This window comes from Metopolophium dirhodum, chromosome 1 (assembly GCF_019925205.1).
Source record: "Metopolophium dirhodum isolate CAU chromosome 1, ASM1992520v1, whole genome shotgun sequence".
NCBI classification, from domain to species: domain Eukaryota; kingdom Metazoa; phylum Arthropoda; class Insecta; order Hemiptera; family Aphididae; genus Metopolophium; species Metopolophium dirhodum.
In genome coordinates, this window is record NC_083560.1 from 11,120,471 (window position 1) to 11,264,649 (window position 144,179).

The following is a 144,179-nucleotide window of genomic DNA, read 5'->3' on the forward strand; positions in this document are numbered from 1 at the left end:
TTCTCAAAATGTGTGCAATTGAAAGTGTTTAAAAAATGTTACATCAAATATCTTTTCAATTAATGAAGAAAAAACTGTAAAAAAAGTTACTAGTTAATACAGGCCATTAAGTACACACTTTTTAATTTCGTATTCCACGCTTAGCATTAATTCTTACTACACATTGTGTGTTGTATCTACCTATACTATTTACGATAATATAGTTTCTTGAAATCGCGTTATAATTTAAGTATAAATATATTAGGTATACTAGGTACCATCTCTTAAGCTATTATTGACGGTGCGCCGACAAAGAAATATGTAATACTTCGATTTATATATTATATAAAGTGCGTAAAAATGATTGGCTGCAACTTGTTAAAATAATAATATTAATTTAATATCGTCGATAAAGCGTACGGAAATATTATTAAATTCCTTACAAACAGTACGTCTCGAGAACATATCGTGTGCGTAGGTACGTAGAATTTGTGACTCTAACCTATGTATAGTATTAAAATTATCAATTATTAACATGTATGGTAACGGCTCAACTATTCCCAAACGAGTGATAGATTTGTGCGCAAACCAGTACCGCCCAAATGATTAATTATCTTATAATTTATAATTAATATATAAAATATTGACACATTTGTTTAACCTATCTCATTCTCCAAAAACTCGTTATAGTTTTTAAATGATAGAAAATGTACTTATACAAAAAAAAAAATTTTATGTTTCAGATTTACATCTAAAAATCAAAAGTTTAAATTCATACTGTATAGTAAATAATACGATACTATCAAAAATCAGTAAATAAGTATTGTAGAAAAACACCATAAACGAAAATATGGCAATTTTGATAAAAGTTTATGTGAACTATATCTCGAATATACAATAATGAAATATTAAATATTGTCATTTGTAATGTATAGTGTATGTGTATAATAATAATTATATTAATGATAATAATAATATAGAAAAAAAGGGGGTAATTGGATGTCGCTCTGCTGTACAGTAGGTTACAAGTGGCTTAATGTATAATGGATTGTATTAAACTTAAATTCAATGCAATTATAATATCATTGTATAACAAAAACGATTCTGAGCGGAGACGGTTTGTCAGCATAGATTTCTATAATGTTATTATTTAATTAATAAATTATTTTTTGTTCGTTGCTGGTTGCTATGGGGATAAACAAAGCGTTAGAAATGAAAATCGCATTTATAGCGGGTTTTTCGTAATTAGTCGGTAGTTTTTCCTGTGGCAATAAATAATTATTGAGAAAATCAAAAAATGACCTCTCTAAAGTACCATCTTGATCTAATTTGCTAAAAGATAAGTTGAAACTATATGTACTATGTGTTGAAATCGAAGCATTCCTTCTGACAGGAATTTTGTATACAGGATAAAAAAAACATAATACATATATTATTAATAATTTGATAATTTATTGCGCACAAACCATAATTTTTGAAATTGGTTATACACATTGAAGTTGTGAAAACTGCTGTAAACATTGGTTTCTGGTGGCATAGCTATGTTTTGAACAATTGAACGACTCTGTATGTCACGAATGGTCTGAATGTACAATTCATTTCTTGATTATGAATAATACGTAAAATATTCTCTTACGATAAAATATGTAATCCAATGAAAAACGTTCATGTAAAAAAAAAAAAAACAAAAGGTAAGCGTCAAATAACATATTGAGGTACACCTTTTACCTATCTACCAAAACGCATTCATGCCACCCACAACCCCTGCAGGGGCCTCAGTTCGTAAACACAGGTGGTTTACGCGCGTTGTGCGTGGGTTTCGGCGTGTCTGTTATTTTTTCGTACAATATCTGAATACACAAATTCAGTGAAACATTATAATTTACGTTTAAATATTACAACAATATTCTTTATAGGTAATCAATGATTACTAATCATGGAAAAATCGATGTTTTTTTTTTGGCCGTCTGTTTGTCGGTTCAGTTGGCGCACGATTACTGCTGTAGTGACTGCTGCAAGTACGTGATCGCAGAGTTGGTGCATCATTGGGACTGTGGTACGGTTACCGATTTTTGATCAAACCATTGGACATACAAAGGGTAAACAAATATAGAATGATAATATTACACTGCGTACAGACATTTTCTATAGCATAATATAATACAAGTAGTGGGTATATATAAGTATATAACTGCAACCAGCATAGGCGGAACACTGGGCCACTTTTCCCGATCAATTCAGACATGTAGTCTTATAAATGGTACGGATGAAAATTCAAGTAATAATTATATAAGTATATCGTAATATAATATATAATATTCTATGTTGACAATAAATTATGATTATTTAATGGAATACAGTCAAGCGTAAGAATAACATATTTTATTATTAATAAACTATAATTTATACAATCCTGAGACAATAGTGAAACTGAAATAATACTACAATGTTTATAGTTTTATGTTTTATTTCAATATTTAAAATACTTAACCACAACCGTGTGTTGTAACAGCATAGTATACCTTATAATTTTTTATAAGGCCGGATATTTTTTCCATTTTAGACAGGTTTCCATTTAATACAGGTTGTAAAAAAAAAATTTTCCCCATAGATCTTTATCAAATGTAATTTATTATTTATTATTAATTTATTTATTTCATTATTTATTTATTTATTTCAAACGATTTTCTGGAGTTGAGTTTCTCTAATATGTTTTTAACCTTCGCAGTGTTGAATAAGGTTACCCGTTTACTGACTAGAAATATGAAAGTATCCATATCACACAGATATAATATAGATAAGAAACAGATTATTATCTATATCTGACATCTGTGTCATATTGTGCATAATATATTCTTTATTCAGGTAACGACAGGTTTTTAATTATTAGTATCTAGGTATGATTCCCAGTATTATCTCCCGTGGTAAAGTTTTGGCCATGAGCGAAAGGATAAGCTTACAAAATAAAAATATGAATTTAAAATTTAAGACTAGCAGCAACTTTGATAGACCATGAAAATATTTTTTAGATTTTCTTAAAATCAGCCCATTCAGCCTCCTCAGCCTCCCCTAAATACGACCCTGTATAGACGTATAGTAGTACCAGTAGTCCAGTAGGGAGGTACCTACTGACTACTCTATATATTATTATGGGGCGTGATTAGACTGGGCCGTAGTTCCACCTATGGCAACCTGCAATGTCGTAACCTCAACATTTGAGCCCGCGAGTGATATTTTTAACGTCCCACCTCCATCTGGACAAGTATCCGAGATATCTCAAGTGGGTTCCTCCGCTTGCTGAAATTATTTCATACATTGTTTAAATATTATTACATACACTGTTTATTACTTGTTTTTCTTGAAAACCAAACGAGGTGATAGAAATATAGGTATCATAGCTATGTAATACGTATTATTTTGTGCAAAACCGTCAAAAAAGTAATGGAATTTAACTAATTCAAGTGTCCCAACCTTTTTAATGCCATATAAAAAACATGCAAAAATACTTAGGGTTTTTCGTTACAATTTTGTATAATATATTTATGTAGTGTGTCAGTGTCTAATCATAAATTTCATACACTCGTCGACCGCCGCCGTACCTACTTACACCGCGCATGAACATTGCGTTAGTAAAACTCATACGTGCTACAACACAATTATAATTGTAGACACAATATGTTAAGAACATATTTTAAGAAAATGAAAATGTATGATTTAAATCTTAAAAAAAAAAATGTAATATAAAATATATAATTAAAAGAAAAAAAAGTGTCGTAGGTTTTTAAAAGTAATCCGACCGCGGTTCTTCCAAAATTTTCTTCGTTTTCATCAAGATTTAAAACATTCAAATTATTCCCGTCAAATACTTCTCAAAATAAATATACATTGTCCGGATGTAGCTTAAAATATTCAGGAGTGGATGATGTCGTGGAATGCTTTTGTTGTGGACTTATACTTCATAATTGGGAAAAGCTGGACGATCCATGGATTGAACATTGCAGATTCAGTCCAAGATGTTTATATGTATTATTAATGAAGGGTAATTAGTATGTTCAAAACATATTGAGTAAATATTGTAAAACCAAAGAAAATTCTGGATGAACCGCGGTCGGATTACTTCGTATACGATAAACTAATAATTGAAAATTATTTGAGATTTTTGAAAATTCATTTTTGAAAAAAATAATAACTTATAAAACAATTTAATGAAACTTTGAGAAAATAAAGTAAATTAAGACACAACTTTGACTAAACGATGGATCATTACTAACTGAATATAAAAAAATGATTAACTTATAACTTAAAAGTATATAAATTAAAAAAAAATACGGACATTCATTAATTAGATAAATTACAGTGAATCCAACATAAATGAAAAAAAAATGTGAACGTAGTAATTATTATTTCAGTTTTTATAATAAGGTTTCTTGGACAAAAAATGTGAAATCTCCCTGTACAATGCTATACGGTAAATATTTTTTGTGTGAGGGGCAAACAGGTGGACAGCGAGTGTGATATCTCCCCGTGATTTTTGTTACGGTAAAATCATTGTGTTCAGGGAGGACATCCGCACTTGAACGTTGTGAAATTACCGCGGTGAAAAAAAAAGACTGTGAACATACAATTAATGTATACTACTTGTCTATTCTGTAAATTCAGCGAGTGTGACGTAAATGACGAGTCAGTAATCTGTGAATCGTTACAACTTACAATGTGTACACAGGATTGTCGTCGATGGCGGCGTCGGTGAGGAGTTGGGAGTGTTGCGAAGCCAACGGGTTCGTGTTCATGTGGTACCACGCAGAGAACGATGTGCCATCGTGGCGGCCGGCCAGAGACGTCGAGGCGGCAGGCCGTGGGTGGACGTACCGCGGCCGCAGCGAGCACTACGTGAACGCGCACATCCAAGACATCCCGGAAAATGGAGCGGACGTGGCCCATCTGCCGGCGCTGCACGGCCACATGGCGCTCGGTGGCCAGTACGCTGCGCAGGCCGACCGGTCGCTGTGGAGGTGGATAGGCGTCCACGAGTGGACGGCCGCGTGGCGGGCGGATGGCTCCCGCGGCCGGCACGTGGCCACGCTCGATCTGCAGCACGGGCTAGTGGTGTTCGGCAAGTTTATCGTTTTCAAAATGGATGTGGAAGCGCAACAGGTAAGTACACGCCTAGTACCCAAGGCTGGGCATTAACGATTTAAAAAGTTAAAGTTAAGTTTAAAAGTTTATTTTATTTTAACTTTTTAACTTAACTAATTACTTTTGGCTTTTCATTAACTTAACTGTTGACTTACTAAATTTCTTTTTTAATTAAAGTGAAAATGACGAATTAAATTTTCATTTTAAGAAGTAATAATTAAGTTCATTTATTTTGTTTTTAATTTTATTATATTTCACTAATTCATTTCAAATAATATTTACCGTGAATTGTTTAAAGTAAAAAAATTATATGTATGTATGAATATAACTTATATGGAAATACTCTATAATGTATACAGTATAGCTGGTGGTCTAATTTAGTTTTGGATTGGAAACAATTTAAGTACGCTAGCGTTGTATAAACAAATTAACTTTTTTTTAACTTAATAAAAAGTTAACAAAAAGTGTGTATTAACTTTTAACTTAACTGAGTTAACTGATATAGTTAATTTAACTTTTAACTTTTTGTTATTGGTGCATATTAACTTACCTAAACTGAGTTAAAAAAAATATTTGACTTGCCGAGCCTTGCTAGTACCTTTATAGCTGGTATTGAGGCAGGTTTTAGAAAATCATATTTTAGAATGCTGAGTTTTAGAATTCCAAGTTTTAGAATCACTGTGTTTTAGAAAATAAAACTTTTATAATTTCAAATTTTTAGAAATATTTTTTTTTTTTTTTTACTGTTTACTCGTATATAAAATGTTTTTTTAATAATTCTTTAATAAAAATTAATTCTAATACCTAATTCTATAGTAAAAAACTAATATAATAATTGTTAATATTTAAGATTGTTAGCGCAATAGCTCTCATAAATTCATCTAAATAATAATTACTAATTAGAATAATCAACTATGCGTTTACATATTTGCAATAAGTTATTATTCCGTTGTAACAATTGTAAATATAAATATGTTACATGACACCTATGTATATAATACGAACTCTACTGTATATACGATTAACTGCCGACCGATATATTATTAATATTAAAACACATACATAATTGTAAGGCCTATGGCCAACGCACACAATGTATTAGTAAGTTAGTTCGCTGTGCACCTTAGACCTCAATACACACTACGATTACCGCACTCCGTATGACTACGATACAGTTACATAGTATAATAGGACATAGTTGATATAGTTGTGAGTATTAATATTTGTAAGTGTTTAGTAGACAATAAAACATAATTATAACTAAAAAGGAATCCTAGTAATTTAAATATATTTAAGATCCTGATAACTACATATCTGCCCCTGGCTACGGTATTTATATCTATAGGATCCTACGATTCTCCCTGGATATCTTATATTTAACTGGTCGTTCCCCCGACCACGTTACACCGTGTCGTTAATTCGTATATAGATTGTAATAGTCGCAACTAAACCTCTAAAGTTTCCATAATTTAAAATGCCTCACAGAGCAGTGGGAGTTAGCCCACTACAATCCCTATTACCAAAATTACATAATTTTACAAGTTATAAATCTATAATAGTCAATAGGTATTTGAAGACTTTTTTAAACATATTTTAACATACTTCATATTAAGTATAAAAATTAAATTTATATGTATACCTAAAATACTCTTTTTATAAATATAATATTATGATTTTACCGATAAAACTTATGGAGATTGGAGAGTTACCTACCAGTTATACATAACCTACCATCTATTTAGAGCTTTTTAATGTGACTGTAACTAGTGTAAATTATTGGTTAAATATTAATCGTAAGCAATCCATTTTTTCATAATATGTATCGTTATGCGAATCATCCATTAATTATAAGAATACGTAATCATTTATAACAAATTAACAATGTTATGTCATGATGACCAAAATAGTTTTAATTTTTTTTTCGTTAAATATTTCGTATTTTAAAAACATAAAATTGATGGTATTTCACTATAATAATGTTAGACCTAAAAAAACAAGGGTTGCTAAATTAGAACTCTGGAGTACTAAAGACTCTTTTGCACCTCCCTAGTTGTGCCAATGCAGATAACAATAAATAGTTTTTCATACCTATACAACCATTATTTACGTACGTACTACGTAGGTACGTGGTAAACGAACAGTATAGACATTATTTATAATATTATATTTTATAGGCAAATTGTATAAGATTTACGGAGACATGATCGATTCCGCCAGTACTTAAAATTAGTTAAACATTTTAAAAACAACTATTGATTCCGCCCATTCGAAATTTTAAGTCTAGTAATTTAAATATATTTAAGTTCCTGATATCTACATATCTGCCCCTGGCTACGGTATTTATATCTATAGGATCCTACGATTCTCCCTGGATATCTTATATTTAACTGGTCGTTCCCCCGACCACGTTACACCGTGTTTCATTGTACTTTTTTCTCTTGAAATACTTGAATACTTTATATTTCAGCCAACAATTTATAATAATTGTATGTAACACTACGTAGGTATTTGGTACGATGTACGGCACTGGTCAACTACTTTTTGATATTTCTCGTATTCGATCAGATATAAAATAATCACATATTATATCAATAAAGAACTCTATCTTAATTCTAATTCGATAATAGTTGGCAATATCAATCAAATAGAAACTTGATAACGATTATTGAGTAACAAAACATTATATATATAAATATTATGTACCTATTCTGATATTTCCCGTTTCCCAATCAAACATAAACTATTATTTAAAGTGGCTTTAAAGATATTCCACGTTTTTGGTAAGAATACGGGTTTAGTTTTTCTTTAATTTATATTCATATCGGCACCAACTCTCTTATACGAACCATTTACATTATATGTGATATCGAAGTAATTTAATAATTCATTCGCTACAGGGATAATAGTTTGTTTTAAAAACTAAATTTTCTGGTAAACCCGTTCAAGGGGAAGGAATGCCAGACCATCAGTCATAGAACAAAAATGACTAATTTTGTTATCATTCATAATATACGTTGTTTGTAAACCTAACTCCTGGACCTTACGAAATGTACTCTGGCAAAGATGGTAAAAGCACCCTCTAATAACTAATTCTTAAAACATTATTAGCCGCTGTAATTACTGCCTTTTCAAAATCTTGACTTAACTTAATAATTATTAAATTTGAAACTTTTATTCCGTCGGACTTTTTTTTCGCCGGATTTTTGTTCGGGGATTCGTATATATTAATCGTGTAACTACATTATAAATACGACGTATTCGTAAAATTTACGTATATTACCATTCTAAGTATTTTGATAATTTAAAAAATAAAAGTTTGTGATAATAACTAATACCAATGATTGGAAGGTCTAGACCAACCTTAAAAACAAGTAATACTTTTTCAAAGCCAAAGTCTCGTTTATGAATCTCATTTTCTCATTTGAGTTATAAGTATAGCTTAAGCAATATTTATTTTTAAGCATCGAAAATTAATAAAATAAGAACCTATGAAATATTTTTAATTTGAGTGAGTAATGCTGTGGTTAGTTTTCAATATTCATGAATACTTTCAATATAATATGTAATAGCACAGTTTAAATAATTTATTTAAGTGGTAAACAGGTGCCAATAACGCTATAATTTAAAAATGAAATACCTTTGTTATAATTAATCGAACATGGGTGTTTCTATGCATGTTCTAGTTTTTGATATAAATAGGTACCTATCCATATTTGTAATCGCTAAAAGATTTGATAATTAAGTTATTTTCTGATGATAAAATTTAATAGTACCAATAACTGTACACTTGACCCCATATACATTCCTTATTTATACACAATTCGATAACAGAAACAAATTAAATAACATTCATAAAGAAAAATGCTAAGAGAACCGCCTTTACCTTAAAAGCCTTAACATCTTGCCCTGACTTAATTACTGAAAACTCGTAAGTTGTTACCTATTAACACTAATAATAGTCTAAACCCATTGGCTATTAATATAATATGCATAGATATTAGATAGGCACATAATATATTAGTACCTATATTTTTATACCTAGGTACTGGTTATGTGGATAATGAATATACATATTTAATACTAAAAATATTCTTGTAAAATAATGTAAAAATGTAAGTGTAGTAAAAAATTGTACAATCAAGTAGGTATATAACATGCGTGTGATGTGTTATAAATTATCATTAACTGTGCGTGTGTATGGACATAATCAAATCATCAATGCATAATAGACAATAGTTTTTTTTTTTTTTAAATATTTATTAGAATATAAACAATCTAAACATGTAAGTACAATAAGCTTATGTGCTAAGAGAAAACATGGCATGAAAAATTGAGTAAGAAGCCGCCCTCTGCCGACACTTAGCATGAATTATTTATATATATGTTTTGTTTTATTTTTATTTTTATTTTTATTTTTTTTGCAATATGTTGAGATTAAAATGAATATATACATGTAATGAACATAGTATATTTAAGATTTATAATTGTATTAGGTCACGACACCATTTCCTTTTTAGCCTGCGCCTTGGATTCCCTGGGAGGGTTAGAGAGGAGAGGTTTTTAATAAGAGGATTTTGGTGGGATAGAAGTCGTGTGCGGGAAGCGCAAGTAAAATGATTGAGCTTCTTCATTGATGGTTTTTAAGGGAAAATCATTATGCAATTTTAGGTTAGAAACGTATGGTGGTGCATTGGACAGACGACGAAGAGATTAGACAATAGTAAAGATAATGTTATTAAAAACTACATGTTTCGTATTTTCTCGTTTAAGTTAGCGGTAAAACCAACAATGCCTACCGATATATGTATATAATATTATATAATTTAGTTTTTAGTTTTAGTTTTTCTGATTTGAAAAAGGTACATTTATTGATTTTTTTATTAGTTTACCAAAGTAAGCATTGATTCATAAAAATCCTTAAATATGCAAAAAAAAAATTAATGTATATCTATGATTCCATGCCATACAAAATTAATTTTACATTAATATGGGTAGGTATGTTTGATCATTATAATAATATATTGGTGTAGGAAATGAAAGAGCTGATGCACTTGCCAAAGAGGCTACTGTGTCACAAAATGAAACCCCATGCCAAGTTTATTCAATAACCGACATCAAACAAATAATTAAAAAAATAATTCTCAATATCTGGCAAAACCAATGGAAAACTTCTAACGCCAAATTGAATGAAATTAAAAACCACATTCTCCCTTGGCCAAACAACACACTCACCAGAAAAGAAGAAGTAGTTATCAATAGGCTCAGAATAGGCCACACTGGATTAACCCACGCCTTCCTAATGAAGAAAGAAGACCCACCCATGTGCCCGACTTGCAACGATCCCATGACAGTTAAACACATCCTCACCGACTGCAGAAAGTACGAATTACAACGTCAAAAATTCAATCTAACTTACCATCTCGCTGAAAACCTCAACATCGATACCCTAACCAACGTTCTCAAATTCGTAAGGGATACTGAACTTCATAAAGAAATTTAATATATATTATAAGTATAATGTACCTACCATATTTAATGTAACTTATCTATTATTAATATAAATACTAAGTAATTTTTTTGTAGCCAATGGGCCATTGGCCCATAGTTGCCGAGGCATTTGTCACAATAAAAAAAAAATAAAAATAATATTGGTGTTGTCGTCGCCGCGACAATGTGAGTACCCACCGACCGACCGCCTCGCACACGCACACACAGTCGTTATTGTTATAATTTGTATTAAATGTTTTTTGTGAATTATTGTTATGTAATATGCAGATTATAAAGCTCGTTATCGCATGCCGCCGGGTCGGCTGTTTAGTTATGAATAGAGCGCGGATTTTTATGCACTAAAAAGTATCAAAATATGCCATATAATATGCAGTAAAAATCATGAAAATATGCAAAAAATATGCAGTAAAAATCATGAAAATATGCAAAAATATGCAGTAAAAATCATGAAATTCATTTTTTTTATTTATTTAAAATTTTACAAATTAAACTTCTTATAACAATTAATTACTTAAATACTAAAATATTAAATACTTATATAAATTTCTCTTTAAATTTTTTTAATTTTATTTACTATTAAAATGAATGATCATATGCATTTCAAGTTTTTCTTCAGTGAAGCTATGACGTTTATCAGTTAACATATTTTTAAATACTGAAAACGAACGTTCGACGTCAACCGAAGTTGTTGGGGCATATTTGAAGCAACTTATTATTTTCGGGTCTTGATAAACATCTTCGAGCTGAACGTTTTCGCCTGATAGTACTGCATTTATTTTTCGTAGAATTTCTAGACCTTTATTTTTATTGGAAAGCTCATTTAATTTTGTAGTATGTGTTGCACCTTTTGGCCCAGGAATAGAATTAATTTTTTCTTTGATTTCGTCAATTATTGAAAAATATAAAAAATATAGAAAATAAATAAACAAAATTTATTTCTATTTGTATAAGTACTAAACTGTTTTTAAGTGTTGATCTACCTGAGACTTCCTCTCACGAAAAATAGATTTTCCACAAGGATTACAAAATACTACTTTTCCGTCTGTAGTGAAAACTTCGGTGTCTTGGTTTGCTGAAGAAATCCATCCTCGAATTTTGTTGCAAATTGAACTACTTATTTTCGGCATGTTAACAATTTACGGACAACGACAAACGATGAAACTGAATTTACTGAGTCGGTGGTATGTCGATAGTTGACTGATACAGCAAGAGGTATTAAGATTATAGGTAGACACAAAAGTACATAGTACAAAGTACATAGATTATTTTCTAATCGTCGATGTAACAGAGTGGTATGTCGATAACGACGATAACCGACTTTCATAACTTATGAATCATAATATTTTATTTTTATACAGTATACGTATATTTTTCCAAACAATTAATAACCAATTTATATATTAACCATTATGTAGGTAAGTATCTAATTATTAGGTAGGTAATCAATAAAAATTATGAATCCTTATATTTTTAAAAATTCATCATAAAGATGGTTAGGGAAAAGTATTTTGGATCCAGTGAGCAGCTTATCTACGGGCGTGCCTGACCAGTTATGGTATTATATTAATATGTTTATTACATTTGTACATCTATAATACACAACATGTTTATTGTTTATTTATTTCAATAATACACATATTTGTTTTGCGCTTGAAAAAAAATGTACAATGTCAATACTAAAATATTGAAGTATAAATTTTTATTGCCTTATAGATTGGTCCTGGATTAGTGATTTTAAATTTTAAAACCAGTTTTGGGCCCATAAAATTGGTACAAGTTGTCACATTAGTCGAGCCATTGATTCAAACAATTGTACATTGTATCTACTGTCCAGTGTATTTGTCATTGTATGCTTCAATAGTTTTATTTATGGAAGCTGCGATGGTTGGTTTAGTGTTAATTACTATTGTTTTATAATTTTCACTAATGAATACTAAATTATTATGTATTTTATGTTATTACAGTTCGAGAGAGATGTAGTCATTTGGAACCACGAGAGTTACATTGAAAAGCCTTTAGTTTCAGAACAAGAACCAACATTCTTGGCACATAGAAAATGGTACAAACAATTTTATAGTGCCAATAGTATACAATTTAGTAACAGAAAGGAAACAATGGATTGGTAAATGAATATATTAATTTTTATTTAACATAACTGAAAAATATTACTAAATACATATTATATAATATAGTATTATAAGTATGTAAAATTACAATATTAAATTTCACTTTAAAAATGTTGTCAAATGAAAAAAGAAATTATTATATAATGGAAATATTTAAATATACATAATATAATATTTATCACTTGAAAGGTTGTGTTACCTTTTTTAGCCATGTTAATACTCTCATTGTCATCAAAATTTTCTAATAATGGTGTCAGAACTTCCAAACACTTAAGATGGTATTCATTTAAAAGAATCAATCTAATCAGTTTTAAAACAATTAGCTACAATATTACTAGCGCATTACTCCCAAAGTCCTGAAGTCCCAAACACTGGTCGTACTACACACAATTTTAGCCCTGCTGTAGAGTATATAATTTTACTAAACCAATTTGACTAGTATAAAATCAATTATTACAAATTACAATACCAATAAAATTATATTATATTTTATTTTCCTGTCAATTGCTTTTGAACTTGATATTCATTCCATAGCATATTTTAACTAATTTTATTTTACTTATATGAAAATAAAAACTAAAAAGTGGGTAAGCGGATGTCGCTCTGCTGTGCAGTAGGTTAAAAGTGGGTCAATGTATAATGGATTGTATTTAACTGGAATTCAATGATAAAATATCATTGTATAAGAAAAACGATTCTGAGCGGTGACGGTTTGTCAGTCTGGATATTTCATATTGTTATTATTTATTATAGCCTGTTAGTTAATTAATATTTATTTTTATTTATATTATATTTGTTTCTACGGTGATAAACAAAACGCAAGAAATTAAAATTCCATTTTTAGCGGTCTTTCGTAATTTGTTGATGGTTTTTCTCGTGGCATAATTAATATCACTCAGCGTTCGCGAAGATTAACATAGGCAAACATTGTGGTTACAACAATATGACATAATATTTAGGGGCAAGTGCCAACCCTGTAGGAAAAATATAATATTAAATTAAAAGGTGGGCAAGTGGCTGTCGCTCTGCTGTACAGTAGATTAAAAGTCAGTCAATATAGCGAATGGTGTTAAATTTGAATTCAATGATATAATATCATTGTATAAGAAAAACAATTCTGAGCGGAGAAAAGTTGGAAACTGAGTATATCTGTAAATAGTTTGAAACAAGTCAACAATAAACATATTCAAAATTAAAATTCCACAACTGAAACAATTGCATAAAAGCAATACAAAATTGATTTACAATACAAACAAATGAGTTAGTTGTCGAAATATGCAGCCCAAAAGTTCACAGTTCCAATCGTTATGGTCATGAAACAAATTCTGTGCTCACTCAGCATATCATACTATCACCCAGAACAAATATGCAAACATATAAAAATCCGCGCTCTAATCATAATAAAATCTAAATAAAAACATTAAAACATAAGTTAAAAAGTTTAAAGCAACATATTGATCATAAGATTACTTTTAAAGTTTTTTGATATCCATAGATATAAAAACAAAATGTTCTCATTGTTTTATATGCCTACAGTCATATCTTGTATTATATTCAAATTTATTTCTTCTTACTCACTTAAAATTTCTTAATTAGTATGTACAAAAAACTACTACAAGTATAACAATAAATTATAGCACATTAGTCATATATCTCTAAATTTTAAATTGCAATTACGCTATAAATACGACAAGTATGAAAACTATGATAGTAAACCTAATAAAGATTTTAAATACATTTTTCTCTAACGAGAAAATTTAAAAATAAAGTTTTCTTATAATTATAAATAAGTCTGAGACATATAGTTTTATTCAAAAAGATGATTCAGAGTGCAATTGAAGGTAATTGGTGTTTGCTTAGCTTTCTTTCAAAGAAGTTTGTCTTTTCTTGTTGAGAAGTAAATTCCATGAATAGAAACGGGTTTGACGACCAGTAAACCTATAATTTACATATTCAATAAAATTTGATAGTTAATATTACTATGATCAATTAAATGTACATACTTTGTATGTATGCGTATGTAGGACACCCCAAATTTATTAACAGCCTATCAGCTACATCTTCAATATAATGTATCTTTTCACAGCTCATGCCAACCATTCTGAAAGGTGACGCCAGGTTTGTCAAAAAATCTTGTACAATAGTTACAATATCACAAATTGAAAATTGGATACTCGAGTGATAAACTTACATAAGTGTGTGTGAATTAGACATTATTAAGTATCTAAGGCTTTTCTGGGTGAATTAAAATCATCAACTGTAAGGTCTCCATATCCTTTATTCGTCTGTTCATTTTCTTCTAACTCATCGTCGGAAAAACACAATATTCTGAAAATGTTAAGTTATAAAAAATATATAAACATAACAGAAATGCATGAATAATGTTAAATCAATTTTACTTCTTAGATAAGATTTACTAGTCGTGCTCAGAGCAGTACTACCAGTGTTGCTGTAGAAATGATTACCGCCATTATTTCCTTCTATTTTCGTTTTTTGGAAATCTATATTTGTGAACAAATTAGCATATTAGACTGATCCTATATTATTAAGAAATATAAACAGTACAACTAAAAATGAAAATGAAAATGAAGGTAATGTGGCAAAGCGATATATTGGATGTTTTACTAAAAAGAATACACTTATGAATGATGATATTATTCTAAAACATATGATTACAACTCTATACGAATGTAGTCTGTTTTTCTGTTCAAATTTTAAATATCTAATCGAATGATTCAAAAGTCGGTGAATAATAAAATAATATTATGTTGTTATGGTTAAGTTAGGTTATCACCACAATACAGGGAGTATATATCTACGGTCCCCTTCCTGCGGTTGGCGATAGCAAATTCTTTATTTGTCCGTTCATTTTCTTCTAACTCATCGTTGGAGAAACACAATTTTCTGAAAATGTCAAGTTGTATTAAATATATAAATACAACAGAAATTCATGAATTATGTTAAATTCATTTTACCTCTTGGATATAATTTATTAGTCGTGCTCAGAGTAGTACCAATGTGTCTGTGAATTACTAAAATGTATTTTACTTCTCTAGAAATTAGCCATCTATGCTGCATCTGAAGTAAAATCTGGGGAACGCCTATGCACAACAATCAGATCACCAGTGAGGAATTCTAAAATAATTTAAATTACAATTAAACTATAAATATGAAAAGTATGAAAATTATGATAGTATAATTAATAAAGATTTTAAATACTTTTTTCTCTTATTATAAAATTTAAAAATAAAGTTTTTTTATAATTATAAATAAGTCGTTGGCAAATAATTTTATTCACAAACATGATTTAGAGTGCAATTGAAGGTAATTGGTATTCACTTAGTCTTGCAAAATATGCAAAATATGTGTGTAAACTCTAAAAACATTATGATGATAAAATATGAAAGACAATGTTAATAGTAGGTATTTGGAAAGTAAATATTTAAATTTTTGAGCAGAGTATTTTTTAATTAAGATTTACTTTTACTATTAACGTTGAAATCTAGTAATCACCATTGCATGAAAACAATTGTTAAGTGTAAGACATCTGCTAAACAACTACACATAAACTATGGACCTGAAAGATATAAGTTATAAATAAATGTGATATTATATGTAAAATAAACAATTCATATTAACCTGTACCAATAATTAGGTTGTACAACTTATTAGTTTGTATCTATATGAAAGTTTAGATGTTCATAATGTTAACATGATTTTACACTTCAATAGAACTTTATTTTGTAGCAAGTTACCACATACTCGCAATGTCCCAAACTACAGTTTAATTGTCATAACAATCAGATCAATAGTGATGAGTTCTAAAAAAATTTTTTGTTTCTAAAAATAAATGCAGTTGATAACTGTATATTATCAACATTATTATCAATAAGGTATGGGATTTGTTAAAATGACAGTAAACAAAGAAGACTTATATTTTTAATGTGATTCCATTAAAATGTCTTATCCCCTATAGTTAGCTCAAAAGAATAAAATTGATTTAAAAATTGTATGGTGTATACAAAATGCTAAAAGAACTGATTTATACCCAATGTATTTGAAAACACCTATGAATTTTCAATTTTTACCTGTCATCCAACTATATATATACTTTTATTTCAGAAAAGATACTGAAGTCCAAACTAGTTACGTGTTTCTTTGCAATTTAGATATGTTGAGGCCCTCATCTGTGTTATTGAAATTGGGTTCTTGCTCAGAAAAATTGTATTGCCTAAAAAATTAAAACTTTGTTAAAAAATATGTCAGTGCATCATTTGTTTTCTCTCATTGAATAACGATCAACATGCAAATGTGAGTACAGTAGATCAAATTTTGTATTGTTAGTTTTAATATTAGAGTGATATGACATAATATTATAATCAAACTTAAAGACAAAAATATTTTTTAAGCAACCTCATACAGAAGCACTAAGCAATTATTTGTATTTTATTTCTGAAACAAGTTATGAATATATTAAGGCATTAATAAATAATTATTTATTTATCAATTTATTTTGTCTAAACAGGCTGAGGCCTTTCTATATCCAAATATATGTCCACTCACACAATTATTGATATTATACAATAAGTCTCGTGAACTGGTAGGTGTGAGAGATTAAAGCACAGTAAAATAGCTTTAAAATAAAAACCTATTAACAATATTCTCACCCTTAAGTTTCATAATTTGCTCCAATATTGTATGGCTTCATCTAAGTCGGTAGAATTATCTTCATAAAAGTCAATGTCTGAAAAATTGTCAGGATATTTGATCGACTTCCTAGTTCCTTGTATGTGGTACATCATATATTTCAGTTTTGAAAATATAAGTATAATCCACTGATTTTCCATTTTTTGTTAATCTATATTTTGAAAAAATTAGCAAATTAGTCTGATTAGACTGCTCCCATATTATTAAGAAATATAATCAGTACAACTGAAAATGAAAATGAAGGCAATTGGGCAATGCGATAGTTTGGATGTCATACTAAAATGAATACACTTATTTATGGTAATTTTTTAATAAAATGTATGAATATAACTCTGTACGACTGTAGTCTGTATTTATGTTCAAATTTCAAATAATCATAATTCACTAGTGATTTAAATGTCGGTAAACAAAAAAAATAATAATATTATAGTGGTGAGCCATCACCCTGTATACTCTCTCTCGTAACAACTCTCCTGACGGACACACTTACATGGCCGTCATGCACGTCTCGAGAATTTGTGCAATTATTTGTCTGCTAACGACCGACAACGAGTAGCAACGTCACGCTCTAACCTCGCCGACATTGTTCCGTTCTGGAGACAACATCGTCGTCTACCACCGCAGCAGCACAGCGCAGCACGTCTGACACCTTCATTTGAAACACAATTTTCTGAAAATGTCAAGTTGTAAAATATATATAAATACCTATTTCATGAATTATGTTAAATGATTTTACATAGATGCGATTTATTAGTCGTGCTCAGAGTAGTACCAATGTCGCTGTAAATTACTAAAATTTATTTTACTTTTCTATCTGAGACAAATGGTTTGGATTATGTTTTGAGAGCATTGTTTACAATCAGTCATTGAGAAATAATTCACTAGTGATTCAAATGTAGGTAAACAAAAAAATAATAATATTATAGTGGTGAGACATTACCCTGAATACTCTCTCCCGTGACGACTCTCCTGACTGACTGATCTATAGTTGTGAACAAATTAGCAAATTAGACTGACACGATATTATTAAGATATATAATCAGTACAACTAGAAAATAATACTTACAAATTAAAACTAACATAGTTAGGCTAGGCGATACTTCGGATGTTTTACTAAAAACAATACACTTATGCATGGCGATTATGTAAAAATATGTATGAATAGAACTATTCGAACTCTGCACGACTGTGGTCTGTATTTTTTTGTTCAAATTTCAAATAATTGGAATTCGCGAGTGCTTCAAACGTCGGCAAACGAAAAAATAATAATGTTATGTTGTTATTTATTTGATAACAATTATTATTATCATAGTTCGTGATACATAGTGATAAGTCACAATGATTATCAATCGGAGGTACTTCTCGCCGGTCGGTGGCGGGCATTACATTTTACCGAAGACCGAAACTTCGTGAACGCAGGTTACTGCCTGCTCCACGACCCGCGATTTAAGAGGTAACACGGGCGTTTTATCGTCTTGTCTTATATAGCAAATTTACGCTCCGTGTGATACTTTTTTATTTTTTGTGTCTTTGTGCACGATACGTAGTCGAGATAACGCTTCGCTTTTCATCTTTTCCGGAATTATTACGTGAAATCGGTTTCGGTTTTTCGTGTAAGTGGCAGTCAGAGCCGTACTGAGCCATTTTTTTATCCTGAAGCAGAACTTAAGCAATGCGCCCCCTGGGTTTTGGGATTGACACACTCACAGCTTTTAATATTATTAATACGATTCGGAATAATCTGAAAAGTTGCAATTAGGTTTCGAGGAACAAGAAATAACATTTTTAGCCACAAGTATATAATTTTTAATTATTTAATTACCATCTTCTTATACTATGGTAAACAAATAAATTTGATATTTGCAAATTATTAGAATTATTCAAAATAATAGTTAATATGCTAGCGATTTATGTTTCTATAGATAGTATGGCCATGCTTGACAATCTCTCCTGAACCATTGTAGATATTAAGTATGTTTTTATCAATTATTTAAGTTTACTGAAACTCCTTTCACATGTTACGTCCCAACCGACGTCGATATATTCCTCGACGCAGAAATCTAATGTCCCTAACCGTCTGAAGAGCTCTTGTCCTGGGCTTCTATATATATGATTGTGTCCTTTGGAGTTGGTGGTCGTAGTAGTGGCTAAGTTCGGTCATGAGACAGAGTTCGGATCTCGTATTTGGTATGCTGGTCGACTCATATCCTTCGTATGGGTGTTGGCTTTCCAGGAAAGATACGTGTGACGATACCTTCTATAGTTCAATTGTTTTCACTACGCTTTTGAAACGACCTCCGCATGTTATACTATACTAATAATTGCCTTATTAGTTATAGTGTCAAATATTATTAGAAACGTGCGGCGCGCAGTACACAGTTAATATATGACTACTTAATACGTGGGTGCGTAACACCTCCTTTCTAAAAAAAAGACTTTATGTTTAAAGGCTTAAACATAAATCTTTAACATTTCCATAGTATGTAGTTATTACAATAGTTTTACAATAGTGATACATTGGTTATAATACATTGATACATAAAATAGTGATAAATTGGTTATAAAATAGTGATAAATTTGGTTAGTAAAATAATAGTTGTTAGTTATTAGTACATTTTTTTTTTTATATAAGTATATAGTCTCTTTTGTTTTACATTTTCTTCTTAGTCTAGTGTTAGTAAATGGTGGTCATATATGTGTAGTTAATATACGTATTCTGTTATTTCGGGCGAAATGGAAAATAAAGTCATAACTCATAAAGATAACATAATAAATACTACCAATAACAAATTAGAAAATTATAATAATAATAATAATTCAATAATTGTAAAGTAATAAACGAGAAACGAGTAATCAATGAAGAAATATATTTTATATTAAATATATAATATAACGTTTACGTATCAGTATTATACAATAATTAATAATTTTTCTTAAGTTAATCATTTAATATTTTTGCGCCCCCCAGCATCAGGCGCTCAAGGCAAATGCCTCGCTCGCCTCTGGTGGCAGTACTCTAAAATAAATTGCTGTACCTAGATACGTGCAATTTTCGTTGATTGTTTATAAAATAATTTAAAACCATAACATTTTCAAAATATTTTAATTCATGTTGAGCTGTTTATATAGGCATATTTTTCTTAATTGTCGATAAAATTTTTTTCGCTAATAACTTGGGAATGTAATACTAAAAAAAAGTCTAGTATAAATCCACAATAGTTTTTTATGAGTGTCTGAAGTTGGAATTTTGACAAATTCTGTAAAAATCACGAAAATTTGAAAATTATTTTGAGTTAGAAATTCATACAAATGTATACCTATTTTTATTCGAAAATCGAATATATATATATATACATACGATTCCAGAAGTTCTACCCTTGACCAAAACAAAATATTTCAGAGCTGTAACCACTGTCATGCATTACTAGGAATCGTGTTTTTAATTTATTATTAATTTAATTTAATTTTAGATTCCGAGTGGAACGATTTTACAATGATGTGTGTCTATTTTTTAACTTTTAATTTTTAAATTAATTTTCTTATTTTCTGCCTGTCATCACAATTTGGGCAGTAACACTGCTTCGTTTTTCTTCAACAGTATCTTGTTCGATGGGAAAGTAAATCTAGTTGGTTAGGGAGATAAAATTTTAAAATTCTCAATAGTTTTAAAAACGCCGCTAAAAAAAACATAAAAATTAAGGAAAAACGGGAATTTTTACGCAAATTCGGTTTTTGACAAAATCGATTTTGGTTTTTGGTGTAATTTTAAAACAAATGAACAATATACATATAATTTTCACTGGTCGTTTATTTATACTATAATAATATTTTGTTTTGTTTTGAACTGTTTAGGAACATTTTCTGTTTCAAATTGTATTAGTCTTTTTTTCTATGAATGTCAATAAAACTTTATTAAGTATATTTGATATGATATAAAGATGAACAAAGTAGTTTATATATAACCAATTTACGTAGAATCTTGTTTTAAATTTTCAATCCTTAGCTATAAAAGTAATTATTAAATTTGATAAATGTTGTTCACATTTGAACTTTAAATGCTTATAAAAAAAATTGTGCCTATGTATTTTTAATATTGTTCAACCGCTATACAATATATCAGGAGCATTGCATTAAATGATTACGCTTTATTAACCAACAAATACAATTTTATTGATAACTATTGAAAACCAACAATGTCCATAAACAGCTCAAAAAGAGTAAAATTATTATCAACATTTTATGGTGTATAGAAAATAAAAATATAAAAATTCAGTGAAATTATTTAATTAATTAATTAATTTTTTAATTACAATCAAATAAGAAAATTGTTACATGAAATCTAGTGAAAATCAAATGTTGTAATAATATGAATTTCAAACGTACATAAAAATTTAATTTGACTTTCTTGTATACATATTAGTGTGATAAAGATCAAAACTTATGAGGAACCTTGTATTACATTTTCAAATCTTAGATTTAAAAAGGAAATTTTTTATGAATTTATAACTGAAAATACGTCTTTTTTACGAAAAAACTATTACAATGGATTTTTAATTTTTTCATCTGCCTTTGAAACAATAACCTAGGAGCCTTCTATTAAATTTTCAAGCTTTTTTACTCAACAGATAAAATGTTATTGATATTTATAGAAAAAAAACTAAAAAAAATGGAAACTGAAAATGTCTGTTAACAGCTCAAAATAAGTCCCCCCCTCCCCCCCCCCTAAGTACCTACTAAATTCACTTTCCTATCAGAAAAGATACTTTTGAAAAAATCAAAAGTAATTTACTGTCCTAAAAGGTGATTACAGACACAAAAAAAAAGACACATCATTGTAAAATTAATACATTCATCGCTCCGCTCAGAATCTGAGTCTTCTTTAAAAGTCCTTGATGTCAATATAGCTAAATGACTAAACATTTTAAAATTAACAACGAAATAGCTTACGTATGACGACACCTTTTATAGTTTAATGGTTTTCCCTACGATTTTGCAACGACCTCCGCTTGTTATACTATACTAATTTCCTTATTAGTTATATTGTCAAATATTATTAGAAACGTGCGGTGTGCTATTATACATAGTTAATATATTATGATTACTTAATACGTAGGTACGTAACACAATGCTTCGCTTCTCAACTTTTCCGGTGGGAAAGTGAATCTAGTTGGTGCATTGGGGAGGTCCAAATTCCCAGTATCTATAGTCTCCAAAAGCGCCGGGAAAAACAAAAAGAAATTAAGGAAAAACTGGAAATTTTACATAAAATCCGATTTTCGACATAATCAATTTTGGTTCTTGGCGTAACTTTAAATCTAAAATAAATTACTTACGTACCGTAGATACATGAAATTTTAAAACTATTTTGATTCGTGTTGAGGTATTTATAGGCCTATGAAATTGTTGACTATTTTAGGTTTTTCTTAATTTATGTCGATATATAATTTTTCGATCCGTCAAATAACTCGAAAATGTAAATACCTACCTACTTACAATACGTTCCTAGTGAGTTTTTGTTAGTGGAAATTAAAAAAAAAAGTTGAGCTTAAATCCACAATAGTTTTTTATGAGCGTCTGAATTTTGAATTTTGACAAAATTCGTAAAAACCACGAAAATGTGCAAATTATTTTGAGTCAGAAATTCATAAAAATGTATATTTTTATTCGAAAATTGAATATTCACGATCCCAATTACCAGTTGTTCTACCCTTGTACCAAATAAAACATTTCAGAGCTGTAAATACTGTCATACTAATGTACATTACTAGGAATCATGTTTTTTAATTTCTTAATAATTAAATTAAATTTTTTTTATAATTATTTGACAATAAATATATTCAAAATTAAAATGCCACAACTGAAAAGTTTTTAAGTGGGTTACTGTATAATGGGTGTTTAGTAAGTTTCCACACGAAACATAGCAGGTAAGCCGATACACAATATGTAAGTTCCCTCACGGAAAAAAATTAACCTATACGTAAATTCCCACACGAAAAAAAATTATACCGAACACTAACTTCCTTTTAAATGAATTTAGTCCATAATTTAATATTTATGGTCCATAAATTATTATTTATTTGTATAGGTAAAATTAATAATAATAATAATATTAATAATAACAAAAAATTCAAATTTTATTTGATCAAACACTTCACAATATTATAGCTAATAGTCATACTCAACATTATTGTTATGTTTACTTAAGAAACAAAATCGATATCTGTAAAAATAATTATTAACTGACAATCAATAATTTATTTGAAGTTAGACGAACAACAATATACCAATATGTATTTTCCCACATGGCGATAAATTTTAATACATTACATTCTATCTAGTTATCTTTATTACCTATTGGCTATAATAGTGTGGACAGTCCATTTTATTGATTTCAGTACTCGTTCATTACTTACAGAGTTAACATAGAGTAATCTATTACAAATTATAAAAATGGACGTAATTATTTATTATATGTTAAATGAAAAGGGAAATATTCTTTTAGTCCATAATAATAATAAATTTTATAAGAAACACACTGCGACAACAAATATATGGATGTGTGTTAACACTAAGTGCTGTTCTAAATAATACACCAATAATGTATAATTAGTTGAAAATAAAAATACGTGTTTTGTACCCACGACGAAGAAACTACCTACTCTAAACCAGGAAAAAATAAGTAATTTTTGTAAAAGAAAAGCAGTAGACAGGGTTGTTGAAAAACCATCAAAAATTATCAGACGAGAACCTACACAACATAAAAATGCAGGTAACTTTTTAATGTCTGATATAAAGCTAATTTCCAGAAATGTACAAAATGCTATAGCCAGTTGTTATTCCTAAAATACCAAAGTCAAGAAAAGAAGTTCATAATACTTTGAGTTATATTTATGTAAAAGCAAATAGAGGTGAACATTTTATTTTTGAAAATTACGATTTAAATGAGATTATTATATTTTCATGTGATAATAATATTGAATTTTTGAAAAAGAACTGGAAATAGTTTACATGTATGGCACTTTTAATTATTGTGATAAAAATTTAACTCAACTTTATACAATTCATGGATTTGCTATTTACCAGATAAAACATTGAAAACATAAATTGAATTATTAAAAAAAAATTTAATGTAGTTGGAATAAACCCAAATAAATTTGTCTTAGACTTAGAGATATCAATGCACCAATCAATAAGTATTATATTTCCGACAGCACAAATATGGCGATGCCGTTTCCATTTGGGCCAAGCTTGGTACCGTAAAATTCAAAGTTTAGGGTTTGCACAAGAATTTAATTTTGCAAATGATGAATTAGGAAAGTGGCTGGTACATATATTTGGTTAAGCATTTCTTCATCCAATATAAGCTGGAGTTTGTTTTATAGATAGCTTCATAGCTGAAAAACCAGAAAATAATAAAATTAATTTATTTTGCGATCATTTAGTGACTAATTACATCAAAGATACGAGTAAGCATACTAGTATTTGGGCCAGTGGTTGTTCTGATACAAGCCTTACTACAAACGCTTGAGGAAGTTTTCATTCTGTATTCAGCTCAAATTTTTATCACCATCAGCCTAAGTTATTCAAAATAATAGAAGTCTTAAAATTTTTCAATGTTTAGCTATAAAACAGTGACAATAGATTTTTAATATTTTTCAAATGCCACTGTAACAATATATTAATAGCCTTGTATTAAATTTCCTAGACATTTTACCCCACAAATAAAATTTAATTGATATTCATAGAAAAAAACTAAAAAAACTTTTAAAAAAATGAGTATATCCGTAAACAGTTCAAAACAAGTCAACAATAAACATTCAAAATTAAAATTCCACAACTGAACAATTGCATGAAAGCAATACAAAATTGATTTACAATACAAAAAAATGAGTTAGTTGTCAAAATATGCATCCCAAAAGTTTCACAGTTCAAAATTGTTATGGTCATGAAACAAATTCTGTGCTCAATTAGCATATTATACTATCACCCAGAACAAATATGCAAACACATACAAATTTGTGCTCTAATCATAATAAAATGTAAATAAAAAACATAAAACTTAAGTTAAATAGTTGAAACTAACATATTAGTTATAAGACTTAGTTTAAAGTTTTCTTATATCCATAGACATAAAAAACAAATTTTTTTAATTGTTTTATATGTATAGAGTTACATTTAATATTATATTGTAATTTATTTCTTCTTATTTAGTAAGACTTTCTTATTTAGTATGTACAAAAAACTGCTGTAAATATAACAATTAATTACAGCACGTTAGTCATATATTTCTAAATTTTAAATTACAATTAAACTATAAATACAACAAATATGAAAACTACGATAGTATAATTAATAAAGATTTTAAATACTTTTTTCTCTAATTATAAAATTTAAAAATAATGTATTCTTATAATTATAAATAAGTCTATGACGAATAATTTTAATCACAAACATGATTCAGAGTGCAACTGAAGGTAATTGGTGTTCGCTTAGTCTTCTTTCAAAGAACTTCGTCTTTCCTCCTATAAATTACATATTTAATTAAATTTGATAATTAATATGACTATGATCAATAAATGAACATACTTTGTAGGAAACCTCAAAGTTTTTAACAGCCAATCAGCAACATCTTCAATATGATATATCTTTTCACAGCTCACCATACAGCTACACCATACGGCAACATTCAGACACGTGAAGCCAGGTCTGTCCAAAAATTTGGTACAGTAGTTACGATATCCCAAATGATGGGTGTGATAATAGCTGGATGTGGCTTTTGATCCAATTGTTTAGAACAAGACACATTTAAAATATGTGTGTCAACTCTAAAAAACATTATAATAATTAAATATGTGATACAATGATATTAGTAGGTAATTGGAACATAAATATTTAAATTTTTGAGCAGAATATTAATAATTAAGATTTAATTTTACTATTAACATTGAAATCTAGCAATAACCATTGCTTAAAAACAACCGTTAAGTGTAAGTCATCTACTAAACAACAACACGTAGACAATGGACCTGAATGATATAAGTTATAGATAAATGTGATATTATATATAAAATAAACAATTCATATTAACCTGTACCAATAATTAAGGTGTACAACTTATTAGTTTGTATCTTTATAAAAGTTTAGATGTTCATAATGTTCACATGATTGTACACTTCAATAGAACTTTATTTTGTAGCAAGTTGCCACTTAATCCCAATGTCCCAAAAATTTAAGTATAATCCAATGAATGAATTAAAAACGATAAACTATTAAGTAACTTTTGGTTTTGGCAAACAGTAATATGTAATATACTTACATAAGTGTATGTGAATTAGGCATTATTAAGTTTTTAAGGATTTTCTGGGTGAATTAAATTAATCAACTGCAACGTCTCCAAATCCTTTATTTGTCTGTTCATTTTCTTCAAACTCATAGTTGGAGAAATATGATTTTCTGAAAATGTCAAGTTGTAAAAAATGGCTAAATACCTAATTCATAAATTATATTAAAAAACCTTACCTCTTAGATGCGATTTACTAGTCGTGCAATTTAAATATGTTGAGGCCCTCTGTGTTATTGAAATTAGATTCTTGCTCAGCAAAATTGTATCGCCTAAAAAATGAAAACTTTGTTAAAAATGTGTCAGTGCACCATTTGTTTTCTCCCTTTAAATAACGAGCAACATGCAAATATGAGTACAGACAGTACAGTAGATCCTATTTTGTTCATGTTTGCTTTTATATTAGAGTGATAAGACATAATATTATTATTATTTTTTAAGGAACCTTATAGGGGTAACACCAAAACAAGTTATGTATATTTTAGGATTGTTGAGAGTTTATAGCACAGTAAAATAGCTTTAAAATAAAAACCTTTCAACAATATTCTCACCTTTAAGCTTCATAATTCGCTTCAATATTGTATGTCTTCATCTAAGTCGGCAGAATTATCTTCGAAAGTCAACGTTTGAAAAATTGTCAATACTTCAATAACAACTACTTAAATAATAATATTATAGTGGTGAGCTATTACCCTGTATACTCTCTCCCGTGACGACTCTCCTGACGGACACACTTACATAGCCGTCATGCACATCTCGAGCATTTGTGCAATATTTTGTCTGCTAATGACCAGCAACGAGTAGCAACGTCACGCTAAAATTAGCAAATTAGACTGACACGATATTATTAAGAAATATAATCAGTACAACTAGAAAATAATACCTACTTACAAATTAAAACTAACATAATATGGCTAGGCGATACTTCAGTTGTTTTACTAAAAACAATACACTTATTCATGGTGATTATGTAATAATATGTATGAATAGAACTACTAAAACTCTGTACGACTGTGGTCTGTATTTTTGTTCAAATTTCAAATAATTGCAATTCGCGAGTGCTTCAAACGTCGGCAAACGAAAAAATAATAATATGATGTCGTTATTTATTTGATAACAATTATTACTATCATTATTCCTGGTAATAGTGATAAGTCAGAATGTTTATCAATCGGTGGTACTTCTCGCCGGTCGGTGGCGGGCATTACATTTTACCGAAGTCCGATACTTCGTGAACGCAGGTTACTGCCTGCTCCACGACCTGCGATTTAAGAGGTAACATGTGCGTATTATCGTCTCAGTCTTATATATCAAAATTACGCTCTGAGTAATACGTTTTTATTTTTTGTGTCTTTGTGCACGATAAGTAGTCGAAATAACCCTTCGCTTTTCATCTTTTCCGGAATTATTACGTAAATTCGGTTTTTCGTGTAAGTGGCAGTCAGGGCCGTACTCAGCCATTTTTTTTTATCCTGAAGCAGAAATGAAGCAATGTGCCCTTCTGGGTTTTGGGATTGACACACTCATAGCTTTTAATATATTTATTACGATTCGGAAAAATCTGAAAAGTTGCAATTAGGTTTCGAGGTACAAGAAACAACATTTTTAGCCACAAGTATGTAATTTTTAATTATTTAATTACTATCTTCTTATACTATAGGAAACAAATAAATTTGATATTTGCAAATTATTAGAATTATTTAAAATAATAGTTAATATGCTAGCGATTGATGTTTCTATAGAAAGTATGGCCATGCTTGACAATCTCTCCTGAATCATTGTGGATCTTAAGTATGTTTTTATCAATTTAAGTTCACTGATGTCTGATACTCCTTTCACATGTTACGTCCCAACCGACGTTGATATATACCTCAACGCAGAAATGAAATAATTTATAATTTATTAATTATTTTGTAGTTAAAAATGTATAAAATGTTTAACTTTTGTGGCTAAGGATTTAAAATTTAAAACAAGGCTCCGCGTAAATAGGTTATTTATAAATTACTTTATTCACAATAATATCATCAAATATACTTGGTAATATCATAGGCTGACTGACCGTTTTCGCTCAGAATCGTTTTTTTTATACAATGATATTATATCATTGAATTCAAATTTAACACCATCCATTACAGTGACCCACTTGTAACCTACTGTACAGCAGAGCGACATCCACTTATCCACCTTTTTATAGTCTAGTTCTATCTACGGAAAATGTATATTGAGATGCATCAATTACACATGTAATACACCACCTTCACAATGCCTAAAACATGTGTAAATAATTTTTTCTTTAATACTTAGGTATTCAATATTTACTAAGTAGCTAATTAATTGATTTGAATTTTGAACTAATAACCATAACCTTTTGTATAATTTATCCCTGTCACTGTATTCAGGGAAAGGAGGTTTTATCTATCTGTTAACTATCCATTTTTTTAGTAGACCTATAGAAAATAACTTATTCAAAATGTTCTTGTATGTACTTTGGTTTTATAACTATGTTTTGGTTTCACACAAAGATAAAATATTGATTTTTTATTTCATGCTTATTATTATAAATTAAACAGTGATGTTATTTAATTATCTAGTTACATTGATCTTCGTGCATTATAACATTTTGTTTAAAATATGTTTTATGTCTCCCAATCTAAAGGAATGAAATGATGTCTTCTCTTTTCTGAAATTGTTTAAATTAAAAAACGAATTAACATTTTATCATGGATAATATGTTTTAATTTCGATTCCTTTGATTTTCTAGAATGCCCCGGTTGTTTCAAGCGGGGTTATACCGCCGCCCAGTGCATTTTTGGTAAGAGAGCCGCGGATGCCGCCGCCAGAGACCCGGTTGCTGAGGCTGCCAATAGAGCAGCCAGGGTAGCTTCTGCTGCCAAAGCAGCCATCGCATTGGCTATCAAATTAAAAGAAGAAGCTGGTCTGATTGCTCTGCAGCGGCAGATAAAACAGCCACCACCACCACAACAACAGCAGCAAGAACAACAGCTACCACCAACACAACAACAGCAGCAGCACATGTAATAATATGATGTACTATCATCTAAAATATAAAAACAAAAATATATTCAGTGTGTTTTCATTTCCTTGTCATCATTATAGTGTATTATTTGGAGTTACTAATTTGTAGGTGTCTTGCAGTCTTGAAAAGAATACTTTTATTTTGTATTCGGAATACATATTCAAATAAATGTATTCAGAATGCGTATTCGAATACTTAAAAAGTATTTGAATACTATTAGAATACTTTCACAACTAGTTTTTGTTAGTTTTTGAATGGTTGATAATTAACATTTATTAATTAATAATTAAAAATACATAGTAATATGATACGGTCGATATGGGCCATATAGGATACAACACATTGGTGTTTATAAAATTAATCATATCATGGGCCAATATTATATTTCGTTCAAAGACTAAAATTAATGTTCATGATTTATAATATGTCTTGTCACAAATTTAAAACTATTTTTCTGGATCAGTAAAAAGTATTTTTTTTATGAATAAAAAATACAAATAAAAGTATTCAAATATTAAATAATATTTAATGATAACGATGTTTAAAATTGAAAATAGTACATACGTTCATCGATATTAGATGGTAGCTTTAATATTTTTAATCTAATATTTGACATTATTAGATAAATAATCAAACGATCAAATAATAATAATTAGCTATGTAAAATAAAATTAAATACATCAATACTTTATAAGATAAAAATTAATTAGAATTAACATTTTTTTATTCACGAAACTTGGCATTAGTCATAAAATTTCATATATCTTGATCAATAGAATTTTTATGATTTCTTACAGTTACTGAAACAAATGTATAATGTAAATACTTATTAATAATGTATTATATTAAATTAATACAGCAAAGGTACTCCCCTACTGAGTTTGGGAACAATTGTAACATTTTCGATAATATTATTTATTTCTAATAAAATACACAAGGCAACAGGCTCAATGCACTATCACATCAACATCAGATCACTTCTACAACGCCGCCTCCAACGAGGACGCCCGCATGACCTAATTTATCAAGAAACATAAGCCTCTAACCATTTTTATCACATAACTTAAAATTGTAATAATTTAATTATTGCGTTAAACATGCCAAAATGTATTATTACCTTTCCTACATCTCTAGGTATAGATGGCAAAAGCTAGGAGTACCTTATTGTAAATAAAAAAAAAAAGATATTGCACTCATTTTAAATAACTTATAATCTTTATAAATATGTATATATTAAACATTGACTTTCACAGTAATTCCATAAAATTTCATAAAAAAAAAAAAATGTTACAAACGTACCCCATATTTATTTTGTCAATATTTGAACTTCAAATGTTAATACTAAGAAAAAATTGTACCTATATATTTCTTATATAATAAGATTTCTTAAAGGGAATTTGTAAATACTTTTATTAACAAGATAAAAGCTATTTTTTGTAAATTAATTGTTTTGGTTTTTTTTGCAGGGCGCTTAACCAAGGCACCTTGGAAGAGATTAATATCTCAATTATGAATATGCTGGGAGACTAGGAGGCTAGGAGACTCTAGGACAGGGATGGCAAACCTTTTGAACACTGCGTGCCCAAAATTACCTTTTTTTTTTTTTTTGAGCGTGCCATGAAAAAAATTATATTTTGTTATATTATAATTTGATTGTATAATTAATGTATAAAAAGGTTAGTTTAGGTACATAATAATTTATAATTATAATAATATTGCTTTGTTAATTATTTATTTTTATGTGATTTTTGTTGTTGAACACTTGATGCCAATTTATTGATATTTGGCTTAGGTATAATTAGTAACTTTTAATAAAGTACATGCGGCACTGCATTCATCAGTTAGTCGGTTTCTTAAATCAGATTTCCAGATTTCCAGGAAACCAGTTTCCAGCATCAAATCTTTAATATATTCTCCATCGCAAAAGGGCTTTCCGCGTTTTGCACTAACATTTGATACAGCAAAACTTGCGGCAACAATATTTGAATTGCTACCCACAAACTTCATTAATGTATTTGTCTGCAAATTGTTGTTCTTAATTGCTTGTATAATATACTCTTTTTGTTCTTCTTTTGTTTTTTTCAAAAGAAAATTATGATTAGTTTCATAATGTCGTTTAACAGATGATGTTCTACATACTATTATTGTCGTTGAACATAAAATACACACTGCTTTATCGCCTTTTTTTAACCATACCATAATCTTCAGTTCATGAATTTTGAAATTCTCTGCTACTACAACTACTAACATTTAATTCACTAATTTTTCTTTTTTTTTGTGCAGACATATTATTGAATAATGTTAAATAAAATATAATAATCGCACACGAAACACGAAACACGCACGACGCACTCACAAATTGACAGACGTCGTATTCGTACTGATTAGTGTTTACTCGTTTACTGAGGTAGGTTTATTACTCTCAATAAACGTACGTAAATATAAAATAACAAACGCAATATCGTATAGATAATATATAGATATTATTATTTTATCTACAGATAAGAATAATAATAATCGTTAATGACCGATAAAAGCCGTATGCTCAAAATATTTTTACCTATTACCTATAAACTATAATACTATATATTATTATATATTATATTATAATAGTAAAAATTTTCGCGTGCCCTCAAAATCTTTTCGCGTCCCTTTTCGGGCACGCGCGTGCCATGGATTTGCCATCCCTGCTCTAGGACACTGTGTGGCCAAAGATGTGCGTATGAGTGCTGGTATCGCCATATATTTCAAGTTAGTGAATAACATAGTTTTATTGATAAAATACCTATCGTTAATGTTTTTAATTTATGTATTCAAATATAATTTAGGAGCATTTATAAGAGAGTTGGGGAAGTGGCGAACTGATGGACCAAACACAAGGTGTTGGCAGCGTAGCATATTTGCAAGAAAATGATCAATTTATTTACTATTTAATTACCAAGGAGCTTAGCAACCAAAAACCAACGTACAATAGTATAACTACGGCTATTGCGAAATTACGTGATCTTATTGTAGGACATGGTGTTAAAAAACTAGCCATCCCACGTATTGGTTGTGGTCTAGACAAATTAGAGTGATCCGTAGTAAGAGGCATTATTGAAAATTTATTTCAAAATGTAGGATGCACAATCAAAATTTGTCATTTTACACATGTAATTTTACTTAATTCAGCCTTCATAACAAGCAATTATATGAAATGAGTTTACTTATGTTTTTATTTTTTACAGAATTTGTCAAAAGAGTCAGAATTACTTTGAGTTCAACATCCAAGTACTATGAAAGTTTTTAGAAGTATCAAGGATATAAAAAGGCGAGCATTTGAAAAACTGAATATTATATTATTTTCTCAGAAAACTACTTTACCAGTGTATTGGGATAAACATTTTCAACCAGTCAATGAAAAATACTGCTTTAAGTCACAATACTATAAAGATTATCAAGCAGATCTTGAAGTCGGTCAGTGTTTATATTACAGCACAATAGAAGCTCATATAATTGTTATCATCACAAACAAAAATACAACAGATTATTTTTCATATCAAAACTTGGAAAAAGGACTTGTACAAATAAAAATGTTGATCAAGAATGATCAGTGGCAGCCAACATTTATTATACATAGAATGAATAATCATATATTTGAAGATCTCATAAATGAAAAAATTGTATCCCTAATATGTTCAGCTTTTTTAGAATTGACTCCATGTTTAATTTTTCAATTAGTAAGCAGTAATTCTTAAACAAACTGAAGTTAACAAAATATACTTTTGTTGAGTTCTAAATTCACGGAATATCATACATGGCATAAATGAACGATTTATGTTGTTTGTATTAATTATTACATTTATTTGTCGTTTTATAATTTGAATTTGAAAATTTTAGTAAAATATAGAATTCAAAGACATTAAACAGTTTCTTTTCTTTTCTTTACGCTTAGTTTAGCTAGATGTAGCTCGCAAAACTGCACCTGGACTAGGGTATGGTCGCATTTGAAATAGTGGTCCTGAAGCTGGTTGTGTCCACCCCTGACTTAGCTTCAACTGTTAAGCCGTCGCTCAAAGAACCCCTAAAAGTATAATACATGGTTCATAAAACTTATGTTAACTATAATTATTTAGTTAATACAATGTATGTATTAATCATATAAATGTAGTAACAAAAATATAATGAGAATACTGTAGTGATCCCACGTACAGTTGAATAGATGTCAGGTATTAACACTTGAGTTACCACCCGGATGTGATTAATATAACAAAATTCTAATCGTTGAATTTTGCTAGTACTAACTATTTATTGTAATGCTGCTAAGCCTTTCTGCCGATAATCATAGTATTGGGTTTTAAATATATATTATTATAATGCTTGCCTCCAGTACCATGACAATACACACTGATTAATCCAACGAATATTTCAATATGGTTTGTTGGTCTGGGGGAAGGTATAAATGAGTACGCTGTCAGATCACTGAAAATACTACAATGAAAAATCATTAGAATTTGTGTATGTAATATGTAGAAATGCTTAAGTAAGTTTACTATTTTATTCAGTATTAAAACAAACTTTAAAAATTTGAATTTTGAAATGTATTGATTTATCTGTTTTGTAGATAGTAAGATTGTATTATCTTAAATCATGATTTTGATAATGAAATCTATAAACATAACATCAATAAATTGTATGTTCAATATTTAAACTGGTAACCGTCCCTAACCCTAACCGCAATTATATTTAATAATTTGTTATCAACGTTTAATAAACCATGATTATTGATAAAGCAAGTTTTTTTATGTTATTTTTTTTTAATTTGTATAATTTTTTGAAAGTAATTGGAGTCCTGGATAACTACTTGAATATTCATAAAACTGAATATTTTAATGAAATCTACGTACAATTCCCAATAACACACCAGACATTTCAGCTCTTCCATTAACTTGTTTACCTAGTAAGTCATGATTTTGAATATTTTTCTTAGAGATCCATTTATAATAATTATTTAATATAATATTTTTAAATTTTGTATAGGAATACATGATAGTATTGACTACACTTTTTCTCCTAGAACATCAACATAACTTCCTAGTGAAAAATCTAGATATTTAGATTCTCCTTTGGGTTTCATAAGTCCTTGTAAGATTTAATCAAACAATTTTATTATATGATTACTAAAATTATATAAATATGATTTAGATTCTTCAGTTTGGTACGAAGAAATACCCAGAAACGTACGCCAACAATTGAAGAATGAGAAAGAAATTCAATTTTATCTCGCTGTGTGAAAAACATTTACTGTCACCCAGTAGTACAATCTCAAACAATGTGCAACGCGAGAAACCCTTATGGTTTGGTACACAAATTATATGAAACAATTAGTGTTAACAATCTACTTCTCAGACCTACATCTCATAAATCAAGGATAAAATGTGAGTCTATTTTGCAGTCAAAACTTATGATTACAATGTATTTTTAATTATTAATTAACAAATGTTACCAACCATTCAAAAACTGACAAAAACTAGTAGTGAAAAAAAGTATTCGAATATGTATTCTGAATATATTTTTAAAGAACTATTCGAATATGTATTCTGAATCCCTTAATTCTCATTTATTCGAATATGTATTCAGAATACAAAATTAAAGTATTGTAAAGGAATAGCTTTACGTACTCAATTCACGTATTAGTATATAAGTATTATTCTACTCGGAGAGGCAGTTCTCCTTGTGTTGTTATGGTCTATTAGGCGTAACCTCATAGTTAGAAACCACATTCTATTTTGGCAAGCTAATCAAGGGGAGCGGCCAACAACAAGTTACGAAGCGGCAGTTGCGAGAATAACAACTTATTGAACCAGCTACATCCACCTCAAGGACGCCCTGTCCATGCGCAGGATCCATCAAAGGAACCGACATCATATATAGGAGGGCTGGGAACACAGTAAAGACAGATGTACCTGGACCAGCAACGCAGAAGCGACTTCACGCCACTAGCCATATACAGGACGACTACTACTACTACTATTACCACGACGATACTATACATTTCATTTTGTTATAATAAAACATCACATTTATGTATCTAAATTTACTACTATTATTTTCAAATCATCAACATAGTGAATCCCTGAAGGGGCACCACGTAACACTGGCGCTGTCGGTAGGATATTCATTCAAAGGAGGCAACCGTCAAAGGCTACAGTCAACAAGGAGGAATTGATCACTCTTCCAAGGCGACAACTCTGAAGAAGAACCTACACAAAACAAATAAGTCATGTTGCAGCACCATCAAATTCATCAGCATCAAGGAACACCGCTTTATTTGAATCCCTGAAGGGGCAGCACGTAACAGTATTCTTTACAAGACTGACTTTAGGTATTAATAGACAGATACCTAAGGTAACTAAATTTATCTTTTTAATTACTGATTAGGATTATCTATTTAACAAATTTCCACAAATTGTTCTAATCACATTTTTATTTCAGAATTGTAACTTCATCAAAAATGTATTTTGGAGATGTGAACAATTATGATTACCATATTGATTGTACCTTTTATATTGGATTGATTGTTGTTGAAACGTCTAGTGAGTATATTTTTAAACATTCAATATAAATCAAACAAATCAAAACACTTATTGCCGTCCCACTTGAAATATCAGACTGCGGACTGTCAGTTATGCATGAATAAATTAAATAAAAGCATGACTGGTGTGGTTACAAATTGTGTTTTAAAATTATGTCTAGTGATTTGCATACCTATGTAAATGAGTGTTGGAATTAACTTATTTTACAAGTTACTGTAACAAGACTAGTTTGAAACAGCTAATAAAATTCATTAAACCTGGTATCTTTTTGTGGTAATTTCTTAATTTACTCTGTATATATATATTTTTTCATTAATTCCTAGAAGCAATCTCAATAGCATTTTGACAAAACCGTGTAAATTTTTTTTTGCATATTAGAATACTACATTTGGTACCTATGTGTTGTGTAGAACATTTTCTTAGAATGCAAGAAATATCTTATAAAGTTATCTAAAATCTGTGATAATAATCTTATTAGATAGGTGCATTACCTGTTGTTTTAAATATATTATTACATACAAATAACTTTTTTTTATAGATATTGTTTGAATATTTCATAATTTCTTAAGTGTTTTTATTTTACATTCACACACATCAGACATTTGTTATAATGGATTACTAAGTAAAACACTAAATGCCGTCCCACTTTGAACCAGACTGCGGACTGTCAGTTATGCATGAATAAATTGAATTAAAAGTCACATAATATATTAAATGCATTACTGGTGTGGTTACAAATTGTGTTTTTAAACTATGTAAGATGATTGTGATGAAATTACTGTTACCACTAGGTTTAACTTATCTTTTGTTACCTAACCTTTCTGTGTAAAGTAATTTACACAAACCTTATTATATAACGTATTGAGACATACTGTATCAGACATTTGTCACTATCTATTATTTATCTTATTGTAACTTGGGTAATGTTTTTAACTTCTCAATAATTATGATGTAATGAAAATGTTCATAAAAAAGTAACTCAAATAATTTAATTATAATTTTGATATGCAATTTGTAGCGTGCTTTACTCTATAGTCTAATAATTTCTATATATTTTCATTTCTTCATTTCTGACAAAAAAAAACAGTAGAAATCATTGATTTCATAATTATCAATTCTGTCTTTTTTAGGGATGCAATTTATCGCTATCCAGCGGCAACACACAGAACATGACACCCATTCTACACAGTCATCTTCGGGGAGACTTTGGTGCTTATTTGAATGTCGGCTACAGTATAAGCATACGTTTTCAGAATTTTTTAAGAGATAATTTTTTTAATATTCTCTGTACGTTTGAGGATTAAAGTCTAAACTGAACTCAGAACTGTCCATGGTTTTAAATGCGTAGTATATTAAATAAATTCCACAATTAAATGAATCTTTTTGTTGTGGAACGTTTTTTAAAGGGCATAGAATATGTGATAACAGTGGACATTGTTGTCTGTCGTAACCGTACATTACCTCTGATTTCAACATTTTACATACCCGTTTGAAACGAGCTATTGCTAATCGACTCTCTGTGTCATATGGATTAAATGGATCTATGATGTAACACTCTTTGGTTTTGAAATTTATAATAACTACTATAAGTGACGAGTATTAAGTAACCATGGTAGAATAACCGTACTGTCCTGAGTAAAAGTAATTTTGTTATGCACTTCACCAATTTCTCTTTTTTCCAACAGCGATCTTGCATGGTTGACTGATAAAATGTGTGTGTTTTTTAAATCCAGCTTTTTAGCATATGACATCAAACAGATGTTTACAACAAAGTTACACAACCATTCTTCCCCAGACAATGTATCAAAATCTTAGAAGTAAAGGTCGGTCAAGATGTCACAATTTTGTTCTTTATCAATTACTAACTATAAGTAACTATAAGTTCCAACTATATAATTATTATTCTCTGCCATTCGTTTGTAGCATGTCAAATCTTTAGGTAGCATATTTTTGTGTAAATCTATAGATTGCACTGATCGTTGAAACGGAGATTTATGACTGCCAGGTGTCGTAACCGATTTCATTAAAAAAATATCGCCCAATGGCTTACTCAAATCATGTACAACCATGTCGTTGTTAATGGGCTCATCAATAGTGAACCTAGTTTCATTGTCACATTCTATAACCACAACGCTTTTGATACCATCGACCACTTTGGGCTAAATGTTATTTTTATCTGCCATAATGGTCGAAGACTTTGGGATTTTTAACGACTGTGCTTTGAAAGGACGGTAGTTGGTGTGTTGGAGATGTTTGTGTTGTTTTTCTTTTTTTCCCCAACTTTCTGTTTCGTCTAAATGGTTAAGGCTAGACAATTCTGAAATTTTTCTTTTTCCCTTTTTTTTAGTTGTACTCTGTTTAGACTTACTGTCAAAATCAAGCGCACGAGTGCAATTTCCTTTTCTAATATTGTACTTCATTTGTTTGTGTACATTCGTCACACGCTGTCTCATAAGTTTTAAAAACCAGCCGCATTTAAACCTACGGTCGCCTTCTAGTATGTCTTGTTTGACTGTTTTAAACCAAGATTCAACGGTAGCATTACTCTGGCGGATTTCAATGCCATTGTTGACTTTATTATTCATAATAGGTGTCCACAGTGCTAAGAAAGGTACACACTTAGCTATAAACTCGTGTAAATATGATTCGTCATAATATTCATTAATGCTTGTATTTTCAATATTTACAGATCAATTTAAGACTTCAGATTTAACCTGTTCTATGATTGACTGAAATCTACAGAACATCATGGAATTACTCGTGTTGAATTCGCATAGAAATTTATTTATTTCCTCCAAGTGATCCTCATCTTCGTTGTTCGATTCATTTGGGAATTGGTATTTATCATTACACTTGGCTCTCATTGTACTAATGGCATTTTTGTGTCTGCTATACCATAAGGTGACAACAGTATTACTGAAAATATTTTGAACCATTGTTCAACATCTGTCAAACATCTTTTGTGTTAAAAAGTATACATATCCAATCAATAACATGATTTTTTTTGGTTTTTTCTACAGTCTTACGATGGTTTTTCTCAGATTGAAAATATGTGTAGACATGGTTTACTATAATTTTTGTGTAATGATTTGCACATTATATTTATGATGGTGACATTAGATTCGTCGTGGTTATCAACCAATACTCTGTAACACCAGTTAAGGTAGTCGAATATGGAAGTAAAACCATTCCATCCTATACACAAGGCATTCATTTGGGCATAACTGAAATCTGTCACTATATTTGTGAATACTGGCCAAGTCAGTTTGTGTTTCAAAACGAATGCTTTAAAAGCGTTCAGCCATTGTGAAATCGCAACAATGTCGTGGGCTGAACTTATCATTTCAACAACGGGACACGTGACACTTGAGCTTCTAGGTAATGGGACATTAACAACTAGAACATAGTACAGAATCCTTTTGCTGTTCTTGTCAATTTTCCTGACCACTGTACCAGTTGCATCCAAATACCCAGTTACTGATTTTTGTTTTTTAATCAGATTTTTTAGTATGTCCAACTGCTCGTTACTATAACAGTGAACAGACGGTATGCCGATATGTTTTACAAAGTTGTTTTCTTTGTCATTACACATCAATACAATGTCATGAAAATCATAAGCATTTAAGGCCTCTGATTTAATGATTTTTCTGACGATGTCATCTGATTTAATGCCTTGCAAATTAACACAATTCAACTGAGTAGGTGATGCCATGTCAGCAGCGTCCGACCTGAAAGAAAACGCTTTAGTCTTTTTTAGCGCTTCTATGTATAAGTCTCCCTGAAATCCTTTTACGTGGTTCGTGAGACCATTGTCATCTGGATTGTGATGGTAATTTAAACCAGAACTATATACTTTCGCCACAAACTTTCCGTTTTGAGGCTGGACTTTAATTCTAAAAAGTTTACACCCCTCATGGCTATAATACATGTACACATTGCAATGATTTTTAAAATATCTAACACTTTTTGCATTAACAACGCATGTATTGTTCACAGTTCTTATGCGCTTCCTAAACATAATAGGATATTTAGTCTTTTCCAAAAGTTTTTTACCGTTAATATGTGTATATAACAAAAGAGACCACTCTTCACATAAAAATGGACATTCGTCGCTATCGTATTGCTTTGGAAAACAATTTTTTGTTTCCAAAGATAGCACAATACCAGCGTTAACTGGGGTTTTCTTAAAATAGGAATTTTTAAGGGGACTTGGCACAAGTCCAACATTTTTTCTGCATTCCAATTTACTCGGTGTAACAAAATCAGATTCAACCCTTATGCTTTGTGGTAGAATTGGAGCACTACAAGGTATTAGTGGATTTCTTATCATCCAACTGCAATCACTTTGGGGCGATACACTTGTGTATTCAAGTGAAACGTGGTCTTTATGCACAAGTTCAGGCTCTGTGTGATCAGAATATGAAATGCAATTTTCAACACTAGAATTTTCATTAAAATAAACACTATTTGAATTCATATTGTTTGTGTTATCTGATGGATTACACAAAGACACATCAAAGTGTTTTTTAAATTTCCTATACACTTTAGTACGGTTGACATGATTTGCAGCTACTTTAATGTGTTTACATATGGCATTTAGAATTATGCTATTGTAATTTAAGAAATCACTAGACGTATAGTTACAATTTTCAAAAGGTGGAAAAGTGGATGTCGCTCTGCTGTACAGTAGGTTACAAGTGGGTCACTGTAATGGATGGTGTTAAATTTGAATTCAATGATATAATATCATTGTATAAGAAAAACGATTCTGAGCGAAAACGGTCAGTCAGCTTATGATTTTATCAAGTAAATTTGATGATATTATTTTGAATAAAGTAATTTATATATAACCTATTTACGTGGAGCCTTGTTTTAAATTTTCAATCCTTAGCCATAAAAGTTGAAAATTTATAAAATTAATCACAAAATAATTAATAAATTATAAATTTGATAAATGTTGTCGAAATTTGAACTTTAAATGCTTATAAAAAAAAATTGTGCCTATGTATTTTTAATATTTTTCAACTGCTATTAGAACGATATATCAGGAGCCTTATATTAAATTTTCACGCTTTTTTACCCAACAAATAAAAATTTATTGATATTTATAGAAAAAAAAACTAAAAAAATTGAAAACTGACAATGTCCGTAAACAGCTCAAAAAGAGTCAAAATATTTTCAAAATTTTATGGTTTATAGAAAATGCTAATAAAAACATTCAGTGAAATTTTCAAGTATCTACAGTTATTCGTTTTTTAATTACAATAAAATAAGAAAATTGTTACATGAGAAATCGAGTAAATATCAAATGTTGTAAAAATATAAATTTCAGACGCTCATAAAAATTTAATTTAAGTTTCTTCTAGACATTTTTTTTTTGATAAAGGTAGACAAACTTATGAGTAATCTTATATTACATTTTCAAATCTTAGATTTAAAAAGAAAAATTTTTATGAATTCTCAACTCAAAATAATTTGCTATTTTTCGTGATTTTTCCGTATTTTGTCAAAATTTGAACTTTAAATGCTTATAAATAAAAACTGTGACTAAGAATTTTTAATTTTTTTCATTTGCCTTTGAAACAATAACCTAGGAGCCTTCTATTAAATGTTCAAGCTTTTTTACTCAACAGATAAAATTTTATTGATATTTATAGAAAAAAAAACTAAAAAAATTGAAAACTGACAATTGCCGTAAACAGCTCAAAAAGAGTCAAAATATTTTGTAAATTTTATGGTGTATAGAAAATGCTAATATAAACATTCAGTCAAAATTTCATATCCCTACGGTCATTTGTTTTAGAGTTACAACAAAAACCAAAATCGATTTTCTTGAAAACAGATTTTGCCTAAAAATTCCCGTTTTTCCTTAATTTTTCTTTTGTTTTTCAAGTCGCTTGTGAAAACTACTGGGAAATTTTACTATTGAAGAAAATCCAAGCACTTTTACTGTCTTAAAAGGTGATGACAGACACAAAAATAAAAAAAAACACACATCATTGAAAAATCAATACATTCATCGCTTCGCTCAGAATCTAATACATTTTACTATTGTACTATTCATTTCTGACACATTACATAAATCAACATTGTTCATACTTTCAATACGTTTATGAAGAGATGAAGTTTTTCTATTAATAGCATTTGCTATTGATTTTTTTAAACTATTATAATTTTCTTTATTAAAGATGATATTGCAAATATTAGTTACACAACTGTCAGAAACTGAGACATTTCCAAAATTTAAATTTGGATATTGAGTCTTAACATAATAAGCTACCTCATCCAAATTTTTTTATAAACTCATTTTAAAGCTTATAAATAATTTTTTTCTGTGTCTGAATTACAAATTTATTCCCACTTTTATCTGCCTGAGTAAGACTTCTACGACTTTTTGCTGTCTGAGTTTACCCTCTTCGACAACTAATATTATAACTAAAACTACAACTACAATTATACTTATAACTTTAACTACAACTACCACTGAAAATACTTTTTTTTGGTTTTATTTTTCTACTTTTTTTGGGGAGTTTTTTTTTACTATAGCTAAAACAACTATTTTTTTTTTAAATTTTAATTAAAACTACCACTCCTTTTTTTGGATTTTTTTTTTCTACTTTTTTTGGGTTTTTTTTTTTCAACTACAGCTAAAACTAAAACTATAATTTATTTTAATTTTAATTAAAACTACAACTACCACTACTTTTTTGGGGTTATTTTCTTTTTTTTAAACTACAGCTAAAACTAAAACAGCTATTTTCTTTTAAACTACAGCTGCAACTATTTTTTTTTTTTTTGGGGGGGGGGGGAGAACCCCGTTTTTTTTTTTAATTACAAATATAGCTAAAATTAAAACTATCACTAATACTAACTACAACTATTATGAGAGTTGATGTGATGCTGCTGTAAATAAGGTAAGGCTGCTGTGCGGAAATCGTTTGGAAAAAGCAGGACCACAACACCTGAAAAGTTTAAAATAGATAGGTTTTAATTTTTAAAATTACAAAAATATATTATATTCAACAATTATACGCTCCTATTTTAATTCGCCATTGAGCTTGTGAATACTGTGACAATAGCAGACATAGTTATTACAATTAAAATAATTTAAGCATACAAATATTAAATAAAGTTGATTATTAATTATTACAAACAGATACAATGATGTCAAATATATTAAGTGTAGATCAGTATGCTAGTACATAAAGTATGCTAAAAGTAAGCTTAAAAGATTGCTACAGCTAAAAGTATGCTTTTACAGAATAATAAACAACGGTCAGATCGTTTGTAGAAATTTGTCACATCAATTTTATCGGGCATTTTTTGATGTTTTTCAGCTTTACAGCTTTGTAATGAACTAACGATTGGAGATAAACTTCTGAAAATCATCACTGCACTTTTCCTAGACAATGTGAATCTAACAAGACACCAAACAACGAAATCCGTTCCCAATTCCAGAAATCTACCTCGCTAAATGAAAGTCTAGCAAAAAATAACATCTATGAAAAATTAAATAATTTTTTTTTAAAAATTTTAATTCTACATTTAATATCTACTTGATAATCTCTTTTTAATGAGTTAGCAACCAACTTTCTAGCTATTCTCCTCTCATTATATTTTATATTATAGCTAGATAAATTACCTACCTTCTTATCATTACTGAGTTACATATTTATTAGTTTTCTATTTAACACAGATTCTTAAAGTTTTCAAAATTCAGACTTTTTCATTTCAGTTACAATACTTATTTGATTAAAAATCAAGAAAGTAAAATGTTGGTAAGGGATGTCGCTCTGCTGTATAGTAGGTTTCAAGTGGGTCTTTAGCCGTATAATGGATGGTCTAAAATTTGAATTTGAATTCAATATGATATAATATCATTGTAGGTATACAATATGTGTGTAATTTTGGTTATTTATAATATGTAATTTCCTCCAAATTTGAACATTAAATAACTAGATATATATATCAAAAAAAACAACTGTGATTTTTATATTTGACATTTTTTGCTTACAGAATAACCTACTTACCTGGAACCTTGTTGTAAGTGTTCAATCCTTAGCTATAAAATTTGAACATTTTATACATTACTAAAAGTTCTATTCATACATGTTATTACATAATCACCATACATAAGTGTTTTTTTTTTTTTAATATAGCCTAGCCACATTATGTTAGTTTTAATTTGTAAGTATTATTTTATAGTTGTACTGATTATATTTCTTAATAATATGGAATCAGTCTAATTAACTAATTTTTTTTCAAATATAGATTTCCAATTTTTTATAAACATTTAAAGTTCACATTTTGACAAAATTTATAACAATTTGCAAATTATTTTTTAGTTAAAAATGTATTAAATGTTCAATTGTATATTTAAGCTTATACTATATAATATGCTTTTATTAAATCTGTTTTGTTTTCAAGCAATAGTTATTTCTTGATATCAAAGTTAATTATAAAATTAAATCTTAATTAAATATACTCTGCTCAAAAATTTTAATATTTACTTTCCAAATAACTAGTACAAACATTATATCACATATTTTATTATTTAAATGTTCTTTAGAGTTTACACACAGATTTTGCCCGTCTCTTATTTAAACAATTGGTTCAAAAGCCACCTCAAGCTGTTATAACACAATATGCCATTTGTGAATCCGTGACTATTGAACAAGATTTGTTGACAAAGGCTTTACTTGTTAGGATGGTTGACTTGAGCTGTGAAAAGATGTCTATATATATTGAATTTGTTACTGATATGCTGTTTTTGAATTGGTGAATCCTACAGTACGTACATTTATTGACCATACTAATATTAACTATCAAATTTAATTAAATATGTAAATTATAGGTTTACAGGTCGTCAAACCCGTACCCATTTACAACAAGGAAAGACAAACTTCTTTGAAAAAAAAAATTGGCGATTACCAAAAAGCTTCAGTGGCTGTTATTAAAATTCCTCAACTATCAACAATGGACATAATTGATGAAGACTTTTAAATAAGTATATTCTGATAGGTACCTATTTCCTATTATTTGTGTACTTATTTTTCCTATATTTCAACACACTACACATCAGAAAGTATATAATAAAAAAGAAAAGTAGGTATTTAAATCAATATAAATTATACTATCATACTTTTCATATTTGTCATATTTATAGTTTTATTGTATTTTAAAATGTTTTTAGAGTTTACACACATATTTTGCCTGTGTCTCCTTCTAAACAATTGGATCACAAGCCACCTTCAACTGTTATCACATATATGTTTGGTGAAATCGTAACTATTGTAAAGATTTTTTGATTAATGCTTAACCTGTCAGAATGGTTGGCATGAGCATGAGCTGTGAAAAGATATATTATAATATTGAAGATATTGCTGATAGGCTGTTAAAATTAGCGGGGTCCTATTGTACGTACATTTATTGATCATAGTAATAATAATTATCAAATTTAATCAAATATGTAAATTATAGGTTTACTGGTCGTTAAACCTGTTCCCACACACGGAACTTACTTCTCAACAAGGAACAACAAACTTTGAAAGAAGACTCAGCGAACACCAATTACCTTAAATTATTGCACTCTGAATCGTATTTGTCAATGGCATATTATTTACCATTATAAGAAAATTTTTATTTTTTAATTTTATTATAAAAATGTAATTTATTTAAATTCTAAATAAATTATACTATTATACTTTTCATATTTGTCGTATTTATAGTTAAATTGTAATGTAAAATTTAGAAATATATGACTAATGTGTTGTAATTTATTGTTATACTTGCAGCAGTTATTTATACATACTAAATAACTAATTAAGAAGAAATAAATTGTAATATAATATAAGATGTGACTGTAGGCATATAAAACAATTAAAAAAATTTTGTTTTGTAATCTATAAATATAACAGGACTTTAAACTAAATCTTATGTTAAATATGTTAATTTCAACTTTTTAACTTAAGTTTTACAGTTTTTTTATTTACATTTTATTATGATAAGAGCGCGGATTTGTATGCGGTTGCATATTTATTGTTATAATTTTTCAAACGTTCAAATTTCTTGAAGATAATTCTAGCTGCTTAGATGAAGCCATACAATATTGGAGCGAATTATGAAACTTAAGGGTGAGAATATTGTTGATAGGTTTTTATTTTAAAGCTATTTTACTATGCTATAAACACTCATACCCAATTGTTCATGGGACACATTGTGTAATATCTAATTGTGTGGGTGGACATATTATATTTGTATATCGAAAGGGCACAGCCCGTTTAGTAAAAATAAATAATTATATGTTACAATCTTAAAATATCCATAACTTATTTTATAAATAAAATACAAATAAGTGCTTCCCTATAAGATTCCTTAAAATATATTTTTGCCTTTAAGTTAGATTATAATATTATGTAATATCACTAATATATTAAGACTAACGGTACAAAATTGTATCTACCGTACTCACATTTGCATGTTGCTCGTTATTAAAAGAGAGAAAACAAATGGTGCACTGATATATTTTTAAAAAGTTTTCATTTTTTAGGCAATAAAATTTTGCTGAGCAAGAATTTAATTTCAATAACACAGAGGGCTGCAACATATTTAAATTGCAAAGAAACACATAAGTAGTTTGGACTTTAGTAGCTTTTCGGAAAGGAAATTGAATATAGTTGGATGACAGGTAAAAATTTAAAATTCATAAGTGTTTTTAAATACATCGGGCAAAACACTTCTTTTAGCATTTTATATACATTATATAGTTTTTAAAAACTGTAAATTTACACAATATCACAGCTCGATCACAATATCCCTTGTCAGTGACTCCGCGTGTATCAGCACTCGTCGCTACGCTCCTCGGCGCCGTCGTTAACCGCTCCAAAATTCGAAAATAAGTCGGGTGCAATACCCGAACTCAGTCTCGTGACCGAACTTAGCCACTACTACGACCACCCACTCCAAAGGAAAAAGGGCGATTCACTCTAATTTTTAAACTACCGATGCTAAATGTGAACTGCTGATCGTAAATTTGCTATACAAGACGGAGACGATAAAATGCCCGTGTTACGTCTTACTTAAAATTTAAATTTAAATCATAGTCCGTGGCCAGAAGTAACCACCAATTGATAATCATTGTGACTTATCACTATGTAGCACGAACTATGATAGTAATAATTGTTATCAAATAAATAATGACAAAATATTATTATTTTTTCGTTAAAGCACTCGCGAATTGCGATTATTTGAAATTTGAACAAAAATACAGACCACAGTCGTACAGAGTTTTAATAGTTCTATTCATACATATTATAACATAATCGCCATGCATAAGTGTATTGTTTTTAGTAGAACATCTGAAGTATCGCCTAGCCACATTATGTTAGTTTTAATTTGTAAGTATTATTTTCTAGTTGTACTGATTATATTTCTTAATAATATGGAATCAGTCTAATTAACTAATTTTTTTTCAAATATAGATTTCCAATTTTTTATTCGAAAATTGAATATATACGATTCTAATTTCCAGTTTTTCTACACTTAACCCAAATAAAATATTTAAGAGCTGTAACTACTGCCATGCATTACTAGGAATCGTGTTTTTAATTTTTAATAGTTAAAATACGTTTTTTTTTATTACTATTTCACAATAAGCATATATATTCAATATTTAAGTGCCACAACTGAAATAATTGCAAAACACCAATAAAAAATTGATTTATTTAGAATCAGAATAACATGAAACAAATGTATGTGTAAAAATTAGATTTCTTTTTCTCATATAGAAAAAAAGGTTTAAATCGTTATGGTCATGAAACAAATTAAATTATCATACCATGAATATGCGAATGCATAGAAATCCGCGCTCTAATCATAATAAAATGTAAATAAAAACGGTAAAACTTAAGTTAGAAAGATAAAAGCAACATATTGATCATACGATTACTTTTAAAGTTCTGTTATATTCAAAGATATGAAAAAAAATGTTCTCATTGTTTTATATGCCAACAGTTATATCTTGTATTATAATCAAATTTATTTCTTCTTACTCACTAAAAATTTCTTATTTAGTATGTACAAAAAACTACTACAAGTATAACAATAAATTACAACACATTAGTCATATATTTCTAAATTTTAAATTACAATTAAACTATAAATACGACAAGTATGAAAACTATGGTAGTATAACTAATAAAGATTTTAAATACTTTTTCTCCAACTATAAAATTTAAAAATAAAGTTTTCTTAAAATTATAAATATGTCTTAGACAAATAGTTTTATTCAAAAAGATGATTCAGAGTGCAATTGAATGTAATTGGTATTCGCTTAGCCTTCTTTCATAGAAGTTTGTCTTTTCTTGTTGAGAAGTAAATTCCATGAATAGGAACGGGTTTGACGACCAGTAAACCTATAATTTACATATTTAATGAAATTTGATAGTTAATATTACTATGATCAGACACATCTTCTGTATAATATATCTTTTCACAGCTCATGCCAACCATTCTGACAGGTGAAGCAAGGTTTGTCAAAAAATCTTGTACAATAGTTACGATATCACAAATTTAAAATTGGATACTTGAGTGATATACTTACATAAGTGTGTGTGAATTAGACATTATTAAGTATCTAAGGCTTTTCTGGGTGAATTAAAATCATCAATTGTAAGGTCTCCATATCCTCCTTTATTCGTCTGTTCATTTTCTTCTCATTCATCGTTGGAAAAACACAATATTCTGAAAATGTCAAGTTGTAAAAAATATATAAACACAACAGAAATACATGAATAATGTTAAATAAATTTTACTTCTTAGATAAGATTTACTAGTCGTGCCCAGAGCAGTACTACCAGGGTTGCTGTAAATTATTAAAATTTATTTTATATTTTTTATTTTACTTCTATATCCCAGACAAGTGGTTTGGATTATATTTTGTGACAGCCTCTAACCATAATATCTACTAATTACTGAACCTTGTTTATAATCACTGATTGTAAAATGATTACCGCCATTATTTCCTTCTATAATCGGTTTTTGGAAATCTATATTTGTGAACAAATTAGCAAATTAGACTGACCCTATATTATTAAGAAATATAAACAGTACAACTAAAAATGAAATTGAAAATTAAAGTAACGTGGAAAGCCGATATTTTTGATGTTTTACTTAAAAGAATACACTTATGAATGATGATTTTGTTCTAAAACATATAAATACAACTCTATACGAATGTAGTCGGTATTTTTATTCAAATTTTAAATACCTAATTGAATGATTTTAAAAGTCGGTGAACGATAATATAATATTATGTTATTGTGGTTAAGTTAGGTAATCATCACAATACAGGGAGTATATATCTACGGTCCCCTTCCTGCGGTTGGCAATACCAAATTCTTTATTTGTCCGTTCATTTTCTTCTAACTCATCGTTGGAGAAACACAATTTTCTGAAAATGTCAAGTTGTATTAAATATATAAATACAACAGAAATTCATGAATTATGTTAAATTCATTTTACCTCTTGGATATAATTTATTAGTCGTGCTCAGAGTAGTACCAATGTGTCTGTGAATTACTAAAATGTATTTTACTTCTCTAGAAATTAGCCATCTATGCTGCATCTGAAGTAAAATCTGGGGAACGCCTATGCACAACAATCAGATCACCAGTGAGGAATTCTAAAATAATTTAAATTACAATTAAACTATAAATATGAAAAGTATGAAAATTATGATAGTATAATTAATAAAGATTTTAAATACTTTTTTCTCTTATTATAAAATTTAAAAATAAAGTTTTTTTATAATTATAAATAAGTCATTGGCAAATAATTTTATTCACAAACATGATTTAGAGTGCAATTGAAGGTAATTGGTGTTCACTTAGTCTTGCAAAATATGCAAAATATGTGTGTAAACTCTAAAAACATTATGATAATAAAATATGAAAAACAATGTTAATAGTAGGTATTTGGAAAGTAAATATTTAAATTTTTGAACAGAGTATTTTTTAATTAAGATTTACTTTTAGTATTAACGTTGAAATCTAGTAATAACCATTGCATGAAAACAACTGTTTAGTGTAAGACATCTGCTAAACAACTACACATAAACTATGGACCTAAAAGATATAAGTTATAAATAAATGTGATATTATATATAAAATAAACAATTCATATTAACCTGTACCAATAATTAAGTTGTACAACTTATTAGTTTGTATCTATATGAAAGTTTAGATGTTCATAATGTTAACATGATTTTACACTTCAATAGAACTTTATTTTGTAGCAAGTTGCCACTTACTCGCAATGTCCCAAACTACAGTTTAATTGTCATAACAATCAGATCAACAGTGACGAGTTCTAAAAAAATTTTTTGTTTCTAAAAATAAATGCAGTTGATAACTGTATATTATCAACATTATTATCAATAAGGTATGGGATTTGTTAAAATGACAGTAAACAAAGAAGACTTATATTTTTAATGTGATTCCATTAAAATGTCTTATCCCCTATAGTTAGCTCAAATAAATAAAATTGATTTAAAAATTGTATGGTGTATAGAAAATGCTAAAATAACTGTTTTGCCCGATGTATTTGAAAACACCTATGAATATTCAATTTTTACCTATCATCCAACTATATTTACTTTCCTTTCAGAAAAGATACTGAAGTCCAAAGAAAAGCACTAAGCATTTATTTGTATTTTATTTTAAAAACAAGATATGGATATTTTGAGATATTAACATATAATTTTTTATATATCAATTTATTTTAACAAAAACAGGCCTTTCTATATTCAAATATATGTCCAATCACACAATTATAGACATTATACAATGTGTCCCGTGAACTGGTGGATATGAGAGTTTAAAGCACTGTAAAATAGCTTTAAATAAAAACCTATTAACAATATTCTCACCCTTAAGTTTCATAATTTGCTCCAATATTGTATGGCTTCATCTAAGTCGGTAGAATTATCTTCGTGAAAGCCAATGTCTGAAAAATTGTCAGCATATTTGATCGACTTCCTAGCTTCTTGTATGTGGTACATCATATATTTCAGTTTTGAAAATATAAGTATAATCCACTATATGAACTAAAAAAAAAAAACCATTTAAAATCTGATACTCAAGTAATATACTCACATAAGTGTATAAGAATTAGACATTATTAAGTTTCTAAGGATTTTCTGGGTCAATTAAATTCATCAACTTTAACGTCTCTAAATCCTTTATTTGTCTGTTCATTTTCTTCAAACTCATCGCTGGAGAAATATAATTTTCTGAAAATGTCAAGTTGTAAAAAATATCTAAATACCGAATTCATGAATTATATTAAAAGACCTTACCTCATGGATGCGATTTACTAATCGTGCTCAGAATAGTACCAATGATGCTGTAAATTACTAAAATTTATTTTACGACTATCCCAGACAAATGGTTTGGATTATGTTTTGAGAGCATTGTTAACAATCACTAATTATGAAATAATCCGCAGATACTATGTCAGATTGAAATTGGGATAATTTAATTTGAAGATGTTAAGCCATTCTTTCCTTCTATTTTCATTTTTTGGAAATCTATAGTTGTGAACAAATTAGCTAATTAGACCAACTCCATATTATTAAGAAATATAATCAATACAACTAGAAAATAATACTTACAAATTAAAACTAACATAATGTGGCTAGGCGATACTTCAGATGTTTTACTAAAAACAATATACTTATGCATGGTGGTTATGCAATAATATGTATGAATAGAATTATGAGAAATCTGTACGTCTGTGGTGTGTATTTTTGTTCAAATTTTAAATGATCGCAATTCGCCAGTGATTCAAACGTCAACAAATGAAAAAATAATAATATTATGTTGTTATTTATTTGATAACAATTATTAATATCATAGTTTGTGGTACATAGTGATAAGTCACAATGATTATTGGTGGTTACTTATAGCCACGGACTAAGATTTAAACTTTAAATTTAAGTAAGATGTAACACGGGCTGTTAGATTTGATCTATCAGAGCAGTTCACATTAAGCATTGTCAGTTTAAAAATTGGAGTGAATTGCCCTATTATGAAACTATTTTTTTTGTGTCTGTGCATACGATAAGTCGTAGTAATGGCTAAGCCAAAGCCTAAAATTAAGATATTTTGCTACTGCACACCTAATTCCGCACCAAAATATTTTTAAATAAACAACATAGACCTAGTAGTTTACATACCACATTACTTCATTTCATAATTGTTTTTGCTATTTATTAATAATTAGTTATAATATATACAATATAAGAAAAGGTGGGTAAGTAGATGTCGCTCAGATGTACAGTAGGTTACAAGTAGGTCACTGTAATGGATGGTGTTAAATTTGAATTGAATGATAGGTAATATTACTATAATCAATAAATGTACATACTTTGTAGGACACCTCAAAGTTTTTAACAGCCTATCAGCAACATCTTCAATATAATATATCTTTTCAGAGCTCACCACCACACAGCTTTGGCAACATTCTGACAGGTGAAGCCAGGTTTGTCCAAAAATCTTGTTCAATAGTTACGAGATATCACAAATGACATGTGTGATAACAGCTGAATGTGGCTTTTGATCCAATTGTTCAGAACAAGACACAAACAAAATATGTGTGTCAACTCTAAAAAACATTATAATAATTAAATATGTGATACAATGTATTAGTAGGTAATTGGAAAGTAAATATTTAAATTTTTGAATTAAGATTTAATTTTACTATTAACATTGAAATCTAGCAGTAACCATTGCTTGAAAACAACGTTAAGTATAAGTCACATTTACTAAACAACAACACATAGACGATGGACCTGAAAGATGTCTATACATATAAAATCAAAATTCCACTTAGTCACTGATCGCTGTAACTCAATAACTACGCAACGTACAAACTTGAAATTTGGAATAGAGGTTCTTCTCATATTTTCACCGTGCAATAAGAAAGGATTTGCCAAAAATTCGCATTTTAAAGAGGTTCTCAATAGGGACATTGAAGTTTTATTTTTATTTATTAGTAGTTCCCATTGGTTACAGTCAACAGTTGAAATTATTTGTGTTTATAAGCTTTCATCAAATTGAATTTTAAAAATTGCCTACCAAGGTGATTGGTGAAAGAGTTGTCATTTGTCCGTGATCCGACGTAGTTGGATCACCTACCAGGGTGGCTGAATTACAATTACTGCAGGCTGCAGCATGGTACACCCAAAAGTAGTTGCACAATCATAATTTTAATAAGATTCGCCTTCTTTTTACGGGTAATAAAGTGCTATAAAAATTAATTTACCATTAATACCACTAGAAACATTTCAATACGTTTTCATTAACCGTTTTTATATTCACTCACCGATCACATAAATAATCGATAAAATTTAAATAAAAAATTATACATATCATCGTCCGAAAAAGAAACAAACAACCAATCACGGGTGCAGTTATGACGGGTCGGCTAGAGGGAGGTAGACCCTAGGCTAACAGCGGTAATTATATAGTCACAATCATAACTATGATTATCATATGAAGAAAAATCAAGTTCGGAGGAAAGGAAATTACTAGTTTACTAGTTTCAACAATTATATATAATAGTCTAAAGTAAATTATGGTTCATCAATACTCAGTAAATCTAACTTCGTACACATTCCTGACATCCCTAACATTTGAAATTAGCCATCTATGCTGTATCTGTTTAAAATCTGGGGACCGCCTATGCACAACAATCAGATCAACAGTGATAAGTTATAAAATAATTTTTTGTTTCTAAAAACAAATGTAGTTAATAACCGTATATTATCATCATTATTATCAATTAGGTATGGGATTTGTAAAAAATATAGTGAATAAAGAAAACTAATAATTTAAATGTAATTCCAAAATGTTTTTATCCCTATAGCTATCTCAAAAAGAGTAAAATTGTTTTAAAAATTGTACAATGTATAGAAAATTCTAAAAGAACTATTTTGACCAATGTATATAAAAACACCTATGAATTTTCCATTTTTGAATTTTAAATTTTTACCTGTCATCCAACTATATTCAATTTCCTTTCCGAAAAGCTACTAAAGTCCAAACTAGTTATGTGTTTCTTGGCAATTTAAATATGTTGCGGCCCTCTGTGTTATTGAAATTAGATTCTTGCTCAGCAAAATTGTATTGCCTAAAAAATGAAAACTTTGTTAAAAATATACCAGTGCCCCATTTGTTTTCTCTCTTTAATTAACGAGCAACATGCAAATGTGAGTACGGTAGATACAATTTTGTACCGTTAGTCTTAATATATTAGAGTGATATTACATAATATTATAATCTAACTTAAAGGCAAAAATATATTTTAAGGAATCTTATAGGGAAGCACTTATTTGTATTTTATTTATAAAACAAGTTAGGGATATTTTAAGATTATAACATATAATTATTTATTTATTAATTAATTTAATTTTGACTAAACAGGTTGAGCTGTTTCGATATACAAATACGAGTCTAATATGTGTCTACGCACACAATTAGATATTATACAATGTGTCCAGTGAATAAGAGGGTATGTTAGTTAATAGCACAGTAGAGTAGCTTTAAAATAAAAACCTATCAACAATATTCTCACTTTTAAGTTTCATAATTTGCTCCAATATTGTATGGCTTCATCTTAGTCGGTAGAATTATCTTCAAGAAAGTCAACGTTTGAAAAATTGTCAATACATTGGCTCAAATTCCTAGTTTCTTGTATGTGGTACATCATATACTTCAATTTTGAAAACAATAAGTATAATCCACTGTATGAACTGAAAACGATAAACCACTAATAATTTTTGGTTTTGGCGAACATTTGAAATCGGAGACTTAAGTAATATACATACATAAGTGTATGTGAATTAGACATTATTAAGTATCTAATGCTTTTCTGGATGAATTAAATTCTTCAACTTTAACGTCTCCAAATCCTTTATTTGTCTGTTCATTTTCTTCAAACCCATCGTTGGAGAAATATAATTTTCAAAATATACAAACACCTAATTCATGAATTAAGTTAAATGCATTTTATCTCTTAGATACGATTTACTAACCGTGCTCAAAGTAGTACCAATGTTGCTGTAAATGACTAAAATGTAATTTACTTCTCTATTCCAGACAAGTGGTTTGGATTATGTTTTAAGACAGCCTCTCTGACCATGTTTACTAGTTTACTGAGCATTGTTTACAATCATTAATTGTGAAATGATTACCGCGGAATCTATGCCAGGTAGACATCGGTATAATCATTTAATTCGAAGATTTTTAGCCATTGTTTCCTTCTATTTCATTGATTTTTTGGAAATCTATATTTGTGAACAAATCAGCAAATTAGACTGACTCCATATTATTAAGAAATATAATCAGTACAACTAGATAATAATACTTACAAATGAAAATTAACGCAATGTGACGAGGCGATACTTTGGATGTTTTACTAAAATGAATACACTTTCGCATGATGATTTTGTACTAAAACGTATGAATAGAACTTTGTACGACTGTAGTCTGTATTTTAGTTCAAATTTCAAAGAATCACGATTCCCGAGTGATTCAATAGTGATTTAATAATACTTACAAATGAAAATTAACGCAATGTGACGAGGCGATACTTTGGATGTTTTACTAAAATGAATACACTTTCGCATGATGATTTTGTACTAAAACGTATGAATAGAACTTTGTACGACTATAGTCTGTATTTTAGTTCAAATTTCAAAGAATCACGATTCCCGAGTGATTCAATAAACGTCGGCAAACAAAAAAATAGTAACATTATCATGTTGTTATTTATCTGATAACAATTATTACTATCATAGTTCGTGGTACGTGATAAGTCAGAATGATTAGAATGATTATCAATTGGTGGTGACTTCTGGTCGGCGGCGGGTATTAAACTTATAATTTATTTAACTTGGTGTCTGAAATACATCTGATTTCTGGTAACATACTTATTAATTTAACCGTTACTTTTAGGCTTTGACAGTTTTCTATCGAAAAAAAACCTGTGGGGGTTGTAACACCCAAAACCTCCCCCCTGCTTTTAAATACCACTTACCATGTAAGTGAGGTAGTGAGGTAACTTTTATAATTATTTTAAATCACTAAAAACAATAAAAGCCTATGTGTGTAGAAAATTGAAAAATATTTAAAAATGTTTGTAGTATTTCACATGTTACGTCCCAACCGACGTCGATATATACATCAACGCAGAAATGAAATACGCGATGTACTAGGTATGATGAATTTTTATTAATGTTGTACAAAATTACAATGTTATAATATTGTATTATGGTGTAAAAGAGTGGTGTTACGACTCTTAAAATAGAATTTAAACTGTGAGTGGTGTTACGACCTGACTCTGAGTGTCCCTAAACGTCTGAAGAGCTCTTGTCCTGGGCTTCTATATATATATGATTGTGTCCTTTGGAGTGGGTGGTCGTAGTAGTGGCTAAGCTCGGTCATGAGACAGAGTTCGGGTCTTGTATTTGGTATGCTGGTCGACTCGCATCCTTAGTATGGGTGTTGGCTTTCCAGGAAAGATCAATGGCGGATCCAGGGCTTAATTTTGGCGGAGGCATGGAGGGGGTGAAAGTACAAAAAGTATATACATTTGCTACAAAATTGGCTAAACACAGTGTAAAACAAAGGGAAACTACGGCGATTGAGGGGGACAATGCCCCCTTTGCCCTCCCCTGGATCCGCCACTGGGAAACATACGTATGACGACACCTTCTATAGTTTAATTGTTTTTCCTACGATTGCAACGACCTCTGCTATTGTTATACTATACTAATTGTCTTACCTATTAGTTATAGTGTCAAATCACTCAAATATTATTAGAAACGTGCGGCGCGCTGTACATAGTTATATATTATTACATAAAAAACAGTAGGTTATCAACATCAATTAGAATATAATTTATGTAACAAAATAGTTTATAGAATATTCAAGTTTTTACAAAAAACAAATTTAATTATGTTTAGAAAATAATATTGGGTTTGTTAAATAAACTGTTATAATTTATAATATTATATTATATGTATATTATTATGTATTCTGTAGATCCTTTTAGTTATATTTATTAAATAAAAAATAACTAACTAATTCTTTAAAATCCGATTTATGATTATGATAATCAGTTTAATTTTTTTAATATCTTAACTTATTTTAGAATTAAAATAAATAACAATACATATTTAAAATTATTAATTTTGCTGATATGTATAGCATATACTTACACCTATACTTAATTATACCCATAATATTATTATAAAATATAAGAATGGTAGTAATAAACTGGTTGAAATTTTACAATAACACAAACACAAAAAAAACAAGCCATTGACATTAGAAAGGTTTACGTAGATTTGATTTTCATTATATACATATACGATCATCAAAAACTGATGAATCGACAAATAATTGATATAGAGCGCTCGCCACTCAAAAATACAATTAATATTATGTGTATAAATGCAGACATGCAGTATATGTATAAATATATAATGTAAATATCAGTCATCACGCATTCGCACCAAAACAGTGATAAATCTTCAAAACAGGTAAAATTTCAATCAATTTAAATAAAACTAACCTTAATAATATTTTCTTAAATTGTAAAAAAAAGGAGTGGTGTTTTGAACACGATTTATATTGTTATTTTTAAATATATATATATAATATTTAAAATGTTCCATTAAAAGAGAGTGGGGTAATGTAACGTATGTTACATCATTACGTTTATTTTATAAGCATCATAATATGCACAATAGTTTATATTATGCGTTGACTATAATATATTAAGCCCTTCCGGTTTTATGTGCCACTTATAATATATTTTATGATTGTAAGGCTCCGGCCAATATCGCTACGTAAGAAAAAAGTAGTTCTCCGCGATTCCATAACGCGCGTACAGAACTCCGTACAATCCTACATTTTTGGTAACTTTGTTCGTAGATCGTAAGTAATGATAAATTTGTTTGTATTAATAATAATTTAGATCTGTCGTTATATATTTGTAATATTAAGATCCTGATACATTTCGTGCTCCCGAGCAACGGTAAAAATAGTATTCAAAAGAACTAATTTCTTCCCTGAATATCTTATATTTAACGGGTCATCCCCGACCGCGTTATAATATTATGACAATATTCTATAAATTTACGATGCTCTTACTAGTTGACTTTTCAGTAGGTATTACAGTTAACAATATTGTATTTCAATAGACACAACATAGAATTTTTTAAATGTTTGATGTACCTGCATGTTTAGTTATTTTATATTAAGGCAGGTACTTAATTACTTTGTATTGACCCATAATCATTTAATCTTTTTTTTTTTTATAAAAAACTTGTCCATAATATAAAAATAAAATAAGTAGGTAACTTAAGTTAACGGAATAGGTAACTAGTAAATTTAAATATTTAAATGATTAATGTTTGTTATTTCTACAAAACTGAAGACATGTTATAAAACTTGGGACACACGTATTTTATCATTTAGGGGACACATTTTGATTTTCATGGGACAATTAGCCCCCTGATTTAACTGTATGAAAATATTATTCCTAATTTTTAGTAACACCTATTTACCAAGAAAATGATTATCAATAATATCATTATTGTTTATTGTCGACGACGATCGATGACAGTTTGGATATCCAAATATATACCTATATAGTTTTTAACCTAATATATTATACCTCAGTAGAGAAAAGTTCATTGTTGTGGTGGAACTATCACTAAAAAGAAACTAACATGACTGATCAGAATTTTGATTATTATGAGGTATTTTAAAAGTATTTGAGTAATTACTTAAATACTTTTTAAAAGTATTTTTTACAACACTGCAGCGATTTATGTAACACACGGGCATTTCATTGTCTCCATCCAGTGGTGTAGGTACAGATTATTAATGGGGTGGGGGGGGGGGGGAAAATGTTATGATGTATAGAAAATGCTAATATAAACATTCAGTCAAAATTGAATGTAGGTACCTACAGTCATTTGTTTAAGAGTTGCACCAAAAACCAAAATCGTTTTTTTCGAAAACAGATTTTGCGTATTTTTGCGTTAATTTGTTTTTCATGGCGCTTTTGAAAACAAGTGTGAAATTTTACTTTTAACCCTCCCAAAGTACCAACTAGATTCACTTTCCTATCAGAAAAGATACTGTTGAAGAAAATCTAAGTATTTTTACTGTCCTAAAATTAACCTATAAGTAAGTTCCCACACGAAAAAAAATTATACCGAACACGACCTTCCTTTTTATTGAATCTAGTCCATACATTATTATTTATTTGTATAGGTATAATCGTATAAAATAACTAATAACAATAATATGAATATTATGAATAATAATAAAAAAATATTTGTTCAAACACTTAACAGTATAGCCAATATAGTCATACTGTGTTATTATTTTTATGTTTAGTTAAGAAACAAAATCGATATCTGTAAAAATAATTATCTGTGAATCAATAATTTTTCTGAAGCTAGACGAACAAAAATATATCAGTATGTATTTTCCCACATGGCGATACAATTTAATGCATTACATTCTATTTAGAGTTATCTTTATTACCTATTGGCTATAATGTTAGTATGGACAGTCTCATTTTATTGATTTCAGTACTCGTTCATTACTAACAGAGTTAACATAAAGTAAACAGTTTATATTACAATTTATAAAAATGGACGTAATTATTTATTATATGTTAAGTGAAAAGGGAAAAAGGACTTATGTATGTATACCCACGGATGATTTTTACCTGTCATATCTCGTGTAGGAACTTACATTCGCCCGTATAGTTGATGGTATTAAATTTGAACTCAATGATATATCATTGTATACGAAAAACGATTCTGAGCGATGATGGTTTGTCAGCGTGGATATTTTATATTATATTTATATTGTTAATAGTTATTAATCATTATTAATAAGGTAGCAGGTAAGTTGAATAAATATTATAAAACAAAAACAAAATAAAATCGTTATTCTTGGTTATTTAATATGTAATTTCCTCCGAATTTGAACATAAAATAGGTAACTATAAAATAAAGACCATGGTTTAGTTTTGCGATTTTTTGGTTACAGAATAACCTACTTACGTGGAATTTTGTTGGAAGTATTCAATGTTTAAATATAAAACTGTGACAATAGATTTTTAATACTTTTCAAATTCCATTATAACAATATATTAAGAGCCTTGTATCAAATTTCCAACCCATTTTACACAACAAATAAAATTTTATTAACATTCATAGAAAAAAACATAAAAAAGTTTAAAAAAACGGAGTATATCCGTCTACAGTTCAAAACAAGTCAACAATAAACATATTCAAAATTAAAATTCCACAACTGAAACAATTGCACGAAAGCAATAAAAAATGGATTTACAATACAAAAAAATGAGTTAGTTGTTGGAATATGCAGCCCAAATGTATTACAGTTCAAATTGTTATGGTCATGAAACAAATTCTGTGCTCACTTAGCATATCATACTATCACCCAGAAAAAATATGCACACAAGTTTGTGCTCTAATCATAATAAAATGTAAATAAAAAACATAAAACTTAAGTTAAATAGTTGAAATTAACATATTAGTCATAAGATTTAGTTTAAAGTTTTGTTATATCCATAGACATAAAAAACAAAAATTTTTAATTGTTTTATATGTATACAGTTACATTTTATATTATATTGTAATTTATTTCTTCTTACTTAGTATGTAGAAAAAAACTGCTGCAAATATAACAATAAATTACAGCACATTAGTCATATATTTCTAAATTTTAAATTACAATTAAACTATAAATACGACAAATATGAAAACTATGATATTATAACTAATAAAGATTTTAAAGGGGCCGAGCGGTCTAACGCGACGGTTTCGGCACGGCCGGTCCGAGTTCGATCCTCGACCACCGGGCGACATTTTTCTCCGTGCAAGTCACAGTGTCCGGGGAACAAGTGCTGCCATCCCCCACCCGGGCCCAAATTAAAAATTCTGCCAAAACAAATCACGAGTAAACAAATCTACAGTACCCCCCCCCCCCCTTACAGTACCACAGGCTAATGACCTGAGTAGTTGAAGCCTTAACCCAAATAAAAAAAAAAAAAAGAAAAGATTTTAAATACTATTTTCTCTAACTATAAAATTTAAAAATAAAGTTTTCTTATAAATATAAATAAGTCTTACACAAATAGTTTTATTCAAAAAGATGATTCAGAGTGCAATTGAAGGTAATTGGTGTTCGCGTAGCTTTCTTACAAAGAAGTTTGTCTTTTCTTGTTGAGAAGTAAATTCCATGAATGGGAACGGGTTTGACGACCAGTAATCCTATAATTTACATATTAATTAAAATTTGATAGTTAATATTACTATGATCAATAAATTTACATACTTTGTATGTATGCATTTATGTATGCAGGACACCCCAATTTTTTTAACAGCCTGTCAGACACATCTTCTGTATAATATATCTTTTCATAGCTCATGCCAACCATTCTGACAGGTGAAGCAAGGTTTGTCAAAAAATCTTGTACAATAGTTACGATATCAATAGTTCGATAAAATTGGATACTTGAGTGATATACTTACATAAGTGTGTGTGAATTAGACATTATTAAGTATCTAAGGCTTTTCTGGGTGAATTAAAATCATCAATTGTAAGGTCTCCATATCCTTTATTCGTCTGTTCATTTTCTTTTAACTCATCGTCGGAAAAACACAATATTCTGAAAATGTAAAGTTATAAAAAATATATAAACACAACAGAAATGCATGAATAATGTTAAATTAATTTTGCTTTTTAGATAAGATTTACTAGTCGTGCTCAGAGCATTACTACCAGTGTTGCTATAAATTATTAAAATTTATTTAAGATTTATTTAAGATTTACTAGTCTCAGCAAATGTGAGTACAGTAGATTCAATTTTGTATTTATAGTTTTAATATTAGAGTGATATGACATAATATTATAATCAAACTTAAAGACAACCTAATAATATTTAAGGAACCTTATAGAGAAGTACAAAGCATTTATTTGTATTTTATTTTTAAAACAAGTGATGGATATATTAAGATATTAAGATATAATTATTTATTTATCAATTATTTTGACTAAACGGACTGAGCCCTTTCTATACCCAAAAATGTGTCCACTCACACAATTATAGATATTATACAATATGTCCTGTGAACAGGTAGGTATGAGAGTTTAAAGCACAGTAAAATAGCTTTAAAATAAAAACCTACCAACAATATTCTCACTCTTAAGTTTCATAATTTGCTCCATTATTGTATGGCTTCATCTAAGTCGATTGAATTATCTTCATGAAAGTCAATGTCTGAAAAATTGTAAGGATATTTGATCGACTTCCAAGTTACTTGTATGTGCAGCACGACCGACACCTTCATTCAAAACACAATTTTCTGAAAATGTTAAGTTGTTAAAACTATATAAATCCCTAATTCAAGAATTATGTTAAATGATTTTACATAAATGTGATTTATTGGTCGTTCTTAAAGTAGTACCAATGTCGCTATAAATTACTAAAATTTATTTTACTTCTTTAACCAGACAAATGGTTTGGATTATGTTATGAGAGCATTGTTTACAATCAGTTATTGTGAAATAATCCGCAGATACTATGCCAGATAGAAATTGGAATAATCATTTAATTCAAAGATGTTAAGCCATTATTTCCTTCTATTTTCATTTTTTAGAAATCTATAGGTGTGAACAAATTAGCTAATTAGGCTGATTCCATATTATTAAGAAATATAATCAGTACAACTAGAAAATAATACTTACAAATTAATACTAACATTATTTGGCTAGGCGATACTTCCGATGTTCTACTAAAAACAATACACTTATGCATGGCGATTATGTAATAATATGTATGAATAGAACTATTAAAACTCTGTACGACTGTGGTCTGTATTTTTGTTCAAATTTCAAATAATCGCAATTCGCGAGTGCTTCAAACGTTGGCAAACGAAAAAATAATAATATTATGGTTTTTTTTTATTTGATAACAATTATTACTATCATAGTGCGTGGTACATAGTGATAAGTCACAATGATTATCAATCGGAGGTACTTCTCGCAGGTCGGTGGCGGGCATTACATTTTACCGAAGTCCGAAACTTCGTGAACGCAGGTTACTGCCTGCTCCACGACCTGCCATTTAAGAGGTAACACGGGCGTTTTATCGTCTCAGTCTTATACAGTAAATTTACTCTCTGAGTAATACGTTTTTATTTTTTGTGCACGATAAGTTGTCGAAATAACGTTTCGCTTTTCATCTTTTCCGGAATTATTACGTAGAATATGATTTTATTTTTCTAATATTAAAAATTCTTAGTCACAGTTTTTATTTATAAGCATTTAAAGTTCAGATATTGACAAAATACCGAAAAATCATGCAAATTAGCAAATTATTTTGAGTTGAGAATTCATAAATTTTTTCTTTTTAAATCTAAGATTCCCCACAAGTTAGATAACATCTCTCAACAAAAAAAAAATGTCTACAAGATAGTCAAAATAAATTTTTATGAGCGTTTGAAATTTATATTTTTACAACATTTGATATTCATTCGATTTCTCGTGTAACGATTTTCTTATTTTGTTGTAATTAAAAAACGCATGACTGTAGGTATTTGAAAATTTCACTGAATGTTTATATTAGCATTTTCTATACACGATAACATTTTGAAAATATTTTGACTCTTTTTGAGCTGTTCACGGACATTGTCAGTTTTCAATTTTTTTAAAATAAATAATTATTTTGTAGTTAAAAATTTATAAAATGTTCAACTTTTAAAGTTAAAGATTTAAAATTTAATACAAGGTTCCACGTAAATAGGTAAATATATAAATTACTTTATTCACAGTTATATCATCAAATATACTTGGTAATATCATAGGCTGGTTGACCGTTTTCGCTCAGAATCTTTTTTCTTATACAATGATATTATATCATTGAATTCAAATTTAACACCATCCATTACAGTGACCCACTTGTAACCTACTGTACAGCAGAGCGACATCCACTTATCTACCTTTTTTGATAATACATATGTAATAATAATAAATAACAATAATTAACAATAATAATAATACAAATGTAATACAAAATTCCTCATAAGTTTGTATACCTCTCTCTAAAAAAAAATGTCTACAAGAAAGTAAAATTAAATTTTTATGAACGTTTGAAATTCATATTTTTACAATATTGGATATTCACTCGATTTCTCATGTAGCGATTTTGTTATATTATTGCTATTCAAGAACGAATAACTTTAGGTAATTGAAAATTTTTACTGAATGTTTATATTAAGATTTTCTATACAGCATAAAATGTTGACAATTTTTTTACTCTTTTGGAGCTGTTTACGGACATTGTCAGTTTTCAATTTTATTAGTTTTTTTCTATAAATATCAATAAATTTTTATTTGTTGGGTAAAAAAGCGTGAAAATTTATTATGAGGCTCCTGATATATCGTTCTAATAGCAGTTGAAAAATATTAAAAATACATAGGCACAATTTTTTTTTATAAGCATTTAAAGTTCAAATTTCGACAACATTTATCAAATTTATAATTTATTAATTATTTTGTGATTAATTTTATAAATTTTCAACTTTTATGGCTAAGGATTGAAAATTTAAAACAAGGCTCCACGTAAATAGGTTATATATAAATTACTTTATTCAAAATAATATCATCAAATTTACTTGATAAAATCATAGGCTGACTGACCGTTTTCGCTCAGAATCGTTTTTCTTATACAATGATATTATATCATTGAATTCAAATTTAACACCATCCATTACAGTGACCCACTTGTAACCTACTGTACAGCAGAGCGACATCCACTTTTCCACATTTTGAAAATTGTAACTATACGTCTAGTGATTTCTTAAATTACAATAGCATAATTCTAAATGCCATATGTAAACACATTAAAGTAGCTGCAAATCATGTCAACCGTACTAAAGTGTATAGGAAATTTAAAAAACACTTTGATGTGTCTTTGTGTAATCCATCAGCTAACACAAACAATATGAATTCGCTCTGATATATACACACTCCTGATATATTGCATATTTGCATAGCGGTTGAACAATATTAAAAATATATAGGCACAATTTTTTTATAAGCATTTAAAGTTCAAATGTTGACAACTTTTATCAAAATTAATAATTACTTTTATAGCTAAGGATTGAAAATTTAAAACAAGATTCCACGTAAATTGGTCATATATAAATTACTTTATTCACAATAATATCATCAAATATACTTGGTAATATCATAGGCTGGCTGACCGTTTTCACTCAGAATCTTTTTTCTTATACAATGATATTATATAATTGAATTCAAATTTAACACCATCCATTACAGTGACCCACTTGTACAGTAGAGTGACATCTACTTACCCACCTTTTTTTTATAACTATTTCATAATAAATATAATATACAAAATTAAAATGAATAAAAATTGATTTATTTAGAATCAGAAAAACAAAAGTATGTATGAAAATTAGATTTCTTTATCTCATATAGCGTTATTTCTATATTGAGATAAAGAAATCTAATCAGCCCCACAAAAAACCATATTCATTTTCATTTAGTAAGAAAGACCTCCGAAACCAGAGAGCGGATTTCGTTGTTTGGGGTCTTGTTAGATTCACATTAGTTAGGAGAAGTACAGTGAAGATTTTGAGAATTTTAACATTAATAATTAATTCATAACAGAACATAAAAAAAAAATTAAAACAAATTTTATTGGATATTTTTGATGTTGTTCAGCTTTACAGCTTTGTAATGAACTAACAATTGGAGATAAAGTTCTGAAAATCTTCACTGCACTTCTCCTAGCCAATGTGAATCCAACAAGACCCCAAACAATGAAATCCGTTCTCCAATTTCAGAAACCTACCTTGCTAAATAAAAATCTAGCGGAAAATAACATTTTTTTTTATTTGTGAAAAATTTTAATTCTACATTTATTATCTACTTGATAATCCCTTTTTAATGAGTTTTCAACCAACTTTCTAGCTATCATAGTTTAGGATAAAAGTTAAAAACTAGATATTTTGGGACTGTTCACGCTGACGTTTTTATGAATTCAAGGTGTTATACCGCTTGAGTGAGGTATCAAATTCCACTCATTAATATTTTATATTATCATCACTGAGTTACACATTTATTATTTTCCTAGTTAACACAGATTCTTGAAGTTTTTAAAATTCAGACTTTTTTCATTTCAATTACCATACTTATTTGATTAAAAATAAAGTTGGTAAGGGATGTCACTTTGCTGTACCATAGGTTGCAAGTGGGTCAGTAGCTGTATAATGGATGGTGTAAACTTTGAATTCAATATGATATAATATAATTGTAGGTATACAATATGTGTGTAATCTTGGTTATTTATAATATGTAATTTCCTCCAAATTTGAACATAAAATAACTAGATATATAAAAGAAAAAATAACTGTGATTTATATTTTTGAGATTTTTTGCTTACAGAATAACCTACTTACATGGAACGTTGTTGTAAGTTTTCAATCCTTAGCTATAAAAATTGAACATTTTATACATTACTAATAGTTCTTTTTTTTTTTTTTTATTGGTCTTGAAATCTATAAAATGTCTGCTTCGACAACTTGGTCATTAGCATGTTACTATAAATAATAGATACAAAATATTTATAGTGGGTAACAGATCAAAGGATTAAAAACAAAATATACAATAGAAACAGTTTTAGATTAGTTTGTTTGGTAATTTGTACATTGAAAAGTGGTTGACTGGAGTAGCTTGAGTAATTTGGTTGTCTTGAACAAGACTAATAGTTCTATTCATACATGTTATTACATAATCACCATGCATAAGTGTTTTTTTTTAGTAAAACATCTAAAGTATCGCCTAGCCACATTATGTTAGTTTTAGATTGTAAGTATTATTTTATAATTGTACTGATTATATTTTTTAATTATATGGAATCAGTCTAATTAGCTAATTTTTTCACAAATAAAGATTTCCAAAAAATGAAAATAGAAGGAAATAATGGCTAAACATCTTCGAATTAAATGATTATCTCAATTATTTCTATCTGGCATAGTATCTGCGGTAATGCTCTCAAAACATAATCCAGACCATTCAACTACAAAATCATTTTTAATCTTAAATATGATAAATGCTGTCAAAATCAAACTCGACTTTGAAAAATCAAAATATAAAAAAAATCTATCTATTATTAATAATTTTCAACTGCTATTTAAGCAATATATCAGGAGCCTTGTATTAAATAAACATAAATAAACACCCCAATACAAGTCAAAATATAGGTCTAATAAGTATAGAAATTGATAAAATAAACATATGGTTAGAACCATATGTAAAATAAGTGTAAAATAAGTGTCTACAGTTATTCGTTTTTGAATTACAATGAAATAAGAAAATCATTACATGAGAAATCGAGTGAATATATCCAATGTTGTAAAAATTTGAATTTCAAACGCTAATAAAAACTTAATTTGACTTTCTTATAAATATTTTTATTTTGATGAAGCTAGATAACATTATAAAGAATCCTAAAACTTAAAAAAACTAAAAAACCTAAAAAAGCTGGAAACTGACTTATTGTTTATTCAAAAATTGAATATATATAATTTTAATTTCCATATTTTTTACCTTTTACCCAAATAAAATATTTAAGAGCTGTAACTACTGTCTTGCATTACTAGTAATTGTGTTTTATTAATTAAATTACATTTTTTTAATTACTATTTCACAACAAACATATTCATAATTAAAGAGCCACGGCTGAAATAATTGCAAAAAACCAATAAAAAATTGATTTATTTAGAATCAGAATAACATGACACAAATGTATGTATAAAAATTAGATTTTAGAAAACAAATGCGTGAATATCGCAATACTAATTTATTCCGAAATGTCTAAAAAAACAGAACCATGCAAATAAAATCATAAAAAAGTCGTGAAAATTAAATGAATGAGTTGATTGTCGAAAAATGCAACTCAAAAGTTTCATAGTTTGAATTGTTATGGTCATGAAACAAATTCTGTGATAACTAGCCATATTATCATATACCATGAATAAATTTGATAATTATTATTACAATGATCAATAAATGTACGTACAGTAGGATCCCGATATTTTTAACAGCCTATCAGCAATATCTTGTGATCCAATTGTTTAGAATAAGACACAGGCAAAATATGTGTGTAAACTCTAAAAACATTATAATAATAAAATATGTGATACAATGTTTTTAGTAGGTATTTGGAAAGTAAATATTTAAATTTTTGAGCAGAATATTTTTTAATTAAGATTTAATTTTATAAATAATTTTGCAATTACCAGTTTGAAAAAAATTTTAATTTAAAACTGGATACTTGACTGATATAAGTGTGACTTACATAAGTGTGTATAGACATTAATAAGTTTCTAATGCTTTTCTGAATGAATTAAAATCATCCGCTTGTAAGGCCTCGAAATCCTTTATTTATCTGTTCATTTTCCCAACTCATCGTCGGAGAAACACATTATTCTGAAAATGTCAAGTTGTAAAAAATATACAAATACCTAATTCATGAATTATGTTAAATGATTTTACCTCTTGGACCAATTTACTAGTCGTGCTCAGAGTAGTACTAAGAGTAGTAGTAATGATGCTGTAAATTACTAAAATTTATTTAACTACTCTATCCCTAGACAAATGGCTTGGATTATGTTTTGAGAGGATTGTTTACAATCTCTAATTATGAAATAATCCACAGATTGATGATTTTGTTCTAAAACATATGAATAAAACTCTGTACGAATGTAGTCTGCATTTCTGTTCAAATTCAAATACCTAATCGAATGATTTCAAAACTCGGTGAACGATAAAATAATATTGTGTATATGTGGTATGCCTTCACCACAATACTTCCTCTCTACAGTCCCCTTGCTGCGGTTGGCGACACCAAATTTTTTATTTGTCTGTTCATTTTCTTCTAACTCATTGATGGAGAACCACAATTTTCTGAAAATGTCGAATTGTAAAAAATAAATAAATAAAACAGAAAATTACGAATTATGTTAAATCAATTTTACCTCTTAGATATAATTTACTAGTTGTGCTCAGAGTAGTACCAATGTTTCTGTAAATAACTAAAATGTATTTTACTTCTCTAGAAATTAGCCATCTATGCTGCATCTGAAGTAAAATCTGGGGAACGCCTATGCACAACAATCAGATCACCAGTGAGGAATTCTAAAATAATTTAAATTACAATTAAAATATAAATACGACAAGTATGAAAACTATGATAGTATAATTAATAAAAATTTTAAATACTTTTTTCTCTAATTATAAAATTTAAAAATAAAGTTTTCTTATAATTATAATTAAGTCTTTGATAAATAATTGTATTTACAAACATGATTCAGAGTGCAACTGAAGGTATTCTTCCAGATAAGTTTGTCTTTCCTTGTTGAGAAATAAGTTCCATTAATGGGAACGAGTTTGACAACCAGTAAACCTATAATTTACATTTTTAATTAAATTTGATAGTTAATGTTTCAATGATCAATAAATGTACATACTTTGTATGTATGCATGTATGTATGCAGGACACCCCGATTTTGTTAACAGCCTATCAGCAACATCTTCAATGTAATATATCTTTTTACAGCTCATACTATGGTTGATTCTGATAGGTGAAGCCAGGTTTGTCAAAAATCTTGTACAATAGTTACGATATCACAAATGATAGGTGTGATAACAGCTGGATGTGGCTTTTGATCCAATTGCTTAGAACAAGACACATGCAAAATATGTGTGTCAACTCTAAAAACATTATAATAATAAAATATGTGAAACAATGTTATTAGTAGGTATTTGGAAAGTAAATATTTAAATTTTTGAGCAGAGTATTTTTTAATTAAGATTTAATTTTACTATTAACATTGAAATCTAGTAATAACTATTGCATGAAAACAACAGTTAAGTGTAAGTCACATCTACTAAACAACAACACATAGACGATGGTCCTGAGACATAAATAAATATGATATTATGTATAAAATAAACAGTTCATATTAACCTGTACCAATAATTATGGTTTACAACTAATTAGTTTGTATCTATATGAAAGTTTAGATGTTCATAATGTTCACATGATTGCACACTTCAATAGAACTTAATTTTGTATCAAGTTGCCACTTACTCGCAATGTCCCAAAATACAGTTCAATTGTCATAACAATCAGATCAACAGTGACGAGTTCTAAAATAATTTTTTGTTTCTAAAAATAAATGCAGTTGATACCCGTATATTATTAATTAATTAGGTATGGTATTTGTTAAAATGACAGTAAATAAAGAAAAATTATAATTTTAATGTAATTCCTCCAAAATGTCATATTATCTATAGTTAGTTGAAAAAGAATAAAATTGTTTTAAAAATTGTATGGTGTATAGAAAATGCTAAAAGAACTGTTTTGCCCGATGAATGATGAAACACCTATGAATTTTCAATTTTTACCTATCATCCAACTATATTTACTTTCCTTTCAGAAAAGATACTGAAGTCCAAAGAAAAGCACTAAGCATTTATTTGTATTTTATTTTTAAAACAAGTTGTGAATATTTTGAGATATTAACATATAATTATTTATTTATCAATTTATTTTGACAAAAACAGGCCTTTCTATATTGAAATATATGTTCAATCACACAATTATAGATATTATACAATGTGTCCCGTGAACTGGTGGGTATGAGAGTTTAAAATAGTAAGATAGTAAAATAGTAAAATAGCTTTAAAATAAAAACCTATTAACAATGTTCTCACCCTTAAGTTTCATAATTCATTCCAATATTGTATGGCTTCATCTAAAACGGTAGAATTATCTTCATGAAAGTGAATGTTTGAAAAATTGTCAGCATATATTATTGACCTCCTAGCTCCTTGTATGTGGTCCATCATATATTTCAGTTTTGAAAATATAGGTATAATCCACTGTATGAACTAAAAACAATAAACCTCTAAGTAACTTTTGGTTTTGGCAAACATTTAAAAACTGAGACTCAAGTTATATACTTACTTAAGTGTATGTGAATTAGACATTATTAAGTTTCTAAGGATTTTGTGAATGAATTAAATTCATTAACTGTAACGTCTCCAAATCCGTTATTCGCCCGTTCATTTTCTTCAAACTCATTGTTGGAGAAATATAATTTTCTGAAAATATCAAGTTGTAAAAAAAATCTCAATACCTAATTCATGAATTATATTAAATGATTTTACCTCTTAGATGCGATTTACTAGTCGTGCTCAGAGTAGTACCAATAACGCTGTAAATTACTAAAATTTATTTTACTACTCCATCCCAGACGAATTGTTTGGATTATGTTTTGAGAGCATTGTTTACAATAACTAATTGTGAAATAATCCGCAGATACTGTGCCAGATAGAAATTGGGATGATCATTTAATTTGAAGATGTTTAGCCATTATTTCCTTCTATTTTCATTGTTTGGAAATTTATAGGTGTGAACAAATTAGCTAATTAGACTGACTGCATATTATTAAGAAATATAATCAGTACAACTAGAAAATAATACTTACAAATTAATACTAACATTATTTGGCTAGGCGATACTTCAGATGTTCTACTAAAAACAATACACTTATGCATGGCGATTATGTTATAATATGTATGAATAGAACTATTAAAACTCTGTACGACTGTGGTCTGTATTTTTGTTCAAATTTCAAATAATTGCAATTCGCGAGTGCTTCAAATGTCGGCAAACGAAAAAATAATAATATTTTGTCATTATTTATTTGATAACAATTATTACTATCATAGTTCGTGCTACATAGTGATAAGTCACAATGATTATCAATTGGTGGTTACTTCTGGCCACGGACTATGATTTAAATTTTAAATTTAAGTAAGACGTAACCCGGGCATTTTATCGTCTCCGTCTTGTATAGCAAATTTACGATCAGCAGTTCACATTTAGCATAGGTAGTTTAAAAATTAGAGTGAATCGCCCTTTGTCCTTTGGAGTGGGTGGTCGTAGTAGTGGCTAAGTTCGGTCACGAGACTGAGTTCGGGTATTGCACCCGACTTATTTTCGAATTTTGGAGCGGTTAACGACGGCGCCGAGGAGCGTAGCGACGAGTGCAGCTTATACACGCGCAGTCACTGACAAGGGATATTGTGATATCGAGCTGTGATATTGTGTAAATTTACAATTTTTAAAAACTATATAATGTATATAAAATGCTAAAAGAAGTGTTTTGCCCGATGTATTTAAAAACACTTATGAATTTTAAATTTTTACCTGTCATCCAACTATATTCAATTTCCTTTCCGAAAAGCTACTGAAGTCCAAACTACTTATGTGTTTCTTTGCAATTTAAATATGTTGCGGCCCTCTGTGTTATTGAAATTAAATTCTTGCTCAGCAAAATTTTATTATATAATTATTTATTTTTACTAAACGGGCTGTGCCCTTTCGATATACAAATATAATATGTCCACCCACACAATTAGATATTACACAATGTGTCCCGTGAACAATTGGGTATGAGTGTTTATAGCATAGTAAAATAGCTTTAAAATAAAAACCTATCAACAATATTCTCACCCTTAAGTTTCATAATTCGCTCCAATATTGTATGGCTTCATCTAAGCAGCTAGAATTATCTTCAAGAAATTTGAACGTTTGAAAAATTATAACAATAAATATGCAACCGCATACAAATCCGCGCTCTTATCATAATAAAATGTAAATAAAAAAACTGTAAAACTTAAGTTAAAAAGTTGAAATTAACATATTTAACATAAGATTTAGTTTAAAGTCCTGTTATATTTATAGATTACAAAACAAAATTTTTTTAATTGTTTTATATGCCTACAGTCACATCTTATATTATATTACAATTTATTTCTTCTTAATTAGTTATTTAGTATGTATAAATAACTGCTGCAAGTATAACAATAAATTACAACACATTAGTCATATATTTCTAAATTTTACATTACAATTTAACTATAAATACAACAAATATGAAAAGTATAATAGTATAATTTATTTAGAATTTAAATAAATTACATTTTTATAATAAAATTAAAAAATAAAAATTTTCTTATAATGGTAAATAATATGCCATTGACAAATACGATTCAGAGTGCAATAATTTAAGGTAATTGGTGTTCGCTGAGTCTTCTTTCAAAGTTTGTTGTTCCTTGTTGAGAAGTAAGTTCCGTGTGTGGGAACAGGTTTAACGACCAGTAAACCTATAATTTACATATTTGATTAAATTTGATAATTATTATTACTATGATCAATAAATGTACGTACAATAGGACCCCGCTAATTTTAACAGCCTATCAGCAATATCTTCAATATTATAATATATCTTTTCACAGCTCATGCTCATGCCAACCATTCTGACAGGTTAAGCATTAATCAAAAAATCTTTACAATAGTTACGATTTCACCAAACATATATGTGATAACAGTTGAAGGTGGCTTGTGATCCAATTGTTTAGAAGGAGACACAGGCAAAATATGTGTGTAAACTCTAAAAACATTTTAAAATACAATAAAACTATAAATATGACAAATATGAAAAGTATGATAGTATAATTTATATTGATTTAAATACCTACTTTTCTTTTTTATTATATACTTTCTGATGTGTAGTGTGTTGAAATATAGGAAAAATAAGTACACAAATAAAAGGAAATAGGTACCTATCAGAATATACTTATTTAAAAGTCTTCATCAATTATGTCCATTGTTGATAGTTGAGGAATTTTAATAACAGCCACTGAAGCTTTTTGGTAATCGCCAATTTTTTTTTTCAAAGAAGTTTGTCTTTCCTTGTTGTAAATGGGTACGGGTTTGACGACCTGTAAACCTATAATTTACATATTTAATTAAATTTGATAGTTAATATTAGTATGGTCAATAAATGTACGTACTGTAGGATTCACCAATTCAAAAACAGCATATCAGTAACAGATTCAATATATATAGACATCTTTTCACAGCTCAAGTCAACCATCCTAACAAGTAAAGCCTTTGTCAACAAATCTTGTTCAATAGTCACGGATTTACAAATGGCATATTGTGTTATAACAGCTTGAGGTGGCTTTTGAACCAATTGTTTAAATAAGAGACGGGCAAAATCTGTGTGTAAACTCTAAAGAACATTAAAATAATAAAATATGTGATATAATGTTTGTACTAGTTATTTGGAAAGTAAATATTAAAATTTTTGAGCAGAGTATATTTAATTAAGATTTAATTTTATAATTAACTTTGATATCAAGAAATAACTACTGCTTGAAAACAAAACAGATTTAATAAAAGCATATTATATAGTATAAGCTTAAATATACAATTGAACATTTAATACATTTTTAACTAAAAAATAATTTGCAAATTGTTGATAAATTTTGTCAAAATGTGAACTTTAAATGTTTATAAAAAATGGTGGCTACGTATCTTTTATAATTTTGAACAGACATTATGAAACTATGATCCCTGTGATCTTGTATTACATTTTCAAACTCTTTGACGTAGCAAAGACATTTTTGTTGAAAGTGAAGCTTAACAAACTAATGACTTTAGTATTAATATAATAAGTAATAACATGACAATATAATTATGTATGAAAACCGGATTTATATTCTCTTAAATTACCTAAAATATGATGCTATTATTCTCTAAAAAAACCTTCAAATATTCTCATTATATTCTCTTAAATTTTTTAAAAATATGCATTTTTAAATTTTATTTTTTAAAACATTATTTTAACAGTGGGGTATTAATTAGGTATTTAAAGTTGCGTATAATAATGGAATACTATTGCACTTGAGTAAGAGTTGAAAATGATAAAAAAAAAAAATTGTAAATGTTCAAGTTTTTTTTTGGTACCCTAATATTAAAATTCAAAATAAATACAAATTTTGTCTCACAATTTACGAAATATTCCAAAATATGCTAAATGGGTTTAATATTCTCTAACCCATAAAATATTCTTAAATATGCAAAAAAAACTTTCTTATACGCATTCGAAATTTAATGAATCGTCCACATTTTTTACCCTCATAAGTCTGCATAGACCCAGTAACGATATATAAAAACATATAAATCCGGTCTTTAATTATGTATAGTATAATATATAAGTAACGTAAAACTGTGTGACTATACACATCGTATGACGGCTTATATACGGCTTATATACGGAGTATTACATACATCAAAGGCCCTAAATGTAAGAACAATTGAGATCATCCCGTATCCGTATATAATATAGAAAAAGATAATAAAAGTATTGCAATCGTAACTGCATAAGTATCTATTTGAAAACAACAATGTACACGCACGTGTGTTTACATGGTTTGAATATTAATATTAATTGTATATTTCAACACCCTCCCTCAATTAATAATTTCTTTAATTGTAGTCACTCCTATGGTTAACCGCAACTTCTGGAAACATTACTTCACCAAAGGCTATGTTAGAATGTCTGCAATCTGGTCCTCCGTCCCAATGTACTGTAGTTGAAATTGTCCATCTTCATATTTTTTCGAATGAAGTGGTATCGTCTGTCTATGTGTTTTGTTATCTTATGAAACTCCAGATCTTCCTTTTGTTCCATTGTACGTGACTTGTCTATCGGAATTGAAGTTCCTTAGTTTCCAACATACATATTTAATTTATCTATACTACCGTCAGTTTTATATTTGGTTTTGAACATCCATGCATTCCGTAATGCAACTTTATCCTGTGGAAAATCAACTAGAGTCCAAGTCTGATTTTCATGCAATGAATTAATTTTGTCAATCATAGCGTTTTCCCATTCGTTATTGTTTGACCCACTAATTGCCTCATTATAATTTAATGGATTGACACAGTTAGCAATAAACGTTTGAACATTGTACCTGTCCAGTTTCTTAAGTGTAATCCTGTCATGTAGAACCATAACATTTCTATCATCAACTATGTTTTCGTCCTTTGCACGCACGCCCGTTGAATTAATCTGAGTCTCTGTAAACTCTAATGTGTCTGTAATTATATTTTCATAGTTATTACATTCATCTTCGGATATAATTTCTCTGCACACTGAAATTTTGTTTGTTTTCGAATACCAGACACGATAACCTTTCGTGCTATTCGAATAACCAACAAATTTTCCTTTTTCACTTTTTGAATCCCATTTCTGACGTTTTTGTTTTGGTATGTATGTATGTATATACCGCAGTACCAAAAATATGCTACACTCAGTTTCCGTCCTAAATTGATCAATTTAGAAATATGCGTAGACATGTCATCTGCCGGTTCCCTTGAATAACGGAAAAATTTCTGTTGAAGCAAATGTATACTTTGCCTCAGACTTCTGCTCGTAAATATTCAGCAGTTTCTACCACATTTCAAATGCAGACTCACAGTTAATTAAATACATTTTGTCCATTGAGGTAACTATTAATTTTTGACATTTACCATCCGCTTTTAGCCAAGCATTTGTTTGCTTTTGCCAACGTGATTTGGCATCCTCGTTCGTCTCTGTTTCCGACGACTTCTTGATAGGTAATCCTGGTTTAGTCCATTCACCTGAAACTACCACCTACTTCGAAGACCTGAAATATAACTGACAGTTATATCGTAACTGCATAAGTATTTATTAGAAATCGACAATGTACTCGCACGTGTGTTTACTAAAATTAATTGTATATTTCAACAATTTTTATTGACAATAATTTTAAAAACAAAACTAATCAAAAAAAATTAAAATGTCTTATCCCCATAATTAGCTCAAAAAGAGTAAAATTGTTTTAAAAATTGTATGGTATATAGAAAATGCTAAAAGGAACATTCGGGGAACAAATCATGTATCCATACCTAGTTATTTTTTTTAGTTACACCAATAAAACAAAATTAATTTTTGTCAAAAATCGGTGTTGCGAAAAAATAACCATTTTTCCTTAATTATCTTTTTGTTTTTCTCAATGTATTTGAAAACAACTGGGAACTTTCAATTTTTACTTGTTTAATGCATCTGACTAGATTCACTTACCCTTCAGAAAATATACCAATATCCAAACTAGTTATGTGTTTCATTGCATTTTAAATATGTTGAGGTCCTCTGTGTTATTAAAATTGGATTTTTGCTCAGCAAAATTGTGTAACCTAAAAATTAAAACTTTGTTAAAAATATGTCAGTGCACCATTTGTCTTTTCTCTTTAAACTATGAGCAATATGCAAATGTGAGTACAGTAGAATTTTGTATTGTTAGTTTTAATATTAGAGTGATATGACATAATATTATAATCAAACTTAAAGACAAAAATATTTTTTAAGGAACCTTATAGAGAAGCACTAAACACTTATTTGTATTTTATTTTTAAAACAAGTTATGGATATATTAAGATATTAATATATAATTATTGATTTATCAATTATTTTTGACTAAACAGGCTTTCGATATACAAATACGAGTCTAATACATGTTTACGCACACAATTAGATATTATACAATGTGTTCAGTGAATAAGTGGGTATGTTAGTTGATAGCACAGTAGAGTAGCTTTAAAATAAAAATCTATCAACAATATTCTCACCTTTAAGTTTTATAATTCGCTCCAATATTGTATGGCTTAATCTGAGTCGGTAGAATTATCTTCAAGAAAGTCAACGTTTGAAAAATTGTCAATACATTGGCTCGAATTCCTAGTTTCTTGTATGTGGTACATAATATATTTCAGTTTGGAAAACCATAAGTATCATCCACTGGATGAACTAAAAACGATAAACCACTAAGTAACTTTTGGTTTTGGCGAACATTTAAAATCGGAGACTTAAGTAATATACTTACATATGTGTATGTGAATTAGACATTATTAAGTATCTAAGGCTTTTCTGGGTGAATTAAAACCATCGACTGTAAGGCATCCAAATCCTTTATTCGTCTGTTCATTTTATTGTAACTCATTTTTGGAAAAACACAATTTTCTGAAAATGTCAAGTTGTAAAAAATATATAAGTACAACATAAATTCATGAATTATGTTATATTAATTTTATCTCTTAGATACGATTTACTAGTGGTGCTGAGAGTAGTACCAATGTTGCTGTAAATTACTAAAATGTATTTTACTTCTCTATCCCAGGCAAGTGGTTTGGATTATGTTTTGAGACAGCCTCTGGTTATGTTTACTAGTTTACTGAGCATTGTTTACAATAATCATTTAATTCGAAGATTTCTACCCATTGTTTCCTTCTATTTCATCGAATATTGTGTGGCTTAATCTGAGTCAGTAGAATTATCTTCAAGAAAGTCAACGTTTGAAAAATTGTCAATACATTGGCTCGAATTCCTAGTTTCTTGTATGTGGTACATAATATATTTCAGTTTGGAAAACCATAAGTATAATCCACTGGATGAACTTAAAACGATAAACCACTAAGTAATTTTTGGTTTTGACAAACAATTAAAATCGGAGACTTAAGTAATATACTTACATAAGTGTATGTGAATTAGACATCATTAAGTATCTAATGCTTTTCTGGATGAATTAAATTCTTCAACTTTAACGTCTCCAAATCCTTTATTTGTCTGTTCATTTTCTTCAAACCCATCATTGGAGAAATATAATTTTCAAAATATACAAATACCTAATTCATGAATTATGTTAAATGAATTTTATCTCTTAGATACGATTTACTAATCGTGCTCAAAGTAGTACTAATGTTGCTGTAAATGACTAAAATGTATTTTACTTCTCTATCCCAGACAAGTGGTTTGGGTTATGTTTTGAGACAGCCTCTGACCATGTTTACTAGTTTACTGAGCATTGTTTACAATCATTAATTGTGAAATGATTACCGCGGAATCTATGCCGGGTAGACATCGGTATAATCATTTAATTCGAAGATCTTTAGCCATTGTTTCCTTCTATTTCATTGATTTCTTGGAAATCTATATTTGTGAACAAATCAGCAAATTAGACTGACTCCATATTATAAAGAAATATAATCAGTACAACTAGAAAATAATACTTACAAATGAAAATTAACGCAATGTTGCGAGGCGCTTTTTTTGATGTTTTACTAAAAAGAATACACTTTCGCATGGTGATTTTGCACTAAAACGTATGAATAGAACTGTGTAAGACTGTAGTCTGTATTTTAGTTCAAATTTCAAAGAATCACGATTCCGCGAGTGATTCAATAAACGTCGGCAAACAAAAAAATAATAACATTATTATGTTGTTATTTATTTGATAACAATTATTACTATCACAGTTCGTGGTACGTGGTTTCTGGTACGTGATAAGTCAGAATGATATATACTCCGGGTTAACTCTTTAACCCCGAAAAAATAGGTAGGTTAACTCCACTGATAATAATGCTTATCTCCGAAGATAACAAAATCAACTCTAATTCTAACCTACTCTAACTATTCATATTCGAACGCACCCTAGAATGATTATCAATGGGTGGTGACTTCTGGTCGTCGGCGGGTATTAAACTTTACCGAAGTCCGAAATTCGTGAACGCTGCTCCATGACCCGCGATTTTTACAGTGTTGTAAGGTGTTTGAGTTAATGTATTCAAGTAAAAGTATTTATTTTAATTCTTCATTTGTTTCTATTTGTAATCCTTGTAAAAAAAAAAAAAAAGCGTGCCTTCGTGTTTATCCTTAAACATTATAACAATATTACATTATATTATATTCATCATTTATGTACAGTTGGATATCGGTTTACGTCGATTGATAGCTTAATTAATTTTTTATTTCTCCAGTCGTCGATGTTTACGGTGTTTATATACTACCTATATTTACCGAGAAAATGGTTATCAATAATATTATTATTGTTTATTGTCGATGACGATCCATGACGGTATGGGATATCCAAATACATACCTAGGTATATAGTTTTAATCTAATATATTATACCCCTGTAGAGAAAAGTTCATCGTTGTGGTGGAACTATTACTAAAAAGGAACTAACATGACTGATCAGAATTTTGATTATTGTCTTACCTTGAATGTTCTAGGACGAACCAAGAAAAATATGCATTTGGTATAACTTCCTAGCCCTGAAATGACAATCCAATATCAGACATAAACATTCGGTCTTATTTCTTGTGTTGTCTGCACGTTTTGGCAGCATAGAGGGGATATGACGACTTAGTCGGCCGATGCTTAACCAGTATGTTCTTTCCTGGAATAGAGTATAGTCGATAAATGTTGTTATAATTTATATACACGTTACATTTATTGTAAATGTTCAAATCATTTTTGAATTTTTAGGAAAATAAGGAAATATTTTTGGTATGGTTATACTTTTTTTAATCAGTGCACCGAGAAAACATAGGAGCAAGTACACTTAAATGTAGGGATTCTAAAATTATGCAAACATATCCCGCTAATCCATGATCTCACCCCCCTGGTTGAAGCAGTTCAACATTATTATTTGTTTGTATATAAACTAATATATTACACATAAACAAATAAACAATTTATAGTTGTCTTATTGTTACTATAAAATACTTTTCAAGTTACAACTAATATAAAAAATACAAATAACAAATGTTTGATATTGGTTAATAAGAATATAATGTATTATTATAAAAATATTTTTCTAATTTTTGTGCTCTAACGCTGTTTCTCTTTTTATGTCCTCAGACAATTTTTAATTTCTTGTATACTTCAAATACTAAATTCACATGTTGCTCACTTATTAGAATGACTATGTTGCTTATGACAAAAGTATATTTTTGAATGGGGGTTTTTTAAATAAAAACGTCAATTTAAAATTAAATTAAATTTTTTTTAACATTTATTGGTTTATATATTTAGAAACAAAGACCTGGACATGTTAAACACATTTCCAATTGTCAAAATGGTATTTTTGAAATATAATACCACTCTACCGTCTTCAGCGCCCGTGGAAAGACTTTTTAGTAGTGGATCCTAAATAAATACCAAGAAGAAATAGGCTTCAAGATAAGACATTTGAAATGTTGCTTTATTGTAGGTGCTTAATGAAAGAATTTAATTAATAATTATTAATATATAAAATATATAATAACCTAACCTTTTTTTAATAATTATGATTTTTTTATTATTAATATTTTAATATGATTTGTAAATGTAGGTATATAATGTTTTATTTATGGTAATACTATACTACTGTTCTGGTAGACACTAGGCAGGTAACATGGTTATTATTATATTTTTTTAATATGATCTTTTTTTTTATTAATATTTTAATATGATACATATTTATTATAATATATAAAAAATACTTATAGAATATGGAATATTGTATGTTTTTTCTTTTTATGAACACATTATGTAAATTTTTTAATTGCTATGTTATTTATCAATTACAACTAAGTATATTTTAACCTAACGAGTATATAATGAATAATATTCTTAATATTTTGACTTATTTAATAGAATTTAATAGAAAGCTCTTAATTTCAAAGATAAATTAAAAATATTAAGAATCCACGGTCACAATTTTTTTATAATCATTTAAAGTTCAAATATTGACAAAATACTTACAATTTACGAAAATGTGCAAAAGAATAATTATTAAGTTGAACTTTGGCGATACGATTGGATAACGTATTGGAAAACGAAAAATAAAAAAGGTGGGTAAGTGGGTGTCGCTCTGTTGTACAGTAGGTTACAAGTGGGTCACAATTGATGAGGTTAAATTTGAATTCAATGATATAATATCATTGTATAAGAAAAACGATTCGGAGCGAAGTCAGTCAGCCTGTGATACTACTAAGTATATTTGATGATATTATTGTGAATAAAGTAATTTACCTATTTACGTGGAACCTTGTTTTAAATTTTCAATCCTTAGCTATAAAAGTTGTACTTTTTATACATTTTAACTACAAAATCATTTTTTAAATTTTAATTTGATACATTTTGTAAAAATTCGATGTTTAAATGATTATAAAAAAAAATTGTGCCTATGTATTTTTAATATTTTTCAACTGCAATAATAACAAGCATTGTATTCAATTTTTAGAGTTGTTTACCCAACAACTAATATTTTACTAACAATTATCTCTATATATAAAAATGGATCCCTATTTCCCTTGGTCATCGCATCACGCGTGAACGGCTGAACCGATTTCGCTAATTCTTTTTTTGTTGTGTTCGTAATTGTCAAGAAAAGGTTCTTATGGAATAACATTTTAGGAAAATCCACTAGAAACGTTAGAAATAAGGATGTCAAAAATACAACAGTGGCGCAACAGGTTAGGTTAGTATTTCAGATAAAAATAATAATAGTGTATTATTATATTGGTTGCTATTGCAGGTTAATCGGGCGTGTTGGTTGATTTGTATTATTATTTTTCGTCAGTAAATATATATATATAAATGAATGTTCGAGTGTAAATTAGACCTCTGGGAAAAAGATAGACTAATTTAAAAAGGTTAAATTTGGGGGTTTTTTTTATCGGATTTTAGTACAGTTAGGTTAGATTAGGATTTTGTATTAATTCATTATATTAATCCATCGTAGGTGGAATTAAGTAAAAACGACAAGCTTGTTATAACTTTGATACTCTAGAATTAATTCATACACTTACGTATACAAACAGCACGGGGTCCGCGATCTACCGCAGGTAGATTGCCTATCTGATAATATACTGCTGCAAATCAGAATTTTTATTCTAGGCAACAGAAAAGTTAAGATAAGTTTTGAACACCATTCACCGAATATTAAATAACAAATTGAACAAAGTTTGTGTCATATAGAGTTGGTACATTGAACGGGCAACAAAGTCCACGGGATCAGCTATTTTTGATAAAAATATATTTATCAATAATACCGCTATAAACATTTCAATACGTTTTCGTTAACCGTTTTTTGTATTTACTAGCCGATCACATTAAACAATATAATTTGAATAAAAAAATTATACATATCATCGTCCGAAAGCAAAATAAACGACCAATTTGTACGGGTGAAGCTGTGGCGGGTCGGCTAGATAGAAAATAAATTAAAAAAATTGAAAACTGAAAATGTCCGTAAACGGTAAACAGCTCAAAAAAGGTCAAAACATTTTCAAAATGTAATGGTGTATAGAAAATTAAAATATAAACATTCAGTAAAATTTTCATGTATCTATTCATATGTTATTCATTTTTGAATAACAATAAAATAACAAAACCGCTAGGTATACTAGGTATACATGAGAAATCGAGTGAATAATATTGTAAAAATATGAACTTCAAATGTGTACAGGTAATAAATCTGTACACACTATTGAATATTAATCCCGACTTACAATTTCTTAAGTATATATTCTAAAGAACTGTCACATGTCTAGTAAAAAATGTCTTTATTTCTATCAGTATTTCATCGAATTTTATAGTTTAACTTGCATATTCTTTCATGTCGTAGACAACAGCTAGCACTGTTCGTTCAACACCCATCACGAACACGGCATAGGTCGCTGTGACGTGTATTTTCATGTCTCATCATTCGCTGTCACAAATCACCGTCATTATAACTATGTTATAAGCGGGCTTAGGGACTTATAGCTCTAAAAAATACCCATAAATGCTTCTAAAATCATTGAAATATGCATTTATATATGCATTAAAAAAAAAAAAAAACGACCACTAAATCCTGGTTAATTTCACTTTTAACTTTAAAAAGCTATTAGTTAAAATGTATATCTAATAATTGTTAAAATGTATATCTAATAATTAATAAATAATAAACAATAACTAAGAATTATTAATCAAAGATACAACTTTTACTATTGAATATGCAACAACTAAATTTGAAATAATAAATATTTTCCTTAACATTTTGAAAAATTAGACCGAGAATTAAATATTTATAATTTAAAATATATTTTTTTTTTTACATAATAATTAATAATCAATAAATAATAACTATACAAAAAAATTACAATATTTTTAAATGGCATAACTTTTCTACTTAAATAAAACAACTGTTTTATAAAAAAAATGTTCTCTTTGGAAAAATTACATCATCAATTCTGCATCATTTTGAGTTTTTTGAAAATTACATTTTACGATTAAATATACTTTCTTATGTTTTTTAATGTAAATATTACTGGGCAAATTTTTGTAAATTGAGAATCTCCGTTCAACGTCTTTACGTTCGATACAGGTTTATAGTATTATTTATACTTACACAAAAATTATAACGATATATGAAATGTAGTTTGCAAATAGCTTATTACTGGAAGTATTAATACATTTTTTTTTCGATCGGTTGAAATATGTATATATATAGCTATATGTTTCTTTAGTTTCTGAATTGAAATTTGTAAAATTTGTCAAAATATGCAAAATAAGCACTAAAATTTTAAAATATGCACTTTCCTGCAAAATCTATCAAATATGCAAAAATATGCACATTCAAATTTTAGATCTGATATTATGGCATCGAGAAACGAATTTATTTCGCACTCTGCTATATTTAACTATAATTAAAAAAAGGTAGATAAGTGGATGTCGCTCTGCTGTACAGTAGGTTACAAGTGGGTCACTGTAATGGATGGTGTTAAATTTGAATTCAATGATATAAAATCATTGTATAAGAAAAACGATTCTGAGCGAAAACGGTTAGTCAGCCTATGATATTACCAAGTATATTTGATGATATTATTGTGAATAAAGTAATTTATATAGGTATAACCTATTTACGTGGAGCCTTGTTTTAAATTTTCAATCCTTAGCCATAAAAGTTAAACATTTTATACATTTTTAACTACAAAATAATTAATAAATTATAAATTTAATAAATGTTGTCAAAATTTGAACTTTAAATGCTTATAAAAAAACCTAACCTTTGTATTTTTAATATTTTTCAACTTCTATTAGAACGATATATCAGATGCCTTATATTACATTTTCACGCTTTTTTACCCAAAAAACAAATTTTTATTAATTTTTATAGAAAAAAAAAAACTAAAAAATGGAAAACTGACAATGTCCGTAAACAACTTAAAAAGAGTCAAAATATTTTCAAAATTTTATGGTGTATAGAAAATGAAATTATAAACATTCAGTGAAATTTTCATGTATCTTCATTAATTCATTTTTGAATAACAATAAAATAACAAAACCGCCACATGAGAAATCGAGTAAATATCCGATATTGTAAAAATATGAATTTCAAACGCTCATAAACATTTAATTTGACTTTCTTGTAGACATTTTTTTTTTTTGATAATGGTTGACAAATTTAGTAGGAATCTTGTATTACATTTTCAAATCTTAGATTTAAAAAGAACATTTTTTATGAATTCTCAACTTAAAATAGTTTGCTAAGTTTTCAAAATTTTTCGGTATTTTGTCAAGATTTGAAATTTAAATGCTTATAAATAAAAACTGTGTCTTAGGGTTTTTAATATTTTTCAAACATCAATATTGTAACAATATAGTAGGAGCTTTGTATTAAAATTTCAAGCTTTTTTACCCCACAAATAAAGTTTTATTGACATTCACAGAAAAAAATCTAATAAAATTGGAAACAGAAAATGTTCCTAAACAGTTCAAAACAAATCAAAATATTTTGAAAATTGTATCGTGTAAAGAAAATGCAAATATAAACAATCAGTGAAAATGTCGTGTATATACATATATTAATTTGTTTTAAAGTTACCCAAAAACCAAAATTCACATTACTATGAGCGCCAGAAGGGCCTCTTTATATTGTTTTAATTGTTAGCTCAAATTGTGGCGCATCGCCGTTTTTGTATTATACAGCCATAGGATCGGCACCTGCTGTGATTATATTTTTTGTCACGCCCGCACTGAAAGTTTAGTTTTCGATGACGGTTGAACCGTTGGAAAGCGACGTTTTTCCGTCCAGCGGGCGGTAAAGTGGAAATCCCCAAGAGTACTGAGCTCGGAAATCACGCGTATTCTCTGAACAAACTGACACTAAAATCTATACCTACTACGGTCCTCATAAAACATAAACTTTTGGTTACATCTTATATTCATATTATATAACCTCCTTGCGTGACGCGTAAACATTTTTCTTTCGTGAAATTGTTTTCGTATAATAATTTGGTTGTAGCATAGATCCCCGCATAATGTATTACCTTTGCCTTGATTACATTTTTTTATTCTTATTTTGTTTTAATATAATTTTGCGCCGCGCCGCTCCTACTTTCACTATCGCGGTTAGCGACAACGACTCGCGTAATGTTATGGACGGCCGGAGGGTAAACTCGCTGTATTACCTCGTACAAATATGTCTAAGTAGATTTAGCGCAATATATATATTTTACACAATAATAATACAAATGCATCAATAATAAATAAATAAATAATGTAAGCGCCGTGTGCAATTCAACACAGGCTACAACCAATAATAATAATAATAATAATAATAATTTGAAACGCAAATAATGCTAATATTATAATATGACCTGATCGACACCTCGGCGTAGGTCACTGGTCAGCACGGTCCTCGCTGGTAAAGCGACAGCGTCTTCCTCGTGAGCAACCAAAATCGGCACTGTGGCGCAGTTAAACGACGGCCCAGCGTTGACACGTATAATAAGTTCAGTGGTGGGCGGTGACACAATCCGTCAAACTTCGACTATCTCCATGTTTACGACGGTATAAAAATGAGTAAATAATATTAGTGGTTTCGACGTTCAACCTGACTAAATATTAATAATAACAATAAACGCAGTGTCGGATGACCACGATGTTGACCACATCCCAATAACGCGACGCGAACCGGCGGTACGTAATCCGCCTGGTTCAAACGTTGGCAAAAGACCGAAAAAGTGTTCCGGCCAGAGAGCCGTGGACGCCGGCCGACGTATGGACACCGTGGAGGGGGAACGACTCGTCGCGAACATTCCGCGCCGATCACGCGACTTGGTAAGCCTCTGGACTGTGTGGATTCGGCGGGAATTCAGCCGCGTTCGGACAATAATAATTATTATATTTTATACTGAAATCTATACCACGGTCCTTACAAAACATAAACTTTTGGTTACATCTTATATTCATATTATAACCTCTATGCATGACGCTTAAAATAAATAAAACCAAATCGTTTCTTTCATGAAATATTGTTTTCGTAGAATAGTCTGATTGTTGCATAGATTTTAGCCTGAATTACCTTTGCCGTGATGGCGCGATCAATGAACGCAGAGGCGTGACAAAAAATAGTATGACGTGTGGCTCGTGCGGGAAGGCAATTTTCCTAAATAGCTCACTTCCCGCCCTTGCCACACGATATACTATTGTATTTCATATTGTATTATTATTTCAGCACAGGACCAGCTAGCTAGTCTGCGCTCCACGAACCGTGAGTTTTTTCATTATTTTTATTATTATTTATTTATTTTACACATTTAATTGTTGGGCCAAAAGGGCTATAGATATTTTATATTATTATTAATTTGTTGGGCAAGGTGGGCCGGCCGCATATTATTTTATACGAGCTTCAGCTCAAACAGCTGCGTCAATATGTTATTATTTATTGGTTTTGGCCATAAGGGACATTCTGCAATATTATAATTTATTCCAGTTAGCCATAAGGGCTGTGATTTATTACTATTATTATTATTATTATATTTTTTTATACATTTTTGGGTTGTGGTGAGTTATTATGTATTTTGAACTGCTATTATTTAAATTTGTGTGTAATTTACCTACCAGAAACCGTGTTACTATTTTTACTATTTTTGTATACACACCCACACACGTACACATATTCATACACAAATACACATAATTACACAACACGCACTACATAGCGCCGACAGTCATGATTGCTAGGCGATGCCGACAACTACTATTACACCATTACACACCCAGCTTGTCCTCCATATTTCTAGGACTTAAGTGTCAGTGGTGTAAAGACCCTAAGTTGGTGTCCAGGCGTGCGTATTATTATTGTATGCTCCCGGCCCCCACACTCATTAATATTTTATATTAAATAGCTAGCTAAATTACCCACCCACTTATCATTACTGAGGTACATATTTATTATTTTCCACACAAATTCTTGAAGTTTTCAAAATTCAGACTTTTTTTATTTCAATTACCATACTTACTTGATTAAAAATCAAGAAAGTAAAAAAATAAAAAAAACACACATCATTGTAAAATAAATACATTCATCGCTCCGCTCAGAATCTAAAATTGAAAACTGACAATATCCGTAAACAGCTCAAAAAGAGTCAAATATAAGTAGTATAAATATGTATGTTCAGCAGCACCTCCCCCTTAAATTTTACATGTAAAAGCATAGGCACCTCTGTATAGGCAATTCGAAGTACACGCACCTCCCAAACTTGTATTAATTACTAGATATAGGCAACCCGCAACACACATACACTCGTCACATACCACCCGATCCGACACGTGACCGACATATATTTTACCCCTTCCCCTTCAAATACATTACCTCCCCTTAAAAAAAAAATGTATAATATTCAGATGTACATTTGTATCGACTATATCGAACACTTATCCGACATATATTTTACCCCTTCCCTTTCAAATACATTACCCCCCCTTAAAAAAAATATGTATAATATTCAGATGTACATTTGTATTGACTATATCGAACACTTGTCTAACATATATTTTACCCCTTCCCCTTCAAATACATTACCTCCCCTTAAAAACGCAGCTTAAACTTACCCGCATGCAATTGCGCCGAACCTATAACCTACGCCCACCCTTTTTTTTTGGTGGGTGGGGTCGTGGGGGACCGTGGGGGTCTGTGGGTATCTCAACAAACTATTTATGAATTATGTTCCCAACTCCTAAGCTATTAATGTATACGTCTTATGCAGCAACATTTTGTAAACAGGGGTGGTGGTCCGTATAACTTTTTACTTGCCCCCCCTTTTAAAATATAGTTGACGCCACTGCCCGCACGCACGCACGATTGCATCGCGTCGCTGATACATGCGTATAACGCTGCCGGTCTTCCATACGTACGGCGTGCCCATATACTCCCGGTATCTGAGAGAAATAACCAGTTCGCACACGACAATAATTAATGTAATAGACAAATGTAAAGTAGGTAGGTGATTTCATGGCTAAATATATAGGTATGATCGCATTGAGACGCATTTTCGTTATGGGCTGCGCACGTTTTAGCATATGGAAAGGAATCTCAGCTGACAGTGATTTTTGGATTTATTTAGCCAAGGAATTAATAGTTTGTATGGTTTTGGTAGCAAATAAATCAAAATGTTAATATTCACTGCCAGTGGCGGCCACGACACCTGCGTATCACAAAGTTGCGATCATACCTATATATTTAGCCATGGATAATATTTTATAGTAGGTAATTTATAACTATTTTACTATTTAAAAATTTGCAATATTTTTTAAAAATGTAAAATTAAGAATGTTATACAATTAATTTTCTTCATTTAATTAATTTTAGTAGGGAGTACGATCGTCCCTTCGTCCAAATTACGAGCCGCTTATACCATTTACCATACTGCTTATACCTTTTGAATTGTGAATTGTATTATTATTTCCACTGACGTGGTCACAAATTATTTAGGCACAGGTAGCAGTGCACCGCCAAATTACGTGAGTCTTTATTATTATATTCCTTAGCAGCTTAAATAGCTGGCCATAATATTATTATTGTTCTATTTGTGGTCCGGCCATAAGGGCCGCCAATTATTATTGTATTCACGCCATTGCGGTGTTGTTGTGAAATATTATATTATTTTGTACTATTATTATTTGTATTAATTATCAATTATCAGTTGTGGACCGGAAGGCCTATATTGTTTTACGTTATATTGCTGCACTGCAGTGAATTATAATGTACATTGTTACTACTTAGTACTTACTAGCAACACACATATAGTACCAAATCCTAAATTGTATTAAAATATTAATTAGAGTTGCCCATTGTCTTTATTTTAAGTGCACACAATATATATAATAATATAATAATAATAATAATATACACACCCACACCCACATTGGCGGAATTATGGGAGGACGATATATCCCCCCAGAGGCTTTTTTTCTAGAATAACCATAATTAAATTCCCGTAAGCACTTGGCTTTAAAAGATTTTAAAATGAGAAATAAGAATTCATGGATATTATCATAGTTGAGATTTTTTTTATTTTACTAGTAATTATAAAACTACGATACCTCAACAATTACAATGTATGACAAGACAATTGTTCCTACAAATCACGAACTAAGATAAAATGGACTGGAGACGATATGGTCTGTGGGGGTCGGGGGACAGCCACGAAAAGGTCAAAGGTGTGCTTTGCTTTTTTGTACATACATTCGTAGCCGTGACAAGCTGCTTGAATGGACTTACGATGTTATCAGTGTATCGGGACATTAAGTTAAACCCCGAAGACGTACTGGATATTTAGGCGAAAAAAACAAAAAGGAAAATTGACTTGATATCATAATTTATTAAAAATACATTTAATCTTATTTAATTGTTTACTTTATTGTCTTTGAAAACCATTATTTACCTCATTTAATTTATAATAATAAATTAATATAATATTATGATATATGAGAATTAATGGTCAAGGGGGTTGTGGGGGCATAGGCGCACAGCCCCTCACTAGAACGATAATATACATTTATATCCCACCCCAGAACCAATTCCAGATTACGCCACTGCACACCCACTAACCACATACTATGACACTCGGAGTTTTGCCCGGCGAACCCGTCCACTTCTCTTGGGTACACACACATACACACAGGTCGGTCGGTGGGTGAGTGCAGCAAACGTCTATTATTGTTCCGTTCCGGAGCAATCAATAAATGTCATTCTGAATTTATATACGAAAAATGTTTTTAAGCGGAGTCAGTACGTCAGCCAATATTATTATTTATTACTAAGAATATATTATATCTATCGTATTGGTCTGCTTAAGCTCATATTAGATTTTCATATGCATTAGCTACAAAAATTAAAAATTTCATAAACTATAAGTTAGGTATAAAATAATTTACAGATTAATGTTCGTGCTTTCAGACTTCAAAAGCAGGTAAATGGATGTTGCGCTGCTCTACAGTAGGGTACAAGTGGGTCAGAGTAATGGATAGTGTTCATAATTTGACTTCTATGTTCACGAAAAACGATTCTGAGCGGAGACGGTTTGTCAGACAAGGATATATTTTATATTATATTATTATTATTATTATTATTATTATTATTATTATGGTAGCCTGTAAGTTATGTATATTATTTGTACTTTAGAAGTTTCAAGCACCCGAAAATAATATTTTTAAATTATAACACAAAACTAAAATCCTTATTCTTTATTTAAGTATCTAATTACGTCCAAACTAAATCTTCAAGTAAATATAAAAAAAAATGTCTGTATATTTGTATTACATAATAAACTACTTACTTGCAAACTAATTTTACATTTTTAATCCTTAGCTATAAAAATTGAACAATTTATAAATTTTTAACTGTAAAATAATTTGTACATTTTCAATATAATGAATTTTAAATTTTAAATCCTTATGCAATAAATCTTGCATATTATTATGTATTATTAAAATTTTTAAACTGATGTTGTAACATTGAATGAGGAACCTTGTATTAAATTTTCAAGTATTTCGACCTGACGAATAAAATTTAAGTAATGTTTATAGAAAAAATAACTAAAAAATGTAAACGTCTGTAAACAGTTCGAAACGAGTCAAAATATTTTAAAAATGTTTTCAAGTATAGAAAATAATAAAAAAAACATATAGTGTACATTTAAAGTATCTACAGTTATTTGTTTTTGAATTATAACAAAATAAGAAAATCACTTTTTTATCGACATTAATTTTAAAAAGGTGGGTAAGTGGATGTCGCTCTGCTGTACAGTAGGTTACAAGTGGGTCACTGTAATAGATGGTATTAAATTTGAATTCAATGATATAATATGATTGTATAAGAAAAACGATTCTGAGCGAAAACGGTCAGTCTGCCTATATTACCAAGTATTACCAATATTTGATGATATTATTGTGAATAAAGTAATTTATATATAACCTATTTACGTGGAGCCTTGTTTTAAATTTTCAATCCTTAGCTATAAAAATTGAACATTTTATAAATTTTTAACTACAAAATATTTATTAAACTATAAAATTTGTCAACAATTGAGCCTATGTATTTTTAATATTTTTCAACTACTATTAGAACGATACGTCAGAAGCATTATATTAAATTTTTTTCCAAATTTATACCCAACAACTAACATTTTATTGATATTTATAGAAAAAAAAACTAAAAAAATTAAAAACTGACAATATCCATAATCAGTTCAAAAAAAGTCAAATTATTTTCAAAATTTTATCGTGTATAGAAAACGCTAATTCAAACATTCACTGAAATTTTCAAGTATCTACAGTAATACGTTTTTTAATTATAACAAAATAAGAAAATCGTTACATGAGATATCGAGTGATATCAAATGTTGTAAAAATATGAATTTCAAACGCTCATAAAAATGTAATTTGACTTTATAGTAGACGTTTTTTTTTTTTGATAAAGGTAGACAAACCTATGAGTAATCTTATATTACATTTTCAAATCTTAGATTTAAAAAGAAAAATTTTTATGAATTCTCAACTCAAAATAATTTGCTATTTTTCGTGATTTTTCCGTATTTTGTCAAAATTTGAACTTTAAATGCTTATAAATAAAAACTGTGACTAAGGATTTTTAATTTTTTTCATCTGACTTTGAAACAATAACCTAGGAGCCTTCTATTAAATGTTCAAGCTTTTTTACTCAACAGATAAAATTTTATTGATATTTATAGAAAAAAAACTAAAAAAATTGAAAACTGACAATGGCCGTAAACAACTCAAAAAGAGTCAAAATATTTTGTAAATTTTGTGGTGTATAGAAAATGCTAATATAAACATTCAGTCAAAATTTCATGTCCCTACGGTCATTTGTTTTAGAGTTACACCCAAAACCAAAATCGATTTTCTCGAAAACAGATTTTGCGTAAAAATTCCCGTTTTTCCTTAATTTTTCTTTTGTTTTTCACGTCGCGTTTGAAAATTACTGAGAAATTTTTACTTTAGACTCCCCAATGTACCAACTAGATTCACTTTCCTATCAGAAAAGTTACTATTGAAGAAAATCCAAGCACTTTTACTGTCCTAAAAGGTGATGAGAGACACAAAAAAAAAAACACACATCATTGTAAAATCAATGTACTAAAATACATTCAACGCTTTGCTCAGAATCTAAAATAACTAATAATAATAGAAAATTGCATATGCCTATAAATAGCTCAACATGAGTTAAAATATTTTATGGTGCATAGAAAACGTTAATATAATCATACATTCATTACGAGGAATGACGGGGAGTATAAGGCCATTCCCTCGGGGGTTGTTACACCTTTAGCCATTTATCACGAGGGCGGCTCCTTCACGCCTTATGACACGGGCACATCCCTCCGGTGGGTTGGACCAGGGCGTCCTGGCGCCAGACTGGTTGTCCCCCGTCGGATACTCTATTGCAGTGTAGATCGGTGGGTTTCGTTTGAACCGTGTCGGCGAGCGCTGGATTCGACCCAGTCAAATTCCTCCCCTTCTACTAAGGCGCTACTCCCACAGTCTCCGCGAGGCCATCCACATAAGTCGCGACCGCGCGGCCGGCACAAAGCTCGACACTGGTACCGTTCGGGCGTTAGCAATGTCGGGTTTACAGTGGGGCTATCCCCATAGCCCGCGGAAATATAATCATACAGTAAAAATGTCATGTATCTACGATAATATTATTTTTGACCAAGATAACATATTTTATCTTGGAATAAAATGAAACTAAAATAAATCGAACATTTTTATGCTTTTATTATTGGTTCAAAAAGAGTAGGAATACCTAATTTTTTATCATGTACAGAAAATAATATAATAAACATTTGGTGAAAATTTCAAGTACTAAAGGTTATTAGATTCTGAGTGAAGCGATGAATGTATTGATTTTACAATGATGTGTGTTTTTATTTTTATTTTTTTTTAAATTTTGTGTCTGTTATCACCTTTTAGGACAGTAAAAGTGCTTTGATTTTCTTCAACAGTAACTTTTCTGATAGGAAAGTGAATCTAGTTGGTACTTTAGGGGGTCAAAAGTAAAAATTTCCCAGTAGTTTTCACAAGCGACGTGAAAAACAAAAGAAAAATTAAGGAAAAACGGAAATTTTTACGCAAAATCTGTTTTCGAGAAAATCGATTTTGGTTTTTGGTGTAACTCTAAAACAAATGACCGTAGGGACATGAAATTTTGACTGAATGTTGATAATTGCATTTCCTATACACCATAAAATTTACAAAATATTTTGACTCTTTTTGAGCTGTTTACGGCCATTGTCAGTTTTCAATTTTTTTAGTTTTTTTTTTTATAAATATCAATAAATTTTTATTTGTTGGGTAAAAAAGCGTGAAAATTTAATATAAGGCTCCTGATATATCTTTCTAATAGCAGTTGAAAAATATTAAAAATACATAGGCACAATTTTTTTTTATAAGCATTTAAAGTTCAAATATTGACAACATTTATCAAATTTATAATTTATTAATTATTTTGTGGTTAAAAATGTATAAAATGTTCAACTTTTATGACTAAAGATTGAAAATTTAAAACAAGGCTCCGAGTAAATAGGTTATATTATATAAATTACTTTATTCACAATAATATCATCAAATATATTTGGTAAAATCATAGGCTGACTGACCGTTTTCGCTCAGAATCGTTTTTCTTATACAATGATATTATATCATTGAATTCAAATTTAACACCATCCATTACAGTGACCCACTTGTAAACTACTGTACAGCAGAGCGACATCCACTTATCCACCTTTTTATTTATTAGCATTTAAAGTTAGGACAAAATACGGAAAAATCACGAAAATTAGCAAATTATTTTGAGTTGAGAATTCATAAAAATTTTTCTTTTTAAATCTTAGATTTGAAAATGTAATATAAGATTACTCATAAGTTTGTCTACCTTTATCAAAAAAAAAAATGTCTACAAGAAACTTAAATTAAATTTTTATGAGCGTCTGAAATTTATATTTTTACAACATTTGATATTTACTCGATTTCTCATATAACAATTTTCTTATTTTATTGTAATTAAAAAACAAATGACTGTAGATACTTGAAAATTTCACTGAATGTTTATATTAGCATTTTCTCTACACCATAAAATGTTGAAAATATTAGTAGTATAAATATGTATGTTCAGCAGCACCTCCCCCTTAAATTTTACATGTAAAAGCATAGGCACCTCTGTATAGGCAATTCGAAGTACACGCACCTCCCAAACTTGTATTAATTACTAGATATAGGCAACCCGCAACACACATACACTCGTCACATACCACCCGATCCGACACGTGACCGACATATATTTTACCCCTTCCCCTTCAAATACATTACCTCCCCTTAAAAAAAAAATGTATAATATTCAGATGTACATTTGTATCGACTATATCGAACACTTATCCGACATATATTTTACCCCTTCCCCTTCAAATACATTACCCCCCCTTAAAAAAAATATGTATAATATTCAGATGTACATTTGTATCGACTATATCGAACACTTATCCGACATATATTTTACCCCTTCCCCTTCAAATACATTACCTCCCCTTAAAAAAAATATGTATAAAATATTCTGATGTACCTACATTTGTATCATACATACACATACATACACACAACACACATACATACCTATACATACACACACATACATACATACACACACACACACACACACATATATTCATTTATATACGTACATACATACATATTTAAAAATATTATACAATTTTCAGATTATAATCCCATTCGAATAAACACCCCGCTAAAGCACACGTTATACATCGGAATGTATCACACACACATTCAAATATATTATAATATAGTTTACATATATACATATACTTACATATTATATCCAAACAATTATACACACATCATTATCACAAACCCCTGAACACATTATACAATTTACATAACATAAACTTACATATCAATAAAACACATCATTAGCATACGATACATAGGTATATTAATACATATAAATATGATATAACCATACACATACAAACTATAATATACTATTAAACACCATACAGTACTCATCAGTTTTCATTCTGAACTTATATAATAATATACACAAACACACATACACATACATACATACATACATACATACATACATACACACATACATACATACATACATACATACATACATACATACATACATACATACATACATACATACATACATACATACATACATACATACATACGAACATACATTATGCTCATAATATAATATAAGGTACCTACAACATCACACATACCTATATACAAATATTAACCATAATATTATATACTTATTACTTATACATATCAATAAAACGCATAGGTATATTTATACATATAAATATGATATAACCATACACATACAGTAATACATAAACACCATACAGTACTTATCAGTTTTCATTCTGAACTTATATAATAATATTTACAACACACACACAAGCTCAACATATATATTATATAGGTACCTTATCATACATACACGCATGCATGCATAGATACATACTTTCATATCACATCACACACACCAAATTAAAATATAAACACTTTATTACTTTATACACACACACACACGATCCCAGTATACCATATAGTATACAAACAAGCCCAGTCCTTTATTCATTCAACTACATATGAACGCTCATACACACACACACATACATACATACATATATACAAAAATATTATGTATAATCAAATTCGAATAACATCTCACTAAGCATACGTTATACATGAGAATAAATCTCAACACACACACACACACACACACACATAAACTTGTAAAAATATTTATTTTCAAAATATACACGTCGGAATATAGGTACATTCGCTTGCATTCACACATTCCTCTCCACGACAACATACAGAAATATTAATTATAATATATATATATATATATGTATATATGGTCAATCGTTTAATCGTTTACAGATTATGATGAGTTTCATTCACACATTTCTCTAGCACAACACACATACACTCATATACCCATAGGATAGTTCATACATATTTAGATACTTACATAGTCGCATATTATATACATACATACACACATTCATCAGGTATCACAAACACCCAAACATATTATAAAATTAAAGTATATGCAGTATTCATATATATTTAGTTTATGTACATATATTCACACATACAACATCACAAACACACACACAACCAAACATATTATACAGCTTAGGTACATATCAATATATTAAGACACAAAAGTCGTACTTTCAAAAAACATAGTCGCAATTACGTAGATGCATTTAAACATTCCAATCCATCCACCCTAGAAAGTATTTTCACCCCCGCCATCCCTCGTCAATTACTACTACAAAATTGTAATTCCTATTAAAATACATAGATCTAACTATTTTATACAGCTCAAAGGATTACTCGACAACATACACAAAATTATATATTTATGACACACAATATTATGAATTTGTGTAACTAGTAGGTATACTGACTAAGGAGAATAGAGGATATCGACTCTGAGGGTCTTAGACATCGTCTTTGAGTTTGTAGTTTAGTCACTAAATGCAAAAATTATACTATCCTATTTCGACTTCACCGTTTATATACCTACTACATTTATTTTAATGTTTGAAATAATACAACATTTAATCTAATATATTTGAATTAAACACAAATATGCTTATACTTACTTTTCATTTTAATATTTTGATTTTTGTGTAAAATAAAAACAACCGTGATATTTAAAAACAAGTTGTAACAATTATAAATATAATAATATAACATATTTATATGTTTCATAACACTTATGTATATAATACGAACTCTACCTTATGTACGATTAACTGCTGATCGATACATTAATATTAAAACACACACACATAATTGCAAGGGCTATGACCAACACACACCATGGATTAGTAAAGCAGTTCACTATACACCTCATATCTCAATACACACTACGACTATGTATGACTACGATACAGTCACATATTATAATAGAACATAGCTTAGGTATATTATATTTGCGAGTATTATTATTATTTGCCAGTGCTTAGTAGACAATAAACCATAATTATAACTGAAATGGAATCCTAGTAATTTAAATATATTATTTAAGATTCTGATATCTACATATCTGCCCCTAACCTATGGTATTTATATCTATAGGATCCTACGATTCTCCCTGAATATTATATTATATTTAACTGCTCGTCCCCCGATCATGATACAAAGTTTTTTTATTTATTGGTAATAATGCTACATAAGGTTACACCACAGCCATCTCAATCAACATTCGCCAAACACCCCGCACCAGCACCTACGCAATGTGAGACGTAGATTATTCTAATATTTATAGGAAATTAAATAATTTATATGAAACAAAAAGACACGATATATAAAAAGTATTTTCAATTATTAAAATAATATTAAGGTTTACAATAAATATTTACAAGGTTCTTACTTATCCATTAAATGGATTATAAAATTGTATCATTATCTGAGTAACATATATTTCTCGGTATTTCAACATCTTCTAGGTAATAATATATAAAAACTTATATGATGCCTCATCCATATTATATATCCAACGGTATATTAATTTTCATATCTCCTTTATACTTTCGAACCAACGGATACATTATGTATCAAACAACGTCTTGATCAATTGTTATGTAATACATCTGAGAAAAACAACATTCATCAAGACTAGTCATGCATTGATATGTTTGTATGCTAATAAAACCTTAACTATTGTTAATCAACAATTGATATATTTTAAGAACGAATGAGAAAAACATACATGTAAAAGCCATATCACTTGTGTAATATTTATTTTTTTACATTATGTATCACACCTACCACATTATTATTACACATATACCCCTCTTGATCACTAATCCTTAATCATTACCTATCACTTATTCTTGATCCCTTGATCCTCTGATCTCGTGTTCTATATTTTTCATACCTGTGCATGAGAAAACACATACACGAACGCGCATACAACAACTTACATATTATCAATAACCTGACCGACATATATATATATTAATTCATGCATGTACACGGGAAAAACGAAACCCTCCCGACTCGAGCAAAACATATTTTTTCACGTTTACATATGAGAAAACGCATGTGTGCTTGCACATCAACAACTTACATATCACTCAAGTGACCGATGCGTATATTTTATCAGCACATACGTACAACAGTCATATCACTTGTATAATATTTTTATTTTACCGTGTGCATACACACAGGCATATAACACCACCGCCATATATTATTGTATAAGTTATAATATCGGAAAATTAAGAACTATTAACAATATCTCTCATTTCAGCAGATACTTTATGCGGTTTATTGCCTAAATTTAGAAATATACAATAATTAACGTCACATCTGTAGTACCTATCATACCAACATCTTTATCAATTTAACAATTAAAAATTTTCATATTATTAGTCATTTTCCATACAGGCTCATGCTACAATGTGCATACATGTGGAAACATTCTTGTTATTGTATCTTTATATACACAATACTATCAGGCTAACCTATCCTGAATAATATTGCAGATACTTATATTTTTAATCAATTATACATACATTGAAATATTGCATGGAATTATATTAGACTAAAATCATAGCTTATATATACATACATGGATTATAGGTATATACGAGAAAAAATAAATCTCTTTAAATGTCATTATTGTTATTATTATTCGTCAAGTGTAGTGAGAATTATAATGTATATATATATATATATTAATATAATATAATATACTTATATATAATAGGTAAAAAAAAAAAATAATACTAAAAACTATTATCGACCCATCACTTAGTTCTATAGTTACCTACATGAATACGCGATACCTAGTATGATATTATGAAAACCCATATTAAATCATATATAAATATTCGATATTACAAACGCCTAAACATATTTTATAGTTAACATAACTATATATACATATAAACATTCATATATATATAGGTGCACATCAATAAGTCATCTACATATAGGCATACACATATATTACTCACATAGTAAGCACACACTTGTATACCTATATCCTTACATATTTGATATTCTTATATATTTAAACAGTATTCATGCACGCATACATATATACATACATACATAGAGACTCGATTATTTCAAATAATAATTCACATAAAATATTTTCGGTATATAATTTATTCAATACCTGGATTCTTTAACATATATTCATTATTATATATTTACATTAGATAAGTACATGAGATATATCACAACGTCGCCGTGCACACTGATACAACGATATCCAATATACAACAATTAAATGCAATATAGTACCTGATCATATATTATAATTTACTCATTTTTTCGTTAAATACGTAGGTAGAATTTATACAGGAACCTAAAAATATACTCAACAATATGAATATACATTAAAATGTACTGATTTTGATAAAAAAAAAAAACATAGCTGTCTGTGTGTAAATACAGAAATCTTGCTAAAATAAGTAAAAATATCAAAATTGGAATAAAGCATATTATGGAAACATCACAATATTTTAGTAAAAAACGGGCAAAAATATCATAATTTCATTAAATAATATGTAATATTATAAAAAATTTAAAAATATCATACCCATTGTCTAGTTTATTACCATCAAAGGCATATATACAGTTTAGTTATTAAATCTATCTAAATGCATGACCATCACTATAACGAGTCATTATTACAAGTCTCAACATCCGAAACATATCGTTGCACTATAATATAATAGTTAATACATACATACATACATACACACACACATGCACACGTACATACATTTGCATACATATTTACTTAAACAGCATTCGTGCATACATATAGACGCGATTGATTATTTCAAATAATAATTTATATAAAATACTTTCGATATACACCTATTTTATTTAATACCTGAATTCTTAAACATATATTAATTATTATATATTTACAGTAGATACATGAAATATATCACAACGTCGCTATGCATACTAATACTACAATTAAATGCAATATAATAGTATAATACCTAAAAAATCACATTTAAATTCCATGGTATTCGATAATAAGAAAGATAATATTATATAGTTATTTTCATCACATATTAGCAAAAACAAAATAAAATGTACCTACGTCAAGCTGTGATAATCTTTCACTTATGATATCATATAGTAAACCATATATATTTCAATTATTTTTAACGCATATCTTACACAGATGGCCCAGCATTTATTTTATACAAAATAATAGGAGTTTATTATTATTTATACAGTTATATCTATACTACATGGATGCTTATCACTGATACTTTTCATGTATTAGGTATTCTATATGATTACTTTGTAAAATAATCATGAAATCGCTTGTATATTACCTTCACAAGCTTCGAAATATATATATTTTTTTTTTCTAGTGAAAATTGATAAAAATACCTTAATTTCTCCCAAATTATTATATTAGGTATATTAATGTCGATAAAATCTTATGTGATGAAAATAACTATATAATATTATCTTTCTTATTATCGAATACCATGGAATTTAAATGTGATTTTGTAGGTATTATACTATTATATTGCATTTAATTGTAGTATTAGTATGCATAGTGACGTTGTGATATATTTCATGTATCTACTGTAAATATATAATAATTAATATATGTTTAAGAATTCAGGTATTAAATAAAATAGGTGTATATCGAAAGTATTTTATATAAATTATTATTTGAAATAATCAATCGCGTCTATATGTATGCACGAATGCTGTTTAAGTAAATATGTATGCAAATGTATGTACGTGTGCATGTGTGTGTGTATGTATGTATGTATGTATTAACTATTATATTATAGTGCAACGATATGTTTCGGATGTTGAGACTTGTAATAATGACTCGTTATAGTGATGGTCATGCATTTAGATAGATTTAATAACTAAACTGTATATATGCCTTTGATGGTAATAAACTAGACAATGGGTATGATATTTTTAAATTTTTTATAATATTACATATTATTTAATGAAATTATGATATTTTTGCCCGTTTTTTACTAAAATATTGTGATGTTTCCATAATATGCTTTATTCCAATTTTGATATTTTTACTTATTTTAGCAAGATTTCTGTATTTACACACAGACAGCTATGTTTTTTTTTTTTATCAAAATCAGTACATTTTAATGTATATTCATATTGTTGAGTATATTTTTAGGTTCCTGTATAAATTCTACCTACGTATTTAACGAAAAAATGAGTAAATTATAATATATGATCAGGTACTATATTGCATTTAATTGTTGTATATTGGATATCGTTGTATCAGTGTGCACGGCGACGTTGTGATATATCTCATGTACTTATCTAATGTAAATATATAATAATGAATATATGTTAAAGAATCCAGGTATTGAATAAATTATATACCGAAAATATTTTATGTGAATTATTATTTGAAATAATCGAGTCTCTATGTATGTATGTATATATGTATGCGTGCATGAATACTGTTTAAATATATAAGAATATCAAATATGTAAGGATATAGGTATACAAGTGTGTGCTTACTATGTGAGTAATATATGTGTATGCCTATATGTAGATGACTTATTGATGTGCACCTATATATATATGAATGTTTATATGTATATATAGTTATGTTAACTATAAAATATGTTTAGGCGTTTGTAATATCGAATATTTATATATGATTTAATATGGGTTTTCATAATATCATACTAGGTATCGCGTATTCATGTAGGTAACTATAGAACTAAGTGATGGGTCGATAATAGTTTTTAGTATTATTTTTTTTTTTTACTTATTATATATAAGTATATTATATTATATTAATATATATATATATATACATTATAATTCTCACTACACTTGACGAATAATAATAACAATAATGACATTTAAAGAGATTTATTTTTTCTCGTATATACCTATAATCCATGTATGTATATATAAGCTATGATTTTAGTCTAATATAATTCCATGCAATATTTCAATGTATGTATAATTGATTAAAAATATAAGTATCTGCAATATTATTCAGGATAGGTTAGCCTGATAGTATTGTGTATATAAAGATACAATAACAAGAATGTTTCCACATGTATGCACATTGTAGCATGAGCCTGTATGGAAAATGACTAATAATATGAAAATTTTTAATTGTTAAATTGATAAAGATGTTGGTATGATAGGTACTACAGATGTGACGTTAATTATTGTATATTTCTAAATTTAGGCAATAAACCGCATAAAGTATCTGCTGAAATGAGAGATATTGTTAATAGTTCTTAATTTTCCGATATTATAACTTATACAATAATATATGGCGGTGGTGTTATATGCCTGTGTGTATGCACACGGTAAAATAAAAATATTATACAAGTGATATGACTGTTGTACGTATGTGCTGATAAAATATACGCATCGGTCACTTGAGTGATATGTAAGTTGTTGATGTGCAAGCACACATGCGTTTTTCTCATATGTAAACGTGAAAAAATATGTTTTGCTCGAGTCGGGAGGGTTTCGTTTTTCCCGTGTACATGCATGAATTAATATATATATATGTCGGTCAGGTTATTGATAATATGTAAGTTGTTGTATGCGCGTTCGTGTATGTGTTTTCTCATGCACAGGTATGAAAAATATAGAACACGAGATCAGAGGATCAAGGGATCAAGAATAAGTGATAGGTAATGATTAAGGATTAGTGATCAAGAGGGGTATATGTGTAATAATAATGTGGTAGGTGTGAATGGTGTGATACATAATGTAAAAAAATAAATATTACACAAGTGATATGGCTTTTACATGTATGTTTTTCTCATTCGTTCTTAAAATATATCAATTGTTGATTAACAATAGTTAAGGTTTTATTAGCATACAAACATATCAATGCATGACTAGTCTTGATGAATGTTGTTTTTCTCAGATGTATTACATAACAATTGATCAAGACGTTGTTTGATACATAATGTATCCGTTGGTTCGAAAGTATAAAGGAGATATGAAAATTAATATACCGTTGGATATATAATATGGATGAGGCATCATATAAGTTTTTATATATTATTACCTAGAAGATGTTGAAATACCGAGAAATATATGTTACTCAGATAATGATACAATTTTATAATCCATTTAATGGATAAGTAAGAACCTTGTAAATATTTATTGTAAACCTTAATATTATTTTAATAATTGAAAATACTTTTTATATATCGTGTCTTTTTGTTTCATATAAATTATTTAATTTCCTATAAATATTAGAATAATCTACGTCTCACATTGCGTAGGTGCTGGTGCGGGGTGTTTGGCGAATGTTGATTGAGATGGCTGTGGTGTAACCTTATGTAGCATTATTACCAATAAATAAAAAAACTTTGTATCATGATCGGGGGACGAGCAGTTAAATATAATATAATATTCAGGGAGAATCGTAGGATCCTATAGATATAAATACCATAGGTTAGGGGCAGATATGTAGATATCAGAATCTTAAATAATATATTTAAATTACTAGGATTCCATTTCAGTTATAATTATGGTTTATTGTCTACTAAGCACTGGCAAATAATAATAATACTCGCAAATATAATATACCTAAGCTATGTTCTATTATAATATGTGACTGTATCGTAGTCATACATAGTCGTAGTGTGTATTGAGATATGAGGTGTATAGTGAACTGCTTTACTAATCCATGGTGTGTGTTGGTCATAGCCCTTGCAATTATGTGTGCGTGTTTTAATATTAATGTATCGATCAGCAGTTAATCGTACATAAGGTAGAGTTCGTATTATATACATAAGTGTTATGAAACATATAAATATGTTATATTATTATATTTATAATTGTTACAACTTGTTTTTAAATATCACGGTTGTTTTTATTTTACACAAAAATCAAAATATTAAAATGAAAAGTAAGTATAAGCATATTTGTGTTTAATTCAAATATATTAGATTAAATGTTGTATTATTTCAAACATTAAAATAAATGTAGTAGGTATATAAACGGTGAAGTCGAAATAGGATAGTATAATTTTTGCATTTAGTGACTAAACTACAAACTCAAAGACGATGTCTAAGACCCTCAGAGTCGATATCCTCTATTCTCCTTAGTCAGTATACCTACTAGTTACACAAATTCATAATATTGTGTGTCATAAATATATAATTTTGTGTATGTTGTCGAGTAATCCTTTGAGCTGTATAAAATAGTTAGATCTATGTATTTTAATAGGAATTACAATTTTGTAGTAGTAATTGACGAGGGATGGCGGGGGTGAAAATACTTTCTAGGGTGGATGGATTGGAATGTTTAAATGCATCTACGTAATTGCGACTATGTTTTTTGAAAGTACGACTTTTGTGTCTTAATATATTGATATGTACCTAAGCTGTATAATATGTTTGGTTGTGTGTGTGTTTGTGATGTTGTATGTGTGAATATATGTACATAAACTAAATATATATGAATACTGCATATACTTTAATTTTATAATATGTTTGGGTGTTTGTGATACCTGATGAATGTGTGTATGTATGTATATAATATGCGACTATGTAAGTATCTAAATATGTATGAACTATCCTATGGATATATGAGTGTATGTGTGTTGTGCTAGAGAAATGTGTGAATGAAACTCATCATAATCTGTAAACGATTAAACGATTGACCATATATACATATATATATATATATATTATAATTAATATTTCTGTATGTTGTCGTGGAGAGGAATGTGTGAATGCAAGCGAATGTACCTATATTCCGACGTGTATATTTTGAAAATAAATATTTTTACAAGTTTATGTGTGTGTGTGTGTGTGTGTGTTTGAGATTTATTCTCATGTATAACGTATGCTTAGTGAGATGTTATTCGAATTTGATTATACATAATATTTTTGTATATATGTATGTATGTATGTGTGTGTGTGTATGAGCGTTCATATGTAGTTGAATGAATAAAGGACTGGGCTTGTTTGTATACTATATGGTATACTGGGATCGTGTGTGTGTGTGTATAAAGTAATAAAGTGTTTATATTTTAATTTGGTGTGTGTGATGTGATATGAAAGTATGTATCTATGCATGCATGCGTGTATGTATGATAAGGTACCTATATAATATATATGTTGAGCTTGTGTGTGTGTTGTAAATATTATTATATAAGTTCAGAATGAAAACTGATAAGTACTGTATGGTGTTTATGTATTACTGTATGTGTATGGTTATATCATATTTATATGTATAAATATACCTATGCGTTTTATTGATATGTATAAGTAATAAGTATATAATATTATGGTTAATATTTGTATATAGGTATGTGTGATGTTGTAGGTACCTTATATTATATTATGAGCATAATGTATGTTCGTATGTATGTATGTATGTATGTATGTATGTATGTATGTATGTATGTATGTATGTATGTATGTATGTATGTATGTATGTATGTATGTATGTGTGTATGTATGTATGTATGTATGTATGTATGTATGTGTATGTGTGTTTGTGTATATTATTATATAAGTTCAGAATGAAAACTGATGAGTACTGTATGGTGTTTAATAGTATATTATAGTTTGTATGTGTATGGTTATATCATATTTATATGTATTAATATACCTATGTATCGTATGCTAATGATGTGTTTTATTGATATGTAAGTTTATGTTATGTAAATTGTATAATGTGTTCAGGGGTTTGTGATAATGATGTGTGTATAATTGTTTGGATATAATATGTAAGTATATGTATATATGTAAACTATATTATAATATATTTGAATGTGTGTGTGATACATTCCGATGTATAACGTGTGCTTTAGCGGGGTGTTTATTCGAATGGGATTATAATCTGAAAATTGTATAATATTTTTAAATATGTATGTATGTACGTATATAAATGAATATATGTGTGTGTGTGTGTGTGTATGTATGTATGTGTGTGTATGTATAGGTATGTATGTGTGTTGTGTGTATGTATGTGTATGTATGATACAAATGTAGGTACATCAGAATATTTTATACATATTTTTTTTAAGGGGAGGTAATGTATTTGAAGGGGAAGGGGTAAAATATATGTCGGATAAGTGTTCGATATAGTCGATACAAATGTACATCTGAATATTATACATATTTTTTTAAGGGGGGGTAATGTATTTGAAGGGGAAGGGGTAAAATATATGTCGGATAAGTGTTCGATATAGTCGATACAAATGTACATCTGAATATTATACATTTTTTTTTTAAGGGGAGGTAATGTATTTGAAGGGGAAGGGGTAAAATATATGTCGGTCACGTGTCGGATCGGGTGGTATGTGACGAGTGTATGTGTGTTGCGGGTTGCCTATATCTAGTAATTAATACAAGTTTGGGAGGTGCGTGTACTTCGAATTGCCTATACAGAGGTGCCTATGCTTTTACATGTAAAATTTAAGGGGGAGGTGCTGCTGAACATACATATTTATACTACTAATATTTTCAACATTTTATGGTGTAGAGAAAATGCTAATATAAACATTCAGTGAAATTTTCAAGTATCTACAGTCATTTGTTTTTTAATTACAATAAAATAAGAAAATTGTTATATGAGAAATCGAGTAAATATCAAATGTTGTAAAAATATAAATTTCAGACGCTCATAAAAATTTAATTTAAGTTTCTTGTAGACATTTTTTTTTTTGATAAAGGTAGACAAACTTATGAGTAATCTTATATTACATTTTCAAATCTAAGATTTAAAAAGAAAAATTTTTATGAATTCTCAACTCAAAATAATTTGCTAATTTTCGTGATTTTTCCGTATTTTGTCCTAACTTTAAATGCTAATAAATAAAAAGGTGGATAAGTGGATGTCGCTCTGCTGTACAGTAGGTTACAAGTGGGTCACTGTAATGGATGGTGTTAAATTTGAATTCAATGATATAATATCATTGTATAAGAAAAACGATTCTGAGCGAAAACGGTCAGTCAGCCTATGATTTTACCAAATATATTTGATGATATTATTGTGAATAAAGTAATTTATATAATATAACCTATTTACTCGGAGCCTTGTTTTAAATTTTCAATCTTTAGTCATAAAAGTTGAACATTTTATACATTTTTAACCACAAAATAATTAATAAATTATAAATTTGATAAATGTTGTCAATATTTGAACTTTAAATGCTTATAAAAAAAAATTGTGCCTATGTATTTTTAATATTTTTCAACTGCTATTAGAAAGATATATCAGGAGCCTTATATTAAATTTTCACGCTTTTTTACCCAACAAATAAAAATTTATTGATATTTATAGAAAAAAAAACTAAAAAAATTGAAAACTGACAATGGCCGTAAACAGCTCAAAAAGAGTCAAAATATTTTGTAAATTTTATGGTGTATAGGAAATGCAATTATCAACATTCAGTCAAAATTTCATGTCCCTACGGTCATTTGTTTTAGAGTTACACCAAAAACCAAAATCGATTTTCTCGAAAACAGATTTTGCGTAAAAATTTCCGTTTTTCCTTAATTTTTCTTTTGTTTTTCACGTCGCTTGTGAAAACTACTGGGAAATTTTTACTTTTGACCCCCTAAAGTACCAACTAGATTCACTTTCCTATCAGAAAAGTTACTGTTGAAGAAAATCAAAGCACTTTTACTGTCCTAAAAGGTGATAACAGACACAAAATTTAAAAAAAAATAAAAAAAAAAACACACATCATTGTAAAATCAATACATTCATCGCTTCACTCAGAATCTAATAACCTTTAGTACTTGAAATTTTCACCAAATGTTTATTATATTATTTTCTGTACATGATAAAAAATTAGGTATTCCTACTCTTTTTGAACCAATAATAAAAGCATAAAAATGTTCGATTTATTTTAGTTTCATTTTATTCCAAGATAAAATATGTTATCTTGGTCAAAAATAATATTATCGTAGATACATGACATTTTTACTGTATGATTATATTTCCGCGGGCTATGGGGATAGCCCCACTGTAAACCCGACATTGCTAACGCCCGAACGGTACCAGTGTCGAGCTTTGTGCCGGCCGCGCGGTCGCGACTTATGTGGATGGCCTCGCGGAGACTGTGGGAGTAGCGCCTTAGTAGAAGGGGAGGAATTTGACTGGGTCGAATCCAGCGCTCGCCGACACGGTTCAAACGAAACCCACCGATCTACACTGCAATAGAGTATCCGACGGGGGACAACCAGTCTGGCGCCAGGACGCCCTGGTCCAACCCACCGGAGGGATGTGCCCGTGTCATAAGGCGTGAAGGAGCCGCCCTCGTGATAAATGGCTAAAGGTGTAACAACCCCCGAGGGAATGGCCTTATACTCCCCGTCATTCCTCGTAATGAATGTATGATTATATTAACGTTTTCTATGCACCATAAAATATTTTAACTCATGTTGAGCTATTTATAGGCATATGCAATTTTCTATTATTATTAGTTATTTTAGATTCTGAGCAAAGCGTTGAATGTATTTTAGTACATTGATTTTACAATGATGTGTGTTTTTTTTTTTGTGTCTCTCATCACCTTTTAGGACAGTAAAAGTGCTTGGATTTTCTTCAATAGTAACTTTTCTGATAGGAAAGTGAATCTAGTTGGTACATTGGGGAGTCTAAAGTAAAAATTTCTCAGTAATTTTCAAACGCGACGTGAAAAACAAAAGAAAAATTAAGGAAAAACGGGAATTTTTACGCAAAATCTGTTTTCGAGAAAATCGATTTTGGTTTTTGGTGCAACTATTAAACAAATGACAATGCAATTTTGACTGAATATTTATATTAGCATTTGCTATACATCATAACATTTTCCAAATATTTTAACTTATTTTGAGCTGTTAACAGACATTTTCGGTTTACATTTTAGATTCTGAGCGAAGCGATGAATGTATTAATTTTACAATGATGTGTGTTTTTTTTTTATTTTTTTTTATTTTTGTGTCTGTCATCACCTTTTAGGACAGTAAAAGTGCTTGGATTTTCTTCAATAGTAACTTTTCTGATAGGAAAGTGAATCTAGTTGGTACTTTGGGGGGGGGGGGGGGGGGGGGGGGGTCAAGAGTAAAAATTTCCCAGTAGTTTTCACAAGCGACGTGAAAAACAAAAGAAAAATTAAAGAAAAACGGGAATTTTTACGCAAAATCTGTTTTCGAGAAAATCGATTTTGGTTTTTGGTTTTTGGTGTAACTCTAAAACAAATGACCGTAGGGACATGAAATTTTGACTGAATGTTTATATTAGCATTTTCTATACACCACAAAATTTACAAAATATTTTGACTATTTTTGAGTTGTTTACGGCCATTGTCAGTTTTCAATTTTTTTAGTTTTTTTTCTATAAATATCAATAAAATTTTATCTGTTGAGTAAAAAAGCTTTAACATTTAATAGAAGGCTCCTAGGTTATTGTTTCAAAGTCAGATGAAAAAAATTAAAAATCCTTAGTCACAGTTTTTATTTATAAGCATTTAAAGTTCAAATTTTGACAAAATACGGAAAAATCACGAAAAATAGCAAATTATTTTGAGTTGAGAATTCATAAAAATTTTTCTTTTTAAATCTAAGATTTGAAAATGTAATATAAGATTACTCATAGGTTTGTCTACCTTTATCAAAAAAAAAAATGTCTACTATAAAGTCAAATTACATTTTTATGAGCGTTTGAAATTCATATTTTTACAACATTTGATATCACTCGATATCTCATGTAACGATTTTCTTATTTTGTTATAATTAAAAAACGTATTACTGTAGATACTTGAAAATTTCAGTGAATGTTTGAATTAGCGTTTTCTATACACGATAAAATTTTGAAAATAATTTGACTTTTTTTGAACTGATTATGGATATTGTCAGTTTTTAATTTTTTTAGTTTTTTTTTTCTATAAATATCAATAAAATGTTAGTTGTTGGGTATAAATTTGTAAAAAAATTTAATATAATGCTTCTGACATATCGTTCTAATAGCAGTTGAAAAATATTAAAAATACATAGGCTCAAATGTTGACAAATTTTATAATTTAATAAATATTTTGTAGTTAAAAATGTATAAAATGTTCAATTTTTATAGCTAAGGATTGAAAATTTAAAACAAGACTCCACGTAAATAGGTTATATATAAATTACTTTATTCACAATAATATCATCAAATATTGGTAATACTTGGTAATGTAGGCAGACTGACCGTTTTCGCTCAGAATCGTTTTTCTTATACAATCATATTATATCATTGAATTCAAATTTAATACCATCTATTACAGTGACCCACTTGTAACCTACTGTACAGCAGAGCGACATCCACTTACCCACCTTTTTATTATTTTCTATACTTGAAAACATTTTTAAAATATTTTGACTCGTTTCGAACTGTTTACAGACGTTTACATTTTTTAGTTATTTTTTCTATAAACATTACTTAAATTTTATACGTCAGGTCGAAATACTTGAAAATTTAATACAAGGTTCCTCATTCAATGTTACAACATCAGTTTAAAAATTTTAATAATACATAATATGCAAGATTTATTGCATAAGGATTTAAAATTTAAAATTCATTATATTGAAAATGTACAAATTATTTTACAGTTAAAAATTTATAAATTGTTCAATTTTTATAGCTAAGGATTAAAAATGTAAAATGAGTTTGCAAGTAAGTAGTTTATTATGTAATTCAAATATACAGACATTTTTTTTTATATTTACTTGAAGATTTAGTTTGGACGTAATTAGATACTTAAATAAAGAATAAGGATTTTAGTTTTGTGTTATAATTTAAAAATATTATTTTCGGGTGCTTGAAACTTCTAAAGTACAAATAATATACATAACTTACAGGCTACCATAATAATAATAATAATAATAATAATAATAATATAATATAAAATATATCCTTGTCTGACAAACCGTCTCCGCTCAGAATCGTTTTTCGTGAACATAGAAGTCAAATTATTAACACTATCCATTACTCTGACCCACTTGTACCCTACTGTAGAGCAGCGCAACATCCATTTACCTGCTTTTGAAGTCTGAAAGCACGAACATTAATCTGTAAATTATTTTATACCTAACTTATAGTTTATGAAATTTTTAATTTTTGTAGCTAATGCATATGAAAATCTAATATGAGCTTAAGCAGACCAATACGATAGATATAATATATTCTTAGTAATAAATAATAATATTGGCTGACGTACTGACTCCGCTTAAAAACATTTTTCGTATATAAATTTAGAATGACATTTATTGATTGCTCCGGAACGGAACAATAATAGACGTTTGCTGCACTCACCCACCGACCGACCTGTGTGTATGTGTGTGTACCCAAGAGAAGTGGACGGGTTCGCCGGGCAAAACTCCGAGTGTCATAGTATGTGGTTAGTGGGTGTGCAGTGGCGTAATCTGGAATTGGTTCTGGGGTGGGATATAAATGTATATTATCGTTCTAGTGAGGGGCTGTGCGCCTATGCCCCCACAACCCCCTTGACCATTAATTCTCATATATCATAATATTATATTAATTTATTATTATAAATTAAATGAGGTAAATAATGGTTTTCAAAGACAATAAAGTAAACAATTAAATAAGATTAAATGTATTTTTAATAAATTATGATATCAAGTCAATTTTCCTTTTTGTTTTTTTCGCCTAAATATCCAGTACGTCTTCGGGGTTTAACTTAATGTCCCGATACACTGATAACATCGTAAGTCCATTCAAGCAGCTTGTCACGGCTACGAATGTATGTACAAAAAAGCAGAGCACACCTTTGACCTTTTCGTGGCTGTCCCCCGACCCCCACAGACCATATCGTCTCCAGTCCATTTTATCTTAGTTCGTGATTTGTAGGAACAATAATTGTCTTGTCATACATTGTAATTGTTGAGGTATCGTAGTTTTATAATTACTAGTAAAATAAAAAAAATCTCAACTATGATAATATCCATGAATTCTTATTTCTCATTTTAAAATCTTTTAAAGCCAAGTGCTTACGGGAATTTAATTATGGTTATTCTAGAAAAAAAGCCTCTGGGGGGATATATCCTCCTCCCATAATTCCGCCACTGTGTGGGTGTGTATATTATTATTATTATTATATTATTATATATATTGTGTGCACTTAAAATAAAGACAATGGGTAACTCTAATTAATATTTTAATACAATTTAGGATTTGGTACTATATGTGTGTTGCTAGTAAGTACTAAGTAGTAACAATGTACATTATAATTCACTGCAGTACAGCAATATAACGTAAAACAATATAGGCCTTCCGGTCCACAACTGATAATTGATAATTAATACAAATAATAATAGTACAAAATAATATAATATTTCACAACAACACCGCAATGGCGTGAATACAATAATAATTGGCGGCCCTTATGGCCGGACCACAAATAGAACAATAATAATATTATGGCCAGCTATTTAAGCTGCTAAGGAATATAATAATAAAGACTCACGTAATTTGGCGGTGCACTGCTACCTGTGCCTAAATAATTTGTGACCACGTCAGTGGAAATAATAATACAATTCACAATTCAATAGGTATAAGCAGTATGGTAAATGGTATAAGCGGCTCGTGATTTGGACGAAGGGACGATCGCACTCCCTACTAAAATTAATTAAATGAAGAAAATTAATTGTATAACATTCTTAATTTTAAAAAATATTGCAAATTTATAAATAGTAAAATAGTTATAAATTACCTACTATAAAATATTATCCATGGCTAAATATATAGGTATGATCGCAACTTTGTGATACGCAGGTGTCGTGGCCGCCACTGGCAGTGAATATTAACATTTTGATTTATTTGCTACCAAAACCATACAAACTATTAATTCCTTGGCTAAATAAATCTAAAAATCACTGTCAGCTGAGATTCCTTTCCATATGCTAAAACGTGCGCAGCCCATAACGAAAATGCGTCTCAATGCGATCATACCTATATATTTAGCCATGAAATCACCTACCTACTTTACATTTGTCTATTACATAAATTATTGTCGTGTGCGAACTGGTTATTTCTCTCAGATACCGGGAGCATATGGGCACGCCGTACATATGGAAGACCGGCAGCGTTATACGCATGTATCAGCGACGCGATGCAATCGTGCGTGCGTGCGGGCAGTGGCGTCAACTATATTTTAAAAGGGGGGGCAAGTAAAAAGTTATACGGACCACCACCCCTGTTTACAAAATGTTGCTGCATAAGACGTATACATTAATAGCTTAGGAGTTGGGAACATAATTCATAAATAGTTTGTTGAGATACCCACGGACCCCCACGGTCCCCCACGACCCCACCCACCAAAAAAAAAGGGTGGGCGTAGGTTATAGGTTCGGCGCCAATGCATGTGGGTAAGTTTAAGCTGCGTTTTTATATACGGATATTGGACGACCGGCAGCGGTGTACAAGCAATATTCAGAATTCGTATATAATAACTAAAGACCGGATTTCTATTCTCTTAAATTACCTAAAATATGATGCTAATATTATATTCTCTTAAAATTTTTAAAAATATGCAAAATATGCAGAAATATGCATTTTTAAATTTTTTTTTTTAAAACATTATTTTAACAGTGAGGTATTAATTAGGTATTTAAAGTTGCGCATTCTAATGGAATACTATTGCACTTGAGTAAGAATTGAAAATGATAAAAAAAAAAATTGTAAATGTTCAAGTTTTTTTTTTTGGTAATAATAAATATTAAAATATTAAAATAAAAATATATTATACAAATATGCTAAATGGGTTTAATATTCTCTAACCCATAAAATATTCTTAAATATGCAAAAAACTGTCTTATACGCATTCGGAATTTAATGAATCGTCCACATTTTTTACTCTCATAAGTCTGCATAGACCCAGTAACGATATGTAAAAACATATAAATCCGGTCTTTATTAATAACTTATAAGCGACGCGGGTGTGCGTGCGGGTACGTGTATTGTTGCTGCGATGTTATATACGGATATTGGACGACCGGCAGCGTCGTACAAGCAATATTCAGAATTCGTATATAATAAGTAATAACAATAATAACTTTATAAGCGACGCGGGGGTCGTCCACGTCTAATGTCGCGCTTTGCCAAATATGCCGTCCAAACGTAATTTATCCGATTCGTCAATTTCACCCAACGCCTACGACAACAAGTCAAAAAAACAATTTTTTGTTTCACCAAATCGGTTCTCCGTTCTCGCTACGGATGATTCCACTGATAGTGCACTCGAAATGCCCGTTTCAAACAGCTCAAACATTCCAGAAAAACCAACTATCATCGAACATGTTGTGGAGCCGGAGCCTCCCCCACTGTATATTAAAAATATTAACAATTTCTCAGCATTTATAAAAGAACTTGCTAGGATTACCAATCCAAACGCCTTTACGTGTAAGTCAACTTCTCATTATCTGATCGTTCGTCCTTGTGATCGTATCAGTTATAATACAATCATTGAGCACTTAATGGTTACTAACGCCAGTTTCCACACTTTCTTACCTCGTCATCTTCGTACATACAGAATCGTGATCAAAAACCTTCACCACACTACTCTGTGCACTGATATTTCCGCCGCCTTGTTAGACAAAGGACATTCCGCGAAACACGTAATGAATATAAAAAATAAAAACAAGTGCGCCCTCCCAATGTTTTTTGTCGATTTATTTCCCCGAAGTAACAACAAAGATGTCCTTAATATTACGTCTTTACTCAACACCATTGTCGTCATCGAGAAACCTCATAAAACCCGTCGTGGTCCTCCACAATGTCATCAATGTCAAATCTACGGACACACAAGAAATAATTGTCACCATACTCCTAGGTGCGTCAAATGCAGCGAAGATCATTTTTCCGAGGATTGCACAAAAGACCAAAACAGCCCAGCTACATGCGCCCTCTGTGCCGGTGATCATACGGCCAACTACAAAGGCTGCCCAGTTTTCAACTCACTTTCAAAGCGTCTTAAAAACCATCAGAACAAAAAACGAACGCAGACTCTCAAAATAAATAAACCGGTCGAATTATCTCTTCCAAACACTTCTACTACCTCTCAGTCTAAACCGTCTTATGCATCTGTTGTTTCCAAGCCCAATGATATCAATGCTACTATAAATAACAATAGATCGGATTCATTTAATGACCTTTCCTCATTATCTAATTTTCTGTCCGAGCTATCCTCACTAATTAACCCCCTCCTTTCTCTGCTTACAGCCGTTCTACACAAACTTAATACACCATAAATATTATTGTATTCAATGTTATATGCTATATCCCATTGTGCTAACATGCAATCTAGTTATATTTTATACTACCTCTTATAACCTTTATATTTATATTATTATGTAATCTTGTCTGATGTATTATATATTAATTGTTGAGCTGTAATGGTTTATACCGAAAGCTAATTAATAAAAAAAAAAAAAAAAAAAAGCGACGCGGGTGTGCGTGCGGGTACGTTTATTGTTGCTGCGATGTTATATACGGGTTTGGACAACCGGCAGCGTCGTCCATTCAGTAAAATATTTATATATTACTATATTGGGTAATTTATTTTAAAAATTAACAGCGTTGTCGGCTGCTATTCGCTATTATTATTATTTTAATTTCCATTTTCTACTGCAACCTGCGACTATATAAAAAGTAAGATGCATGACAAAATAGATCTATTTTGTCATGGTAAGATGTATATTTCGTATATTTAAATAATTTAAAAACACGGCGATTAGCGCCTAGACAACTACAACATTCCGCGTTCGCACTACGAAACGGACAGGTGTGCTTGGTCGGCCGTGGTAATAATTCGCGGACCGGCTCGTTGGCGGCGGCGGCCGTGCTGTTTTGCGTACGTACATAATCTACATATAGGGTGGTATGAAGGGGGCAAAAGTATAAAAAGTACATACATTTGCTACGGCGATTGAGGGGAGGGGAATGCTCCCTTTGCCCTCCTCCTGGATCTGTAGGGGGGAGTAGGGGCAGCTGCCCCCCCCCCCCCCCCCTTGGCTTTTTCTGGGTTGATCATCATAATTATTATTTATTATTGATGATTTTAATGTTCTATAAAAACTTAAAAATACCACAAAAATTCTAAATAGTGCACTAAATAATTTTATTTTTAATATTAAAGATATAAATTCGGTATAATATACATTTTAAACTTTTAAATGATTGTATATACAAGTTTTACAGACAGAACTTTTCATTTGGACATTTAATCTGAAAATTAACTTTTTTTTCTATCCCTAAAGGTTCTGACTTTAGATCATATATTTACTATAAAAATGATGTGCAAATTTTATAATTTAAATTTAGAAAAAACTTAAAAATCATTAAATGCAAAAAAAGACTTTAAAATTTAAAATCATAGTAAAAATTAAATTTTCACGGATGGTATACCAACAATATGTTCAACCAGTGGCGTACGCAGGATTTTTCAATAGGGGGGCTTGAAAATAAGTTACAGTTTTAATTTTATTTTGTCCAGTCTAATAATTTCAGACGTTTATTTGAGGTATTTTAAATTGTTTGTAGCTTCTCAACTTTTCTGGTAGAAAAAATCATAAACTTCGATGCCTGATATTTGTTTTAGGAAACAAATTGGATCTAGTTGGTACTTTTAGGAGGTAAAAATTGAAAATGCTTTGTAAAATAATTGAAAAAAAATGAAAATTTATTAAAACTGTTTGGAAACCGGCTTGGTTATACCGTACTTGGATTGTATTTGATTAATTAAAAATTTTTTTTTCTATAAATGTCAATAAAAAATTATTTATTCGGTCAAAAAGCTTAAAAATGTAATACGTAAGTTTTTATTATAGCTAAAATATTAACGATACATAGGCATCATGGTTATTTTTTATAAGCATTTAAAGTTAAAATTTCATCAAAACCACAGTTAATTTGTAGTTCAAAACTTATAAAATATTAAAAGTGTATAGCTAAGGCTAGACAATTTAATACAAGGTCTTTCATACAATAGTAGTTCATACTTTTACTGAAAAATTACAGATAATTTATGAAAACTGGTATGTAAATACTATGTTTTTTCAAAAATGAATTAATTTTGGTAAGACGTATATTAAATTTACGTCTTGCTTACTATTGTTGACAGTTGAAACTTGAAAAATATATTTTTTTTAAACTAATAATAATACAGGCAATGAGGGGGGGGGTTCAACTTAAAAAAATTGTGGTATTCAATGACTAAATAAGCTCGAAATATTTAATTTTATAAATTACCTAAAATTATAAAATCAACGGTAACATTTTATTTATTAAAAAAAAAATGTATTTGATAGTTTAAAATTACATAACAATTATTAAAATTAACGCTGTAAGAGTTTTAACTAACTATATATCTACGTATAGGTAATTCATAAATATTTTTACATTCCTTGTCTATATGAAAGAAAACCTGTCACAAAATTACTTTATAACTAATAGGTTAGTGAGACAAAAAATGTAAAAAGGAAAATATTTTGACCTCCCCTTGACAAATTCCTGCGAACGCCCTTGGGCCACGAATACGAGCCCCCCCCCCCTCTGTGGGCTGTCTTTTTAACGTTATTAAAATGTAGATAGTAAAACAAAATTTAGCGCTTCGCTGGAACTACCGACATTAAAATTTCATTAAAGTGTATGTTACAAAATTATATACCTAGTTTTTTTTTTTTTTAAATAAATATCCCGAACATTCGCAAATTGGCAAATTAGTTTGTTTGTATTTAAAAGTTTGTTCAATTTTGTATTGAAATATTTTAATTTATATTTACCTATTTATAGATTTGAGAATATGATACAATATGTCGATGTCCCTCCGAAGTTGTTCTAACAGTAATTTTAAGAAAAAGTGGATAATTGGTTTATAGGGGTAACAATGTAACATAATATTTATTTAGTCGCCCGTATAAAGACATCAATAGATACGAGTTCACTGAGGTTGAAATCGAAGCATTATTTTGATACTTATCGTGTATACTGTATAGTGTACACAAACATACAAAAAACCATGCACCTAGTTTTTTTTTTTAAAATAAATATCCCGAACATTCGCAAATTGGCAAATTAGTTTGTTTGTATTTAAAAGTTTGTTCAATTTTGTATTGAAATATTTTGATACTTATCGTGTATAGTGTACACAGACACACAAAAAACCATACATTGGTGTAAAATCAATTCATTCTTCGCTTCAGAGAAACTTAAATGTAAATTCAAATCTAATTTCCTTAATATAAAATTACCATTATTATTTATTAAAGGTGAAATAAAATAATAAAAATATATATAACAGTATGACAACTTAAAATATTGATATTAAATAATACTATGTAATATAATCAATATGATATTGTGACATTATAATATACTTAAATATAGGTAATATACTGTAATAGTTAAATAGTAATATAGATAAACGGGTAAACGTAAACCAACGAGAACACTACCACGAAAATTCGGCATCATGTCTACACTAATTGGTTTAGCCACCCGTAGATATCAACATTCTACAGACAACAGTTGAAATGCCGTGGTTCCTGCGCGTGAATTATTATAAATACTAATAATTAATAGTACATATGAGCCAATAATCTATATAGGCATGTACAGGCGCATATAGCCATAATGTCATGATTGAGGGACAGCTTTTGGAATTTTGGAATGAAAAAAAAAAATAATCATAACTAGTTAGTTTTTTTTTTTGTAACGAGTTAGATTAGACTATTTTACACATTAAATTCAACTATTTAAGTTACAACATTAATATGAATTAAAACTAGACTGTGTCTAGATACCCGGGTGCCCGTGAGTGATTTTTATGAAATGGTGAGGGTGGTTATACGACGGTTACCCTGTGGTTACGACGGTTACCAACTTGAGGTGGTGTTGCACAACTAGTCGGGGGATATTTTGGATTTTTTTGTCCGAGCAAAGCGTTAAAACTAACTAGTTAGTGCCCAGCTTTGTTATTTTTGGAATGGCGCATTCATGACTTATTATTGCGGCTTTATAGTTCTAAATTTTAATTCATGTTCTTAATATGATTTTTAACTCATAATGTTGTATAGTTATACCTATATTATAAGATATAAATTGAATACAAAAGATAAAATACTTAACGTACATATTATTATAATTCCTACATAATATACATTTATTATAGACTATAATAGTGTCCCAAAGTTTCAAAGTTTTGAATAAGATGCCCAATATTCAGTGCCGCAACTACGCCAATTTCGGCCTGTGTAAATAAAATGAATAATAAGGGCCCCCCCTCTCCCTTACTCTTGAAAATTGAAAAATTAATCCATCGACTATTGTAAAATTAATTTTTCCAAATTTGAAAACATACTTTAGAATTTTGAGTTTTTACTCATACAAAATAAGGTTAACATAATTAAAACGCTTAGGTGCCTATGTATTTATAAACAAATAAATGTAATAATTTGTAGCCTTTTTTATTTATTTTAAATATAAATAATTATCAAATAACAATTAAGTTGAACATACTATACATCAACAGACAATTAGAAACTCAAAAATAAATACTGTACTCACTTAAAAAAATTATGGCAATCATTTATTTATTATTTTATAAATTTAATCATTCAAATAAATATCGCAACTAAGTTTTCACATACGTTATCAAAATTGACCGACTACAGAACACCGACCGTAGGAGACCCGCCTTTTGAACGTGCAATATAAAAGCGAGCCCGGTCTCGTTTTTCTCGCATAACAAAAATAGACACCAATAATTGAAACACACTCACACTAAACCGGTCAAAATGCGCGTTCCTTCGCACGGCGCACTTTAATCAATTGCAACCAAACTTTTTTTTAATTTCGGTTATACAGTCCGCAAAAGAAACGTTGATGTATGATAATGTTGTGTACGAAACAAAACCGATCTATTGTTCAATCTTTATTAATAATTATTATCATAACAAAATGGTTTTATTTTTTTATTTTTATCATTGGGCCCCCCATTATGGGTTTGGGGCCCGGGGCCCGTGTGTTTAACACACGCAACACACCCGGTTATTGCGGCACTGCCAATATTGTAACCATATTTAAATTGGTAATTTATAAGGTTTAGTACCTAAAACAGGTGGTTAATAAAATAGTAAATGTATAATAAATAAATAATACAATTTTCTGGAAAAGTATGCGATGACATTGTGAAGAATGTAAAAAATATTGAACGCCAACTATCAGAATATGTGTATTAGGAGCCTATGCTGTGTTCCTGATGTCTGAACGATGACCATCGAACTACTGTCGCCGCCGAAACCGAACAAGGAGAATCAACTACCACCGTCCTGCGACCCTGGTACCTAATACCGTCAAATGGGTTACTTGGGACATTTGGGTAACTTGAATAACATAATAACATAATAACATCTTTATATATTATATATCTTTATCTTTATATATTATTAAAACGTGAGGCGATTTCTTGTGACAGTTATATCTGAAGTTCTACCCGGCTGATTTTCACAATTTTTTTTTTAAACGAAAGTACTCGGTGTGTAGATAAGCCATCAAAAGAGAAAATTCCAAAAAAATAATTATTTAATAGATATTAGAAGCATAAAGTTTGCCGTATTGTTACATAGCGATGCGCGTTGCTTGCCGTGCACACTGCACACACACACATATTTAGAACCCTCACTACTACGTCTGCTGCAGTACTGTCGTCGTCGCGCGTCGGTAGCGATATATTATTTCATATTTGACGCATATTTGACGCATTGTGCACTGTTACTGTTGTGTTATCGTCGTAGTGTCGTCGTCGAAAAACTCAAACAAAAATATTATTATTATTTAATTATTATTTTATTTTATTATTATTATTTAAAATAGAATATCAATTAATTCCAATACCAGGCGATGGAAATTGTTTATTTCGTTCCGTGTCACATTTAATATTCGGCACGCAATATTCGATTAAGAGTGGTTAACTTGGTGGTAAATAATTGGGATGTGTACAAAGAATTTGTCATTGGTGATCTTTCGTATAGACTACCTATTTATAATTCTAATGATTACGAACAGTTGATGAGCCTAGATGGCGAGTATGCTGGTCACGTCGAACTTGAATGCATTAGTCGACTTTATTCAAATCATACATTTCGTGTGTATAGATCTAATGATCTTAATGAATTTGTAGATTATGGTTCTGGTGTTACAGTGTATAATTTATTTTTTTTCTGGCAATGGTGACGCAGGACATTATAGTGTTTTAGTTTTTTGTAATAATATGAATATTCAAAATTAATTTATCCTACCTAAAAAAATAACTGTAAACACTAATAGTAAGCGTAAAACACATTCTTTAACTGGTAGACGAGAAAGAAAAAAACATAAAGAAACCCGGAATCACAGTGTATTATTGTTTAAATTATCTTATAAATGCGCTTTATCACACAATATAGTTCACGTTACTCCTTATAATTTGGGTAATTTAACATTTGAATGCGAGCGTTGTCATTCGTTGCACTTTGAGTCTGAAAAAACGACTAGAGGGCATTTCAGTTTATGTTGCGGTAATGGCTAAAATCTTTACCGGAGAGCCGTTTGCCTAATGAAATATTTGATTTGTTTGTTGGTGAAAATGATGAGTCCAAACATTTTAGAGAACATATACGTCAAGATAACAGTGCGATGTCATTTGTCTCTTTTGGTTCTCACATAACATTACCATCGGGGTATGGGCCTTATTGTTTTAAAATACATGGTGATATATATCATCGTATTAGTTCCCTTTATCCTAGCTCAGGCCAAAATCCATCGTATGGTCAATTATATATTTTAGACTTTGCTGAAGCAAACAAAGTTAGATTAAACAAATCACAAAATATATTACTTAAAAGTTATTTACTTGATAAATTACACAATGTATTATCTAAAATAAATCCATAACTATACAAATACTACCAAACAACAAAAAAGATACAATGAATATAGTTTATAAAGAAATTTTATAACAATATCAATACATCGTTGAAAATCATTTGTTTATCAATTGTTTTGTTTTGGGTGGAATATTTACAGTTTTCCCGTGTATAAATATCTTGCGTATACCTATCTATAAATGTAATTAAATCTTAAGAAATTAAATTATTGTCCATTATATGTTTTTCCTTTACATTAATTGCACATTGTTCTAACATTGTTCTAACTATGATACATTTTTATATTTATTTATAATATACAATTATTCAAAGATTTGTTTTTTCCCACCGTACCCGGCAGCGACGGGTAATTCAGCTAGTATTAAATAGAAATACCAAGAATAACGATTTTAGTTATTTTGTTGTCATTTTATAATATTAACTCAACTTACCGCGTACCGTATGAATAATAAGTAATAACAATATAAATATCCACACTGACCGTCACCGTTTAGAATCGTATTTCGTATACAATAATTATATCATTGAATTCAAATTTAATACCATTCATTATATCCATTATTGACCCACTTGTAACCTACTATACAGCAGACCGACATCCACTTACCCACCTGTTTTTGTCATAAAGTTGCTTATAACTTTATTATAAGTTGATTGTTAATGTATGTGATTGTATCTATTTGTTGCTAATAACGAATTGGTAATATCAAACTAACCATTTTTATACTGACTATGGCCATACCGAACACTGATTAGTGATTACCAAGACCAAGTAGGTACCTACCTATTAAAATGACACCCAACCCAGACTTGTAGAACCACAAAATTCATAATAAGTCGCTCTGCTATACAGTAGATTACAAGTGGCAGTACAGGAACTAGGGGGGGGGGGGGGGGGGTGGAGCCGGGGATCGATCCGCGGGCGTAAAATTTTAGTGGGCCTAATTTTTTTGTGGGTCTTTATTTAATGCTTGGTGTTAAAAGTTAAGAAAATATTTTTATTTCACATAATTTTTTATAATGTTGTGGTGATGTGCACTTAGATGACTGATGTTCGAAACCATACAAGGCGTAAAGTAATTAATCGTCATTCTATTATTAGAGCGCGTAGTTACACGATCGGCCTACGTCGACGGTCGACAGTACATAATAATATTATTATAGACTATAGACAGTAGACACAGATATAATATCATAATAGACTATAGACATAGATTAATAATACAAATTAAATATAAATATAATAAAAATATAAACGTTGTAGTCGACGCACGGCGACGACACGGACAAAAATAGTACAAAATTAATTACCCCAGTGATATACTATAATTATTAAGATTCTGAGTGAAAGTGATGTGAAACTAGTAAGTAGGCATTTATTGATGCTGTGTTTTCGTTAAAAATTCTGATACCTACACAATAACCGTTATAAGATTATCAATCAACTTACGAAAAATAATATTTTTAAATTACAACAAAATAACTAAAATTGTTATCCTTGGTTTTAATATGTAATTTCGTCCAAATTCGAATTTAAAATGTCTATTAAAAATAACTGTGTACCTATATACATTTTTTTGATTTTTTGTTTACAGTATGAACTATTTATGAAAATCTTTGTCTTAAAATTTCAATTCTTAGCTATACAAATTGAGCAATTTGTATTTTTTCTAATTACAAAATACCTTATTGATAATTGTCAGTTGTAACAAAATATAAGGATCCTTGTATAATTTTCAAGCTTTTTACCAAACGAATAACATTTTATTGATAGAAAATATAGAATAACGACAAAAACAAATTGAAAATTAAAATTGTCAGTAAAAAACTCAAAACGATTCAAGATTTTATCAAGTATAGTAAATGATAATAATAAAAACATTCGGTGTAAATTTCAAGTACCAATGATTATTTATTATTGAATAACGACAAAATAAGAAAATCGTTGTATAAGAATTTGTTAAATTACGGGTGAATATCCATTGTCTTACTTCAAACTCTCTTAAAAATTAAATTTAAATTGGAACAAGTCTAAGTCCAAATCCAGACGACGAAACCGACACTATTGAATTCCTTAAAACAATTAAATTATTTAAGCCACTTCAGCCAATATTTGTAATGTAGGTACAAATTATCAAAAAAACTAATTTAAAACTGTTTTTGTATCTTTTTTTTCTTTTATCTTTTTTTCATTATAAATGTAATGTATTTATGTTTATAATGTTATGCTAAAGACCATAGTAGTCGGAGCAGAAATTTGTACAATTTCATGACCAATAAAAAAAAAAAATTTAATTTGACTTTCCGGTAAAGTTATTTTATATATTAAATGTAGAAAAACCTAAAGGAAATCGTGTATTGAATTTTTAAACATAAGATATAAAAAGAACATTTTTCAAGAATTTCTAACTCAAAATAATTGGACAATTTTCGTTATTTTAATGAATTTTGTCAAGATTTTAACTTCAGAAGTTCATAAAAAATTATTGTGGATTTACGCTGAACTTTTTTTTTATTTCCACTAATTAAAAAAAAACAAATAAAACTAAAATGTTCCTTTTTCCTATTAACTCAAAAAGAGTCGCAATATTTCAAAAGTTTTATGGTGCATATAAACATTTAGTGAAAATGTCATGTATTTTTGCTTCTGGTAAGAGTTAAAACATAAACCAAAATCGATTTTGTCAAAAACCGATTTTGGGTAAAATTCCAGTTTTTCCTTATTTCATTTTTTTTTCAAGGCTGTTTTGAAAATTACTCGGAATTTACTTTCCCATAGAAAAAGATATTGAAGTTGAAAATTAAATAAAATTTTTTTCAACTGACGTAACAATATTTCAGAAACCTTGTATTAAATATTCAAGCTTTTTGACTCAACGAATAAAATTGTATTTACATTTATTTACAAAAAAAACTATAAAAATTGAAAATTGAAAATGTTCGTAATTTACAAAATAAGAAAATCGCTAAATGAGCAATCGATCAAATATCCAATTATATAAATATATTTACGATTTAACTCTAAACGCTAATGAAAATTTAGTTTGATTTTGTGGTAGACACTTGTTTTTTGATAAAGGTAGTAAAATATGATTATGATGAACCTTATGCTACATTTCCAATTCTTAGATCTAAAAATAAAAAATTTTATGAATTTCTACTGGTTTTTTATATTCACATTTTCTATACACTATAACATTTTCAAAACATTTTGATTTGTTTTGAACTGCTTACGGGCATTTTCAATTTCTAATTTTTTTGGTTTTTTCCCTATAAATGTCAATAAAATTTTATTTGTTGGGTAAAAAAGCTGGACAATTTAATACAATGCTTCTAAGTCATAACTCATAATAGATTGTTACAATGACAGTGGAAAAATATTAAAAATACATAATTACAATTTTTTTTATAAGCATTTATAGTTACAATTTTGACAAAAGGCGTAAAAATTACTAAAATGTGCGAATTATTTTGAGTTAAAAATCATAAAAGTTTTTCTTTTTAAATCTTATATAAGTTGTCTATCTTTACAAAAAAAAGGTGGTTAAGTGGATGTCGCTCTGCTGTACAGTAGGTACTAGGTTACAAGAAGGTTACTGTTTAATGGATGGTATTAAATTTGAATTTAATGATATAATATCATTGTATAAGAAAAACGATTCTGAGCGAAAACGGTTAGTCAGCCTATGATATTATCAAGTATATATTTTGATGATATTATTGTGAATAAACTAATTTATATATAACCTATTTACGTGGAGCCTTGTTTTAAATTTTCAATCCTTAGCTATTAAAGTTGAACACTTTATAAATTTTTAACTACAAAATTATTATTACATTTTAAATTTGATAAATTTTGTCAAAATTTAAACTTTAAATGCTTATAAAAAAAAAAATTATGCCTATGTTTTTTAATATTTTTCAACTTCTATTTAAGCAATATATCAGGAGCTTTTTATTAAAATTTGACGCTTTTTGACCTAAAAAATAAAATTTTATTGATGTTTATAGAAAAAAAAAACTTAATGTTATGAATATTTGAAATCCGTACACAGCTCAAAACAAGTCAACAATAAACATATACAATTTTATCTAGTATAGTTATTGATAAAATAAACATATATGACATAAATATCAAGTTTCTGCGGTTATTCATTTTTGAATTACAACAAAATAAGAAAATCGCTACATGAGCAATCAAGTGAATATTCAATGTTGTAAAAATTTCACTTTTTTATATAGACATTTTTTTTTGATAAAGGTAGATAACCTTATAAGGAATCTTGTATTACATTTTTGAATCTTATATTTAGACTATAATTTTTAATATTTTTCAAACATCATTGTAATAATTTATTAAGAGCTTTGTATCAAATTTTCAAGCTTTGTTCCCAACAAATAAAACTTCATTGACATTCATAGAAAAAAAAACTAAAAAAAATTGGAAACTGAAAATGTCGAAAACTAGTTTTGCATAAAAAATCTCTGTTTTTTCTCCCGTGCGTTTGAAAACTACTGCGATTTAAGAATTTTTGCCTTTCAAAAGTACCAACTATCTCACTTTTCCATGCTGAAGATGTCGAAACCGAAGAAATATATTTTATTCTAGAAAAAATGTTTACAGACAAAATAAAAAACATTGAAAAATAAACCCACTCCACTCAGAATCTTAAATAAATATCAACTTTTCGTGTATACTTTTCGGTGCTCATATTGGTTAGTTTAGTTATATTTAGTTAAGGTATTTAAATAGCTATATCTACACTTGTATGCATATTTAACATTTATAGATACACGATGTGTTCATGAGGTTATGAGTAGATATGTAACTAGATTTTCCACATAGGGTAGATCCTCAAGATATAAATGTTGTATAAGTTATTATACAACAGTATACAATTTTTGTAATTTACCTTTTTTAAAAGCATAACAATAATATATGTTAAAAATAAATAGTGTATAAATAGTTAGGTACGGTCTGCAAAATTATATATAGGTATAAATGTATAATAATAATGTAATAATGTATATAAATATTAAATAAATAATAATAATATTTTATAATACCAATGTACTGTGACACGGCCGTATTGCAACGAGACTTTTATTATTGCCCTCGATATATTATACCGAATGCTGCCGCCGCAGGAGACGTTCCACCTTGTAAAATTATTAATTTCAAACACTCATAAAAATTTAATTTGATTTGCTTGTAGACATTTTTTTTTTTGATAAAGGTAGACAAAGTTATGAGGAATCTTGTATTAAATTCTAACAATGTTTGAAGTTACTATGTGTACATGCTGTGGGGTCCCCCTCACAGTCAAACACATTTTCACCGAATGCAGAATCTACAAAACGGAAAGAGAAAAGTACCAAATGTCAGATCACCTAGCAGAAATACTTAATCCAGAACCCATCAAAATCCTCAAACTCACTCGGTTCCTTGCAGAAACCCAACTATTGAAGAAAATATAAAATATAGGTACAATATAAGTCATTTTATATAATATCTTTTATATCTATGTATATTCTCTCTAATGCACAAATGTAATTGTAAATTATAATTTTTTAAATGTATCTTAATGTAATACGTCCAATGGCCTCTGACGCCGCGGACTGTTCTATCTAATAATATAATAAAAAAAAAAAATGTTTGGAGCCTCGTATTACATTTTTAAGTTTTTTACTCGACAAATTAAATTGTATAAACATTCATAAAAAAAAATACTAAAAAAATTGGAAACTGAAAATGTCCATAAACAGTTCAAAACAAATCAAAATACTTTGAAAATTTGTTGGATCGAGGAAGGCTATAGTACTATAATACTATACGTCTATACTACTAGCTGAAAATTCCCGTTTTTCCTAATTTTTTTTTGGTTTTTCCGACATTTTAAAAACTATTAAAAATTTTAAATTTTGAACTCTCCGAAGGACTAACTAGATTCACTTTCTCATCAGAAAAGACACTGAAGTTCGAAGCACCTTATTTTGACTACTTAGTATAAGTATATTGTGTACACGGACACAAAAAATAAAAAACACACATCAATACCTATACATTATACATTCATCGATCTGCTCAGAATCTAAAATGTATACTATTGTTAATATTATTAAAAATAATTTATTGACCTGGTTGTTTTAATGTGTTGGCAATTTCTCTCCATACATTTTCTTTGAGTAGGTGGTCACTATAATTTTTTTCACTTATATGGTGTAGACATTTCCTGTCTCTAACTAACTCAATAAGCATTTCTAAATCCATAGTTTTTAAAAAATTGTAATTAAAAACTTGTAAGTATGTTGTACGCGCTGTGGCATTCGAAATCAAAGTGACATAAATTGACGAATATCGTCGGACAGATATTGTTTTTGTATTCACATTGTACCGACAGACATGGACAGGCAGCGAAACGACACGACAAAACATTCTTGGCCAGGATGTTTTGTCGGTACGGTCCGTGTCTGTTGTGGTCGGTCCTTACTATATGTGAATTACACCGTTACAAACTATGTTTATTTTTTTTTTTCGTATCGTGCCGTGACGTGACGTGACGTGTCATGTCCAGTCTTGTTAAGTATTCGAATACTTGTATTTAAATAATTTTTTTGTATTTCAAATACTTATCAAATACTTTTTGACCAATGTATTTTAAATACTTAAAAAATACTTTTTATTTGTATTTTTATTCTAGAATACTAAATACTTTTTTTCATTCTCGTGGTCTACTCCAAAGTCCAAACTCCAATTACTAATAATTCGGAATGTACTATTTTAAATGTTATTTAATCCACTGGTTGGATTGGCATTTATCTTGAATCTTTAAATAGTCTTTTTTCTTATTTAATGGGAGGTACTGTGGTAGTAGTTTATAATTTGAATATAAGATATTGGTATTAATGTTATTGAACTTTTTTATTTCATATTTATTTTAATTTGTACCTACAATCTGTATTACAATCTTATTTACATTAAGCACTATAGATGGAGGGATACTTAAGAGGGTTTGGTTTGCTTGATTAAAGAAACTATTCAATAATAGTACTTCATGGCGTGGGTAGTAAGTAGTGGTTATAGTCGACTAGTCATTGAATTGATTATTAATTATTAATTTATTGATTTTAAAATAAAGTATTTCTGTAAGTATTTTGAATACTTTTAAAAGAAAGTATTTGAATACGTATTTTAAATACAAATTACACCAAGTACAGTTTACTCTCGATTATCCGCTGTCTTCCACAGAATCGTCTACATACCTATATGTATACAAAAAAATATATACGTAATGTATCTTTCCATTATAAATCATTATAGGTTTAATTGGGTTGTGAATTTGTCATAGCCGATAACTCGATAACGACGTAAAATACGATTATTTAATATTAATACACGTGCATGTACTTTTATTAATACACATTATGTTATCGTTACGTACCCACGTATTAAGTAGTCATATATTAACTATGTACAGCGCGCCGCACGTCTCTAATATTATTTGACACTATAACTAATAAGGCAATTAGTATAGTATAACATGCGGAGGTCGTTGCAAAACCGTAGAGAAAACAATTAAACTATAGAAGGTGTCGTCACACGTATCTTTTCTGGAAAGCCAACACCCATACGCAGGATACGAGTCGACCAGCATACCAAATACGAGACCCGAACTCTGTCTTATGACCGAGCTTAGCCATTACTACGACCACCCACTCCAAAGGACACAATCATATAATATATAGAAGCCCAGGACAAGAGCTCTTCAGACGGTTAGGGACATTCAGAGTCAGGTCGTAACACCACTCACAGTTTAAATTCTATCTTAAAGAGTCGTAACCATATATTATAAAATTGTAATTTTGTGCTACGTTAATAAACATTCATCATACCTAGTACATCACGTATTTTATTTCTGCGTTGATGTATATATATCGACGTCGGTTGGGACGTAACATTATGTTCCTTTAATACTAGACCCTCGAATGTACACTGATTTTTTTGCACATAAATGATTTATAATTTTTATTAATTTTTCATTATACATGTACATACATTCATTGTACATACACGTGTATCTTTTTTAAATAATTAATATGTGATAATAATTTTCAATTTCAATTTCCAATTTAGTTTTTATTATAAAATTTAATTTTGCGGATTATCCGCGGAATTCGTTTATCCGTGGATGTCCTGCCACCCTGTTCCACGGATAATCGGGAGTAAACTGTATTTAAATACGTATTCTGAATACATTCGAAAAGTATTCTTAACAAGACTGGTCGTGTCGTACTAGTGTGAATCGGGCTTTATTCGTCCGCGGTGAGGCAGATAACGACGACACACGCACGCGGGCCCGGCGTGTTCACCGCGCACGCCCGTATCCGCAGTAGCACGTTATAGTAGAAGCTGCCGTCGACTTCAACGCGCGCCGCCGCCTCCGCCGACTTCAATGCGCGCCCGACATCCGAGTACGGCGCGCAAACAACGGGCCGCGGTCGTCTACCCACTATGTCTTATGACGCCGACGAGTTCCTCCCCCCGTCCCCCCGTCCCGAACGACCCGACCGATGCTGAAAATCCGCGCAACGCGCTTGTGCGTACGAACGTATACTTGCATCGCATAATATTATTCGCGTGCACCAGACGTCGCCACCACTGGGCACTGGCACCACTCATCAGTGTAATCTACGGCAGTGGCGGCACGAAGGAGGTATATTTGAATCATGTGATTCATAGAAATATTAATGGGTGGGTGGGTGGGTGTCCTGTGGTTGGGAAAGTTAGTTTGAAGAATTTTTAAAAGTTGGTAATTCAATTAGAAATATAATGTTCAGCTCTATATGAACTACATGTGTATCAGCGTAAGTCGTACAGTAACAGCCAACATTAGGTTAAGCCCGGTACCCGTATGCGTAAAGAATGGAATATAAATATTATTTTTATTAATTCGAAGAAATTATCGATGAAAGATAACTATTAACGTTAGTTATAATTTATAGTAGGTGTAGAGTTTTGGAAAGATTTGTAGCAATTAGTTATAGAACGAAAGAACACTACGATATTTGTCTGTCATACTGACGAATATTATACTTTATTAACAAAAATAAAAGTGAAAGACGAGACTACGCTCAACAATGGGTGAAGAACGACTTGAAAGTCTTATTCTTTTAAGTTGTGAAAAGAATATAGATATTAATATTGAAGAAGCTATAAATAGATTTGGTTGTTCTTCAGATTTACTAAAGTCTAAAATCACACCTTATGTTCAAATAAAATGAATAAATAGTAATATCACAATATAAGTTATTTACTTTTAAAAGAATTCCAATTTATCCAATGTAATTATTTCAATAAAAAAATATTCAAATTTACTAAGTTGGAGCAGGTTAACTTTTTTTCTCATGAGGATCATGATTCATGGTTATATTAATAATGTATCCACATTAATTAATTTTATTATATTCACTCAATTTTCACAATTGACTTTAAACCGTTAACTGCATGAATGTGGACGAGCTGGCACCGTCCTGCACTGCATAGACGCAGCAATAACCAGCCACCGCCGATGTGTTGCTACAAGTGCTACGATAAAATATGATAATCTACTACTGCCGCGGCCCGCAATCAAATAAATAATAATAATGTTCCGACATAGTATTATAATATTATTGCGATTTGTATTAGATATTGCTCAGAATTTCAAAATATTGTGCTATACAAGTTCTCCGATTGGTTATAAATACGATGGAAATATAAGGGTATAAGACATAGAATTTTAGAATGCTCACTGCAATAGAAAATTCGCTGCTTGTAGTCAACTTATTTTGCCCCGGTCGATGGCGATGAGAAATATTTTTGAAAGAAATTAAATCCGTTTTTTTTGTTTATATTAATTTATTATCTTAACAATCGACAGCTACACAATTAGCTGGACGGGAAGTAAACCTGTTTTCAGTTATATTTTCGGCAGTATATTACGCAACGGTCGCGGCGGTCATAATATTTTATCAAATAATATTATTATTACTAATATTATCATCGTGGCGACGGAAATATTATTATTATTACTACTGAGTAATATTTCCGTCGCCGCCGTCGCACAGTGGTCTGAAATCCAGTTTCAGGCGGAAAAAAGTCCATTTTTAAATTTGATCGAAATAAAATATATTGTTATTGTATATATAATATATATGCCGGGTGATTCTATTATCAAACAACACTCATTATTTCAAAAAGTGTAGATTTTAGTAGATTACTCATAAGTTTGTCTACCTATATCAAAAAAAAAATGTCTACAAGAAACTTAAATTAAATTTTTATGAGCGTCTGAAATTTATATTTTTACAACATTTGATATTCACTCGATTTCTTATGTAACAATTTTCTTATTTTATTGTAATTGAAAAACGAATGACTGTAGATACTTGAAAATTACACTGAATGTTTATATTAACATTTTCTATACACCATACAATTTTGAAAATATTTTGACTCTTTTTGAGCTGTTTACGGACATTGTCAGTTTTTTTTTCTATAAATAATAAATATCAATAAAATTTTATTTGTTGGGTAAAAAAGCTTGAAAATTTAATATAAGGCTCCTGATATATCGTTCTAATAGCAGTTGAAAAATATTAATAATACATAGGCAGAATTTTTTTTATAAGCATTTAAAGTTCAAATTTTGACAATATTTATCAAATTTATAATTTATTAATTATTTTGTAGTTAAAAATGTTTAACTTTTTGGCTAAGGATTGAAAATTTAAAACAAGGCTCCACGTAAATAGGTTATATATAAATTACTTTATTCACAATAATATCATCAAATGTAATTGGTAATATCATAGGCTGAATGACCGTTTTCGCTCAGAATCGTTTTCCTTATACAACGATATTATATAATTGAATTCAAATTTAACACTATCCATTACAGTGACCCACTTGTAACCTACTGTACAGCAGAGCGACATCCACTTATCCACCTTATTTAATATGACATTTTTAGGAATTTTAGGGGATAATATCAAAGATGTGGGAAAGTCGATTTCAAGTAGACTTGACGACAAATTCAAATCTGTTTTCAGAATTCTTATCGCTTCAATAAATCAATTTTTGGAATGTTTTGCAAAAAACACGTCTAAAATACTATGTCACGCGTGTGTTAGACCAAAACAGAAAATCACGGTATCGAATCCCCTTACGATAATGTCAACGCAATAATTGTTACTCACGTGTAACATACAAACATTGTTTTTATGATTTTTGATTAATCTTAGAGTAAAATATTATAGAAGCTATATTATAGAAGATAATATTTTTGGCAGGCTAATAACCTCAGGAGTTGAAGCCTTATTTAAATAAAAAAAAAAAAAAATAATATTTTTGAGGGTTTGACATAAAGGTTTAATATTTTATTATTATTTGACTTTGTATTCGACTTACAAAATAAAAAAAAAATGTTATAAATTGTTTCGAAACAATATTTAGACAAATCGATATGTCATGCTTTCAAAAATATTATTCTCTGTAATTTTAGTGATGGGTTATTTAATATTTTACTTTATGACTACTCAAAACATTAAAAAAACGGTACTGCGTAAATGCATTTCGTCTATGTTGCGCGTAGGTCAGTGAAAGAAAACAAACAGTGCGCTGACATCATCTTAATTATATAGAATAAAATATCTAATAATATTTATTTATTTCGATTTAATATGGACATCACTATTCACTAGGCCTCACTGAGAAGTCTAGTGTGGAGTCAAAAATATATAAAAATTATTAACTACACTGCAATACATTTAAATATATCTGGGCAGGGGAAAGCATAATAATATATGTAATATATGTAATGAAAACAGGAAAATATAAACAAATATAATATGTACCTATTTATAAAAAAAAGACATGGAAAATGATTTTGTCCGGGGGCCCCGCAAAAACTAGGCCCGGCCGTGCAGTTATATAACAAATTTACGATCAGCAGATCACTTTTAGCATCGTTAGTTTAAAAATTAGAATGAATCGACCTATATATATTGAAACTATTATCAAATTGACGTTCTGCGTAATAAATGTTTATTTTTTGTGTTTGTGTACACGATAAGTAGTCGAAATAATGCTTCGCTTTTCATATTTTCCGGTGAGAAAGTGAATCTAGTATTGTTGTATTGGGGAAGTCGAAATTACTTATATCTTGGTCTCCAAAAGTGCCAGGAGGACCAAAAAAAAAAAAAAATTAAGGAAAACTGTAATTTTTGCGTAAAATTGTTTTTGGTTTTTGGTGTAAGTGGTGTTAGGTGGTAATATAATATATTGTTGATTATTATCTAAAACTTCCGAAATCGTAAATAAATGTTTTTGATTTTTAAATTTTTCTCGAATATCCTAGCCTCTATAGTTTTTGTCATACACTACAATCATAACTTATTTTAATAAGGTGGAGAATAACACGTTACACCATAGAAACATAAGCGGAAATTCGGTGAAATTACTGTGGGGGGGGGGGGGGGGCTGAGCATTAAATGCTCAATACACCTATAGGTACCACTGTATTAGAGCCGCTCGCAATTATTTATTTGAACAAACAATTTCAGCATAATAAATAATTTGACCATAATTAAGTACAAAAAAAATTATGTACTTACCTTATCTTTAACATCTTAGAAGTATTCCAAAAAGAAATTATTAAGTTATTAATTTTTAATTTAGAATTATAACCAATGGTGGATTTAAGGGTTCAAATAAAGTCGGAAAATCCATAAGAGGAGACTCGAACAAAATGTATAAGTCACATACTTACCCTCGTAGCATATTAATACGTAATTTCATCGAAACCGGGACGATGACGCGCGATTATAATAATTCATTTTTTTTTTTATCATTTCCAATTATTACTAAAGTGCAATAGTATTCCATTTGAATACACAACTTTAAATACCTAATTAATACCTCACTATTAAAATAATGTTAAAAAAAAATTTTAAAATGCGTATTAAAGCAAATAATGATGTTAATTGATTATTTTTGCATATTTTAGCATATTTTTTAAATTTTCAAGATAATATAATGAGAATATTTGAAGGTTGTTTAGAGAATATAAATCCGGTCTTTACTGATAAACAAGCTATGGTATTATTACTTACTATTAATAAAACATAATTACGATCGTTCCAAGTAATTATGATAAAGTTAGTAAGATCATACGAATTTAATTTACTTTTTATCACAGAATATTTTTTTATAATTTATTTTTGAATTCACTTATTAAATATGAATTTTATAATTATAACAATTTTTGTAGGTATATTTAGTCACTTTTAAATTTTGTGGGCCAGGGGGCTAAGACCTGTACTTTGAACTTCTGGGCGGCTTATTCCCTTCAAGCCCCCCCCCCACGGTTCCCGCCTATGCATAGAAATTACTTTTAAAGATAATTATCAAGAGAGTTAATATCACTAATATTAAGTAATATAATACCTATACCTATAAAAAACGGTTCAACAATAGCTATATTACCATTTTTACCACATTATTGGTAAATTTATCGATATTTTTTTACGTTAATTCTCTAACTCTATCATATACTATGTAAATTACGACCTGTGTACTATTAAAACATACTTAAATTGCGACCCTGGTATATTATATAATATTTGATAATTTAATATAATATGTAGGTATATTAAACCAATAATAAATATTAAATTATAGAATTTATACAATTTATGTAATATGATTATGATTCAATCATAAATTCATAACTAATATAATCATGGTTCATAAACTTTACTAAAATATAACACAATATGTGTCTAATACCTACACAGTACACTTACATAATATATTGTGTTATTAGTTATAAATTATAATATTATAAATTGTTTTATATCGAGAGTAGGTAGTTAATTATATTATAACGAAGTACCTAAAGTAAAAAAACATCAGTCTTAGGTACATACGAAATGTATACAAAAATAACACAACTATAAAAATAATAATATAATAAATCGATACAAATCCGGAGGTAGGTGGTAATATTAGTGAATAAAATAAATATATATAGTAATATAATTAGTTAATAAAATGAATGCCTTGTTAGATTTTGTTAAGATTTATATTTTTCAGCCAAAATGTTTAGAACCACGTCTTGAATATTTATTGAGAGTCAACTATTACTATAGGTTACTATTATTCGGAGCCAGTAAATTGCGTCCCCCCAAAAAAAGTTTGTAGTCAATAGTATGTAAATTGCGGACTTTTACATTGTACTTTTGAAATATACGTAAATTTCGTCCTGGGATATTCCGACTTCCGGTCGGCTCATTCAATTCATCGCAACCAAATATATATCTAATTTCATTGGCATTATAAAAACGTACGTCGTGTTTCGGAACAACAAAAAAAAGTTATTCAAGTTTGAAAAACACAAACAACAATGGATTTTGAAACACAAAGAACTTTTTTCGTATGAATAATATCAGAAAAAATATAAACGATATTGCACAGCCTTCAGAGTTCTCCTTTTCATGTGGCAAAAATGGTGTTTCTTAGTTATATGATACTGCCTTTTTAGGGCGTCCTCTTAAATGAATAATAGTTGATAATATATGAATTAATGATTGCTTAATCTTTATATTTTTAGATCTAGGAAGAACTTTATACTAAAAATTAAGATATTTACAATTATAAAAAAAATTTTAGTTATTACTATTTTTAAAAAAAACCCATAGCATACTCGATATTTTTCCTCTACAAGGAAAATCTATGAATTAAATATATTTTTGTTAATAAGTTACCACAACAACGAAAACCTTACTATAATTCTGATTGAAAATTAAATGTTGTGTTCAGCTTAAAAACATATAATAAATTATGTTAAAATATCAATCTTATATTATATTATATATATTTATATAATACTATTATGATTCAATCATAATTCATAACTAATATATGGTTCATAAACTTCACTAAAATATAACACATGTACCTAATACCTATATACATACATAATAAACTGTGTTATACCTATTGTTATAAGTTTTAATCATAAATTGTTTTATATTGAGTCATTAGGTAGTTGATGAATAATGATGTTATATAGTACCTACAGTTAAAAAACATCAGTCTTAGGTAGGTATATACGGAATGTATACAAAAATTACAATAACTATAAAAATAATAATATAACAAATCAATAGAAAACCGGTGGATATGCCTATAATATTAGTGAATAAAATAAACATATAGTAATATAATTAGTTAATAAGAAAAATTATTTACTAGATTTTGTTTAGATTTATACTTTTTAGCCAAAATGTTAAGATTCACTTGTACCTACATATATTGAGAGGCAACTATTACTCGGAGCCAGTAAATTGCGTCCCCCAAAAAAGGTCATAGTCATATACTAGATGTGAGTGCTGTAAATTTACCGGTTAAATTTTTACTGGTAAAAAAAATTACCATAAATGTTATCAATTTTTTTTACCGGTAAATTATTTTTTACCAAAAAAAATGTTGTGTGGCCCTCCTAATCAAATGAAATCAAAAACGCCTAGTCTGAATTGTAAAGAGATATTTTTTTCATCAACTGATACTGTGATAATATTTGTAATATTAATATATACTTGTTATTGTTTATATAGTTTGTTATAGACTATATGAACAATATTTTGCCGCCCCTATTTTATATTATAACATTAAATATCAGTAGATAATTAGGAAACATTTTATAGGCAGATCGCAGATACCAAGAAGAAAAAATATAAAGGTTATGTGAATTTTGATAGTTTAGTTTAATTTAAATTATTTATTTACAGAACAATAGATATTTTAGATACATTTTCAAAATTTTTTGTTAATTATTGTTGTTATGAGAAAGAACTAGATTTAACAAGTAGGTATACAACATTAGTACCTATTTACTAATGTCTAATAGTAAAAAAAAATACAATGGCTCTAAGATTTAGCTATTTTACCATTTTTACCACATTATTGGTAAATTTACCGATATTTTTTTACGTAAATTCTCCATCTCTATCATATACTATGTAATTTGCGGTCTGTGTACTATCAAAACATACTTAAATTGCGATCCTGGTATATTATATAATATTTGGTAATTTAATATATATATATATACATATATACCAATTATTGAATTATATAATACCTATATTAAATAATATAATTTATATAATATTATCATGATTCAATCATAACTAATACCTATAATATTATGGTTCATAAACTTCAATAAAATGTAACACTTGTACCTAATACTTATACATACATAAAATATTGTGTTATAAGTTATAATTATAAATTGTTTTATATTGAGTTATTAGGTAGTTAATGATATTATAATATGTGTGCAGTGCAAAAAAAGAATTTCAAGATGATATTCATTGTATATTATACAATTATACCTACTATTATTTGATGTAAGAGTTTTACACAAAAATTAAAAAGAAGTTATCTAGTCAATTGATTGTTTTTATTTTTATTATTACAAATTACCTATTACGAGTAAATATTACTTAGTAAGTATTAGTGATGGGTGGCAACGAATAATAACTATCGAAAATAATCGACAAATCATTCGAATAGTTTTTATTATTCGAATAATTTTTATCATTCGAATAACTTTTATCATTCGAATAATTTTTATTATTCGATTACAAAAATTATTCGAGTATTTTTTATTCGAATATTTTTCATTATTCGATTACAAAAATATTCGAGTATTTCTTATTCGAATAATTTTTATTCAAATAATTAAGGGGATTTGATACCGTGATTTTCTGTTTTTGTCTAACACACGACATAGTATTTTAGACGTGTTTTTTGCCAAACATTCCAATTGATCTATTAAAGCGATAAGAATTCTGAAAACAGATTTGAATTCGTCGTCAAGTTTTCTTGAAATCGACTTTCCCACATTTTTTATATCATCCCCCAAATTCCAGAAAACGTCATATTAAAAAAGAGTATTTAAACATTTTTGTAATTCAATTTTTGAAGAAGCTAAAATCAAAAAATTAAAATTGTGGGAAAGTCGATTTCAAGTAGACTTGACGACGAATTCAAATCTGTTTTCAGAATTCTCATTACTTCATTAGATCAATTGATATGTTTGGCAAAGAATCTGTCAAAAATCCTATGTCACGCGTGTGTTAGACAAAAACAGAAAATCACGGTATGGAATCCCCTTAATGATATTCGAATATAAATTAATAATTGTTAGTTGAATAAAAATTAATAACTATTCGAGTAGGTAAATAATATAATGTAATAATATAAATCCCTCATAATTTTAGATGATTGATCAATGGTTTACACTCTACATCACGTAGAACTATTTTGGTATTAACCAGGAAACCAGAATTAGGTAGGTACATTGTTAATTTGTTATCATCATATTGTTAAAACCATTTAAAACCATTTATCTATTCAGTGTTAAAACATTATACAATAGTAATTATTACTGTTACCTAATTGTTATTAAGTTGAATTTAATTAATTATGTAGGTATTTTTATAAAAAAAATATTGAAATTAATAAGGTAGGTTATATAATTCGTTATTCGGTCATGCAAATTATTATTCAAATAATTATTCGATAGGTTGCACGAATAATCGAATATTATTCGATAGTACAAATTATTCGTTACCGTCCATCACTAGTAAGTATCATTACTTATATTTACAAACAAAATTTTAAAATCATTATTTACAATAAAAATAGTGTATTAATATATAAAATGATTTATTTGGTATATCATGGGTTAGACCGGGCTTATATGTTTTTACATAGGTATCGTTTCTGAGTATGGTATGCATTCTTATGAAAGTAAAAAATATAGATAGTACACCCAGAAGAAAATCGTTCAATGTTTTAATGAAATGGAATCATTATTTTTAAGTACAACGGTTTACCTAGAATTAATACTGAATTGTATTAAATTAATCAATTTTTCTTTAAAACAAATCCGTATTCAATATATTAATATCCATAATTTAAAGATAACCCAATTAAATTTACGAAACATAATCGTTTAAGACAATGAAGTCCGTAGATTCGTTTCATGAACACAATATACTTAAATGTAAAAAAAAAATATAATTAATTTCAAGAATAGTGCGATAGGTTTGATTACGTCCATCGCTCTATATTTTAATGATAGTAAACCATTATTTCCAATAATAGTTTTTTCCTTAAACCAATAACCAAATATATCTTTAATTTAATTAAATGAGTATTTATTTGTAACCACTAGATTTGTCTTAAAACCAATACAATTACGTATTTGGTATAATTTATTATATCATGGCATTTAACTGCAGTAAATGAAACACCTAAGTTTATTTTCAGCATTTATGGCTGGAATTTTCTGGAACTATTTATTAACTAACAATATTATATTTTGATAACGGCGATCCGCAAGTCGGCGGCAGCGGATAATACGCTACGCCATGGGTCACCAAATGGCGGCCCGCGAACAAATTTTATCCGACCCGCAGGCAAAAAATAAAAACACATATTACGACAAAATTCTATGTGTTATTGTTGTAAATTATTAATTTTGTTAAATAATATTGGTTTTCACCGACAACTGTTGATAAATTGGTCGCAAAGCATATCACCATATCCTATCTAAACTTTATTTGGGTCATTGGGTGACTGCTATCGATTTTACGTCCACGTAGTCAGTCCGTCGATTACCGCCGCTGTATTACATTGTAATTTTTTTCGTGTTAATTGGTTAAATTATTATTTTTAATTTTTATTATTATTATTTAATTTTGGGTAAGATATGTGTCCGAAAAGAAATACCCAACGCTAAAATTATTAATACTGAAAATGTGTACGATGTTTGGCTCCACGTATGTTTGTGACTGTGGATATTTTAACTATAATATACCCAGAGAAAACTTTTTGTCGCCTAGTAGATGATATATTTTATTACTGGGCGACAACCACTTTTTGTAAAAATATCGATGTTTGAAATTATTATAAAATTGTATTTATTGATTATTTATTATGTTTAATTTTGTTGTTTATTTATGGCGTATATCATTTCGTTCGACAAATAATTATTGAGAATAGACCGTAGGCAGTACTTATCCACAGAATAATACAATCCAAAAAAGTGATTTATTTCACGCGGCACGTGACAATGCGACATGTTTTATCTGGTCGTAAGTAGTCCCGGTAAATATCTACAAATTGATTGTTTTTGATTTGATTTTAGTCCTTGTTCCTACAAGCTTTTAGCTAAATAATTATTTCACTTTGAACCTTTAAACAATTTAAACGTTTAAGTCTTCAAGGTAATACGTCATACGATATTACAACAACAGGACGACTTTCGGTAAATATAAAATAATTTAAAATCTAATATTTTATACTTGGACTTAAACTAAATACAGTACCTATTTACAATAATTATAATATATTACAAAATACAAAAATACTAAATGAAATATTTATACTTTGATAATATGATACGTATAACTTAATAAGTTACCATTGGTTATAAATGCTAGTATTGGTGTAATATAATTAATGTTCTGTTAATTTCTGTGAATATTCAATATAATAACTATTATTATAAATTAGTATTTATTAGGTAATTAATATAATATTTAATATTTTGGATTATTATTACATTTTTTTTAAAATTCATTTTTACAAAATGTAATATATATTGATCTGGGGCTTAGGAATAAAATTAACTTAACGTGACAATAAAATAAAGTAACTCATAAGACATAAGTTACTAAATAACATGGAAAAAAATGTAACTTTATTTATTTAAGTTAGTTAAAAGTAACCAAAGTTCTTTGAAAAAGTTTAAAAAAATAATATAATTTTAATTCTTATATCTTTTTTTATAGTGTTATTTATTATACTCCTATATTATGTATATTGTATGTCATTGACAATATTGATTCCATTTTTTGTAATTAATAAGAACTAATTTACCTAACTCATAAATTATTTGTGTTGTGAGTTTTGATGGTATTGTTAGATATATTATGTAATGTTTTCTATAATATTTAATACTGAAAAGTTTTTTTAAGCTCATAATATGTTGATTTTGATAGTCAGCGTGAATTTTTTTTAATGTCGCCCAGTGATAATTTCTTAAAATATCCACTGGGCCTTTGTGAATCGTCTTTTACAAAAGTTAATTATATTATTAAAAACAAGTTCCGATCCCGGCTAACCAACAAACATCTTGAAATGATTACGAAGATAGTATGCACTAACCAGACCTCCAATTTTAAACAGTTGGCCGAGAGCAAAATTTGTCATTTTTCTCACTAAACAAATTTCTATTTTATTGTATTTATAGTTAATTTTTATTTTAAATTTTTTAAATGTTTGTAATATTAATTATGTTCTTGATGTTTAAAAACAATAGCAAATAATAAATAAAAAAATAATGTTCTCATTACATCCAATTTTAAAATAATATCTATCGTCCTATTATATGTTGAAAATATGTACTTAGAATTTTAATGGCCCGCGAAATATTTTCAGA

General features: G+C 28.9%; 1 protein-coding gene, 11 long non-coding RNA genes and 2 pseudogenes across 17 annotated transcripts; 6 read left to right on the forward strand and 8 right to left on the reverse strand.

Annotated features, from left to right (window-relative positions):
• The first annotated feature begins 4,652 nt into the window (after nt 1–4,652).
• On the forward strand, nt 4,653–12,749 carry LOC132952250 (cholesterol 7-desaturase nvd-like). The gene is made up of 4 exons (XM_061024522.1): nt 4,653–4,659; nt 4,703–5,133; nt 12,337–12,507; nt 12,588–12,749. Exons 1-4 carry the CDS (start codon nt 4,653–4,655, stop codon nt 12,747–12,749), a joined length of 771 nt encoding a protein of 256 aa, XP_060880505.1.
• Nucleotides 12,750–12,985: 236 nt separating this feature from the next.
• Nucleotides 12,986–18,692, reverse strand: LOC132936149 (uncharacterized). The gene is made up of 9 exons (XR_009663408.1): nt 18,523–18,692; nt 18,397–18,438; nt 17,947–18,126; nt 17,417–17,607; nt 15,725–16,980; nt 15,149–15,653; nt 14,941–15,077; nt 14,753–14,850; nt 12,986–14,687 (listed from the first exon to the last, which is right to left on the reverse strand). It is a non-coding gene; the product is annotated as an uncharacterized LOC132936149 (long non-coding RNA).
• A 7,006-nt stretch (nt 18,693–25,698) lies between these two features.
• On the reverse strand, nt 25,699–27,877 carry LOC132936472 (uncharacterized). Of its 4 annotated transcripts, XR_009663469.1 has the most exons (7): nt 27,688–27,877; nt 27,489–27,629; nt 27,348–27,406; nt 26,976–27,068; nt 26,773–26,909; nt 26,043–26,281; nt 25,699–25,978 (listed from the first exon to the last, which is right to left on the reverse strand). It is a non-coding gene; the product is annotated as an uncharacterized LOC132936472 (long non-coding RNA). The 4 variants fall into 4 exon arrangements; XR_009663470.1 differs by having other exon boundaries at nt 27,348–27,610; XR_009663468.1 differs by having other exon boundaries at nt 27,348–27,629.
• A 636-nt stretch (nt 27,878–28,513) lies between these two features.
• LOC132952323 (uncharacterized) lies at nt 28,514–33,611 on the forward strand (annotated as a pseudogene).
• Nucleotides 33,612–34,661: 1,050 nt separating this feature from the next.
• Nucleotides 34,662–35,279, forward strand: LOC132933944 (uncharacterized). The gene is made up of 3 exons (XR_009662961.1): nt 34,662–34,772; nt 34,853–34,957; nt 35,018–35,279. It is a non-coding gene; the product is annotated as an uncharacterized LOC132933944 (long non-coding RNA).
• Nucleotides 35,280–36,115: 836 nt separating this feature from the next.
• On the forward strand, nt 36,116–37,637 carry LOC132933543 (uncharacterized). Its single transcript, XR_009662899.1, has 3 exons — nt 36,116–36,220; nt 36,308–36,408; nt 37,539–37,637. It is a non-coding gene; the product is annotated as an uncharacterized LOC132933543 (long non-coding RNA).
• Nucleotides 37,638–38,475: 838 nt separating this feature from the next.
• On the forward strand, nt 38,476–39,141 carry LOC132934291 (uncharacterized; annotated as a pseudogene).
• Nucleotides 39,142–45,012: 5,871 nt separating this feature from the next.
• Nucleotides 45,013–46,263, forward strand: LOC132950884 (uncharacterized). The gene is made up of 4 exons (XR_009665264.1): nt 45,013–45,198; nt 45,263–45,513; nt 45,602–45,824; nt 45,889–46,263. It is a non-coding gene; the product is annotated as an uncharacterized LOC132950884 (long non-coding RNA).
• A 2,229-nt stretch (nt 46,264–48,492) lies between these two features.
• On the reverse strand, nt 48,493–50,012 carry LOC132936585 (uncharacterized). The gene is made up of 5 exons (XR_009663491.1): nt 49,930–50,012; nt 49,676–49,858; nt 49,221–49,454; nt 49,010–49,149; nt 48,493–48,821 (listed from the first exon to the last, which is right to left on the reverse strand). It is a non-coding gene; the product is annotated as an uncharacterized LOC132936585 (long non-coding RNA).
• A 2,075-nt stretch (nt 50,013–52,087) lies between these two features.
• Nucleotides 52,088–56,178, reverse strand: LOC132936584 (uncharacterized). Its single transcript, XR_009663490.1, has 7 exons — nt 55,838–56,178; nt 55,502–55,753; nt 55,295–55,447; nt 55,042–55,219; nt 54,460–54,597; nt 52,834–53,070; nt 52,088–52,198 (listed from the first exon to the last, which is right to left on the reverse strand). It is a non-coding gene; the product is annotated as an uncharacterized LOC132936584 (long non-coding RNA).
• A 4,602-nt stretch (nt 56,179–60,780) lies between these two features.
• LOC132936698 (uncharacterized) lies at nt 60,781–63,471 on the reverse strand. Of its 3 annotated transcripts, XR_009663520.1 has the most exons (6): nt 63,270–63,471; nt 62,954–63,185; nt 62,711–62,887; nt 62,054–62,190; nt 61,857–61,960; nt 60,781–61,792 (listed from the first exon to the last, which is right to left on the reverse strand). It is a non-coding gene; the product is annotated as an uncharacterized LOC132936698 (long non-coding RNA). The 3 variants fall into 3 exon arrangements; XR_009663518.1 differs by having other exon boundaries at nt 62,711–63,185; XR_009663519.1 differs by having other exon boundaries at nt 61,857–61,991; nt 62,711–63,185.
• Nucleotides 63,472–69,379: 5,908 nt separating this feature from the next.
• Nucleotides 69,380–70,017, reverse strand: LOC132936474 (uncharacterized). The gene is made up of 3 exons (XR_009663473.1): nt 69,917–70,017; nt 69,590–69,749; nt 69,380–69,518 (listed from the first exon to the last, which is right to left on the reverse strand). It is a non-coding gene; the product is annotated as an uncharacterized LOC132936474 (long non-coding RNA).
• Nucleotides 70,018–71,338: 1,321 nt separating this feature from the next.
• Nucleotides 71,339–71,903, reverse strand: LOC132936473 (uncharacterized). The gene is made up of 3 exons (XR_009663472.1): nt 71,787–71,903; nt 71,584–71,720; nt 71,339–71,507 (listed from the first exon to the last, which is right to left on the reverse strand). It is a non-coding gene; the product is annotated as an uncharacterized LOC132936473 (long non-coding RNA).
• Nucleotides 71,904–73,657: 1,754 nt separating this feature from the next.
• On the reverse strand, nt 73,658–79,731 carry LOC132936729 (uncharacterized). The gene is made up of 10 exons (XR_009663531.1): nt 79,568–79,731; nt 79,285–79,483; nt 79,027–79,179; nt 78,381–78,950; nt 78,127–78,304; nt 77,582–77,694; nt 74,481–74,701; nt 74,166–74,416; nt 73,855–74,077; nt 73,658–73,790 (listed from the first exon to the last, which is right to left on the reverse strand). It is a non-coding gene; the product is annotated as an uncharacterized LOC132936729 (long non-coding RNA).
• Nucleotides 79,732–144,179: the final 64,448 nt, after the last annotated feature.

Excerpts from the sequence above, each read along its gene's own strand:
- LOC132952250 (XM_061024522.1), top strand. Across the intron at positions 5,134-12,336 it reads TGGATGTGGAAGCGCAACAG|ATTGGTCCTGGATTAGTGAT; the intron begins GTAAGTACACGC and ends ATTGCCTTATAG. Across the intron at positions 12,508-12,587 it reads TATTTATGGAAGCTGCGATG|TTCGAGAGAGATGTAGTCAT; the intron begins GTTGGTTTAGTG and ends ATGTTATTACAG.